General features: G+C 38.0%; 7 protein-coding genes, 3 long non-coding RNA genes and 1 other non-coding gene across 17 annotated transcripts; 7 read left to right on the top strand and 4 right to left on the bottom strand.

The window, feature by feature from the left end:
• The first annotated feature begins 3,775 nt into the window (after positions 1-3,775).
• Positions 3,776-10,393, top strand: LOC141647305 (uncharacterized). The gene is made up of 10 exons (XM_074455438.1): positions 3,776-4,118; positions 4,200-4,269; positions 5,648-5,776; positions 5,880-5,943; positions 6,057-6,117; positions 6,959-7,043; positions 7,375-7,431; positions 8,076-8,183; positions 9,091-9,161; positions 9,905-10,393. Exons 1-10 carry the CDS (start codon positions 4,021-4,023, stop codon positions 10,326-10,328), a joined length of 1,167 nt encoding a protein of 388 aa, XP_074311539.1. The 5' UTR covers positions 3,776-4,020; the 3' UTR covers positions 10,329-10,393.
• A 1,828-nt stretch (positions 10,394-12,221) lies between these two features.
• Positions 12,222-13,091, top strand: LOC141647304 (uncharacterized). The gene is made up of 2 exons (XR_012545713.1): positions 12,222-12,341; positions 12,568-13,091. It is a non-coding gene; the product is annotated as an uncharacterized LOC141647304 (long non-coding RNA).
• Positions 13,092-14,258: 1,167 nt separating this feature from the next.
• LOC141647303 (UPF0603 protein At1g54780, chloroplastic) lies at positions 14,259-16,730 on the bottom strand. The gene is made up of 3 exons (XM_074455437.1): positions 16,125-16,730; positions 14,714-14,906; positions 14,259-14,591 (listed from the first exon to the last, which is right to left on the bottom strand). Exons 1-3 carry the CDS (start codon positions 16,545-16,547, stop codon positions 14,344-14,346), a joined length of 864 nt encoding a protein of 287 aa, XP_074311538.1. The 5' UTR covers positions 16,548-16,730; the 3' UTR covers positions 14,259-14,343.
• Positions 16,731-18,110: 1,380 nt separating this feature from the next.
• On the bottom strand, positions 18,111-24,616 carry LOC141647302 (uncharacterized). Of its 7 annotated transcripts, XR_012545709.1 has the most exons (8): positions 24,297-24,600; positions 23,733-23,876; positions 23,566-23,642; positions 23,341-23,388; positions 23,112-23,188; positions 22,616-22,702; positions 21,113-21,239; positions 18,111-18,452 (listed from the first exon to the last, which is right to left on the bottom strand). It is a non-coding gene; the product is annotated as an uncharacterized LOC141647302 (long non-coding RNA). The 7 variants fall into 7 exon arrangements; XR_012545711.1 differs by having other exon boundaries at positions 22,579-22,702; positions 23,341-23,642; positions 24,297-24,616; XR_012545706.1 differs by having other exon boundaries at positions 23,341-23,642; positions 24,297-24,605.
• A 41,533-nt stretch (positions 24,617-66,149) lies between these two features.
• LOC141650034 (small nucleolar RNA R71) lies at positions 66,150-66,256 on the top strand. The gene has a single exon (XR_012546098.1). It is a non-coding gene; the product is annotated as a small nucleolar RNA R71 (small nucleolar RNA).
• A 3,794-nt stretch (positions 66,257-70,050) lies between these two features.
• LOC141645966 (uncharacterized) lies at positions 70,051-72,496 on the bottom strand. The gene is made up of 3 exons (XR_012545242.1): positions 72,362-72,496; positions 72,177-72,249; positions 70,051-70,333 (listed from the first exon to the last, which is right to left on the bottom strand). It is a non-coding gene; the product is annotated as an uncharacterized LOC141645966 (long non-coding RNA).
• An 18,071-nt stretch (positions 72,497-90,567) lies between these two features.
• Positions 90,568-100,257, top strand: LOC141647301 (sodium/hydrogen exchanger 1-like). The gene is made up of 14 exons (XM_074455436.1): positions 90,568-90,950; positions 92,632-92,750; positions 92,903-93,000; positions 93,545-93,604; positions 93,694-93,740; positions 93,831-94,025; positions 94,490-94,536; positions 94,819-94,885; positions 95,614-95,714; positions 98,369-98,470; positions 99,014-99,152; positions 99,235-99,297; positions 99,387-99,473; positions 99,699-100,257. The coding sequence occupies exons 1-14, from the start codon at positions 90,789-90,791 to the stop codon at positions 100,026-100,028; spliced, it is 1,617 nt and encodes a 538-aa protein (XP_074311537.1). The 5' UTR covers positions 90,568-90,788; the 3' UTR covers positions 100,029-100,257.
• A 1,766-nt stretch (positions 100,258-102,023) lies between these two features.
• On the top strand, positions 102,024-103,130 carry LOC141648749 (uncharacterized). Its single transcript, XM_074457466.1, has one exon. The coding sequence runs from the start codon at positions 102,024-102,026 to the stop codon at positions 103,128-103,130; it is 1,107 nt and encodes a 368-aa protein (XP_074313567.1).
• A 4,573-nt stretch (positions 103,131-107,703) lies between these two features.
• LOC141648748 (uncharacterized) lies at positions 107,704-110,941 on the top strand. The gene is made up of 5 exons (XM_074457465.1): positions 107,704-108,957; positions 109,005-109,181; positions 109,458-109,706; positions 109,903-110,050; positions 110,361-110,941. Exons 1-5 carry the CDS (start codon positions 107,704-107,706, stop codon positions 110,939-110,941), a joined length of 2,409 nt encoding a protein of 802 aa, XP_074313566.1.
• A 3,397-nt stretch (positions 110,942-114,338) lies between these two features.
• LOC141647299 (glutathione synthetase, chloroplastic) lies at positions 114,339-120,044 on the top strand. The gene is made up of 12 exons (XM_074455434.1): positions 114,339-114,809; positions 115,536-115,705; positions 115,848-115,923; positions 116,101-116,231; positions 116,368-116,490; positions 116,565-116,675; positions 116,805-116,873; positions 116,950-117,019; positions 117,537-117,658; positions 118,701-118,840; positions 118,921-119,113; positions 119,675-120,044. The coding sequence occupies exons 1-12, from the start codon at positions 114,471-114,473 to the stop codon at positions 119,796-119,798; spliced, it is 1,668 nt and encodes a 555-aa protein (XP_074311535.1). The 5' UTR covers positions 114,339-114,470; the 3' UTR covers positions 119,799-120,044.
• Positions 120,045-120,415: 371 nt separating this feature from the next.
• LOC141647300 (phosphoglycerate mutase-like protein AT74H) lies at positions 120,416-124,819 on the bottom strand. Its single transcript, XM_074455435.1, has 2 exons — positions 124,142-124,819; positions 120,416-121,221 (listed from the first exon to the last, which is right to left on the bottom strand). The coding sequence occupies exons 1-2, from the start codon at positions 124,626-124,628 to the stop codon at positions 120,722-120,724; spliced, it is 987 nt and encodes a 328-aa protein (XP_074311536.1). The 5' UTR covers positions 124,629-124,819; the 3' UTR covers positions 120,416-120,721.
• Positions 124,820-144,179: the final 19,360 nt, after the last annotated feature.

Here is a 144,179-nt window from a genome sequence, read left to right as displayed (position 1 = left end):
CCTCACTCCAAACACACTCCCAATCAGCTGCTTCCTCGCCAAACTGGTACCACGACTAAAAGAAACCGTGGTCTTCGGCAGACTCACTAATTGCCCCGAGGCCTGCTGATAGCGATCAAGGATAAGCTTAACCTCCCTAGCCTCACTCTCCTTAGCCTTCACAAATATTATATTATCATCAGCAAAGAATAAATGTGAAACACTTGGGGCCTGCGGAGCGATCCTAATACCATGAATCGAACCCATCTCAGCTGCTCTTCTCAACATGCCAGACAACACCTCCGCACATAAGAGAAAAAGATAAGGCGATAACGGGTCCCCTTGACGTAACCCCCTTCCCGGTAGAAAGGACTCAGACCGACGACCATTAACAAGCACAGAATATCGCACCGACCGAACACACCTCATAACCGTACTAATCCATCGCTCATGAAATCCCATCCGACATAAAACAGCCTCTAAAAAGTCCCACTCGACCCGATCATAAGCTTTCGCCATATCAAGTTTCAACGCCAAATGACCCCCACTACTTCTAGTATTCTTCATATGATGAAACAGTTCAAAAGCAACCAGAATATTATCACTAATCAGCCTACCAGGAGTAAAAGCTCCCTGATTCTCTGACACAACATCACTCAAAAACCTCTTCACTCTATTAGCTAGCACCTTCGAAACCAATTTATAAATTACATTGCACAAGCTAATTGGCCTAAAATCAGCCATCTTATCAGGCGCCTTCTTCTTCGGTATTAAAACAATATTAGTATCATTTAGACCCGCTGGAATAGGGGCCCCATTAAGAATGTTCAGCACTAACCTTATCACCGCAGGTCCAACAATATGCCAGTATGTCTGATAGAAAAGGCCGTTCATGCCATCTGGTCCCGGCGCCTTCAACGGATGCATCTGATTCAATGCTATTGCCACCTCGCCACCCGTATAATCTTCTGCCAACCCCGCGTTCATCTCACCCGTGACACGACCCTCCACAACCGCCAAAATATCATCAAAGCCCGCCGGTGACCCCGAACCGAAAAGCTCACCAAAGTAAGCTACAGCACACCGTGATACAGCCTCAGTACCCTCAAAAACATTCCCCAAATCATCACTAACCTTAGAGATAAAATTCTTCTTCCTCCTCTCGCTAGCAGCTCTATGGAAAAATTTGGAATTCCTATCCCCATCACGTAGCCAAATAGCCCGAGAGCGCTGTCGCCAAAACCTCTCCTCCTGACGCAAGAGTGCCGCTATCTCCATCACCACCCGCTTCCTCTCCTGAACACGCCCTAAACTCCTTACACCTTCATTTAGCACCTTCAAACGCGCCCTCTTCTTGACAAGGCTCTTCATGATCTTCCCTATACTAACCCCCTTCCACTCCACCAATTCCCGAGCGCACCAATCAATACATTCCGTAAAATCACCACCCCCTCTGCTCCACCCCCTTTTAATAGCCTCCTCACACCCCTCCTCTCCTACCCATATATGCTCAAACCTAAACGTCCTATCACCCCGGCCCTCTCGCCCCACCCGCCGATCTCCCACAACCTTAATCGGACAGTGATCCGACCATTCCCTGTTTAGATGAACCACTCGAGCATAAGGAAAAAGATCAAACCACTCCTCGTTAGCCATAGCCCTATCAATACGAGACTGTCTGTTATCCTCCCCAACCTGTCCATTATCAAAAGTAAAAGCATAGCCTTCCATAGGAAGATCCCGAATACCCACCTCATCCACCGCATCACGAAAGTTATTCATCTGCCATTGCGCCCTCGAAGCACCTTTCATCTCAGTAGAGTACAAAATCTCGTTGAAATCACCCACACACAGCCAAGGACCATTTCCCTCCCCAGCCAACATTCGCAGCAGCTGCCATGATAGATGCCTATCTTGAACAGTCGGCCACCCATAAAATCCTGTAACCCGCCACTTCAATCCATTCCATTCAACATCGAAGTCCATAAAATGGACCGCAGCCGCCCTCATGACACACGACACCTCCTCTTTCCACAAAAACGCAAGCCCACCTGAGCGACCCACACTATCTACAGCTACACCCGTATATCCATCCACCTTACCAATTAACCTACTCATCTCACGACTACTCAACTTCGTTTCACAGAGAAATATCATAGCCGGGGCCTCCCGTCGGATAAGGTTCTGAAGACCGCCTACTGCATCGGGGTTGCCCAGCCCCCTGCAGTTAAGGCTCAAACAATTCATTGGGCCCGGCGGGGTTGATTACTATCAACCTCCGCCTCAGATATCAACACATCCCTGTGTATCGCAACCCTCTTATTACCCACAGCATCCTCATTTTCCACCTCGCACCTATTTCTTTTATTAAAAACATTAGTCAACTCCTCTTTTCCAACCCCGGCAACACTCCCACCCCCTTCAGCAAAATCACGTTCCAGCCGCACCCACCTCCTAGCTCCACATTTGTTCTTCTCACCACCCCCCACTTCACCCATCCCCACCAACAAATCACTCCCAGCCGCATCACCCCACCCCATAGGCGTCAAACATAATTCCTCAGTCATTATCCCACCCCGTTTCTCTCCTTCTTTCCCCTCAACCGAACCACGGGCACTCCCATCAGGCAACCCCTTATTCGTCATCTCTATCCCCGTACTCACCATCAGCTCACTCTCCCTACCCTCCTCAGACCCCCTTCCTTCTCATTCCACCACCATAATACTCTGAGTATATTGCTGCACCCCCTTCCCCGCCATTAAATGATCCTCCCCAAAACCTTCCTCCACCTCAGGCTCCAACACGCTGCTCAGTCCCACTGAAACCTTCCCCTGTACAGTTTTCGGTTTGGAAGACAATGCAAAGCGACGCAACTTCTCTACAAAAGCAATCTCATCTTTCAAATACTCCTCCTCGAAGTCCGGCCTCAAATCTCTAGCCGTTTTCCGTCCATCAACCATCCCCATTCGACCTCCCTTCCGAGGAGAAGCTCGCAATCCCTCCCCATACTGCAAATCGTCCTCATCATAAGGACCTCTTTCACAATCCTTAACCCCATGACCCAACACCCCACAACCATAACAAAACAATGCAGAACCGTTCATACTTCACGACAAACTTATCAACTCTTCCACTCGGCATTCGACTTTCAACAAATGGGCTTGAGCCTTTCTAATATCGTGCAAAATTCGAATTCGAACCATACGTTCAATTCGGTGCATCAACCTCATCTTTTGCAATAAACCTACCCAATGCGCAAGACTTGCTCGGGTTCGCCAAATTCGTGCGCCCCTTAATAGGAAGATCATAGATGCACGCCCACATAGGTAATTGGAACAATGGAGTATCCGAAATTCTCCCTTCATCACAAGGTTCATTAAAACACCAAACAAACTTGTCAAAGTGCCAAGGTTGTCCCTCCATAACCTTCACCTTATCACGCAAATCCTCGAACTTGAACATAAACAGTTTCTCCCGAGCATCCACCACGCTACCTACAACTTTGCCTCTTGGATTCCACAACCTGAACATCGTATCGATAGCGGCACGCCCATTAACTACCTTCGTTGCCCAAATCTTGCCCACCAAGATAAGTTCAGTCTTCACCGTCTGATCCTCAACACCCCCAACCTCCCATTCGAAAGCCATACTCCCCCTACTACTGCCTTCGTCCACCACTTCTTTCCCCTTCCTACTTCCCATAAATCTAACAAAAGCCACAAACCCTACCAAGAGCCGAACCCTAACAATCAACAACACCAAACTACCAAAACAACCAAACCCTAACTAGAAAAAAGAACAGAAGCAAACAAAGGAAAACCAACCTACGAACCACCGTAGAGGAAAACCTTGAGCGGGAAGGAAGAATCAAAGATAAACTATGACGAAGACTCACACAGGGAAACCCTAAAGAGAAGCCCTAGAGAGACGTTTAATTTATCATTATTAATCCGGATCCAGACATTTTGAGTTAAGACAATTTTACCTAAACCCCACTAAAACCCCAGATTTAATTGACTTGCCAAATCCAAAGTTCAAACCATGGAGCTCGACATGACGACAATGGACCTCCCAAAGCGACACTTACTTGCTGCTTTTCTCTCCATGGAACCTCCTCAACACTTAATTTCCCTTGCAAGGTAACTCCTTAATCTCAATTCAATTCCCAAATTTATATTCTTGAAACTTTGTAAAATGATTAACAGTTCATAATTTTGCAGGAAATGTGGAGGTGGGTCCATCACACAGGATGTCCAACAGTTCATTTGGGCACATTGCATTAACCGAACTGTATGCACCCTTCATTATCATTAATCAGTAATAGTTTGAGTCAACATATACGTCTCGTACGATATTCATCACTCATTTAAGTGACGGTCTGACGGAGCCAGGATTTTTCGTTAGGTAGGACTGAAAAAAAGGACATTTTAGTTAAATGAGCGAGCGTCCCTGCTAGCCCCCCTATTTCCAGCAGTAATCGTACTGAAGATATCTTGACCAATTGGTGGACAATGGAGATAGAGTGGGAGAGTAGGGGCGGTTGCCCACTTGAACAATGAGAAATTTCCAATTAAAATTCCGATTCTTTTGTCTTTCTAATTTGCCTTATTCCATCAGTACTCCCCTTAACGATAAATCCTGACTCCGTCATTTGAGTGGACATTAGTTTGCAAGTTTGAATTGCCCTATTATTGTATTGTACTTCTCTTTGTGCATTCTTGTTTATTGATTGTTTTTCTTTGCTGGAATAAGTCCAGCATTTGTTTTGCCTTTTACGGCCATATGATTAGTGTAGCTTGTAGTCTCTAATTTGCTGTTTGTGGTGGATTTAACAATTGTGTGGAATCTATGTGTGTAGTCATATGAGTGTATAAGGCCGTTTTAAGGTTAGGCCGTAAGATTAGTACATCGGTGAAGTTTAGCATTAATCTTAATTTGCTCAGGCAACATCAACCATGACCTTGTGGGTTGTGGACCTGTGGCTCCCTTCACCAAGAAAAAGGGCCTTTTTTTAGAGCATTTACTGAAAATATGTACTCACTGAATATGCAGAACAATGTAAGTTAATGTCCCATATAATTTTTAACTAAGGAGCTATAATGATTAAAGCAAAATGATGGAATGAAATGGCTCACTAAATTGGTATGGTTGCGTCCATCCGTCCCCCCCTTACCTCGCATTTTGTTAGTGCCCTTGTTTTTGTTGTTGTAATGATTTATCCCTTCTAGTTATCGAGAGACATTGACGAATCATCCTTATTTCTTACAAGAAATGAATTTGAGCTTGCATATAACTGATATAAGCTAGTGAGGTACTCTCACCTAGGTATCCAATACGTTGAGCTGCCAATGGATGGTTCATTGGGTCAAATAGATGGTCATTAGTTTGTATCGTATATCTGTAAGCTAGTCATAATCTGTGTTTAGGATTGAACCACATCGACGCTTATGTAAATGCTTTCTTATACCACCTCTTGTGTTGGCTTTCAAAAGATTGTGATCGGCTTCTCTTGCTTCTTTTATACGGGCATTTGTGGATATTAGGTCGGTCTAGTGGTTAATGTCATGACAGTTTTTTTAATAAAATAACTCTCGGAAATATTTGGGGTAACCGTGCTCCATCTTATGTTTAAAATAGTATAATTTATGATTGTTATTGACTATTGCAGGATGCATATGCTCATGAACCCTACTTGAAAAGTGTTATGAAGAACCTCATTAGAGAAATTGAATCAACTGGTGGCAGTGTAATGGATGAGTTTTATGAACGCTATGCTTGCTACATGGTATCAGTGAAGGTCAGTTATGGTTCAGGAGCTTTGTTTTTGCTCCTGGTTGCTTCTTAGTAGTGGTTACAATCAAATGCTGTTAGAAACTGACTTACTCTCTAAAAATTTGAAGGAAGATGGGGCAGAGAAGGCTGATTCATGGGTTGTCAAATGCATTTCATTTCTTTTTAACGATAGTAAGGACATGGCTATTGATCTAAGAGCCAAATAAGGAATTCGACTTATTATTGCCTGTTGGCGGATTTCACCCAAAGTTTCTCTTACGTCTGTAAATATTTGCTACTTCCAGGCCCAATAAAGGTTCTCATACCATTGAGATGTTCTCTCAACATGCTGCAAGGGGATACTGGGTAAGCCTTCTTCTCATAGTTTTTTTTTTTTTTTTTTTTTTTTTTTTTTTTTTTTTTTTTTTTCTGTTATGTGTATAATATCAGATGGGATATTTTTCTCTTTTCTTATTTATTATATACTGTAATATATTTGATCAATATATGCTATTTATTTGAACTAAAATGTAGAATTTGTCGTTGATCACTCGGAAACTTTTATGAAAGAAACTTTCTTAACTACAATTTACCTGGCATTGATACCCAAAGGATAAAAGCCAAAATAAAGAAGCTGATTTCAATCTCATAATCTGTGTGACCATGTTTTTGTAGTTCTGTTTTGATCTGTGCAGATATGCTAATTTCTTCTTTATATAGGTATTGATTTCTATTTTCCTGTGTCTATATAAATGATAGATAAACAGTTCCGACTTCCGAGCACAGAATGTTTGAGAATGTAATAACTAAATTACTCTTGTTTCTTGTGAGTATATGATATTATGGATATATATTCCTGTTCTATTAGTGTTAAATCCCCTGCAAAATTGTTGCTTTTAAAAGCTGGCTGCATAGAAAGACATTCTAATCTGTGACGATTAAAAAATTTAAAATCCAAAACATAGACAAACAAATGATCCCGTTGAAAATTTACAATGCACCAAAACATAACTAGTTAAAAATTACATATTACACTAATAACTCAGTTTTGCTGCTTCTAGCTATATTTGTTAGGGGAATAGTGGGTTATTCCTTGTCATTAGTTTTACCTGGTTTTGCACTGAACTCTTGGCACCAAAAGTTTGCAGCCTGTTATCCATTTTCACATTCCTAGTAAAGCTTATTATGTTCTCTATTATACCTGCAGGTGTGCTCTTTGGCCGTCTAGTCTTTTTCTTTCGGAGTTCATTCTTTCATTCCCTGAAGTGTTTACAAGAAAAACTTGTTTTGAGGTAATGTATAGCACTGATGCATTTTTAGAAAAAAAAAATAGTTTATCCAGAAGACCACAACTGCATCATTTTTGTGCTTAATTGTGCGAAATAAGCATGTTTTTATTCTGCTTTTGCTTGCCTCCATCTTAGATTCTTAGTCTTGCAAATTTGTGATTAATGTGCTAGAAGCAGCCGTGTAGCAGTCTGTGTGCCATCACTTGGCTGGTTGAGCCATTCTGGTTATGTAAATTGCATTTTATTTTTGATGTGATGCATTTGAAGTTCTTAAGGCTCTAGTATCGAATCAGCTGAAACAATAACTGTGCCTTTTTTGTTGTATGTGAAACAGGTTGGATCGGGAGTAGGTCTGGTTGGCATTTGTCTTCAACATGCTAAAGCGTCACAGGTCTGATATAATGTACCTTTTTTTCATTATTACTTTATACGGAGTATATATTTTGTGCTGTAATCTTGATAAATTGCCAATGTGGCATACCTGGACATTGGTTTTGCCTTTCACATGTTAAATTTTTTTTAATCCTTGTTTTCCTCCCATATTGCTTGACTAGAAGGCATATGTTCTCGATTGTGATAATGCGTTGATAATGTTATTGTACTTTACATGATATAACCGTATGTATGCAATCATGCAGAACTTGTTAACCTCTTGAAACAAATTTCAGAGCATCTAACACCTTATCCGTCATAAAATATTGCAAGTTGCAACCATTTCTTAGAGCTTGTTTCTCTTTTTCGTCATTTCTGTCTTCTATCTCAGAATCATAAAATACATCCCCTAGGCCCCTTTTGCTCCCTGTCATCGTTACAGTTTTTTTGTCTTTTCGCTCATCCTTCTATTCAATGTGGATTGATTTGTTTGAAATTACTTCTCTCATGTTTCTGCCTTTTGATGTGGTGGCCTACGATTTTATGGCTTTGCAACGTCTTCTTCCTTTATCTGCGATGTTCAGAAACCTTTTCACCCCATTATCCTGTGTTGACATATTCTTATTTCATTCTTTCTCCTTCCTATTTTTGCCATAAATCCAGGTGATCCTGACTGACGGTGATGAGTCAACTTTAGCAAACTTGAAGGTTAATTTGGAAATGAATAAGGTTGGCAATATAGATAGCAAATCTGTCTCTGGCTCATCTACTGTAAGTCTTGATCATCTTTCCTCTGTTTGGACACGTGCAAATACATTTTCTTTTGCCTTAATGATCCAGTTGCTGCTTGTGCAAATACATTTTCTTTTGCCTTAATGGTTCATTATAAATGAACAATATTGACCTACCTCCGTGCCTAAAATGGATCCCACCCATCGTGAGGTAGGGGGTGATTTTGTGTTTGTTTCTCTGATATTCATTTCTCCGTGTTAGTGAATGATGCTAATAGAGTGTTGTATACCACCACTCACGGTCTGTGACATACGCAAGCAGCCTTACACTTTGTGTTGAACACAGAGATGCTTCCACATGACCCATAATGAAAATCACGTCACGCTCTGCATCAATCGTTTGCTACGTCACCTGCCACAAGCATGTTAGTTTAGTGAGCCTTTTTTCTTTTTTCCGTTATTCCAATGGCAAAGAATAGCGAGTATTTGGCTGTATTGGAAAGGGAAAATGAGCTCTGACAAGAGGAAAATGCAGTTACATAGCTGGCCAACCTTCATCCGGCTCACTGATTTGTGAATACTGGTCAACGATGTATAGTATCTTGAGCTATGACGAGAGGAACATGCAGTGACATAGTTGTGTCATTCTCTTGTCTCTTATTTTCTACATCCGTATGTGTTTTCTTTTAAAAAAAAACTTAAAAACCTTACAACTTTTTCTGTCTTAAAAAAATTCATTCCTTAGTTTTGTACACACATGATAACCAATAACAATGTCGACTAATCTAGAGAGTAGATTGTACAAGTTAGCTCTGAGAGTATTCTGATGGTAATTGGTATGCATTAGAAGTGCATTCTTTTTAAATATACTTTGGATCTGCTAATATCAAGAAAGAGGTTGTTAGTTTGCAGTAACAAAAAAAGTTTTGTATTATCCTTCGACTCAGGTCCAATGTGTTCATTTCCCTTGGGAATCTGCGAGGGAAAGCGAGCTTCAGCAATTCATGCCAGATATTGTGTAAGAACTAATAGCTCTCTTTATGTCATCTCCAGGTGTTGTTTTCAATTGTTATATGCTGATGTTTAATTTATTTGTCTATAAATTTTATGCCAATCTTGCAACTAACACAACTATGCTAGTAGCAACTAGCAAGTCAGTGTGATGTGTAAGTTTTGGCAAACCATCCTATTCTGGTGTCAGGAAATATGTAGACCATAGACACCGCAAAGATAACAAATTTCCTTCGGAAGAAAACTAGCCGATGACATACTCCGTGTTATTTTGCATGGTCTATAGCGGTCTCATCTCCGTGGGACTACTAGAGATTTGGTCCTAAATTGATAATTGAGGGGAGCTTCTCTCTGATAGTTCCTATTAGGCGTTTTACCTGAATGAAACTTCCTTGACGTAGGAAAAAAGTAACAGTAAAGATTTGAGGTCAAGGTTGCTCTTTAGCTTAGTGTATTTTCCTCTGAGATATGCGACAACAATTTTATAGAAACCCTATAAAGAGGAAAAGGTGTTTGAAAAACTTTATGAGCATCGTTGAAGCTTCTTGAAAATACGGGGTACATATAGGGATGGATCTTTGTGTTTGCAATAAGGTTAAGGTGTCTTCTATATGGCCTAAAACCCACTTGTTTTGGTGCAAAAAAAAAATTAAGGAGCGTGATAAAATGTGGATTAAAATGCGAGTTAGTATAAAATGCGGACTCAAAACCAGAGTGACCATGCTCAAATTTTTGTTCAACTGCTTGCAGTTTGGGCGCTGATGTAATATATGATCCATCATGTATCCCTCATCTTGTTCGAGTACTTACTCTTCTTCTACAACGTGACAAAACCATTGATAGCAAATCGCACCCTACTCCACAAGGTCTAGTTTCCGGTGGAGAAAAGTTTGGATACAAGAATGATGTTTGTGTTGAGTCCGATAAAGCAAAAGTGGAAGCTGCTACTATGGAATTCTTCAGTCAAGAAATGAAGTCTCGTCCTGTGGCTTTAATTGCTTCAGTGATACGGAATATCGATACTTTCAAATGTTTTCTGGATACAACCTCTCAAGCCAATATGGTCGTTAGGGATTTAACTGATTCAATCAAGGTATCGAATTTGATTCCATATATGGAATCATATAAGAGGTCGGATGTACGGTTGTTTATGTTGTCGTGTGTAAACAAGTGAATGTTCTTGTTATATTCTAACGTTTTTTGCCTCCATTGGAAATGAAAGCTGTTGATTGTAAACATTAATACACGAGCAGTTAAGAATCATTCGAAAATAAGAACATGAAAGTGGTTAAAACTTTGGTAAAATTTACGGGATATCCAGGTTCAAGTCTCCCTAAGAGTACTTGTGGAGTATTTTTGGCCTGAGTTCATGCCTTGTCGTCGAGTTTGTCACCAAAAAATAGCGGAATTACTTTTCCACATACGAATTTTACTCTTTTACCTACAACTTTTACAATTTTATCCTTGTCATTTTCTCTCCTCTTTGTTTCAAAATCAAGAAATCTATCGATCAACTACCACTCGCGGATTAGAGCCACTCGCGATTAATTAGAGTGTGCCCAAACTTCGCATGTACAAAAAACTATCGGATTTGTGGCAAAATACATCTGATTTGACTGCATTCGTATTATATACGGAATAACTTTTAATGCACAGCAACAAGGAAGATACACATTGAATTATTGAAGGGTGGTGTGGACGGGTTTTACTTTTCCATGAACGTAAATGACAATTATACCCTTTTATTTATTTTTCATTTTCTCTTCATTCCAATTCAATTGATAATCAAAGACGAGAATTTACCGCGTGGGAATCGAAATCACAGTAACATTCATCATATTTTGCGAGAAAACGTGGCAACAATTCGACAGAATTCTCAAACTTGAAGTATAATTAGGTTGTTTAATTACATTAGAACCCAGAAAAGTGAAAGGGCATTGCTTGAAACCAAAAATTTACTAATTTTGGACGACTAAATTGATTTTCAGCATTGTAAAAACAATTGTTGCTTCATATGCCAGAGGCGTAGCCAGGTCCTCTCTTTGCTTCTAGTAAAAGAAGCACAAAGTGCAAGAGGAACGATGAAGGAAAACATGCGGGTAGTCGAATGGGTAAACTCATTCTCCTGCTGACCAGCCCTACAACCGTAGCACACGCAAGATTCCGACCATAAATTTTCAATTGACAATTATTTTTGCAAACCCTAATTTCATTAGTCTAAATAGTTTAATCTACGCGTAACAACGTTAATAAGGTAAATAAAAAGTAAATACAAATTCTAACTTAATCGACATGATAGTTGATTAATTTGACGGATTTGATTAATCTTGTGAGAAAGAAAATTAGAGAGAGTGTTTTTTTGTAAGGGTAAGATATGGAAAATAAATGACAAAAAGTCCGTGAAAGAGTAAAGTGCGTCCATAAATGAGCAACTACGTTATTGAAAGCTTACAAATATAAATGAGGTAGACGGTCTTTCAATAACGTTAGTGAGAGACCTCTCACATGATGGATGAACGACCTACTGAATTTCTTTTCCCCCTATTAGTGGGAGAGGGTATCTCATGAGACCTACGGTACAAATTATTGTGTATGATTATTAATACTCCGTATTTGTTTGTTTACTAATTTTTCGGAAAGCATATACGTGGAAAATTGCACGAGTTTAAAACTACCTTATGTTATAATTTATAGGGTTTTTCTACGTGATACTCTTATGTATTTTCGAAATTTACGCGGTACCCTCTAGTTTTAAAAATACCACAGATATCCTTAATGTTAGCAAATAGTTCTAAAAATATCCAAACTATTAAAAATTGAGTTTTCAAAAATTTTGTAAAAAAATAATAATAATTTTACAATTAAGTAAACAATTATTTATGCTATTGTGCCACAAATTATTGTCAAAATATCAATTAAAAGTGATAAAATAAATGTTTAAAAGAGGCAAATTAATTCATTTTAAATATTTTGAGATATTTTCATTAAATTTAAAAATACCGATATTTTAGAAAAATACTAGTAAGCACTCGTAAAATTTGAAAAAATACGAGTACCATGTAAAAAAAATCCTAATTTCCAACTCTTACTATAAAATTCAAGAAAATAGATGGCCGGAAGAATACCTCTACCAAATCAAAGAAATAAATAAGCCTCAAAACCCTGGAGTCCGAGTCCTCAACATCTGGTACTCTTTCTCCTTTCTATTTCTTGTTTCAATCTTCGATTTCTGGGATCTCATTTCCTTTTATTCTATTTTAACTTCCTTTCCAATTTAATTTCAGTACCCAAAGTTTAATTACTGTTTCCAAATCTCCAAATTCCCCTCAATAATATCTCTTATACCGAGTGCTGTTTCTTCTATGGTGACCTTTGATTATTGCTTTTAACCGGTTATTCGGTGTCATGGTCAGAGATCTCGAGTAACCCGGTATCCGATCCGATATGCGTTCCATGGCCATCCTCGCTATTTGTTACCGCCTCTTAGGTTGTTACGATTTCGGGTTTTTTGCCGAGATCCTGAAACTTGGGTGTTCGTTTGAGTATGTTTTAGTTTTGTTTATCACCATTTTCAATGGTCTTATTCATAATGATCAAAATGGGTAGGGGTTTTTAATCATGCTCACAAGCCCTACACCTGACTGGCGCATCTTTACTACATTTATTGAGCATCTGATGGAGCAATGAAGATGCGACTTTCCTACATTGAGCATTGTTGGAGCACTGAAGATGCGACTTCGGGATGATTGATTGTAATTAAGGGGAAAGTCTTTTGCATTTGAGTTTTTGATAGCTGTTTGAGTAATTGTAATGATTTGATGTTCTTGATATATTGCAAGAAATGTTAACAATATTTTGAGTACTTGTAGCTACATCTATTGATTCAAATGTTCCATTTAATAGGGGTTTTAATTGAAAAAAGCTCAGTGTTGGAGTATTTGGCAAAGCGTCTTATGAACCGTAGAAAACCGCATTACAAGATCCTGCACAAGTAGGGGCTGATACCAAAATGTGTATAACCATCAGACACTCTATCTTTATTGGCATAATAGTTTGCATTTTATACCAGTATACCACCAAGGTATGGCCTATAAATTGCTTATAGGCTAGGAAGACATGAGCAACATATAGATTTTTTCGAGGGAGATTACCAATAATTATCTTGAGGTAGCGGATGCAACGTGGTGGCAGTGTATTCCCCTAAATGAGGCACCGGTGCTTCATTTCTTATAGCAACCAATTTTGTCTGAACCAGTGTCAAAATATGACCTCCAGCTTATGCCCTTTATTCTCTATGTGAGCTATCAAGCGAGCTCCTAAATAAAATAAAGTGAATCGGATGCTCCCATGACTAGTCACTGGTGGATGAAGATATGCTAAATGTGTCCTATTAACATGATATAAAAACTGGTCTATGAGTATATATTTAAAATATTTTCTTGTTTTTTATTCGCCAGCAAGCTTTCAGCATTCAGAATACATATTACATTGAAATTACAATACTTTGTTGTGACTGATATCTTGGGTATACAGGTATGCTGTTACTACATGTCCAATTTGGTCTTTGATCTATTGGGAGTCAGAACAAGGCTCTGTTTTGTCTGCGTCACACGGGCTGAGTTGATATGTCTCGTTTATGTACTCGGTGAGGGGTTACGAAGATTCAATCCTTTGGGCTTTTCACCGGGGACGGGAGCCAGTTAGGAGTATTGTTTAGTTCAGGAATTTTCTTTGTAATAGTTGGCCGGAGAATGAACTTAACTTCTTATGTCCCGCTATTTTCTTTTAAAACTCAAAAGTTGGTCTTGTCGCAAAGTGGCAAACATTATATTTCTTTGGTCTCGTTCAATTTAGCATCGAAATATTTTGTTGGCATTTTGATTGTTTCAAATGGGTCGTTTTCTGTCAAATAATAAGAGCAAGCAGAAAGAATAGCTTATGCTAGTCACAGGACCTTTTGTATTTAATTGAAAAGCATTTTGTTTTAAGCAATTCTCAATGTTTTCAAACTTGTATTTTGGAGACAGTTTTTGGCTAGTGAGTTATGCAGGTGTGCTTCCAATGCCGCAACGATCCTTATTAGTAAAGAACAGAAGAATAAGAATTTGCAGTACTGAAATTCCTCATCGATCAGTTGTTCTACTTTTCAAATTTTCTTGTTTGTACATGAACTTTACAAAAATTTATGCCTATTTTTTAGATACATAAGCATAATATTGTGCCATAGGGACGACGAAGGCAATGACTAGTAAGCCTCCAACCACAAGACTAAATTGACCTCGCTTCTCATCGGTCTCTTCTTTCGACTTGAAATTTGATTCCCGTTTGTTGTCTTTGAATGATGGACCGCCAGGGTCAGGCAGACCATCAATAGCCGCCACTAGCCGCTTGGCACTCGTGTAAATAGCTTCATTGTATTTTTCATCGGTTGCCAATACTGAAATTTCAGTCACAGAATTTGCTGTTGTTAGAAATGTAACCCTAAACCAGTTCAAGAGAGACTAATGCTATCTACAAATCTACAATGAACACGTCTACGAATGGATTGTGAAGTTATACCAGGAAGATTCTCGGAGACAGTAGCATCAAGAATAGTGTCTCCAACAGCCTTGACGAAAGACGGTCCTCCAGTGACAGCACCTTCCTTTTGGCTGGTCACCAGCACAACAATCCCTTTGTTGTCGCCGTCTTCAACTGTAGGATACCATTTCTCCAAGACTTGATCAGCAAACTCAAAAGCATCAGCTTTGCTCTAAAACCAAACATAATACCAAATGTCAGCTTGTTTTAGCGTTTGCCATTCCACATTATTAGTGAACTACTTCAAACACAGTAACTCACAAAACAAAATGGTTTTATTGTGGATTGGTAAACTGTCGAATATCGATGCAATTCAACTCGATTTTTATTACCGATCATTCTAAAACAGTCTGCTTGCAGTGGTGGAGCGAGGGGGCTAGTAAGCAGGGGAGGCCCAAAGGCTGTGCAATTAGGTTCACAACACAGGGGCCCAAGGGGAAATAGGGCCCCAAAATCTAAGCCCAATTCATAACATTAAATGAAAATGATTTTGACCTTTTTCCTCCTTGTGGACTACTCTAGGAGTCACTACTCTACACTCCACAACATCTTTGTTTACCCAAAACACACGTGCATCCCCATTTCCCATCAATAGGCAATTTTTTTTTAAAATTTATTTATTTAAGCGTGTTACAAAAAAGTATACTTTTTTACCTTTCTGAGTTCTGAGTTCTTTTGTTATATCTCCATCTTTTAATTTCTTTTATTTATATTACTCTTTATATTAAACTATTAATTATTGTGTGAGATATTTTTATTCTATAAAAGACAAGATATTTATTACAAATAAACAAATATGAAGTATTGTATATTTTATAAAAGTGAATCGTCTCATGATATGATTTATAAAACGGTCTTATTTATATAATTTGTGTTTTAAGTATATGCCTAAAATAAAGCATAGCATTTTTTTTCATATATCTTAACCTTTCATTTTTTCTCAAATTTTTATTTTTAATAGTTTTCGTTTAGGATCTCAAGTAAATGACAATTAATTGTTTTGGGGCCTCAACCTAAGAATCGGAACAGGGCCTCCCGAATTCACCGGCCGCCCCTGCTAGTAAGGGCGGTCGTCCGTGCTGACGTTTGAAAATTTGGAAATTTTTAGTTCAAATTTTTAAATTTTTTCGAGATCCCTTATAAATATTACCCTTTCGCCCCTGCTAACTTAAAATTCGGGCTCCGCCACTGTCTGCTTGCACATTAGTATGTAACATTGCGTACACAAAATGATCGAAGTTAAGGATACGGAGTATTATAAGAAATTAGTAAAGTAATATTAGTAGGATTCGGAACATTTTAAAGCAACAAAATGATCGAAGTTAAGGATACATTAATACGTAAACAGCAGTAAAGAAACAAATTGCAACATGATGTGAGGAAAACTTACAGTTAATTTCCGAACAGTAATAAAATTAATGTGGAAATTCTTCCTGGACTCCAAATCAGACAACAAGCGCTTAAGATCAGATTTCGTAACACGGCTAAGAACTCCTGCATCATCAACAACATATGAATCTTTTGGTGGACCATCATTTATAACATCAAATTCAGATGCATTAGCAATCCCAGAAGGCGAAACCGGGGAGAAGCTTAGGGCCATAGAAAGGGCAAGGGCAGCTAACCCATGGTTTAAGTGAGAAAACCAACTTGTTGGAATTGGTAGTGTAATGGATGGTGTTTTTTGGGATAAATTTTGTTGTTTTTTGAGGAAACAAGAAATGGGTTTTGTGTAAAGGGTGGAATTTGAGTGTTGTGGTTTGTGTTTGGTGAGAAGTGGAGAGAATTTGGGTGGAGAAAGAAGGGTTTCCATTGAAGTTAGAGTGTTTGATGGAGAGGTTTCATGTGAAAGAAGATGATCATGTATGTATGTGTTGTTGATAAATTGTTTGTATTTTGTGATGCTTGGATTTGCAAGGAAATTGGTTGGTTTGTGTTTGTTTGGATTTTGGATTGGCTTGTTGTTGGACTCAATGGATAACGTTATAGGTCCACCAATGTAGATTTTCTTTTTTTACAATAATCAACCTTTATAAATAAAACGAGATTACATAAGGTTCGATTGACCAAAGTTAACTCTTATGAGTGATAAGGACTCTCATATTTTAAACAAGTGGTCATGAATTCGATTTTTGACTCTTGCGAATCACAAAGCCAAATTTAGAAGGAATCAACCCATTAAATTGCCTTCAGTATCCCGAAAGAGATTGCCCCAACTGTCGATAGGGGATACTTCAGGTCAACACTAAAACATAAGGTTCGATTACATAATAACCAACTACAATGCAAAGTAGAGTGGGGGCGCTAGAGGCTCCTACACTAGTAGATATCTAACTAATCGAGCTAAAATTACAAATAGACGAAATTAAAACAAAAAGACGACTTTTCTTGAATGGTGGATGATAGAAGTCTTGTCGAATTGGATTAGGTGAACTTCCTCCCTTTTAGTCCTCTTAGCTACGGTAACAGTCTTAATGTACCTCCAAAAAAAAACTAAATGGTCAATAGAAACCGACGATCTTTTCTTCAAATTAGAAGTAGACCGAGCCGTACGATCTAGACCAAGGGAATGATCGACTTTACGGCTACATTTCTTCTCGAATGCTCTCGAACTGCTGCAAATTTAAATCGGAAAATTTACGTGCGGTATCCAACTTTTTATGTTAGTGCACATGCTACATTGAGGGTTGATTTTCAAGCACAATATGTACTTTGTTAGAAACAAAGAAAATAATAATCTGAAATTGATTAACTATTGATTACAAAGTTTGCTTATTTATAGATATACATATGACGGTTACTTTTGAATGGACACAACTATTTAAATAAAAGGACACAACTCTTCATAAGACGGTTAACTTTCAATGGACATTACTTTTCATTCCTTCCCTTAAACTAAACTGTATGTAACAGTTAGTTTACTTCATGTAAAGTGCAGACTCCTAGCTCCTTTCTCAATCTCTGGAATGCTTCCAACTTCAATGGCTTAGTGAACACATCAGCTATTTGATCATTTGTACCACAATACTTCAAGTGTATAATTCCGTCATTCGCAAGATCACGTAGGAAGTGAAAACGCACTTGAATATGCTTACTTCTTCCATGAAAGACGGGATTCTTTGATAACTTAATGGTTGAGCTATTATCACAATAAATGACTGTATTTTCACTTCCTTCATACCCAAGTTTTTTTAGTACTAGTTGTTGTACGACGCGCTTCGCGCGCCGTACCCCAAGATAGTGTGACTCACCTATTAGAATTAGTAATACTTCATGCATTTCGTATTGTTGTTTATCGTACCGTCAAAGTTTGTTATTATCTTCGCTGCTTTAGTGACCTATATCGCCATCACTAATTATAATTGTTCCATAGAAGTTTTTCGTCTCCGGTATTACGGAATTTCACTTGATCATTGTTCTACAAAAATAGTCGCTCACTACATCAATTCACGAAAAATAGAACTAATTATCCGAATATGCTTTAAATCTCTTAGACTCTCACTACATCCATTCACCCAAAATAGTCTCAATTACATCAAATCTACCAACATTTAGCATTGTGCTACAAGCCAACTGAAAAGAAGATACAAATTTGTTAGACAATATTTTCCCCTTTTTTTGCAACCTCATCACTTTAGTTGAAACGCAAACTTATTTCTCGGTTATGGGTGGAGGGAATCCCACTGTCTTCATCCCTTAAATATGCCCCATGTTTAGCCTGTCGCAATAAAATCAGAAAACAGCAAATACAAACTCCTGTTTAGTTTAAAGCATAACTGTACATTGTAACATCTCAACGACAAATCGATAATCTATTAGCTAGTTACTCAAAGCCACATGCCTACAGTGTTAGAAAGTATAAAGCTATCTCATACCCATTGAAAGGCATTTTATAATTGCTAGTCTAGTCTAAAAAGGGGGAAAATCATCTAATATCCTCAACATACAAAGGGCAACACCAATGATTCATATCACAATTCATAGAGTATAACTTACAAGATACAAAACGACACTACTTGGGGAATTTATTCTTTGCCATAAATTCACAATAACTAACCCAAGTCTGAATGAGGTCAGAATTAGGGAACAACATTCTCCACTCTAGAAGAGAAACCAGCGAGTTTGCAGCTTTCAGGTCAGAACCTAAGTTATCATGTCAATTCCATCTTATAATCCTATTAACCCTAATAATAATCAAGGTTATCTACTAACTTTCTTTGATGATTTCTTCTAATTACCATTCAAAACTTCTTTTTAGTCGTTACCTATTTCTTAATTAAACTACTACTATTTCCAGCAAGGTAACCTGTCACACCTTCCTCTATTAAAAACTGTAGTTTGGCCCCAATTAGTAGCTGCTAAACAGAACAATCTCAATACTTAAAAACATCAAATTACTAAAATTACTGAGTAAAATATCGGCGGCAATTCACACACACAATTCGATTATCCGAATCATGACCAATTACCATTCATAAGCACAACCAATAAAACCCAACTTACATCTAGAAACCCAAAAAAAAAAAAAAAAAAAAAAAAAAAAAACATTTTTTCTATGTAACTCTCCCCCTCCACATGTTCCTCCATTCTTCTCTCATCTTCTTCTTTGATCAGTATATCATCCTCTCTTTACTCAGCTCACTTGTCCTCCATTTCATTTGTCATCCATTCAGCTTTCCCTTATCGCTCCCCTCCCTTTATCTCTCTGTCTTTATCTCTCTTTCTTTCCTCTCCCTCTCTCTTCTTGTCAAGTTGTCTTCCATTGAGCTACCCCAATGTGGCTTAACTCCCTTCCGGCCTTCCGCTCTCTCTCTCTCTCCCCCACTCCCTCCTCCTTCAACATGTCACACCCCTTCCCTCTTACCTCAATCTAACTGGTGGTTCTACACTAAGCTCCCCCTCGTGTCTCCCCTCCCCTCTCTCTCTCAATCAAAATGTCATTCCCCTCCCTTTTCCCTTAGCCCACGGGTTATAGACCAGGCAAAACTTCCCCTTCCTCTCATTTTGCTACTCCACTTGTCCCTCCCGTTCCCTATCCACTGCCTCCTCAAGACGTAGAGAAAAATTATCAGCCATAGCTTAAGATAAATGATAGCATATAATCAAAGGCTATACTTATTGAGCCATGAGGTTGCATTACACCCTAAGTTCTCTATGACTCTTAAGCCATTCTGCCTAATCTATGCACAAACGTCACCTTCCATGAATAATTATGGTTTGGAGATAATTTTAGGCCATCAGTAGTAGCAAGTTGCTAGTCTCTCATTAACAGCATATTCCCATCTCTAATTTCAAAATAATATCATAGTATATGATCAATGAACTTAACACAGAAGAAAACAACACAATAAAGCGGCTAGTTATGTTTTATATATACAATTCTCTAATCGGTGTATTAATTACGGGCCAGCCATTCATTTGGAGATAGTCTTTGGGAGGCTGCTCCGTTAATGACATCCTCATCGTGAACCCTAATGTCCTAGCTATTTCTATTATGTAGTACAAATGGTACAATTACTACTATTAGTCAGAGCTTGTAAGCGGACGTAGCAAATTTGATCCGAATTAAAACTTTCCAACTTGAAGATTGCCTAAATAAACATGATGTTCACTGTAAAAAAAAGGTCGATTTGTGTCGATGTAGTCCTTGCACGTTAACCTATAAAAAGCATGACATCTCTCTCCCCTCCCCCCCCTCCCCCCTCTCTAACTATCACTCATAAACATCAAGTAAAAACTTGATTGCACCACCAAAAAGCACACTGAATAACAAATATGAGCAAAAGCGAAAAAGTTGAACTCAGCGTAATCCACATAACTAAAGTTTGTTGGTTGTGTAAGGTTGAAGATGTATTCAGAACGAATAAACAAGCATTGAAAATCAACCCCAGTAATAAAACAACCCGCAGTTTCTACCACTATGTGAGTATAAACAGATGAGGATTAATGTTAACCAATTGCTTACGAGGATTAAACAGAGACAATTCAGATTCAGATAATTGTTATTCTCTGAAATCATTACTTAAGTGTAGACACCATGTTTATGAACAACCCATGCCACAGTATGAATGTTTGTATGATGCTCAGAAAATAGTGATTCACAATGACTCACTCCACACACTACACATCATTAACTTCTATTGTATCGAATATTTACCCAAAAAACCATGGCAGCATAAGAAGTATTATAAGAGTACATTATACCTACCTTGGTTAAGCTTAACCTTGTAATACCATGCAAATATACCTAATTGTTTTTCTACTTGTCATGTTTAAACACCTAAATCTCCATATTTGATTTGAAATATTTAGCTCAAATGACACCAATCCAAGAGCATAAAATGGCAGACTTCTGCATGTTCAGAAACAGAAACACACCTTGCACTAATCAATCAGAACTCAGAAGTTCCTTTGATTGCCAACATCTTACTTTTTTGTATCAACCCATCTACATGTTGTACACAGCCATCTCTACTTCGAATATTTCATATTGTTGCTTAAGTCCCTGAAAGAATAAGAAGCAAAATACAGAGTAAGGCAATTTGAGGGAAAAGTTATGTACCCTAGTAAGTTTGGTCGACAAAAATGTAACTCTCATCCGACACTATTTTACCACCATTATATACACATGTAATTATGTATCCACCTGATCACCATTTGCGACAAGCACTATTTTACCCTGTACCAAAAACTCATTTTCTTAAACATGTAATATTATTCCCAAAATGATTTGAGGTAGACAAAGAGAAGCTTCGACCTGACTATCAACAAGAGGTTTAGCAAAATCATCTTTGAGTTTTCAGTTCGACTCCTCTTCATTAAAATCACATTTTTACATCACCAAAACCGGCGAATAGTTTTTGGTCATGCTTGAGATTTTCTATCAGGTCTGATATTGGGTTTAGCAGTTCAAGCAACAAAACCCGAATACCGTTTTCAAATTAACATACCTAAATACGTTTTTAAAGTAACAACAAAACTTATAGAGTATATAAGGAATTACACCCATTTGAGCATTAAAAATAAACCAAACCATGATACCATTTAAAAAATAACAAACAAGAATCAAAATTGGTTGCAAAACCAGATTAAAAAAAAAAAATAAGAACTACTATTTATTAAGACGTTGCAGTTACAGGTGGCAATCGGGTCAGTCGGGTCGGGTCACGCCGGGTCGGGTCATATCGGGTTCGGGGCACATATCGGGTCAGCATACCCTCTCGAGTCGAGCCGGGTTCGGGTCACTGATAATCGGGTCGTGTCGGGTTACGGGTCGTCATCGGGTCGGGTCGGGTCATTTTCGGGTTCGGGTCGAGTCGGGTTTGCTCGGGTTCGGGTCGGGTCAAACTTGCCAGCTCTAGTTGCAGTTAAGGCGTGCATTCCATAAATGTGAAACCATTTATGACAACTATTTAGATGAACGAAGTGAGCATGTCATTAAGGGGGGTGGGGGCGAGCATAAAAAAGAATAACCACTGTCATCACCTGACTTATTGACATCTTTAATAAAGACTAACCACTGCAAGCATACATCCCAGTGCCTCGAGGCATACCTCTATGTTTACAACAAAATTTATTAGCCTAGCTTCAAATAAGTGAGCCGTTACTTGAAAAGGTATTCAAATCAAAAATTGAGCATTAATAGTTCACAACCCATCGAGTTCAGTTATCAGCAAAACATTGTGAAGTCATGGCAGATTATGTTAAGTATAAGATATCACGTATCAACATTATAATCAAGAGTTTAGGTGCTTAAGCTAACTACACATGTGAAATATCACATGAATAAAATTTATCTTGTGACTAATTTATAAAACAAGATGGTTTTGAGTTTATTAAATAACCTGAGATGAAGACATGGCTTGTGAAATGAAAGCTTACAAAGAAAAGAGGTGATAGGTACGGAAGGCTCCATCTGAGACGGGGACATTGGCTCCGGATACAGGCTCGGGCTCCATCTCCATCACACTGGAGTAGTTCAACCATAAGGCAAATTAGGCCTTCTATTAGCAAGTTCAACCAACTCTCTTGGCGAGTATTTAGAAGTCCATCAAAATTAAGTAGAATATATAAAATCATCAAAGATTATGCCGATTTTTTGAAAAGTGTGCAGACGATATATTTTTTAAAAAAAGTTGAAATCTTGAAGGAAGAGCTAAATCACTATAAGTGAAAGGGCAAAAAACATAATTTTTTTTGTTACATTCAAGCCCTACGCTTTCTGATTGACTAATGACATATTTGGATGGAACCTTCCCTGTCTTATCTCTAATGACGTTTAAGTAATTATGTGTATTCTGGTTTTTATTAAATTAACCGATAGATTTCTCTTATGCTTGTTCGATATTAAGATCAAGAATGAATTAAGCCTCATTACCTTGTGACCTTTCCCTTAAGTATGAAGTGAAACGGTCTAAATTTCAGTTCATACTATGTTGTTCGCCTTTATAATGCCTGAAATTATATTTTTAAATTAGATTGTCAGAAATCTTACTCAAACAACATTGTATGTCAGCTTTTGTATTGTTTATTTAAAATAGAGAGATTAATTATAACCGTATAATATTCAAAAAGACTTAAAGAGCAACAAAGTGAAAGAAAAAAACCTTCTCCTCATAAAAAGTTCTAAAATGACTATTATACGTTATAGACACCTGCAAAGTTGCAATAATGTCAAGAAAGGAACAACGAAATAGAAATGGTTCCCCTTTTGATGCATAAATTGATCGTTGTCACCGCGGCATTATACTCTTGTCGTCCATGACTACGGTGAGTTCACAACACTATAATGTACCAACTGAAATTGAAATCAAATAAAAATAGTCACATACCTTGATCCTGGTATTGGTCTTGAGAGCATAGTATATCCAAGCTTAACTCCATCTCAGCATATTGTCTTTGATCTCTCCTATCGTATTAAATCAAGAACCTTATTATAAAGCTTGCGTTTTTTTTACCCAGATGAGAAAGATTTAAAATAAAATTATCACCCACTTACCATAATCATCTACAAGAGGACTCTAATGTATACACCAACTTGACAGCAAAAACGAAGTGAACTATGGAGAAATTAAATTAACACCTTTAGCTAAGATCCCAACGAAGATAAAAGTGAAAGGCGGTCATACGAGCATAGAGGGAACTGAAACAATAAAAAACATCAATTAGCACACAAAATGTAAACCACCCATAAAACTGCAAAAATCATCAAGCTATAACTCAGGATCCATGAAACATTAATAAATAAAGCTATTAAGTGAACCATCTTCAAAGGAACATGTGAGTATCTTCATGTCTATGCAAATTAGGGTTTCGCAAAGTATGGTTGCTGACTGAATCAAACTAAATGGGAAGAAGCAATTAAGTCGTTGAGGTAATCGTACAGATAAAACCCTTAAAATATAATCAAAATTAAACCTTGCGACAATCCAATACTACAATAAATCAATGGCAAGTATCAATTGTATTCGGAAAAGGATCTAAAGCATTGCATCTGACAACAATGTCGCAAAAACTCGACTCATAGCCCAGAAAATAAGAATAAAAATTATTAACCACTTACCATAATCATCTACTTAGTTATCGTTGAATCTGAGTTGTACCGTCGTCATCCAAATCGTACCTCAAAATCAAGGTAAGGTCGACTTAACTAAACAAATCGTAGTCGTAGCTGAAATAAAAGTAAAAGGTGTGATCAAAATGGCTATCAAAGAAAGAAATTTGATGAAATGGGAGGAGGAGGAGAGAACTTAAGATGATGAGATGATGGTCGTGACTCGTGAGGGCAAAATAATTGAGGTAAGAGAGGAAAGTAAAAATTGAGTGGGTTTTACTGATTGTGTTTTGCAGTAGGGAGCTATTGGGTTGAGAAGAAATATTGGGCCGGGTGTGTAGAAATCAAATGCAGTCCAGACAGTTAGTAGAAGCCCGCTCGCAAAGTCCGGCAAATGGGAGTAAAATGTTACTATTCATTGTGAATAGTAACATGTCTTACCCACATTTTAGTAAGGGGTATAGATTCTTTTCATCCATATTGCTTGAGTTGAAGATGTGGCAGCGGCTACATACTCTGCTTCCGTTGTACTTAAAGTAACAATTGGTTGTTTACGGGATGACCAAGATACAGCAGCGGAACTTAAAATAAATGCATAGCCTGATGTACTTTTTCTATCATCAACATCGCCAGCGTAATCACTATCTGTGAATCCAATCAACTCCTTGTTGCCATCTTTCTTATAAAACAATTCGAAATCTGAAGTTCCCTTCAGATAACGCAAAACTCTTTTGGCAGCCAATAAATGAAGTTGTGTAGGTCTCGACACATATCTACTGATCAAACTCACAACATACATAATATCTGGCCTTGTCGCTGTGATATACATCATGCTTCCTACCAATTGCCTATAAAAAGTTTCATCCACTTTCTCTTCATTATCGTCTCCGGAGATTTTCGTGCCCGGGACAATTGGAGTTTGAACAGGATTACATTCCTCCATCCCAAACTTCTTTAATATATCGAGCACATATTTCTTTTTATTAACAAAAATTTCTTCGCTTAGTTGTGATACTTCAATCCCGAGAAAATATTTCATTTTACCAAGGTCTGACATATCAAATTCATTCATCATTGATTTCTTAAACTCGACAACCATATTTTCATCGTCTCCCGCATAAATCAAATCATCAACATAAAGGCTTACCACCAACAATTTACCTTCTTTGCTGATTTTTGTAAAGAGAGTAGGATTGCTATCACATTTTTCAAATCCTTCTTTTATAAAATACGCTTCAATGCGACTAAACCACGCTCTAGGTGCCTGCTTGAGCCCGTACAAGGCTTTGTTGAGCTTGTAAACTTTGTGCATTTCGTTTTTCACCTCATAACCTCTTGGTTGATCAACATATACATCCTCTATAATTAAGGTTACCATGAAGAAAAGCAGATTTAACATCCAGTTGTTAAACATACCAGCCTCGTTGTGCAGCCGATGCAAGAAACATTCTAACGGTATCCATACGTGATACGGGCGCAAATACTTCTTCGTAGTCAATCCCATATTCTTGCGCATACCCCTTAGCGACCAAGCGAGCTTTGTATTTATCTATCTCGCCATTCTCATTAACCTTTGTCTTGTATACCCATTTAACTCCAATTTTTTTTGCCCCTGCAGGCAGCTCTGTTAAATACCAAGTATTGTTTCTCTCAATTGATGCTATTTCTGAATCCATTGCTTCTACCCATTTTGGGTCAGTCGCCGCTTCTTCATAGCATGTTGGACTTGTTTTAACAGAAAGTGCCCAATTAACAGGAAACTCTTCATCATCCGAAAGCCCTTCTCCGGAAACATAATCGTTCATCCATGTAGGAGTTCTTTTAACTCTTGCACTCGATCTTACACCAGAAGCATTTGGACCATTATCTTGTACAGCAAATTCATCTTCGTTGTTTGCTAAATTATTGCCATTAGAAACTCCTGAATTCCCAATGATTTGTTCATCTTCATTGTTAATTGGACCATTGTCCTTTACTTCACCAGATTCATAGAGCCCCTCATCATCACTCCATTCCAAATCAATGGCAATCTCCTCCTCAAAGCTTTTATCCCAATTCCAACTCTTGTCTTCTTCAAAAACAACATCTCGGCTTATTACTATCCTTTCATTAACAGGATCGTAAAGTCGATAAGCCTTCGACTCTTCACTAACTCCTAAAAGAATGCAACTACAACTTTTGTCTTCTAATTTTCTTCTTTGAGCATCTGGAATATGTGCGTGACCAACGCATCCAAACACTCTAAAGTGGGACACCGAAGGTTTAATTCCGTTCCATGTCTCTTCCGGTGTCTTATTTTTGATAGAATAAGTAGGAGACCTATTCAATACATAAATACTCCAGTTGACCGCCTCAGGCCAAAATGTCTTTGGTACACTTTTTTTTGATAACATACTTCGTACCATATTCATCACTGTCCAATTTTTTCTTTCCGCGACGCCATTTTGCTGTGGCGTGTATGCTGCAGTTAATTGTCTCTGAATTCCATTTTCTTTGCAAAAAAGATTAAACTCATCTGAAGTAAACTCTCCACCACAGTCTGTCCTCAGAGTTCTAATAGGAAGATTTGTTTCTTTTTCTACACGACTCTTAAAGAACTTAAAATAAGCAAAAGCGTCGGATTTGTTATTCATGAAATACACCCATGCTTTTCTGGTGTAATCATCAATAAAACAAATGAGATACCTCTTATGGCTATTTGATATGGGAGTAATCGGTCCACAAATATCAGCATGAATGAGTTCGAGTTTTTGAGATGCTCTCCATGTACTCTGCTTAGGGAAAGAGTCACGATGTTGCTTGCCTTTCAAACAATCAGTGCATACAGTCTTGCTTTCGTTGATTTTGGGCAGCCCCCTTACCATTCCTTTTTGTTGTAATGTTTTGAGGCCTTTATACCCGAGATGACCATACCTCTTATGCCAAAGATCAGCGATGCTTTGCGTTGTCGTTTTTAGACAAATTTCTGACTTCAATTTTTCTGCTTGTTTTTCACACTGCAACACATATACTTTATTTGCCGTCATGTCTGCTTGAATAATCAAACCTCTTGAGGGATGGTAAATTTGGCATTGCTTTGATTTGAATAACACTGTCATTTCTTTTTCTTGTAATTGACCTATGCTAAGCAAATTATTCTTCAATTCCGGCACATAAAAAACATCTGTCACCACATAACTAGTACCTTCCAATAATAACCTTACGTTCCCTTTGCCAACAACATTCATCCTCATATTATTCCTTAATCTTACTGTTTGTTTGAAATTATTATCAAACTCACAAAATAAGGAACAATCGCCACACATATGGTTACTACAACCCGAATCAAGAAACCATAAGTTATTGTGATTGCCTCGATGTAATCCTTCAAATGCCATAAGCAATATTTCTTCCGACTCGTCAAATTTCACATAATTTGCTTTCTTTTCCCATTTGGGACATTCATATTGAAAGTGCCCAAGACCGTGACATTTGTAACATTCAATGGTAGTTTTATCGTAGGATTGTCGACCTCGTCCTCTACCCCGACCTCCTCGAGATGATGTCCTTCCACGCTCTCTTGCACTATATGCTTCCCCATGAGTGACCCTGAGTGCTTGTTCCTCGTCCTCTATGTTCTTGAACTTTTGCTCATGAACAAGTAGTGAACTTTGTAATGCATCCACAGAGAGACTATCAATATCCTTTGACTCTTCTATGGAGCATACAATATAATTCCATTTATCCGTCAAAGTTCTCAAGATCTTCTCCACGATTTTGACATCAGTAATGTCTTCTCCGTAATTTCTCATATCGTTTGCGACAATCATCACTCGACTAAAGTAGTCAGTGATAGACTCATCTCTTTTCATCGCAAGTATTTCAAAGTTTCGACGAAGACGGTTGAGTTGAGCCCTTTGTACACGAGCATTTCCCTGACATTTCATCTTCATAGAGTCCCAAAGTTGTTTGGATGTCTCATTTTGTGTGATTGTTTTTAGAATTGTCTTGTCAAGGGACTGGAACAAATAATTTTTCGCCTTCAAATCTTTCAATTTTGACTCTTCAAATGTTTTCTTTTGTGCATCCGTCATTGCCTCCATATTGCTAGGTTGTACAAAACCCGATTCCACGACTGTCCAATACTCTTTGGACCGAAGGAGATTTTCCATGACCATGCTCCAATGGTCATACTCACCATCAAACTTAGAAATAGCAGGTTGAGCAAAGTTGCTATTTGTCTCTGCCATTTCTCTCTTAATCTCACAATTTTCTATCTTATTATTTTTATGAACACCTGTCTCTGATGCCAGAATGTTAGAAACAAAGAAAATAATAATCTGAAATTGATTAACTATTGATTACAAAGTTTGCTTATTTATAGATATACATATGACGGTTACTTTTGAATGGACACAACTATTCAAATAAAAGGACACAACTCTTCATAAGACGGTTAAGTTTCAATGGACATTACTTTTCATACTTTATATCTGTCTTACAATCTTCAATTGAGCATAAATCGTAGACCAGAAGTCGGAATTGACTAATATTTTTTTTTTCAAATTGATTATCTCTTTGAAATCTATTATTTGATCAAATGCAAATGGTCATTCGAAAATTTAAGATCGAAATTATGCTTGATTTGAGATTTCCGTAAAAAAAAAAAACTAAAAACGTCAGTTGACAATTTTTTTCTCAAATCATAGATTATGACGAGATAATCATTTTAGGAAAAATAATTTACTGATTCTAATTTCCGGTCTAAGAGTTATGCTCAATTGAAACTTTTTGTAGCGCCAAAAAGTGCATGTTGTGAATGAAAATAAAAAAAATGAAGGGTATTATATACACAAACTTAAAATATTGGGTACCTTATACAAAGTGATAAAGATTAGGGGTACTACGTGAATATTTCGAATTTAAATTGAATCATAGACATTTTGCTAACATAAGAAGAGTACGAAGATAGACGTTTCTTCTTACTCATTATAAAAAACAATCTCTTTTTGAACTAACTTAATACTCTCAGTTGGCCCAAAATCAGTGGTCTCTTGGCATTTCTTAAGCAAAGAACTAGAAGTGAGAATTGTTGCTTTCCTTGAAATATCTCTATGGGGAGTTCACGTTGATCATTGTCATTTTTATCACGTCTTAGCCCCTATTTTTCTTGATTTTGTGTGCTTTAGGCATTTAAATAAATCAACTTTACTTACTTTTACTTAATTATTAGATTTGGGTTTATTATTGTGAAAATAAAGTATTGTTAGTCGAAATTTTATTGTTAATTGCTTGTATTCTTTACTTTTGTAGGTACCAAGTCAAGACATAACGAAGGGTTAATAGGAACACAAGACAAGCTAAGAAGAAACAATGCAAGAAGAGCGTCCCAAGACCTACCTTAGCGGGATAGAAGTTGGAGCGAAGCAATTAAGCGAAGAAGAAGAGATTGTGGCCTCCCCTGTCCGAGAGGGGATGGTCCTGTCCAGGAAGAACCAAAACAAGGCCAATCACCTCCTGTCGTGGCTCCCGACCGGGATAGGGTTGGTCCCGACCGGGACAGATCCGCTTCAACTTGGCTTTGGTTTAAAGTTATGTATATAGAAAATTGAATCTGTATTAACGTGAGAAACAGTGTTTGCTGATCGATTTGATTTAACCAACCAACTAGGACCGAAATCGATAATGAGATAGAGAGATACCACGTTCAAATGTTAAATTGAGGCCTTAATCCAAAACTTCATCAATACAATTCTCATCTCCCCCCTTCAATCACCAATTTAGCACAAATAAATAACAATGACAATCTAATATGCTGAGTTATTAGCTCGAAATAAATTTAGATCAAACAATTACGATTCCATGATAAACTACTCAAAGTCGCAACTCCTTATGCGAGGGATCACAGAGAAAACAAGCTGTGATCACATTAACCTTTAAAAAGTGGCTCTCAATTTTCAAATTTACGAGGATATAATTTTCCTAAACTTGGAATTGGAATTTGATGAGTGCCTCAGGTAACGCAAACTTTAGGCAATTGAAAAAGACATTTAAGACAGAAACTACCACGCTCGAGCCATAAGCTAATATAGAATTATGAGATGAATTGTATTGATAATTAGAGAAGGTAATTACATGAGTATTTATATAGCTATACAATGCTAGGTGAGTATGAATAGGATACTACAAAATAGGAGCAATAAAGGTAACAAATAACAAGATGATACAGTTGCTAATATTGTGCATATATTACGCATGATCTTCCACCAATCAAGGGATTGGTTATTTGACATCTTTGACATTCCCGCTCAAGATGGACGGTCTTCGAGGAGTCCAATCTTGTTAAATAATTCAAGGAAGCGCGGCTTATGGAGCGGTTTGTCTGTTCGTCTAAGTATTTTAGGATTAACGCAGCGGAATTTAACTGAAATTGTTGTAATAACGTGAAAAGTAACAAAGTAACCGGGATAGTATTGTGAATCTTGTTCTCCGCCTCGCAAGGTACGAACTCGAAACACTCAAATGATCAACCTCGCAAAGAAGATCTGAAAGCCAAAGCTCGCAAGCTTTAAAACTTGATTGTTCTCACACAGGGAACGGTTTTTTATTAATCTCATAATCCGAAAAATAGGGTTACAAGAGGCCCTATTTATACTCCTACTTAGCTTGACTAATAAGCTATAATTCCTAATCCTACTCGATGTCAGAAATATGACTCGAGATCTAATTCCTTAGCTTGCATATTAAGCGTTCTACTTCTTTCCTAAACTAACTAGAAAAGTTATTAAAATACTAATAATTAAAATACAATCAGATTTAGAGTATTCTAATTAAACTAGGATTAGGATATAAGCTAATCTTTCTTAATCTTATTCGAAATTAAATAAAATAAGCTAAAACTAACTCCACACGGTTTAGGAAACCGTGTCTCCACAGCTCGGACTCAGAATCCGTGTTACTTGCACACCAATTAATCCATCTCCCTTGCTTGATATGAAGCGAATTGCTCTCCCTCCTCGCAAGAAATTCGGGACAACTCACAACTAGCACTCAACCTCGCAAGACTGAATGTGTATTATCTCACCCTCACAAGAACGAAATAATAAATCTAATAACTCGCAAGCCATTAGAACTAACAAGAAACTCTTGTATTAATCTCTCAACTTGAATTTATTAAAACTGAATACAAAGACCCTTATTTATAGTACTCACTGTTACCATAAACTAACAAAACAATAATTTGGAAATAAAACAACAACTACCTTAATTATGATTAGGAAAGTAATTGGCTTTCCTAAACTTATTAGGAAATTAAAACAATTTGACTCGAATTAGGAAACTAATAATTTAGACTTGATATAGGAAAGTAACTTACCAAAGTTGACTGGTGTGAGTGGTAAGGGCTCTCTTAAACAAGTGGTCAGGGTTCGATTCCTGACTCTTGCGAATGAAAAAGCCAAACTTGGAAGGGGTCAACCCATTAAATTGCCTTCAGTATCCCGAAGAAGATTGCCCCAACTGTCGGTAGGGGATACTCCTGGTCAACACCAAAAAAAAAAAAAAAATAGGAAAGTAACTTAAGATCGATTCCAATTGAGCTTGCATCTTGTAGTCACCTGATTTTTGTCACCCGCGTAAGAATTGGACAGCTCAACTTAAAACGACCATATCTCCTTCGTTACTTAACCAAATAAAGCGTGTGACCACTCGTTGGAAAGATAACATCATGTACTTTCATCTCCAACCAAAATCATAAAAAAAATATCCATATTTTCGGATATATTGAACTTTTAATTCAAGTGAACGAATCTGAAGGATTAGAGTGACTTAAACTTGTATTTTGAACTTATACCCATCTCCCTCATGTATCATTCTCCCCTTCTTCAAAAAAGAATCGACCCGATTCTTGGACCAACGACCATCCGGATCAAATATGAACCTCACAAATCTGAATGCAAGACTGGTGATGAACATTGGCAATGAACTTGAATCATCTTTCAGCTCATCATCTTCTATACAAACCACAAGCTCGTTTATCTTGCTCGATTTCAACCTCCTCTCGTGCCTTCCTCTCTTGTGGTTTCCACCCCACCTCCCTCCTTGCACAAGTTTAGCAAAATCAACACAAAACTTGCTTGGTATAGCAACATCATCGTGAGCATCCATAAGAATCGAATCCAAGAAGAAATAATAATTCCTACTATATAACTTCTTATCAATGTAGCTTTCAAGTGGAGACTGATAATACTTTTTTTCTTGAAAGTTAATCATTCATAGGATTTGTAGCTTTGAAACCAGTAGCATCCAGTATATCATCATCATCATAGTCGTCATATATTGGTGGCAAATCGAAATTTAAAGAAGAATCACCTTCCACTTGTATTTCTTCAGAAAATATTGAACTCTTAAAGAGTTTTGTATAACCAGGAACGTGTAGATCAACTTCATCTTGGTAGTGTTCCATCTTTTGCCCATAACTATGATTTTCCCAAGACAAACACACTAAGAAGTGTATTTAAAACTTGTTCTGATACCAACCTGATGTAAAACTATCACAAATTTTAACGTGTTTGAGTAAATTTGCAGCGGAATAAATTTTTATGTGTTTTTATGACTCAACCTCGCAAGACTGAATGTGTATTATCTCACCCTCGCAAGAACGAAATAATAAATCTAATAACTCGCAAGCCATTAGAACTAACAAGAAACTCTTGTATTAATCTCTCAACTTGAATTTATTAAAACTGAATACAAAGACCCTTATTTATAGTACTCACTGTTACCATAAACTAACAAAACAATAATTTGAAAATAAAACAACAACTACCTTAACTAGGATTAGGAAAGTAATTGGCTTTCCTAAACTTATTAGGAAATTAAAAAAATTTGACTCGAATTAGGAAACTAATAATTTAGACTTGATATAGAAAAGTAACTTAAGATCGCCAACAATTGAGCTTTCATCTTGTAGTCACCCGCGTAAGAATTGGACAGCTCAACTTAAAACGACCATATCTCCTTCGTTACTTAATCAAATAAAGCGTGTGACCACTTGTTGGAAAGATAACATCATGTACTTTCATCTCCAACCAAAATCATAACAAAAATATCCATATTTTCGGAGATATTGAACTTTTAATTCAAGTGAACGAATCTGAAGGATTAGAGTGACTTGAACTTGTATATTGAACTTATACCCATCTCCCTCATGTATCATGTTTAATTTTGGAGTGAAAGACGGGATTGGCCGAGTAGTGTGTAGCACTGAGATTATCACAATAGATAGTGGGAGCTTGAGAGTGAAGTAACCTGAGCTCTTGGAGGAGGGAATGTAACCAAAGTAATTCTAAAGTGGTATGAGCTATGGCTTGAAATTCTACTTCTGTCGAGGATAGGGAGAGAGCTTTTTGCTTTTTGGATGACCATGATATGGGATTACTACCGAGATAGATTAAGTAACCAGAGGTGGACACATAGTCATTGGGGTCACCTCCCCAGCAGCGTCGCAGAACGCATGAAGACGGAGGGGGAGATGATTTTGTTAAGTGAATGTCGTGGTGTAAGGTGCCTTGGAGGTACCGTAGGAGTCTTTTGAGAGCTGACCAGTGAAAGGAGGTGGGGTGAGTGAGGAATTGGGCTAGTTTGTTGACCGGAAAAGCAATGCCGGGTCTCGTAAGGGATAGGTATTGGAGGCTACCTACAATTTCTCGATAATCGGTCTCATTTTTTATAGGTTTATAGGATTCTTTAATGAGTGGAGGGTGAGATAGCATAGGTGTTAAGGCAGGCTTGCAGGCTTGCAGTCTTGCATTTGGAATTTATGTAAAAGGTCAGACAAGTACTTTGTTTGGTTGAGATGCATACCGTGTTGTGTGGGTGTTACCTCTATGCCTAGAAAATAAGACAAGGGTCCTAGGTTCTTAAGGGAGAATTTGGCAGAGATTTTGGTAATAAAAGATTGAATATGAGTCGTGCTTGGTCCAGTGACGATAATATCGTCGACGTAGACAGGTACAAAAAGTCTTGTAGAGGAGGTATTGTAGATGAATAAAGACGGGTCAGAGAGAGTTTTTGAAACCTGAGTCAATGAGGTAGGACTTTAGTTCGGTGTACCATGCTCTTGGTGCTTGCTTGAGACCGTAGATGGCCTTGTTGAGCTTGCAGATGTGGTCGGGTTTGTCGGTGTCGACGAATCCTGGTGGTTGAGTCATAATACTGTGTCAGTTAAGTTCTCTTGAAGAAACGCATTGTTGACGTCAATTTGATGTAAATGCCAACTATGAGTGACAACAAGGGTAAGAATGAGTCGAATTGTCGTGGGTTTTATGACCGGGCTAAAAGTCTTAGAGTAGTCGTGTCGGGGCGTTGATGGAACCCTTTGGCAACTAGGCGGGCTTTGTGTTGCTTAAGAATGCCATCGGGATTATATTTGATCCGATAGACCCATTGCATCCAACAACGTTAGGGGCAAGATGGCGGGGTACTAACGTCCAGGTTTGGTTGCGAAGTATGGGATCGTGTTCATTGACCATGGCGGCTCTCCATCGAGGGTCTATGAGAGCTTGTTTGGTCGTGGTAGGGGTAACATGTCGGATGGGAAGGGTTGCTGCTTTGGCGTATTTGGGGATAGGTTTGATTATATTGTTGGACAGGCGAGTTGTGACTCGGTTGGGGAGTGGCGGAGGAGGGGGTGGCGGAGGGATGAGGCTGGTAGCAGGGGAGGTCAGGGAGGTTGGTGAGGGTTGTGAAGGGGTAGGGGAAGGGACAGGGTGATGAGGAGAGGAGGTGGGAGTGGAAGAGAAGGGATGGGAGTTCGTGGCAGTGGAAGGGGAGGTGGAAGAGGTGGGGGTGGGTGGAGAGCGTGGGGAGGCAGGAGGAGTGGAAGAGAGGGGGTTGAGTGATGCAGTGACGGGGGGTTGTGGGACTAGAATAGGGATGGTGAGTTCACACCATTTGTCAGGGGAAAGAGAGGGAGTGGCGGTCTGTTTCGCGAGAGCAAGATATATGGGCCGAATTCGGTCTCGACGAAACGGACATGCCGTGAAGTATATATTTTTTTAGTGGAAGGATCAAAACATAAATATGCACTTTGGGTATTGGAGTGTCCAACAAAGACACACGGAGTGGATTTTGGGTCGAGTTTGTGGTTAGTGTAAGGGCGAAGCCATGGGCAACAAAAGCAACCGAAAGAGTGGAGCTTATTGTAGTTGGATTGTTGATTGAATAAGAGTTTATAGGGTGTATCATTTTTTATGGTGAGGGAAGGTTGTCCATTGATAAGATAGGTGGCCGTGGAGAATGCGTAGGGCCAGAATATAGGGGTAACCGAGCATTGGTTAGAAGAGCGAGCCCGGTTTCAATAATATGTCGGTGACGACATTCAGCGAACCCATTATGTTTGGGTGTTTGTGGAGGGGAGGTAAGATGCGTGACACCATCGTCAAGGAGCGAAGGATTTAATTTTTTGTATTCTCCGCCATTATCCGAATAAAATTGACGGATTGGTTTGTTGAATTTTTTTTCAATTTTTCAATTCTATGATGATCCCTTATATCTTTCATCCTCTGATCAGCCCACTTCACTACTTACCCCTATGTTGTTTGATGGGACTGATTTTCTCAGCTGGAAACGGGGACATCCTCATGGCCTTAGCTGCAAAGAATAAAGATGGATTTATCAATGGTGCACTGGTCAAGCCTCCTACCACAGACAAAAAGTATCATCAATTTATCCGTCGTGATTTGATAGTGCTTAAATGGATTACGAATCCTATGGATAAGTCAATCAGTGAAACATTGAAGTATATCAGGACTGCTAAAGATTTGTAGGACGAAGTCATGGAAAGGTATGGTCATTCCAAGTTCATTGAGATTTATCAGTTAACTCAAGATCTGAATTCTGTTTCACAATCCAATTCTTCCCTTGTTGAGTACTATAGCAAAGTAAAACATATTTGGGAGACTTTGGATAGTTTGGACCCTGTACCCAACTGTACTTGTGGTAAACTGGCTGCTTGTTCTTGCACATTAATAAAACGTATGCATGCTCGTGATCAACAAGCCAAATTGATCGAATTCTTGATGGGACTAAACTCTGGTTATGACACAGTCAGAACCCATATTTTATCTATGGACCCTTTACCCTCCATAAGTAAAGTTCTTGGTCTTCTCCAAAAGGTTGAAAAGCATAAGCAATTAACTGAGATTGTTGACCATGTGACTGATGTTACTGCCTATGCAAGCTACAAACCCTTTGATGTTTTTGCACTACTCAAGAAACCTGGTTCACAAAATGCTTCTTCTTCTTCTTGCAAATATTGCAATTGCTGTGAGATGAGTAATCACAATTTAGATGAGTGTTTTATGGTCAATGCTTGTCCTTCTTGTGGAAAAGTTGGACATTCAGTCAATAAATATTTCCTTATTTTTGGTTATCTTTCCAAGAACAATAAAGGAAAGGGTAAGGTGTCATATAATAAGAATGCCAAGTCAAATTTCAAGAAGAGAGCTAACAATGCAGATGTCATAAGTGAGTTTTCTCCTCTGGACGATGATGGTGGTATAGCAGCTGCTAGTACTTCTCAATATGCGTCATTTAATTCTTCTATGATTGATGGTTTGGTCACCTAAGTGGTTGATCAAGTGTTTAAAAGAATTTCTGACAGCAAACCAGGTCTCTCCTCTTCCAATTTTGCAGGTACATTACATCATGCTCATTCTACACATAATAGTACTTGTTTAAATGATTGGATCATAGATTCATAGATACATGAATTTCAGATCATATGACATATAATGTTAATTTGTTGCATAATATAATTAAATTAGAACCCCCAATCATGATTGGTTTGCCTGATGGAACAAATAAAGTTGTTTCAGTTTCTGGAGATGTTATTTTAACACATGCAATAACTCTAAAACATGTACTTCTTCTGACTGATTTTAAACAAAATCTCTTATCTGTTAGCAAACTAATAGATAACAATAATTCATCTGTTGTTTTCCTGTCTGAACAATGCTTATTTCAGACATTTCCAGTAAAAAGTGTATAGCAATAGGCAAGAGGATAGAAGATCTCTATATTTTTCAGGATGATAAGACACAGCTCCTAATTGAGAATATTGCTGCAGTTGTTTTGAATTTGCTTAATTGTTCTAGTTCTAATTCAACTATAGGAATTTGTAATTCAGTACAATCTGATGTATCTTTGTTTCATTCAAGACTTGGACATATTTCTATAGACAAATTAAAAGTTGTTAATAAGAATACTGTTGTTAAAACATCTCAGTTTCATTGTGAGACTTGTATACTAGCTAAACATCATCAGTTACCCTTTCCTAAAAGCAATTCTAGTGCATTACATAATTTTGAACTATTGCATATGGATGTTTGGGGCCATATAGATCTCCTGCTTTATCTGGTGCTAAGTCCTTTTTAACTATATTAGATGATCATTCTAGAAACACCTGGACTATTCTATTTAGACTAAAGATCAAGTACCTACCTTTGTTAGGGATTTATTTGCTTATATTAAGAATCAGTTTCGGGCTAATGTTAAAATTGTTAGGAGTGATAATAGGTCTTAATTTTTGCATCATGCTTGTGGACAGTTATTTAGAGGCAACGGTATATTGCATCAAACTAGTATAGTTGGAAGACCACAGCAAAATGCTCGAGTAGAAAGGAAACAGAGACACCTACTTGACACAGCTAGGTCCCTTAGATTACATGCCTCTTTGCCTATCAGGTTTTGGGGGGATTGTCTTCTAACTGCTACTCATCTAATTAATCTTATGCCCTCTCCTACAATTAACTGGAAAACACCCTATGAGGTGTTATTTGGTAGGTTGCCTGATTATTCTACATTAAGGGTTTTTGGTTGCTGTTGTTATTCTTCTATGCCTCCAACTTACTCTGATAAGTTTAGGACAAGGGCTAGAAAGTGTTTTTTTGGGGGGATATCCCCATAATAAAAAAAGGATGTAGATTATATGATCATAATACTAGAAAAGTTTTTGTTAGTAGGGATGTGGTGTTTAGAGAAAACATTTTTTTCTTTTCAAACTGCTATTTCAAGTTCCTCACATTTGGTTAATCCAGCTACATCAACTATGCTTGTTTCACACCACAAAAATCCTGATAATAGTCAAGTTAGGGAATTATCCCCCGCGCGCCGGTGTTTCATCTGGTTTACAAAACAATGATACTGATACAGAAATTAGCGTTGCATCTGAAAATAACATTGTACAACCTAATACTCACATTGAACATGAGATACCTGATAATCAAATAAGAAGATCTACTAGATCCAGACAACCATCTGTGGTACTACAAGATTACCATTGTCCTATGAAGCTGTCAGGGCATCAGACTATTGATCATTCAAAATCAACTTCTAGTGCCTTGTATGCTATTGTTTTACAACAAATGCAGGGTTTCAGTCACCAATACATTGCATCAATGGCCACTGCTTTACAAGAGCATGAGCCTTATACTTATTATCAAGCCAATAGAGATCCAAGATGGATAGATGCAATGAATAAAAAGATTAAGGCTCTTGAAGATAATCACATTTGGGAACTGATGCCACTACCTGGTGGAAAGAAGACCATAGAATCAAAATGGGTCCTTAATATTAAATATAAAGTTGATGGTAGTGTAGAAAGATTCAAGGCTAAACTTGTAGCCAAGGGTTACAATCAGGTTACAGATAAAAATTATACCCACACTTTTTCTTCAGTGGCAAAGTTCACAACTGTTAGGGCATTATTAGCTATTGTTGCAGCAAGAACATAGCTACTTTATCAGTTGGATATAAACAATGCATTCCTGTATGGTCATTTGGATGAGGAGATCTATATGAGGCCACCATAAGGCTACAAAATAAAGCATGGGCAAGTTTGCAAATTAACAAAGTCATTGTATGGCCTAAAGCAAGCATTAAGACAATGGAACAAAGAATTTTCAAAATATTTGATCAGTTAAGGTTATGTTCAGTCCAAACATGACTATCCTCATTCACAAAGTTTAATCCAGTCAATAAAGGATTTGCAATAACGTTGGTATATGTAGATGATGTGCTTCTCACTGGGAATGATGAACCAGAAATTCAGAAGCTTAAGAAAGGTCTTGATACAGTTTTCTTCATCAAAGATCTAGGCTCTGCAAGATATTTAGGACCGGAAATTTAAAGGAATGACACTGGTTTATTAATCAATCAAAGGAATTATATCTTGGCTATACTTGCTGACATGAACATGGAGAATTCTACAACCTCCGATTTTCCAATGCAGAGGGGTCTTAAGCTTGGTACAGACTCAGAGGAGATACTAGAGGATCCAGAATAAATACATGAGGTTGATAGGGAGATTGTTATATCTAAACACGATGAGGCCTGACATCTCCTACTCAGTCCAACATTTGAGCCAACTTGTGAGTTAACCAAGACTGCCACACTTCCAAGCTGTCATTCATGTTTTGAAATATTTAAAGAAGACAGTTAACTCTGGTTTGTTTTATTCAGCACATTCTGACTACAGTTAACATCATTTACAGATGTTGATTGGGGTCAATGCTAGTTTTCCTGCAAATCTTTGAGTGGTTATTGTGTCTATCTAGGGCAATCACTCATCTCTTGGAAAACAAAGAAACAAAAGACTGTTTCTAAAAGCAGTGCAGAATCAGAATATCGCAGTATGTCTTATACAAGTTCAGAATTAGTTTGACTTGACAGTTTATTGAAGGATTTCTGGGTTACAAGTCCTAAACCAATATCCATGTTTTGTGACAACAAGGTTGCACAACATATCTCATTAAACACTGTGTTCCACGAGCGAACTAAACACTTAAGTATTGACTGTCATTATATTCGAGATAAACAAGATAAAGGTTTCCTGATTACCAAACATATCAGGATTGGTCTTCAAATAGCAAATTTTATGACCAAACCATTGGGACCAGACCAGCATCAGTTCTTATCAGCCAAGCTTGGAGTAGTTTCAACCCCATCTCACGCTTGAGGGGGGAATATTGAAGTATATCAGAGTTAGTTATAAATTTTTTATAACAACCTTAAGTTAGTTAAAACCAAAACTAGAGTTAGTTGAGTAAGGTTAGTTATGTCGGTGTACATAGCACTATATATATATATCAGAAGATATATAATTGTAAGAACTACTTTCAATATATGAAAACATATAGCATTCAATCAGATATGATTCTATCTAAACTATTGCTTCATACATCAATACAAGATTATTGATATTTTACACCTCCTTTTCAAACTTTTACATATCACGAAAATTTGTACTCCATTACACACAAATTCTATTTCAGGCATTAATAAGTTGCCTAATGATAGACTGTCAAATTTTAAAGGCAATAAAGAGAGTACAACTATGTAAATATGCAAAAAAAGGAAACACAACTAAAAAAAACTCAAAATTAGCTAATATTGCATCTGCCAAAGCATCACATCATAAGATTGTACATGACACTACATCAGAAGTTTGTATTAGAAAATTGTATAAGGTACTACATTAGAAGTTTGTATGAGACTTACTGTAACACCCGTTGTTTTCTAATCTCATTTATTTTATTTTTATTTATGAGATTTAGTTTTAATTCTTAATTTATCGGTTTTTGTTTAAATCGGTGATTAATTTTGTTTTAAGTCATATTTAGTCTTATTTCATCTTGGACCGACTTTATATTTGAATGACATTTTTATAAGGTAAATTGAAATTCAGCGTAAGCTCCAAATATTATTTGGACCGTGTGTTATGGCTTTTGACAAGTTATTTATTAAACTTGTTTTATTTCTTTTATTTTAAGCCTTTAAGATATTATTTTTTATCCTACTTTTAATTATTTTACAACATATTTAAGAAGATATTTTTGGTTGACTAACTCTTTTTAGCTGGTTATTTTGTGAGAATTTTAAGGAGATTTTATGCTCATTTATTCTTATTCTTTTATCTTAAACACTCTCCTTCATGACTACATTCATTAGGTCATTTATTAATTCCAAAATAAGAAAACAAACTCTACCTTTATTCCTTGTGTTGAGCGTGACATTCATCAACCCAAACATCAAATCTATAAAACATTATTAAAAGGCTAGTCTAAAAAAGCCACGTAGACAATGCCACATGGGATGAAAAAAAGCCACGTACGAAATAACAATGTGACTTGGCAAACTAATATGACATGCATTACCAATTTATTATTATTATTACTATATTAAATTAATTTAATTCACTTATCTATAAAACATTATTAAAAGGCTAGTTTAAAAAAGCCACGTAGACAATGCCACATGGGATGAAAAAAAGCCACGTACGCAAATAATGTGACTTGGCAAACTAATATGACATGCATTATCAATTTATTATTATTATTATTATTATTATTATTACTATATTACATTAATTTAATTCACTTATTTACTTTAAAAATCCATCCATAATCCATTAGCTTTAAACTTAATTAACCCAAAAAAATACGCATTAACTATAAGTTAATAATTTCAAGATATTTCATATGGAGTAGTATTATATGTATTCGAAATAAAAAAACCGAATACATGAAATTAAGAACGAAGAATAATAAATGAAATTTAAAACAAAAAAACATTTGTATCTATACAATATAGTTAAAAGCTACTTAAAATATTTAATTTTAATCCACGTGTCGATTTTTTATTGGTAAATACGAATTCATCTATATTGATTACTTGATTGTTTATTTATACAATATTATAAAAGTCTAGATTATATACGTATTACAAAGTTATTTTTAAAACTGTCACATGCTTATAAGTACAAAAAAAATTAAAAAATATTAATTGCAAACACAAAAAATAAATTAATACAAACTCTTTATTTTACTCTCATAAATTTGCTTATTAATCTACTTATTTATTTAACCTTTAATTTCTTTTATTTAATAAGATGGTTTTTTAGTTTTCTCTCACCATCGTTATAATTTATAGTTATCATAATTTTTTTTATCTCCCTTTTAATTCACAAAATCGTTCCTCTTCCCTCGAATAAATTGTTGAAATTAATCAATAATTAATAACAAAAAGTTTCCTATATAACTATTATAACAATCCTAATATTCATTTTTATTCAAAAAGTTGGTAGGTAAAGTATACATACATAGATAGTTAAATGAATTCTTTCGCTTTTTATCCTTATTATGTTTTAAATTTATTAATAGTAAGAATATTATTTATTTATTATTTTTGTGTTTGATTGAAATTGCAGGAAGATGACATACTCAATTATCAATAATATTGCATGAAATCTATATTATTATCTAATTAAAAGGGTAGCTTAGAACATTTAATTTCATTTCACATGACATTTTCACACCCCATTAATTCTTATTCATTTTTATTGATTATTTAATTATATTTACAATATGATATGCATGGAATAATAATTGAATTTATAAAACTATAATCTATAATTAAAAAGTAAGTGAAACTATCTACCATTATCTGAATGTCATATTTTAAATTTTATAAAATAATTTCTAAACCACAAGTGGATTTTGTAAAAAAAAAAAATAAGAATAATAATAATAAAGCTAATCTTTTACATTCCATTTCTCCCCTGCTCCATATTTATGTCTATATTAAATTTTATAATCATGAGAAAAATCTATAACTCAATAATCTAAATATAAAATATATAAATCTAATTAAAAGGCAAGCAAAACTAACTATCATCATTTACATGTCATATTTTAATTACATAATAAGACAACATCTTAAATCAATCTCCTGTAAAGTGGATCTTGTAAAAAATATAATAATAATAATAATAATAATAATAATAATAATAATAATAATAATAATAATAATAATAATAATAATAATAATAATAATAATAATAATAATCAAGCAAAACTTATACATTCCATTTCTCTTTATTCCTTATTAATGTTTATATTAAATTTCATAATAATGAAAAATGATGCTCAAAAGTCGTGAACCTTGATTCATATTTATATCTATATTAATTTTGATAATAATGAAAAAAGGATGCTCAAAAGTCATAAAACACATCCTCAATTCTTTATATATTTTTGATGGAAGACAAAATTTATAAGCCAAAATTTTTCTTATCTCTATCGTCAGTAGAACTCAATGTATCACTAAACTTTCCTATCATTCTATTAACATCAAGCCAAGTGTATTAAGGTTTTAAAATTATTAACTAATTTATTTGCTTTTTATGTAAGTTCCATTGGGTTATGAAATCTTCATCACATTTTCAATTTCATCGTTTGTGTTTGTTTTGTTCTCATTTAGGGGCTATCAAGATTTGTGGTGTTGAACTATTCAAAGGTAATATACTTACATCTCTACGACTTCATTCTCATTCCGTTTTTATTTCACTATTTGATAGGAAACTTATGTTAACAACGATAATATTGCATAAAACAAATTTCACTATTTTGTTGGTTAATTCAGACTCATTACCGAGTTACTTTTTTTTTTTATTATAGGGTCGATTTGTTGGAAAAAGAAGACTATATGGAGAAGTAAAATACTAGGATAGCTTAAATAACTATATATTGGAGACTAACTACAAGATTGACGACATCAACGTGAATGACTAATAGTTTTTTTTTCATTTTTTTCAAATGTATATTTTATTTTGGTATTTGTTTGTTTTTTTTTCATCATTTTACCTTCGAAAAAATAACAATATTCACCCACTTTGGCTTATTTAATTTATCGACTTTGATCATTATGTTAACATGTAAATGCCCGTAATCTTAGTACGCAGTCAATGATACTTATTCATAAGGTGAGCTTACTATATTGTTTGATATTTTATAAAATTTCAATTACTAAAAACACTAAAAACATCACACTCAAAACAAAACATCCCGTGAATTTCACGGGCCACAAACTAGTTTCTTCATCATTTATTGATCTAATTCCTTCTTTAATCATCTTATTTTAAGGGTAAAAAAATTACTCTTATCTTTCCTATTTTAGTTATTGATTTTGATTAATAATTCATATGTTTTACACATATGTATATTGTGTTTTTGTAGGCTATCAATATGGTCCCTACGCCGACGAATATTTTATAGACTCGGAGCTTGATGAATAAGGTAACTTCGACGATAATCGGTATTACACGATATTTATGTTATAGTTGCAATACTAGGATGTTTTTATGAGGATTTACATATTTATATAATTTTCGAAATTATGTGAATCTGGATTTATGGTGTTTTTATGTAATTTTTGGTCATATGTATTTTATTTAGTCAAATAAGAATTCGTTTGGGTGATATAATCATTTTTATGCTTTAATCGTTTTTTTGGGTATTAGAATTTTTAATTCAATTTTTATTTTTATTTTTCTGGAAAAAAATTATTTCTGTAGTTTATATCTGATTTTATGCTACCATGAATTTTTGTGGTATTTGTTTCGGAATTTTAGTATTTATTTTGCATTTTATAATGTTTATACGGTTTATGCGATATTAGTAATGCTGAACTATTTTAATTCGATTTAGAATACCAAATCTTAATGTTAATTCTCGAAAATTTAATATGTAGCCGAGACACTGTAAATTTAGGTGTGAATAAAATTTTAGGTTGTGAAACATTGTTTTCGATTTTATAGGCATTTTACAAGTTTTTGTGACAACCGTTATGAAATCTGTCAATTCTGTCAGGCTGTTTTTAAAATGCATTTCGTCTATTTAAGTTGCTCAAACCAAAAAATTTTAAAAATAGATTCCTGTTTATTTTAAGTATAGATTACCTTTGTAAAATTTCACTGGTTTCTGATGTATAGTTTTCTCAGAATAAGTTGTTTGTGAACAGATCGCCTTTAAACTAAAAATCTGTCACTAGTCAAAAGAATGATTTTTATTATAACTTTAACTTCTTCTACAGTGGCTAATATTTTTCGTACATAAACTTTGATGTGTCTAGTTAGTCTTAAAATTTTACTTTGCCTTAGTATGACTTCTAAAAATTAATTTATGAACTAAAACATTTCCGGTGTCGTTTTCTCACATCTTTTATAAATAAATTTTAGACCCTGATGCTTTCGTTTTCTGAAATTGACAAAAAAATGAAAGTTGTAGCTAAGATCCACTAAAAACCAGGAAAATTAGCCTTGCGACATTTTGATTTTTCTGTATTTAATTATGAATTTTTTAGCACTGCTGTCCAGTTTTAAAAATCTGTTTTTAAGAGTTTGTCTCATTAAGGCCCAATAATATATATCTTACTAAGTACATTAATAGCTTATTCTAAGTTTTAGTACAGTATCTTCAATTACTTTTTAACCTTGAAATAATTTTACACTTTGAAAAGTAAAGTTTAAGCTTTCTATTTTGAAGAAATAAAAGTATAGTTCACTTACGAACTTTTGAAGAAATGTATTTCAAATAAGATACAATCTTTGGGATATTTTGAAGTTTGGAATAATTAAAATAAGGGCAAAGAATAACTAAGGCATACGGGTTCTTATACAGCTATATGATTGGGTATCCTGCAAGCGGTACAGATTGTCGTAGAATCATGTACATGTACTTAGACGAGGACTTCGCACTGCGTGGTAAGACGTGTCCTATTATAGCTTGTTGTCTTGTGAGCGAACCTGGAGTTGGTCACCTTTGCGTGACACTGGGTTCCCGAAACTAGTGTAAGTTGCTGTGGTGTCAAGGAGTATAACTAAAGTGAAAATCTAGCCTGAACTAAATTATTTTCATTCTGTCGTTTGAGCAATTTTGCTTTTAAGCATGCAACACGTTTATTTTAAGCGTGAGTTTGATAATTTATTTTTGTTACATATGTTTTTGATACTTCAATCTATTTTTGATATATTATTTATTCTGTAACATTTATATCATGTGATATGGCTGGGAGAATGTCGAGTTACTCCCCACTGATTGCTGCTGTTATGTTTATAACATGACAGGTATTTGTTTTGCTGGATTTCTGTGTGAGCTAGCGAGTAGTTTGCAGATCCTACTATGTTTTCTTCTTTCTCTTATGGTTTTAGTTTTAACACTTTTGAGAAATTTTATTTTCGCCCTTTTTATAAAAGTGGCAATTGTTTAGACTTGACCATTTGATTTTTTTTTTTATCCTTGAGAATTTTATACATTCTCAATTTATAACAATTAGAATTTTTATCATTGTGTATTTAATCACATTCGACAGTGTTTCCGCCACTGTTTTGCACTAGATTTTATAGGGGATTACACTTACACTCACATTACAGTTCAGACAAATCAAAGTATCAGAAGTTTGTATGAGTGTTATACTCACTATACAACAAATCAAAGTATGAGACTACTCCTATCAATCAAGTTGAGTCCTATCCTCCCGACACCATGGATGATTCAACATTCCCTCAAGACTTGAATGTTCGGTTGTGACAAACGATGATGCAAGTAGCCATTCTAACTCTAACTTCGAAATTAGAAATGTGGCAACCACTTTGATGTCGGTGACATCAACAATTTCATCATGAACTACCCTATCCTCTAGTAAACGCCAACCAAAATCAGCAATTGTCACCATACCGTGGAGGTCAATGAAAAGTTTGTCAATGCTAATACGCCTAAGAGTAATTCCAACTTGACGAGCATCTTGGACAACATAGATCAGGAGTAAAACATGTTCCAGCACCTGAAGCCTTGACACAACTTGAGAAAGTAGTTGCATAGAAGGGAGTTCCATCAGCAAATAGAGCCTATTCTGCAACACGAAAACAGTATATTTTGGCTCCAACATAAGCACTATAATAACAAGAAAACCAAGTTAAAAACTACAACAAACGTCTTACTCCTTCGTAAAAGAAGCTCAAGAATTGAAGGATTGGCTTGTTCATTATCTCGGCAGTTAGATAATCCTCCACATCAGGGGTGTTGTCCAACACTCTAATCGCTATCTCAGAATTTGGAACATCTGGTTGATAACAATGATACGAATTCACAAAACGTCCCTCACCTATCAACCCCCCAACAACAAAATCAGTAATGCTCAGGTTATGATCTTCTTGAGCGAGAAAATGCGGCTGACGAACTTCAATGATACGACGAGCAGACTAGAAGGGAGTTAAAACCCATTAAAACATAAGCACATCATAACAATGATATCAAGAATATAGATGATAATAAACCCACCACCCACAAAAAAGACAAGAAACAAGAAAACCCATTAAAACACAAGCAAATCCCATCACAATGATATTAAGAAGACAAGAAATAAGAAAATCCATTAAAATATGAGATTGGGAATGTATAAAATATTATTAAAAGGCTAGTCTAAAAATGCCACGTAGACAATGCCACATGAGATGAAAAAAAAGCCACGTTTACAATACAATGTGACTTGGCAAACTAATATGACATGAATTATCAACTTATTATTATATTGTATTAATTTAATTCACTTATTTCCTTTAAAAACTCATTCATATTCCATTAACTTTAAACTTAATTAACTCAAAAAAAAAACTACAATAAAAAAAATACGCATTAACTATAAGTTAATAATTTTAAGATATTTCATATGGAGTAGTATTATATGTATTCGAAATAAAAAGGCTAAATACATAAGAAATTAAGAACGAAGAAGAATAAATGAAGTTGAAAACAAAAAAAAATTGTATTGTCACTAATTCACTACTTTTTTTTTTAAAGTCACAAATTCACTATTTTTGTTACTATAACTTTGTTGTATATAAAAGATGTTTTACAGAACTAATTGATCGACAATAAGTATTAAAGATAATATAAAATATTTTCTTAGGAAAATATAAAATATATGGAAAAGAAATTATTTATTTAATTTAAGTAATTTACATACAAACAAATTTTGTAAATACTTAAGTGAAATTAAACACTAATAATAGAATTTTAAAATGGTAGTAATACCGTGCATTTAGTTCATGAAATTATTTCACGTAAAAGATAAGGTTTTGGAAAATATAAAATATATGAAAAATAAAATATTTATTTAATTTAAGTAATTTACAAACAAATTCTGTAAATAATTAGTAAATTAAACACTAGTAATAGAATTTTAAAAGGGTAGTAATATCCTGTATTTAGTTCATGAAATTATTTCACGTAAAGGATAAGGTTTTGTAAAAATAAAATAAAAAAAATTGCATTGTTTAGCAATATATTTAGTAAGTAAAACTAAAATAATTATATTTATAATTTTGTATTCATGGTGAATTTAAAAGAGAGCTTCTCCATTCCACTTTTATTGTTTAATTATCCTTTAAATTATTCCAAATTAATTGTTTTTTCAAAATTTACTATGATAAATGAATTAACTATTAGTATCCATACAATATAATAAAAAGACAAGATGTGTAGTTTATTATTTGACGTGTGTCATGTTAAGCAATTTTAAATGCCACATTTTATGTTATTTTTCTTTGCATTTTATTAAGAATAGTAGGAGACTATGAGTTGGTATGTATAAATTATGACACAATAAATTATCATAATTAAGTTTACTAGTAAAACTATGATACAATAAATTTGCATAATTAAGTGTATTAGTGGTGACTTTTCAGTTGCTCACTAAGTTTATATAAATATCTCCTCATAGAGAAATAAGAGAACTAAACAAATACAAAAATCAATATTGTAACTCTCTAAAGTCAAGCACATTTTATATCACTCATCCTTAATTCCCCATGGGTCATGTGAAATGTACATTGAAGACAAACATTTCATCCACCTCCGTTTTATTGTGCTTTGAAAATCAATTGTTCAATTTCATATAAATTTTGGATCTCAAAGGCGCTACATTGCTACTAAAGTTTAAACTTTTTAGTTTGTTTGCATGTTGATTTTTCCTGATTGTTCATAATTTTCATAGTATAAAGCTACAAATTTAAAAAACTAATATTTAAGTTCTGCGTAAAATAAAAAAGTTCAACTTCATAATTATCAAGTCAAATAACCAACTCTGGTTCTTTCCTTGCTAATCTTTAAATCACGTGATTAGTATTTGTAATCTGCTTATAAGGTGATTAATTTGCTTACATTTATTTTTTTTGTTGACATGCAAGTAGTACGTATAGATTATGTAATTGAACAAGCCAATATGGAAGATGTTGTGCATTCATTAAGTAGCTTGATTTGATTTACATTGCTAAGACAAATTCGTCCTATTTCGAGATTCCGACATATTTGCAGTATGTGATTAGTCACAATAATTGTTTGATTTGAAACGTGATGTAGAATATTCGGTTGTTACCTTACAAAGTAATTAAATACAATGAAAAATGATTATGCATATGACTTGAGGCAACAAGTTACATCATCATGTTTAGAATGTTATGTAGATTATAACTGTAATACAACTCAAATTCACAAGATAGTCAACCAAAATGAATTTAAGTTTGCATACTTTGTCATTAACATAAGAATTTCTACGTAAATAAAACTATGTGTTCCTTCTTTGTTTATAATGTCAGCACATTAAGTACACGTCGACTTACTAACAAAAAAATACATTTCGACTTCGCAACCCACTTTGAACAAACTCATGCATGAATACATTTTAAGAAGGATTATACTCTGTATTAACTACCCACTTCTCAAACTAAATTCTTCCCTATTTTAAATCTTACCATAACATGGATTATTTCACAACATGTGTCAACCATTTTACATTTTATCTGAAAATCTTTTATTTATAGTTGAAAAAAAAGTTGATCTCCATTTTCCTTCCCCTTCATTAAATTTTCGTATCAGAACAAAATTTTGAGGAAACGTCTTAATAAAACCCGTGCATTGCACGGATCACAAAACTAGTTATGCTATTAGATCGTTGTATACTGCGATCGAATAGAAAGTGATACTCGGAATTTTTTTAAATTTTTTAATAATAACAAGAGAAGAACGGTTTCTCTTTATAGATGTGACAAAACTCACCTCTCCCCAAATGGTACGACTTGGCATTCGAATTGAGTATTCGAAATTGATCAGAAATAATATGACTTGACTCGAACTTTTATTGTTGCAAATGACTATCATCCAGAAAGAACTTAAATACTAGACCAGAAAAATGATGAGACCCGGGTTACCAAACCAGGCTAGATTTGACCTAAATTATTGCAAACTCAAAAATGACATAAGCCAAACTAACCCGTTTATCAAGTTGTTTAACTGCGAACCATAAAATAAATACTTTCTGTCAATAATAACACCATATAATGGTCACACGCAATAATTGTTTTTATAAAACTACTTTTATATTGGATGCATTTAGTTCCCTCAAACTTTAATATGCTAACTATTATGGTGAAAGTATTACTATACAGAGTAATTCTTATTTAAATCAAACATATTTGTTTATTTTCTTTGTAAGCGAATACGTATGGAGAATTTTATTAAATGTTCTCCTCCAAACTATTTACGTTGTACAAACCACTATGTATATTGTTACTTTTGCGGAGTAGTATTATAAAACAACAAATTTAAGGAGTATTTTCCCTCAAGAAATAAAGGTTTAAGGAGTATTTTGAAATGATAATAATAAATAAGTTGCATTCACGAAGTACATAACCCTTATTCTTAAATTATGTTAGTTACGGTGCAAAATACTTAAATTATATAGTTACGTTGTACTCGTATTTATCAATGTATGATTGCGTACTCCGTATCAGATAATACCCGTAGGTTAAGGCTATTATAATCATCTAATGTACATAATACATTATCATCTTTCACCACTCAAAAGACGCCTTAAAAAGGTGAAATTTTTTACAAAAATGCTCTCGCCTTTCGTGGGTTATAAATTTTCTAATACCTCTTACGTTTCTTGGAGTACTTCATATTAAAGACTATGATTTTCAAATAACATTTAAGAGTACTTCAAAACAATTTTTTTATAGAAATGATTAATACTCTTATGTTTTTTTTTCTTTTTTTGATAATGTAAGAAAATTAAATCGATCTTCAATTCTCGAAGAGTACTTTAAACTAGATTGATTAATACTCTTATGTTGGTATTACACTACCACATGAAGTATTACACGAAGTATTTTTTTCATGAAAATTAATACGGAGTATTAAAAATTATGTCGGTATCCTATGTTGGTATCGAGTATCGACGGTGGTTATTAACAAATGACATGTCTAAAATTGTTAATGTTCCCTTATTAAAATATAAAAATAAAAGAGATATTCTCTTGTGTACCCCTGAACGTTTTCGTTTTCTAAGGTTTACCCCTCGTTTTTCACCAAAAAAACTTTGACCAATAATAATTATTTGTTACCAGTTCAAAAACGGTATTTTTTTTTCAAACCAATTATCTTGTCAAGACCTTGAATTTGAAAAAAAAAAAATCACCGCTTTTTGAACTCGTAGCCGGTAGTTATGGTTGGTCAAACCTTTTTTAACGAATAAACTTTGACAGACCATAATTTCCGACTACGAATTGAGACGTCGGTGAATTCTTTTTCAAACTGAAGACCTCTTAAAGAGGGTCAATTTGAAAAAAAAAGGTTTACCGTATTTTGAACTTGTAGCTAAGAGTATTGACGGTCAAAGTTTTTTTGCAAGAAAAGAAAGTTACATCTTAGAAAATGAAAAAGTTGAGGGGTAGACGAGATAATATCCCAAAATAGAAAGAAAGAGTCAAAGGAGTATATCTTTCATAATATAGTGGGTTTAATCAAAGATTTAAAAGAAAGCTTGAAAATCTTCCATAATATTTATCGAGAAAACAAAACACTATGAAAGCTGATGGTACATTGTTGAGTGTTGATAGTAGACTAGTAGTCTGCTTGGAGTTGTATTTTGAACTCCGTAACATTGAAGCCTAAATAGTGGAATAGCAGTCGTCGCCTTGTCGTTTCATATTTGACATTTGAGATGATGCGACTGCTTTCGAGTATAAACCTAAACGGCTCTTTCAGCACCAACAACATTATTATCACAAATTATAAAATAAACACAAGTTCTTATTTGAGACCAGACAATCTGTTTGAAACAATAAGACGGGTCAAACCAACCCTTATTACTACAAACAAATCAGCCAGCTTGACAAGTGGGTTAGACAATGCCATTAATGAGCCGTATTTTGCTGATTTGTTGTCTAATATTATAATATGCTTAGTACACTTTCATTAATTGCTTCTTGTACAAACTCTACATCAAACTTCATTTCTTCCTCTATCACATACGCATCAATTCTTATTTTTCTTCATCCACTAACACTCAATTCTTATTTTTCTTCATCCACTAATACATAAATCATTTCTAGCCAATTTTTTTTAGATTAACAACTACATTCATCTTCAACCTTGTCTTAACAATTATTTAAATTATTGGCCTTAATAATCATCTTCTTCGATCATTGTACTAGTTTTCACCTTTCATCCAGTTTGTTGTAATACCCCGTAATTTAATAATGATTTATGAGAATAATTTATGTAATTTAAATAATTAATTAATGTCATTTCTAATAATAGTTACAAATAAAACGTTAATTAAATAATAAAGTAAGTAAGCAAGTCGGGAATTGGGCTTAGCTAGTAATAAGGCCTTGGGCCGTGTGATATAGATAAGTGGGCTGATTATATTAGGCCTAGTATGAGTATGGTCGGGAATTGTTTCGGGAATTAATAATACTATTAATAAGGAGAATAATAATAGGTAAAGGTAATAATAATAATTATAATAGTAATAATCCTAATAATATTAGTGTTATGTAATAATAAAATTCGTAAAGGAAATATGTAGTAATCTTACTTATGGAAAGGCTAATATAATATGTAATAATAATAATTACAATAAACCTAATAGTAATTGTATCTGTATAATAATAATAATAATAATAATAATAATAATAATAATAATAATAATAATAATAATAATAATAATAATAATAATAATAATAATAATAATAATAATAATAATAATAATAATAATAATAATATAATTACATAGTTTCCTAATACCGCTCTTCATGACCTACCTTATCACTATAAATAGATGGTATGACCTAATTAGAGACCTTATTCACTCATAAAACTCTTAATCTCACATAGAGAGAGAGAGAGAGAGAGAGAGAGAGAGAGAGAGAGAGGGGGATATGGACAAGAAAGAAAGGAATTAATTCAGCGTAATTATCGTCTCAAGGTAATATCTTAAGACCGTTTTATGTATACATGTTCACCTTCTTATAACTCGTATTATAGACCATCGTGGGACCTAACCCAACCGTGACCTTGACCATGGACCACCATGGTCTGACCAGACCCACATTTGGCCACCATTGACCGTCAGGAGAGGGCTGTTTGAAGGGGTTTGTTATGGGTGGTTGTCATACATGTTTTGTACGGTTTTAACCCTTGCTTGAACGTGGCTGGCCTAGACCTGGTTTGGGGTTGTACCTGGGGTTTTATCGACCACCGTGGGTGGTCAGGGATGGTTAAAGGCGGTGGCTTTGTGATAGTAAGGATTTGTCGTCGCTTCCCTTTATCAAAACAATTTATAAAAACCCAAGTAAATGTAGTATTTAGTCGGGGTCGAACACGAAGACGGCGGGGGTTTCTACTAAGTCCAACTAAGAGTCAAGTCTCGTCAACAATGAAGGAAAAGGGTTTTGATTTTTAATACTAGAGCAACTAAACAAACGATTGAATGATGATGAATACGATTGGTTAAGAGACTAAGGTCTTCGGGGTCACCTAAACGAATTAAGGGCGACGAGTCGATGAAACAATCTATGGTGAGGGTTCGTCCTAGAGGCGGTTACCAACTTTCGTTGAGCAACAACTAATTCAAAACATGCAACAAGACTACCCACAAATTTTCATTCAAAAGAAGAATTAAGCTATTAAGACAAAAAGACACAAGCTTTCACTCATACAATTCGTCAAACACCTTATATGCATAGTTAAGAAAGACAAATTCCTACACCAAAGATTCAAAACTTATCAACTAATCATGCCCATTAATCCTATTTAGGCTCCCCCTAAACCCTAGAAGGGTAACTACTCACTCATATTGGGGATAATCATGCTAATAAGAGGGGAGGAACAAATAACATAAAGAGAAAACATGATGATTATTACAGCAATTATAAAAGACAAAACAAATGTAAACAAATGATTAACAAGTAAATAAGAGAGGATATTATACCAACAAAAGTAAAGGTGATTGCTTCATTGAATAATATGAAGGAAAACCTTCAAAATCCCCCAATACAATCTTTAAAGACCAAGAGTAAACAATTGATTCTAACTAATAATGACTAGTTTCACTAATTATTAAGGAAAGATTAAGGAAAGATTAGTGCTTGATTAAGAAAGGATTACAATGAATAAGGAAAGTTTTCAGATCTAGGGTTGTGTTTTCAATTGATTAGGAGAGGGGTATATATAGTGTTACATTAGATTAAGGGAGGAAAAGAGAAAAAGCCCATTTGCGTGCTGCGTGTTCCTGTGCCGGCGGGCCGGCTGCCGGCCTCCTGTGCCGGCAGCGAGTTCTCCAAAAACTGAGAAGAAATAAATGTTGCGTATTTCCCTGCCGGTGGGCCGGCTGCCGGCAGGGAATTCTCCTTCTTGAGTTTTTCTTCCATGTCTTCATGGAGAGCTACCCTCTGCCGGTTGCCTATGCCGGCAGCGCGTTCTTCAAATTCTTGCCCAAAAACTTCTTCAAAAAGACCTGAGTGTTGGACTTGTGTTCCCTGCCGGTGGGCCGGCCTGCCGGCAGAGAACACCTCTCAGCTAGTTTTCCTCCTTTTCTCCTCACAACAACATCCCTTGCCGATGGGCCGGCTGCCGGCCTGCCGGCAGAGGATTGTCCTCAGCTCCTCATCTCCCCTTTCTTCATGTAAAGGCATTAAAATTTTCTTGCCCCAATTCCTCTATACTCGACTCGGTTCCTGTAAAAAGGATACACAGAATAACAAGTACGGGGATTGGGCACAAAATGCAAGGAAAGGCACACGAAACCGACTCGATATGAGTCGGAATGCATAAAAGAAAGAGGGAAATAAGGTGTAAATAAATCATATATCAAACCTCCCCACACTTAAACCTTACTCGTCCTCGAGTAAGTCCAAAATCAATGTACAAGTCCCTACTATAATAGATATGGAGAGTGAGTGCACAATATAAGCATCACTCAACTAAGCTACTACCTAAGCCGATCGAGTATTAGCGCACTCAACGCCCCTTCAACTCGCAATTTGACACTTATGAGGGGAAAGTGCCCTATTGCAAGGCAAGTTGGGTCTTGCTACAAATTTTTTGACACATCCAACAATTAAGCATGAATCAACATATAAGATGCATCACAAAAAGTCAAACCGCCTTCCTCATCTAAGCGGCCGTTTTACTTTAACATTTAAAGGTTTTGGTCGGGAGATACCGTCTCAAAGTCGTGGCGGGTGTCGATGCCCTAGTGGTAGCTCAAGCAACCTCGATGTGACAACCAAATGCCCAAGAAACAAATTCAAAGGCGGGAAAGGAGGAAGCAAAGCCTAACCTTCGAGAATCACATGACACACTCAAGATTCGACCAAATTGACCCATGACTAAAGGGACCAAGACTACCGACTTCCTCACGGTTTTCACTAGTCTCTCATTTTCTTTTTTCGAACGGGTGATTTTTGTGCAAAATGTAACCAAAATCACTCAACTACTCGACTCGTGAGACATGCCCGCAATCTAACATGGAATTCTCTCCTACAAGACCATTAGTGAGATGCAAAAAAGGGAAATATGCATAAAAGAAACAAGGGTTGTAACGGGGCTAGGTGATGGGTCGAAACGGGATTGGTGCAAGCACCGTTATGGGTCATTTGGAGTTTAAGATCAAGTAGTTGTCAAAATTCCGCTTAACCCTTCCTTATTACAACAAATGAGTGAACAAAAATTCTTGAAATTAGTTGCCAAAAATCAAACCAACTTTCAAAATCCGACTCACTTTGAAAAACATCATATGCCCTTTATTTTGCAACGCCTTTTTCTACTCCATTGATGAAGGAGTGTTGGTTGGCTTTTTCTCAACAAACAAAGTATATAAGTGCAACATTTTTTCTCTTTTTCATCACATTTTTTTCCTTTTCTATTTTTTTTTTTTTTCAAAACCTCTTTATTCAAAGCAAACCAAACTAAGCCATCATTCCGACTCAAGTGGATTGTGCACATCCACTAAACCAAGATTCAAATCCCCTTGCTTCGTACTACCAAAACTCATAGACAACTTTCTTGATCAGGGTCGGTTGTTTATGGGTTGTAGTTAGTATCGTAGGTATCAAATGAAAGGTCAAGGCTCAAAAGGGGTGAACAAAATCGGTCTTAGTCTAAAGGGTCGAAAAATTAGGCTTATTTGGCAATGTGAGGCTCAAAAAAAATGAAATGCAACTTGTTGTTTCAAAATATGCATATAAATGAATATCTCATGGTCTAAAAGGAAAGGACGCCATGCTTGTGCGTCGTGATGTAACATGCCACGCAAGGAGCCTACTCACACCTAAAGGGGGACCGGGTATGGATGTACCGATCCCAAGGAGGCTCTATCCTCACTTTTGAGTAGCTATGTCGAAATCTAGGCCTAGTCTACGATCTTGGTCTCACATGGTGGTCAAAACTTTCCGGTCTAGCCTCATTTCCCGGGTATTTGCAAGCAAACACCCTAACAAGGAGGTCACAAGGTGCAAGCCACTAAAAGGGGAAGGACACGACGTAGACAATATCATCATAGAAGGTATCATACTCCCTTCCTAGACCAAATTTTGTTCAAAAATTTATATACAAACTCAATGCAACGAGAAGGAAACACAACACATATATAAATGTGAAACAAATGCATGCGAGAAATGGAAATGAACATAAGGTAAACATGCAACGATTTTGACTAATCCTAGCAACACATCAACACCAACAATCCACAAGTTCCCCAAGGGAACATCCAAGGCACAAAATCCCATTCTCCTTCATATACTCAAGAGATAAAAAGAAAGAACGGTAAAGGAGTGAGAGATTAGAACGAGTTTACCAAGTGTCTTCTAGCTCCTTTTCGCCTCGAATGGTCGATGTCTATGCCAAAGGTTAGCCAACAAACAACATATATATACAATGCAATGTTTTTATTATTTTTGAAATTTTTTAATTTTTAGGCATTTTTTGAATTTTTATCAAATTTAGAGGTATATACAAATCTAAACAAATATTCACAAAGTGGATATTTCCCTCCCCACACTTGAACATTACTCGTCCCCGAGTAAGTCTCCAAGGGAACAAGTAAAGGGAGAGAATAGGTAAAAGAAAAGAACATATTTTTGTATTTTTGAAATTTTAGAAAATAAAAATAACATATTTTTGGTATTTTTGTTTTCGGAAATTAAAATGCATGTTTTTGGTTTTTTTTAGGCCCTTCCCACACTTATTCATTTACATGGGAGGGCAAGTTGGAAGATTAAAAGAACTTGTTTTTGGGTTTTTTGAATATTGGAAAAGAAATAACATGTTTTTGTATTTTTAAATTTGTGGAATTTTATTTATTTTCAAATTAAATACATGTTTTTGGTATTTTTGATTTTTCAAATTTTTAGTGGTTTTTTCAAATAAGCATGCAATGCATGGTCTAACCTATATGCAATATTGAAATACAATGCAAACTATACTATATGAATGCAATAACTAAATGTGACAATATATTACAAATTTGAAATCTAATGCAATCCTATATGAATGCAACTATATGCCTACTAACTAAATGCATACAAAATTTAAATATGAATGAGAAGTTTGGATTGTTGGGAAACATACTTGACATTTGGATTGGGAAGGGAGCAAAGATAGGCCAAACGCGAGGCCGTTTAGGATTCATTTTTCCCGTCATCATCATCATCATTATCATCCCGTCCACCGTTCCAAACTCGGACTCCCTAAGGAAGTCGTCGGTGTTCATGGGAACGGTGGAATCGCCGAAACCCACGTCGGACGCGATGAAGCCGCCCGTGACCGTCCCGGAGGCACTCCCAACCTCGGGGTTGGAGAAAATGGAGGGTGTACCTCCGAACCATTGGGCATCATGCCCCTCCTCTTGAGAAGCAGGAGGGGGAAAGATCGGGGCGGCAAAGTAATCCGGCCGAAGATTGATGTCGGCGTAGACAAAACGCCCATCTTTGTGGTATCCACCATCCGGCTCAAGGTTGTAAGAGGGGTGAAGGTGTGAAGGGTGATCGTAGTTCCTTCTCATGTAGTCGTCGTAGATCGGAAACTGACCCACGGAGCTGTCATAGTATATCCGATCCAACCGTTGTTCAATGCCCCGCCTCTCACTAGTGGCGGTTTGCAAACCCAACCGCATATCACTCATGAAAGTGACCAAATCGGCATGAAGAGGAGGCGGGGAAGGAGGAACGTTGCTTGAAGAGCCTTCACCAAAATTACCCCCCCAAGGTTGAGGTTGGAAGGTGGGCGGTCGGAAGGAGGGCATGGAGTAGTGGAGAGTGGAGGGAGTTTCCCTCCGGTTGTCGCGACCATAGGTGATAGGGTGAGTCGGGGGAGGTTGGGTCTCATCGGCCTCCTCCTCAATCTCAAGGAGGTAGGATGCCTCTCCGGGCTTGATTTTGAATTTTGAGGCGTTGGGAATTGGGACGGAATTCTTCTTTTGCACTTGCCAATAATCGACCCCATCAAAAGGATTGGTTTTAATCCACTCTAAATTCTTTGCTAACCAATCTTTGGTGATGTAGGTCTCCCCCCGGATCCACCTCAAGTTGGTCAAGTTCACCGGGCGGTCTAGGCACCTAGCAATTCGGGTAATTATCCCACCCACATGAAGAGGGACTTTTTGCCCCGGTGAATTAGAAAGCTTCGCCAAATGGAGGGCCAAATGGTGACCCACATTGATTTCATAGGAGGCCGGGGTGGTGAGCAAGTAAGACCCCAAAATCTCCAATTCAACAACCCGGAAAACCCACGGTTCATGGGTCGCAAAGATAGAACCCCCCACAAATCGATGCCATATGCGAATGGGGGCATTGTGGCACGCAATTTCCGGTCTTTTTACGCCGTTTTGGTCATCCAATCCCGAAATGGCTTTCCACACCCTAGAAAAGTGAGCGGTCTCGGGTGGCTTAAATTTTGAGGGATTGGTGAGGCCGAAAATTCGGCATAATCTACCAAGGGACAAAGAGTGATCACGGTTCATCAAACGGAAGTGAATTTGCTCGACCATACGGGTTTGTCGGTTCTTGTCTAGACGAAAACTACTAAGAAATTCCCATGTGAGGCGGGGATAAGTTTCCTCGTGCAAATCATACAAGCCTTTCATACCGACACCCTTAAACAATTCAAAAGTTTCTCCGTCTAATCCCATATTTCTCATAGCCGGTCTACAAATGAACTTAGTCGGGGTTAAGGGGCGATTTTTGAACAAGATAAATTTACCTTTTTGCTCTTGTGTGACGAACTCGACATCCGGGAAGTCGGGATCCGGGTTAGTGTCACTCGCCGCCGCCTCGACCAAACGTTGTTGTGCTTGCGCCATTTCTGCCCTTGTCCTCTTGTTTGCCATTTTTGTTGAAGGATTTAAGGATAAAAAGGGAAGGAGGAGGAAAGGAATGAAGGAGGATGAGGTATGGAGGGGGATTGATGGTGATATGGGTGAGTTTGGTGTTAATGGAGGGGAGGAATGAGGGAGATGAGTGAAGAAGGAAAAGAAAATAATAGGGAAAAAGGGGAACACGGGCTGTTTTGTGCGATAAAAAAGTTACCCTGCCGGTTGGCGAACCGGCAGCCGGCCTGCCGGCAGGGAATTTGCCCCAAATTTTCCAAAATTCAAATTTCGTCATTTTGAATTTCAACTCGCTGCCGGTGGAAGGCACCGGCTGCCGGTCCACCGGCAGAGCGAACCCCTATATCCTATTTCAGACCTTCAGCGATTTCCCTACCGGTGGGCCGGCTGCCGGCCTGCCGGCAGGGAATTCTTCTCTTCTTCAATTCTTCACTTATCTTTTGAATACGTGATCCTCTACCGGTGGGCCGGCTGCCGGCCTGCCGGTAGGGATTCCCCTCTCATTGTTTCCTTCCTTTTCTGTAAAGCATGCTCTCCTCTACCGGTAGGCCGCCTGCCGGCATGCCGGTAGAGGATTCTCCTTCTTCATTGTTTCTTTGTTTTTCATAAAGTATGGATCTCCCTGCCGGTGGGCCGGCTGCCGGCAGGGAATTCTCCTCAGCTTAATTCCTTCAAATTTTTATCAAAAAATTTCAACTCGCTATCGGTGGAGGGCACCGGCTGCCGGTCCACCGGCAGGGAGTTACACTACCTCATTTTCAACTTATTTTTACTCTATTACTCAACAATCAATTTCCGACTCCTACACTTGCCCATTTTCTCGAGTGTTCATCTTTCAAACCGACGGCTCATGTCGGGGTATTGGGCAAGGCTAAGGGTTCCACCTTCAAATCCAACTTCGTCAAGAATATTCAACCCAAACTATCTCAAATGCTATCTAAATGCATGCTATTTACAAGTGGTGGTTCTTGTGGAACTCCACCAAACCAAAACACTTCCAAGAGTTTTCAATTTGCCCTCTCCTCGGGGAGGGGTTCCCCGAGATAGAGCACTTCAATTGGACCTTTGTTGTCACCGTCATAGTAGCGCTTGATTCTTTGACCATTTATCCTAAAGGTTCCTCCTTCCTCGCTCCAAAGCTCGAAGGCACCATAGGGGAATATTTTCATCACTTTAAAGGGTCCCGACCACCGCGACTTGAGCTTCCCCGGAAACACTTTAATCTTGGAATTGAAAATGAGAACAAGGTCTCCAACACTTATCTCTTTCTTCATGATCTTGCCATCATGCCATTTTTTCGTTTGATCTTTGTAGATTTTGGAGCTCTCATAAGCCTCCAATCTCAATTCCTCAAGCTCATTCATTTGGAGAAAACGTACCTCTCCGGCGGCATCGAAGTCAAAATTCATCTCTTTAATAAGGGCCCACCAAGCCTTGTGTTCAAGCTTAACCGGCAAATGACACGCTTTCCCGTACACAAGCTTATATGGGGTGGTGCCAAGGGGTGTCTTGAAGGCGGTTCTCAATGCCCATAAGACATCCGGGAGTTTTTGGGACCAATATTTCCGGCTCTTGTTTGTGACTTTCTCCAAGATGGCTTTAATTTGGCGGTTAGAAACCTCCACTTGCCCACTAGTTTGAGGGTGGTAGGCAAGGGCGGTTTTATGCCGCACTCCATGTGACTCAAGTAGAGCTTTGAAAGTACTTTTGCGAAAATGAGATCCGCCATCACTTATGACTACTCTTGGTGTTCCGAATCTTGGGAAAATCGTGCCTTTGAAAAGCTTCATCACTACCTTGCTATCATTGGTGGGGGCGGCTACTGCTTCAATCCATTTGGACACGTAGTCCACCGCGACCAAGATGTATTCGTTTCCACAAGAGTTGGGAAAGGGTCCCATGAATTCTATGCCCCAACAATCAAAAAGCTCAATTTCCAATATATTAGTCAAGGGCATTTCACTCCTCTTTCCAATGTTCCCAACCCTTTGGCAAGCATCACAAGATTTAACAAAGTAGTGGATGTCCTTAAACATGGAGGGCCAATATAATCCACCTTGGAGGATCTTGGCAATTTTTCTAGAGGTGGCCAAGTGTCCCCCATAGGCGGAATTGTGAACCCGATCGACAATCTCGAAGCCCTCCTCTCTTGAAACACATCTCCGGAACATTCCATCCCCACACTTGCGGAACAAATGTGGGTCATTCCAAAAGTATCTCCTAGCATCATTCCTCAACTTCCGCCTTTCTCTTTGTTCCATTTCATCCGGCAAGAAACCACTTACAATGTAGTTTGCAAGATCCGCAAACCAAGAGGTTTTGACGGTAACTTCCATGAGTCCATCATCCCGTAACCACTCATTGATGGGTCCACTCTTGTCTTGTATCCCATAATCTTCAACGGTCAATCTTGATAGGTGGTCGGCTACAACATTTTCCGACCCGGCCTTATCCTTAATCTCTAAATCAAACTCTTGGAGAAGTAGGACCCATCTCAAGAGTCGGGGCTTTGCATCTTTCTTCACCATCAATTGTCTCAAGGCGGTGTGATCGGAGTAAACCACCACCTTAGACCCAACAAGGTATTGTCGGAATTTCTCCACGGCATGAACAATTGCCAACATTTCCTTTTCGGTTGTAGCATATCCACATTATGTTTGGTCAAGAGTCTTGCTTGTGTAATATATCACATGATGCTTCTTATCCACAACTTGCCCAAGTACCGCACCAACCGCAAAGTCCGAAGCATCACACATTATCTCAAAAGGAAGGTTCCAATCCGGAGACCGGATTATCGGTGCCGTGACCAATGCTCTCTTCAACCTATTAAAAGCTTCAAGACAAGAATCATCAAACACAAAGGGGAAATCCTTAAGGAGTAATGAGGTTAAGGGCTTTGCTATTTTTGAAAAATCCTTGATAAAACGCCGATAAAACCCGGCATGGCCTAGAAAACTTCTCACTCCCTTAACATTGGAAGGGGGTGACAAGTTCTCTATGACCGCAACTTTGGCCCCATCGACCTCAATACCCCTACTTGAAACGATGTGACCGAGGACAACCCCTTCCTCCACCATGAAATGGCACTTTTCCCAATTAAGGATGAGGTTATGCTCCTCACACCGTTTCAACACACTAGCCAAGTTCTCAAGACCAAGTTCAAACGAGTCTCCATGGACACTAAAGTCGTCCATGAAGACTTCCATGCTTTTTTCAAGGAAATCAGAAAATATTGCCATCATGCACCTTTGAAAGGTGCCGGGCGCATTACAAAGCCCGAATGGCATCCTACGGTAGGCATAGACCTTTATTGGACAAGTGAAGGTCGTCTTCTCTTGGTCATCCGGGTGGATGGGAATTTGGAAAAACCCGGAATAACCGTCTAAGAAGCAATAGTATGCATGGCCCGCGAGCCTTTCTAGCATTTGGTCAATGAAGGGAATTGGGAAGTGGTCTTTTAGGGTGGCGGCATTGAGCTTACGGTAGTCAATACACATGCGCCACCCGGTCACGGGTCTAGTAGGTAGGGTGGTGCCATCCTCTTGTTCAACCATTTGTATCCCCTCTTTCTTCGGTACCACATGGACCGGACTAACCCATTTGCTATCGGTAATTTGGTATATAATACCGGCCTCTAGAAGTTTCAACACTTCATTTTTCACCACCTCGGCCATCTTTGGGTTAATCCGCCTAAGACCGTTAACCTTGGGTTGACTCCCCTCTTCCAAAACTATTCTATGCATGCACAAACTCGGACTTAAGCCCTTGATGTCGTCAATGCTATACCCAAGTGCCCCTCTATAAGTTTTCAAGATTTCCAAAAGCTTCTTTTCTTGGGACTCACTTAGGTTAGCATTAACGATCACCGGGTAGGCCTCTCCCTCATCAAGGAAAGCATACTTTAGTGAGGGAGGCAAGGGTTTGAGTTGTACCTTTGGAGGGAGAAAGCCCTCCACTTTCTTCAATAGTTCCTCATCAACTTCATGGTCCTCCTTCATTGCCTCATCATGCAAAGAGATTTGAAAAACCTCTTCCATCTCCGCTTCTTCACGGGCTACTTCATGTACCACCTCATCTACCAATTCAATAGTGCTCAACCTTTCCATCTTTGGTCCTTTCATCAAGTTCGGTAGGTTAAATTCGACGTTGTTGCCCTCGATTTTGAAGGTTAGCCGCCCATTATTCACATCAATGAGAACTCCTCCGGTAGCCAAGAATGGCCTACCAAGGATGATGGGAGTGTGGCTATCCTCCGGAATATCGAGGACAACAAAGTCGGCGGGAATTAAAAGCTTTCCAACTTTGACGGGTACGTCCTCAAGCACCCCCATAGGGTGCTTGACGGACCTATCCGCCAATTGGAGAGTCATTGAAGTGGGAGCAAGGTTTTGAATTCCAATTTTCTTGGCAACCTTCAAAGGAATAACACATACACTTGCTCCCAAATCACAAAGAACTCTAGATATGGGCACACCACCTACTACACATGGGATTGAAAAGCTCCCCGGGTCACCAAGCTTAGTGGGCATTTTATTAAGGATATGAGCACTACATGCCTCTTCCATAGCCACTATTTCTTGGCCACCCAAGACTCTTTTCTTTGTCAAAATATCTTTTAAAAATTTTGAGTAGGTTGGCATGTTCATTATCACCTCCATAAAGGGTAGGTTAACCTCAAGTTTCTCAAGCATGTCACAAAACATGGCATACTTAAGGTTTTACCTACTCTTTATGGCTCTTGAAGGGTAAGGAATTTTAGGAACAAGTTGGGAATTTGAAGATACCTTTGGAGGAGTCGAATTCCTTGTTACCTTTTTAGATTGTTGCAAAGGTACTTCTTCAATAGCTTCCTCCTCATAAGGGAGGTCTTCAACATACCCATCAACATCCTTGTCCTCTTGAATTACCTTTCTAGACACATCTTCACAAGCCTTCTTCCCTTTCTTGTCTTCTCTAGCTTTACCCAATTGTTCAACGGGTGAGCTTTCCTCTTCATCATTTACTTCCAACTCATCCCTCTTGGGATCTTCATCCATTTCTACCACAAGGTCCTTGTAGGGGTCCTCAAGCTCTACACCACTCCTTAGCACTACCGCATGAGCATGGTGGCTATTTGAGGCATCCTTGGAGCTTTGTCCTTGAGCCAACAAACCACCGGGTGGCCGTTGAGGGTTAGACATAGCATGAGAAGCCATCCTAGATTCCATTTCCCTCATGTCCTTAAGGAAGGTAGCCCTCAAGTTTGCTTGTTCTTGTTGAGTAGCTTTAGCAAAATTAGCTATCTCTTGGCTATGTTGAAGTTGCATGTTCTTTATCATCTTCAAAAGCTCAACTTGAGAGAGCTCACCTTGGGGTTCTTGATAAGTTTGGTTGGCTATGGGTAAAGGGAACCCATAGTCATACCGAGCATTGGGACCTTGGTTGTTGTTTTGCCACCCTTGGAAGTTAGCTCTAGGACCATTGTTGTTGAAGTTTGATCCTTGACTTTGTTCTTGAAACCCTTGAACATACCCTTGCCCAAATCCTTGGTTTGCTTGATTCACTTGATTCCCTTGGTAAAACCCTTGGTTGCCTTGATTTCCACCAAAATCTTGGTATCCTTGTGCTTGGTTCCCATAATTTTGGTTTTGATTGTTGTTTTGCCATTGGTTTTGATTCCCGGGATTAGGTCTTGGGTTGGGGAATATTCCCCTTTGTTAAGCAAAACCGGGTGGGTTGGTTGGGGCTTGTGGTTGAAGGTGTTGTGGGTTTTGAACATTGGTGCTTTTGTAACTAAAGTTGGGGTGGTTCCTCAAACCGGGGTGGCAGAAATTGGTATTTGGATTGTAGACGTTTGGGTTGTTGTAAGGTGGTCTTGTGGGTCTTGAATTGTTGTTAAAGCCTTGAAAAGCGTTAACCTCTTGAACATTCTCTTCGTAGACCCCATTGTAATTGTTGCCACACAAGTCATAAGTATGACCACTTCCTCCACAAAGTTCACAACTTGCGACTTGAGCCACTTCTTCTATGGGTGCCCCATATGAGGTTGCGGCTTGGTTCACTTGATTTCTTGAAAACTTCTCAAATTGTTTTGTGAGTAAGGCGAGCTTGGCATTTGTCTCGGAGTTGGAGGCGTTTTCCTTAGGAAACTTCCCATTCCTTCTTAGCATGTTTCCTCTAGAACCATAGTTTGCCTCCGAATCTATCATTTTCTTGATCAATGTCGTGCCCTCTTCATCACTCAAGTGATCAAATCCTCCCCCCGCGGAGGCATTTACCATCTCCTTAGTCCTTGGTAGCAAAGTTTGGAAGAATGTTTGAGTGATGTACCATTCCGGTATTCCATGGTGGGGGCAACTTGCTATCAAGTCTTGATAACGGTCCCAAGCTTCACCCAAAGACTCCCCATCCTCTTGTTGAAACGTATGAATCTCATTACGGAGCATCGCGGTCTTTGAGGAAGGGTAATACTTGGCCATGAATGCTTTAGCCAAAGCATCCCAAGTAGTGAAAGTATCCGGTGGGTGAATGTTCAACCATCGGTCCGCTTTGCCCGTCAATGAAAACGGAAACAACATCATTCTCAAGGTGTCTTCGGACACCCCATTCTTCTTCATCATTGAAACTTTCCTCTTAAACTTCCGCAGATGAGCATGGGCATCCTCTTCAATATGCCCCCCGAACAAGTCTTTCTCAATTAACCCGACTTGGGCGGGATGCATTTCAAAGTTGTTTGGGGCCAAGGTGCCAAAATTGATAGGGTTACATGAATCATTATGGTTAGGCCGGTTATGATCTCTAAGAGCCATTTGTGGCGGTGGATTTGGTATTTGATGTGGTGGTGTTTGAGGTGGGCTATTATAATTAGGGAAGTTATGAAAAGGGTTTTCTAGTAGAGTCTCAATTGTGAGGTTTGGTTGAAGTGTGGTTGTGGTATCAATATTTTGTGGGATGTGTGAATTTGGTTGGTCCAAGTTTGCTTGAGGGGAACTATTCCTAACTCTCTCAAGGGTCCTTGTCCTCAAGGTTCTAAAAAGCCTTTCGGGGTCGAAGTTGAAGAGAAGAGCTTGGTGGTTCCTTCTAGGCATGCACTTGACAAATCGTTAGTCTCCTAGTGTTTTTACACACTAGGGGAAGGCAAGAAATCACACACTCTACAAAGAACACACAACTACTAAAACAAACTAACAATTGAGATAAGACTAAAGCAAAGACTCTAAGCAAAAACTAAGCATAACCTAACGCCATCCCCGGCAATGGCGCCATTTGATAGTAAGGATTTGTCGTCGCTTCCCTTTATCAAAACAATTTATAAAAACCCAAGTAAATGTAGTATTTAGTCGGGGTCGAACACGAAGACGGCGGGGGTTTCTACTAAGTCCAACTAAGAGTCAAGTCTAGTCAACAATGAAGGAAAAGGGTTTTGATTTTTACTACTAGAGCAACAAAACAAACGATTGAATGATGATGAATACGATTGGTTAAGAGACTAAGGTCTTCGGGGTCACCTAAACGAATTAAGGGCGACGAGTCGATGAAACAATCTATGGTGAGGGTTCGTCCTAGAGGCGGTTACCAACTTTCGTTGAGCAACAACTAATTCAAAACATGCAACAAGACTACCCACAAATTTTCATTCAAAGGAAGAATTAAGCTATTAAGACAAAAAGACACAAGCTTTCACTCATACAATTCGTCAAACACCTTGTATGCATAGTTAAGAAAGACAAATTCCTACACCAAAGATTCAAAACTTATCAACTAATCATGCCCATTAATTCTATTTAGGCTCCCTCTAAACCCTAGAGGGGTAACTACTCACTCATATTGGGGATAATCATGCTAATAAGAGGGGATGAACAAATAACATAAAGAGAAAACATGATGATTATTACAGCAATTATAAAAGACAAAACATATGTAAACAAATGATTAACAAGTAAATAAGAGAGGAGATTATACCAACAAAAGTAAAGGTGATTGCTTGATTGAATAATATGAAGGAAAACCTTCAAAATCCCCCAATACAATCTTCAAAGACCAAGAGTAAACAATTGATTCTAACTAATAATGACTAGTTTCACTAATTATTAAGGAAAGATTAGTGCTTGATTAAGAAAGGATTACAATGAATAAGGAAAGTTTTCAGATCTAGGGTTGTGTTTTCAATTGATTAGGAGAGGGGTATATATAGTGTTACATTGGAATAAGGGAGGAAAAGAGAAAAAGCCCATTTGCGTGCTGCGTGTTCCTGTGCCGGTGGGCCGGCTGCCGGCCTCCTGTGCCGGCAGCGAGTTCTCCAAAAACTGAGAAGAAATAAATGTTGCGTATTTCCCTGCCGGTGGGCCGGCTGCCGGCCTGCCGGCAGGGAATTCTCCTTCTTGAGTTTTTCTTCCATTTCTTCATGAAGAGCTACCCTCTGTCGGTTGCCTATACCGGCAGCGCGTTCTTCAAATTCTTGCCCAAAAACTTCTTCAAAAAGACCTGAGTGTTGGACTTGTGTTCCCTGCCGGTGGGCCGGCTGCCGGCCTGCCGGCAGAGAACACCTCTCAGCTAGTTTTCCTCCTTTTCTCCTCACAGCAACATCCCCTGCCGGTGGGCCGGCTGCCGGCCTACCGGCAGAGGATTGTCCTCAGCTCCTCATCTCCCCTTTCTTCATGTAAAGGCATTAAAATGTCTTTCTTGCCCCAATTCCTCTATACTCGACTCGGTTCCTGTAAAAGGATACATAGAATAACAAGTACGGGGATTGGCACAAAATGCAAGGAAAGGCACACGAAACCGACTCGATATGAGTCGGAATGCATAAAAGAAAGAGGGAAATAAGGTGTAAATAAATCATATATCACTTTGGCGGTGGTTGGCTGGAATTACGAGGAGAAGGGATGGTTGTTCTTTAGTGCGATGGAACCTGTTTTACACCTTCTTCCGTAGCTTGTTTGACTTGAACCTGGGTTGGTTGGGTTCGTAGATGTGGGTCGACCATATTGGTTGTGCTACGGTGGTTTTTGGTGGCGGGTCGTGCGAGGGTTGTCGGAGTTTCGCGAAAACAGGACTTTTGATAAATTACGGTTTTTATTTTTATTACAAGACTTATTCTATATAAAAAGATTTATTTTGATTGATGGATCACTATTTTTAATATATATATTATGGTTTATTTCGGATTGGATCTTCAAGCTCTTTTTAACAAAATTTTTTTTGCAAGATTTATTTTGGCATTGAATCTTTTGGGGGTTTTCATATAAGAAGATTCATAAACTATTTTTCTTCTGTAGATGGGTTCTGAAACGAAACAAACAAGGATTTTCTGAAAAATTGTTGTAGACTATTTCTCTTTTTTAGATGGGTTCTCACATAAACAAATTTCCATTTTTTCGTTATTTTTGTGCAACATGAATAGTTTGTGTGAAGATGAGCATGGTAATTGTAATGTTACCATGTTTTTGAACAATGTTACCAGTTTTTGGATGATATCTGATGAGATTATTGACATAGCTTGTTGACATTGCTCGTGAAGTTAGGAAAGTGTAATATGTTACCATGCTTTGAGTATGTTGTCAAAATCAGTTAATATGTGACCATGTTTGTTGAGAATTTTGTCATAATCAATAAAAAGAATATAAGTGTAATATGTTACCATCTTGTTGAACAATGTTATCAGTTTTTTGATGATATAGCGGGTTTATATTAATTCTAAAATGCTACCGGGTTTTGAGCTGGACAATGCTACAGTTTTTTTTGTCTTGCATTAATGAACAATAATTGATGATTAAGAAGTAATACTTGGTTGTATATACCTAAAAACATGATACCACTTTGTTAGAACTGTGTAAACAGTGTAGTTAATACTTGGTTGTATATCTTGATAAACATGTTATCTTATATGGTCGTATGTCACCCTCTTTGTCAACGTAATTAGTAATATGTTACCATTTTGTAGAACAATGTAACCAGTTTATAAACCAAACAACTGAATTATGTTATCACTTTTGTTTGTCATGTTACCAGTTTCATTTTTAACTCGAAATGACAACCAATAATCAACATTGACCAATTATTAGAACATGATAAAGATGTTGTCATTTCATTTTTAATATTGACCGATTATTAGAACAATATTATCACTTTTGTTTGTCATGTCATGTTACCAGTTTCACTTAAATAATGGTAACATGCTTACATATAATTGGAGTACAAATGTTATTGATTATACATGCATTATATGTTACGGTGTGACACCCCTCGATGAGGCATCAAAAGAACTATTAAATCTGAGCGGAAAATACGAGATTTTTAAAACCTTTAAAAGTTTAAAGTGCGAAATCCACCATAAGTGATCAAACGAAAATGAAAAGAAAGATAATTATGTTTTACAATTAAAAACAAGTGCGTTGGGGAAAAGATATCCCACGAATAAGCACAAGTCTAAAGATAGGTGAGTCTAAGAAAACGATAACTAAGGTCCAAGGGTCAACGTTCTCGCTAGCCCACACGTCTTCCCCATAATCTGCATCACAAACCTGTCATTCATGTAAACATGAACGACACAGTCAGTGAGGAGTAACCCAGGGTTCTCCCAGCCACAATATATCAAAATACACATAGGCAAGAACGTAATTAAACATATTGATCATACATCATACTTGAATAATAATGAACAAGGGAATATAACGATAATCATAACGAGATAGGCATATTGCATTCTTAGTGAGATAGGCATGGTACATTATATTAAACATGCATTCAAGGGAACAAAACATGGATGTGAGATTAGGCATCAAATCATATGAAGAGGGTAAATATCGGATCAATTAAATAGAAAATACATGGATGGAAACCAATAGCCATTTCTTTGAAAACCTCTTAACAACCATAGCACGGGACGTGGCTACTAATGTCACATTCATACTTATGGCTTGCATCTCACCATAAGAACGGATGGGAACATCGATCCCGACGATCATATCGCAACTAGGGGCTTGCATCTCACCACTAGTATCCGATAGGACCAAGACTCTCACAAACAATCATATAAGACGTGAACTCTCGTATATAAGGACACGCCAATGACCATAATCAAGCAAGACCTTTACGTAGTATGGACTCACAAGTGTAAGACCAACACAAAGTGTAGACGGAGTATCCGACTCAGAGGCTACCTTTAAAGCATGTCTGAGATACCACACACAAGACTACATCCTAGACTCCAACCTCCTGGTAGGACGACGATAATAATACGGTCCTAGTCTAAACTTGGATCCAGACTCTCGGGATGGACGTCACCCGATTCGACATGCGGTGACTTATCCGCATCCAAGACTCGATACATGGCACACAGTCCGCTACCAAAGGTCGAGTAACCCCAAATCGGAAACATGGCACACAGTCCGTAACCAAAGGTCCGAAGAGGCGGTAGGATAACTAAATCCGGAAACATGGCACACAGTCCGTAACCAAAGGTCTAAAAGGGTAAATAAGGAATGTCAAGTCGTCACACATTGTAAATGTCACACATGAGTCACCAATAAGAGTAAGAATGATTGCACAAACATAACGTAAACAGTTCATGTGAAGCATGTATAAGTACGAGAGTATAACAAATATCAGGTGCTTCCATGATAAAAGAGTGTCAACACACCATACACAAGCATTAGTACCAAGGTTAAGATGCATACCCAACAAGAAATTCAAAACCCAATCTATAACAACAAGTTTAGTACTCGACTACAACAAGGGTCAACTTCACACGGTCATAACTTGAGTTCTAAACATGAGAATAAGGTGAAACCAATTGGAGGTGATAGCTTATCCTCTCACGGTTCTAACGATAGGTCATAAGCCTCAAACAAACAAGTAACGAAGAAGTTATGGCCATTTTACCAAAACTGGTCAGGCTTAAACCGCAACCTGCGATAGTGGCCGGAGCCTGCGGTGGGGGCCGGAGCCTGCCGTTTTCCCCTGCCACCGGACTGTTTGCACGACAATTTCCTGCACTTTCCCAAAGTCGATTTCTACCAATTTTTCATCCCAAATTCCTCTTAAATATACATGTTACAACAATAATACCTAATAGAAACCACAAGAATGTAATTATCATACATCTTGATGGATTCAAGCACAAGATTTTGACCCAAAATCAAACAATTAATTCATCCAAACATCACAACTTTACCCAATTGAAAATCAATGTAACAACATGCTTAAAGCTCTTCATACAAGTTTAAGACAACCTCTCACAACAACTTTCCAAGTAAGAAACATGTATAAACATGTCAAGTTCCAATTTCAACAATAAAAAGGACTAAACTTTAACAATTAAAGTGCACAAATTCGATATAATGTCGAGTAACTCATCACCGTTACCTTTTTGCACTTAAATCCACAATATACTCATCTACCTTTCAAGAATCCACTTCCGGGTTAACTAATCTTTCTCCTAAACATAAGAAAACACAAATTAACACTAAGAATCGAAATTAGAAAAAGGGTACCGTGTGTAATATGGGTCGACAGCCCTAAATAAGGAGGAAAGTCGGTTCTTTTCTTACCTAGAAAGATGGAGGGCGATGAGAGGAAGAGATAGACGCGAAAATCACTTGATTCGGATAAGAATTGAGCAAGTTATGGTGTTTTGAAGATTTGTAAGAGAAAAGTGTAAAAATGGTGTTTGTTGTTGAGGATGAATGCTGAAAAATTGAGGAGGGAGGTGTAGTTAGGGTTTCCCTCATTATTTGTATGAGGAGGAAGGAGTAGTAGGTGAGTCCATTGGTCATATTAGGCCCAACAAGCAAAATTGAGTCGATATACACTAGAATTTACGTCTCGAGCCCACTACAACTCCAGACGGAAAATATTATTATTATTATCATTATTATCCGACCAAAATATTTATTTTGTATAACTTAAGCTTTAAAAATATAATATTTATAAAAATCATGTTTAGTAATGAAATTAATTAAATTAAATAATTTAAAATATAAATGAGACAATAGAACGGTTAATTAAATTATAATTGCCAAAATGGAAAATTCGCGGGTGTTACATACGACATTGTTAAACAAAATGGTAACATGTTTGCCTTTCATGATATTTTAAAAAACATGATTTTCTAAAGAACCCGATTATCTTACAGTTTAATAGAATATGATGACATAAATAGGTGAATATAGTGACATACTCCAAACAACGTTGTCACAAATTCTGTTTAACATAAACATCAACAGAACACAAACTTTTGTCACCAATTTTTTTTAACATATACAAATCTGTTTAAGATTCACAACATTAATCCAAAATACCAAATTTAAACATGAACAACAAAAACAATGTTTTAACATAAACAACCACCACATTGCCTTGCCCATATTTCATCTTTTTTCCCGCACCAGGAACCTTCGCCCGCCACCCCTTTTAAGACTGCTGCCCGAGTGTACTATAAGGCTTAGTGAACATTGCGCATAGCCACAGTTCATCTTCGATAACGTCCTTTGACGCCCCTAGTCCCTTGTTAACAACGATGTCCTCCATATCGACGCCTAGGTTAATAGAGGGAGGTTCAATCATCCGCCCAAAACCAACGCAAATGTTGTGGTTACATATCAATTTTTACCGAAAACCAATACATTTGGCAACAACTTTCTCGAAAATAGTGACAAGTAGTTCTGTTCAACATGTTACCATTGGAGCTTAACATGTCACCAATGTTAGATCAATAATTCAATATGCTACCAATTGAGGACAACATTTTATTTAATATGTATCCAATCCAGGTCAATATATTACTAATTGAGGACATCATGTTAGCACATGAATACACGAATGCATATTATGTTAGCATTTTAGCAATAACATATCACCATTCCATTTCAATATGTCACCATGTCAACTCAATATTATGTCACATGATACCATTTGAGTAGAACATATTACCATATCAATATACCCCCAACCAAAATGTTCATATACAAATATACAATATAACTGGTTACAAAATTCCCCAAAAGTCATAACACAGATCTAAGAACAATCAAATAGAACATGGTACCATTTAAGTAGAACATGTTACCGTATCAATATACCCAACCAAAATCACCATATCAAATATAACCTCGTACGTCAATTCAATATTATAGTTTAACGAGTAAATTAAAAATAACTCCCTTTTAAAATCCAGTTTTTTAAAATTACTACCTTAAGAAGCACTTTTATCAAAAATTGCTTCAAAACTCAAATTTACATGACTGATTTCGTATGTTTTTGAACTTATTTTCCATTGTTATACCTTTCAAAGTATAAATTGACTAAGCTACAAACTAAATAAGTTCATAAACATATAAAATAAGTCACCTAAATTGGAGTTTTGAAGCAATTTTTGATAAAAGTGCATTTTAAGGAAATAATTTTAGGAAAAAATTATATAAGGGAGTAATTTTTAAAAACTGAATTTTAAAAGGGAGTTATTTTTATTTTACTCTAGTTTAACATATCACCAGCTCAGTTCAACTTGATACCATTTGAGTAGAACATGTTACCATATCAATACACCCAACCAAAATTGTTCATATACAACATAACTGGTTACATATTCCCCAAAATTCATCACAGATCTAACTATCAAATACATACTATTCCTAATTTAAAATCAAAAATAACTGCTAGCACTGTTAACATAACAAACAAAAATGGTCACATATTATACTCATAATTCAATTGTTAATGTTAGGTTTTGTATATAACCTAATGTAACGCCCGGAAAAACAAGCGGACAGCTCAAAATAGCTCTTTTTATTAATAATAGACAACAGCGGAATCATACGACGTCACTGCCGTATTTTCCCTCCGGAAAATATAGACTTATACAATAAAACAAATAAATAAGCTATTAAAGTTAAAAACTAATAACATTATTTACTAATTATATATCTTACAGGTCTTATCTTTTATATGAAATTCCTCACACTTGACCTTATTGCCCGATACTTGTACCTGAAAAAGAGTGAAAGTAACGGAATCAGCCAAACACAGGCTGAGTATGACTCTAGTTCCTCCACCGGCCTTATGTCATATCCTTTATTCATAGGATAATATTTTGGTCCCTCGTACCACACGGTATCTTACTTACTAACTTAATATATAGTGTATATAACAACTTACCAGAGGCATGATATTCAATCGTCTTTTCGTCTTATCATACTAATACATATGCACCTTATACTAAAGACGGTATACCATTACTAAAGAGATATAGACATTACGTATTTCGCATGGACCAACGCTCTTAAGCCAACGCTCATTTTTAACATGTAGCCAACGCCCTCTTACAGTTTATATGGAGCCAACGTCCCGGTTGCCAACGTTGCCCTTTTAGTACATATGGAGCCAACGCCCATACTGTATACACAGTTTCGATTTCCTTATTAATGTCATCTCAAAGCAATAATCGTATTCTGAATGCTACAATCGGCCAATTATACAATATGACAACAACCTTAATACCTTATCACACTCATATATTCATAAGGCGACAACTAATATAACATGTGAGCAGTATAACAATCATAAGATAAAATTAACAATAAAACTAATATAAACCGGTTATTTCTAATCACTTACTTCAAATGTGAACAATTAATTATATCGACGAAGGGTCCCGAAATCATACCTTAATTATGGTATAAAAGGCCTTATTGCCTCTCTTAGTATTACTCCATAATTGTTTTCCCCTCCCATATGATAATCCCACTCATGATTTATTCACGTTTCTCTATTTTGTTTTTTCCCACTCAACCATGTTGATTGTTCCACTGATGTGTTTTGTAATTCATTCATACACATATAGTATAATTTGGATAACTTGATGAGTCATTGGTAAACCACGTGGAGTTTAGCAAAAATTTGTGGTTTTTTTATATATATAATTATCTATAAAAGTAAAATTTACGTAATAAAAAGATAATTTTACGGGTTATTACACTTAATTTGTAACATAATATTCAAAATTGACAACACATACCTAACAATAATAAAATATTACTAATTTATTAACAAAAATCCATTTTTTTGAGGTTTATTAAAAAGTAAAAAACAAGACCCATAAAAGAATCAGGTTTTTTGAGTTTCAATCAAATTTAAGAAACAAAACCCTATAATAATTAAAATTAATACATTTTAAAAATTTATACAAACAATGACCATTAAAACATGATTTTAGAGCCTTCTTTCTCTTCATTAGTGATTTACTTACAACTAATTCTTGCAGATGAAGATTGCGATGGAGGAATAACTTGAAAATGAAGATGGAGTTTTTGGGTCTAGATTATTGGGCAAAAAAATTATCTCGTTTTCTGGATTTGGTTTGAAAAATGACTTTTGGAATGAGAAACAGCTAATTGTTTGTAATAGAAAAGGAGTAAAGATCTGAATTTATTTATCAAGCTTTTTAATTTTTTTTTTCAAGTTGATTTTTTTAGGAATTGAACAGGGAGAATGAGTATACGGAGATAGGGGAAAAGATCTGAAAATGTGAGAGGTAAAATGTGAGGTGGTTGGAGTAGTAGAGTGTGAGAGGTAGTGTGTGTGGTACGAATGATTTAAAAAAAGTCATTGTATGGTCATCTCAAACTGCATGCCTACCCCTATCTACTAGTACTAGGGTTACTTTTTTTATTAATTGCACTTCACAACCTAAAAACATAATAACATTATATAGATGTGTGATGTGTCGTGAGATTAAGATGGCATGAAACATAAAAAGTGCGACAGAAATCTCAACTCATATTAAACTACCTATTTTAATTCTATTTAAGATCAACGTAGTTTACTTATGGAAATTCTACTCAATTCGAATTTTTTTATTGGCTAACAAAGCGCGTACTTTATCGCATTACAACTAAGAACCCCGACATCATCAACACAAATAATCAACGCCAAACTCGGATCACCCTTAGGCCCTAGCTATGTCGGCTAAAACTAATCTATGATCTATATAAAAAGAGAAATGCGTGGGTGATGAAAGCTGAAAAGGTTATTAGAGAATATATTATCATATAGGAAAGATATTATTATGAGTATCATAATAATATCCTATAGAATATTAGAAATATTCTTGGAGTACCCTCCAAGAGAGTCTAATATATAATGTAATCGATTTTATCATTAATGATCACCTCATTCAGTTATACTCTCCCCTATATTATTAACATGGTATTAGCCTAATAATTAATCCCTACAAAACACTTCCGCTTGCTTCCGATCTCGCTTTATACTCGCCGGTCGGAGATGGCTGACTAATAGCATCTCTGGCAGGTATCCCTTTAATAATACGTCATGTTTACCTTTCCTTCGTAATATCATTAATTATTATTATTATTATTATTATTATATTCAATAAAGTGCAACTAGGCTTTTACCCACTTTTCCAAACCCGTGAAACCCTTGCCCTCTTCATAAACCTAGCACACAACCAACCTAGCACACATCTCACTGCCATGCCATCGTCCCCGACCAACCTTATACCAGAACCCTCCTCAACAACCGAACTCCGACCAACCAACCGCCGCATTCACTACGACCATCCATCCACCATCTTCCCTCCAATCAAACAGCCAGTTAGGGTCGTTTTTGGGCCTGTGCGGCCCGTGCGTCGGCACAGGGCCCCCAAATTTTTGGCCCAGAATGTTGTTGTAGTCGCAGTCTCGCAGATGTAAGGCTGGATATAATCTTTTTGTCTATTAAATTAGGTAGTTTGCAAACTAATTATGCACTAAACGAGGATATTTTTCTTTCCTAATTCCTAGATTCTCTAATTTTTTAAACTTCCCAATAATATAATCAATACTCTCCAGTTTCCAATCCTCTCATTACCTAAAAATAATTGTTTAAATCTCTCATACCTCTGTAGAAGTTTATATCACGTATAAAAAAATTCGTTTTTACTTCTTCTCTCCCAATATAGTTTAAAAATCTTTTAGTTTAATTTTTCTATCAAAAAGTTACACTATCCTGCTAGAAAATTTTTAAAAGCTTTTGCTAACATTTTTCATAACACATACCCCATTTATCTTGTAAACTGTAATCAACAGTGAATTTGTGTTCTTTGTTCAATTGATTGACGATTAAAATTTAACGTTATTAGAGATATTATACTATCTAATATCTCTAATCAATACTATATATTAAATCCAGAAACCAATGGACTTTAATATAATTAAAGCAAGTTATACAAATTAATTATACTATATAGTTTTAAATCACTAGCACCGTGTGATGGACCCGATTAAGGGATCTCAATGCAAATATTATATAGTTTGGGTTAAAATTAAATTAGATAGAAGCTTGGTAATTTTCCTAAACATTTGTAAGATACTAAAACATGGTCAATTTCCTTAAAATAAAATAATTAATTAAGATGGTCAATTTTCTTAAAATAAAATAATTAATTAAGATGGTCAATTTCAAGGAGACTAAAAGAAAGAAGATGCTTGGTAATTTTCCTAAATATTTATAGAAGACTAGAAGATGGTCAATTTTCTTAAAATAAAATAATTAATTAGTATAAACATGCACACTTATGGTATTAATTATTATCATCATAAAATTATATATTAAATTTAAAATCTATGCAATTTTATTAAACTTTATATTTTATTAGATGTATAGAGATGTTAATTATTTAACATACAAAAATATAATATAAGTAGGTTATAAATAATTCAAGTTAGATTCCATAATATATAATATTGCATAATTCTTTCGATTTGATTTAACACATATATGAAATATATTTATATAAATATATAATCCTCTTAAAATTGCATGCCTAAGTAGTAAAAGTAATTTCACCAGAAAAGAATTGTAGTAACATTGGATATAGTTATATGATAGTAATCACTCATTTAAATAGTAAAAGTAACAATATTATCAGCGAGATTAGTGAAAGTGGTAGAAACAACAACGACAGTAGTGAAATCATCAATATTAATACGACAATAGTGAAAGTAACAATAATTACGGCGGGAGTAGTGAAATTATCAATATTAATGCGGCAGTAGTGACAGTAATAATCATTACGGCGGGAGTAGTGAAAGTAACAATGATTACGGGAAAGTAGTGAAATGTTATTACTATTGTTTCATTAATAAGAGTAAAATATTAATAGCGGGAGTAGTGAATTTGTCTCAAAATGTATTTCATCATAATTTTAGAATATGTCATAGAAAAATATATTATTGATAAATTTATGGGTTATGCAACTTTAAGTAATTTTATTTAATGAAAAAAAAATGGTAAGTAGAGGTAGCCCTGCCGAAGCCGGGCACCAATACTAAAATTAAATTATATAGATGCTTGGTAATTTTTCTTAACATTTGTAAGAGACTAAAACATGATCAATTTCCTTAAAATAAAATAATTAATTAAGATGATCAATTTTAAGGAGACTAAAAGAAAGAAGATAGTTGGTAATTTTCCTAAATATTTATAAAAGACTAGAAGATGGTCAATTTTCTTAAAATAAAAAAATTAATTAGTATAAACATGCACACTTATGGTATTAATTATTATTGTAACACCCCCATACTCCAAGTGCCTTACCAGGACCACTCAGATATAAGGATACTACCATCTCGGTTACCCGAGACAATGATAATCATAAGACAATAAAGAAACATATTTAAATAGTAAATATAATTTAAGTGATTACATATCTCAAACCAAAACTGTCAAAGGAATTACAAAGTACTCAATCCGTCTACTAATAAAACTATCAAGCTACTAGACATCGTCGACACACGAAGACTTCTAACGCAACGTGATGACTCATCCCGCTATCCCATACGCATCATATCATACCCGCTCAATAACGCTCACCACCCCGAATGGATCACCACATTTTTAAAACATTTAAACGGGGTCGACTATTTACACAAGTTATATACCAACAAAGACAAAGAACCAACACAGCTCAAGCAATCATACACAATCGGGCACTCCACTCCATCTCCGTCACCGATCGTCCACTGGACCCGACCTTGCCGTGGGGGACCGCAGCTTCCCCCACCTAAGCCCCGCTCATCATACCGAGCGATAACCCCGTCCCATTAATGTGCACATCCCCTCCCGTGGCGGGTTCCACGGAGGGCGAAACTAGGGCGTGAAGCCACTCCCGCAAGTGACTCCACTCAGCCGAGAACGCATCTCGAGAACCACAGACAAACAATCACAATCACAATATCAACAACCGTTTGAATCAATCAACAATGTATAAGCACAACCGTCTGAATCAATCAATCACACTAATTACAGCACAATCACCACACATTATGTAAGTAATACTGAGTAGGGAAACCCTACCTGGAACAGCAACACAATCAGACGGTCTCAACAGTTGTATCAAAATTCCTCTCCTACGAATCCTCCTCCTAACATATAATCATGCAATTGCTACCAATCAAGAAACATAACAAAAACCCCCAATCCCAAAATTAGGGTTTAACGAAACTTAACGAAATACTATAAAATTGGTATGTAGATCTTACCCTCCACACAAGGATTACAAAGGTATAAAGAACGATGGAATCCGACCTCTCGAGCTCCGGGATTTGTCAGTAACACGGATGAATGCGAAGAACGTAACTTGAATCTCTTTTCAATGTGATTAGGTTTGTAAAAGTGTGTTGTAAAGATGACGGAAAGATTTATATATATTAATCCGTGTTATTAACAAAACCCGACAAAACATCACCCGTAAACCGGCTACTCGATCGAGTAACTGACATACTCGATCGAGTGTCGGCTACTCTATCGAGTACCTAAGGCTACTCGATAGAGTACCCGGCTACTCTATCGAGTACCTAAGGCTACTTGATAGAGTACCCTACAGGTCAGAAACTATTTTAAAAAATGCAAAACACCCTTACTCGACAGAGTAAGGCCTACTCGATAGAGTACCCAGAGACTCATAAAACCGTAGTATTACAGTCTTCCCTCCTTAAAAAGAACTTCGTCCCCGAAGTTCAACCCATACATAAAAACAAACATACTAACTCGGTCAAGACGCAACAAAGCTACTAAGAACTTAAAACAAAACCCCAACTTACAAAATATGAAACCATGAACTCTTAACACCAACTCTACCAACTATTCCTACCTCCACACCTCGCTCACGATGTCGTATCAACTACATCATAAACTCTCCCGACACTAACTCCATACATAACCAACTACATAAACATCAAACGGAATGTTACAATTATCATCATAAAATTATATATTAAATTTAAAATATATGCAATTTTATTAAACTTTATAGTTTATTAGATGTATAGAGATGTTAATTATTTAACATACAAAAATATAATAAGTAGTTATAAATAATTAAAGTTAGATTCCATAATATATAATATTGCATAATTCTTTCGATTTGATTTAATGCATATATGTAATATATTTATATAAATATATAATCCTCTTAAAATTGCATGCTTAAGTAGTAAAAGTAATTTCGTCAGTAAAGAAAAGAATTATAGTAACATTGGATATATTTATGTGATAGTAATCACTCATTTGAATAGTAAAAGTAATAATATTATCAGCGAGATTACTGAAAGTGATAGAAACAACAACGGGAGTAGTGAAATAATCAATATTAATGTGTCAATAGTGAAAGTAACAATAATTACGGCGGGAGTAGTGAAATTATCAATATTAATACGGCGGTAGTAACAGTAACCATAATTACGGCAGGAGTAGTGAAAGTAACAATGATTAGAGGCAAGTAGTGAAATGTTATTACTATTGTTTCATTAATAAGAGTAAAATATTAATAGCGGGAGTAGTGAATTTGTCTCAAAATTTATTTCATCGTAATTTTAGGATATGTCATAGAAAAATATATTAATGATAAATTTATGAGTTATGCAACTTAAAATAATTTTATTTAATGAAAAAAAAATTAATGATAAGTAGAGGTAGCCCGGGCGAAGCCGGGCACTAATACTAGTACACGTTATAAATACATATACAAAGTATTATCGAGGTCCCCATTTTCAGTATTTGCACGGGGCCACCTAAATCTCTGGGACGACCCTGAGCAAGTACCACTTCACCTCTCACCCAACAAACCCCTCCCCCATCTTCGACAACCACCACTCACACCCGAACCCACAACCACATCCCCATCGACAATCACCCACAGCCAGCCTCAACACCACCACCGTCCCTAAGCCTAACATATTCTATTAGGAATAAATAATTTATCTGCCTCCTCCGTTCTTCACGTTGTATGTTGTCCCTCCGCAGATACCGCCGCCGCTGATTCCGTCCACGCTGGGCCGCCATATGTCATACTTGTCGTTGTCTCTGGTTGCTCTAACAACCTTATTATCTGCCTTGTTGCTTCGGCAACCGCCACCATGCTAAACCTCCGCCATGTCCCATCATCGCCTTTTCCTTGTCCGCCTCGGGTTCGCCCAACAACCACCCCTGCCAAAAAGCCGGGTGGTATGACATTCGACTGTAATGCCGCCACATCGAGGAGCATGGACGTGTGTTGTGTTCTTGGTTTACTGTTATTGTTTTTCTTTTAATTTAATTATACCATTGAGCTTGCTTCGGCCCTCACATTTTCGGTGTTTCACGAGTTCGCTTCGGCCCTCGTGCACCATTTTGTTTTTTTATTTAGTCGGTATTTCATGAGCTGCCACGGCCCTCGTGCACCTTGACGTTAGTTTGTGTCTCACGAGTAGTTTCGACTCTCGTGCACAATTAGTATGATTATATGTGGCTTCAATGTAACACCCCCTCATACCAAGGTACCTTACCAGGACTACCCCAGCATGAAAGGTTGTTACCATCTCGGTTGCCCGAGGTTAGTATATATCAAAAGCAACAGTCCAAACACATTTACTAATGTACGGTAATTATAAAAGTTACATAGTCTCCAAAATCTAATAAACGAATTATCCAAATGGCAACAACTACCAAAACAATAACTAAGGCTCGTGATGGTGTCATCTAATCCAGCGTGGTGACTCTCCCATGACTGCCCCAAGCTCAATAAATGTATCACCTGTCACAATCTGCTCACCATCCCCGAATGGATCACCACAGGTTTTACAAAACAACAACACGGGGTCAGTACTACTCAATCAATATAGGACAACAAACATTACCATCAGCTGATCATCGATCTCACACAGTAACCGACTACACATCGAAGTGTGTAGCCCCGCCAGTTACTCATCGCAACAGTAATCCTCGCCGCCGATGGGTGACCGCACCCATCCCCACCTAGTCCAGCTCATCAACGAGCGACTAACAATCCCTGTCCCTTAATGTGCACATCCCCTCCCGTGACGGGTTCCACGGAGGGCGAACTAGGGTGTGAAGCCACTCCCGCAAGTGACTCCACCACAATCACACAACACCACAGCATCACAGCTGTCACAACACCACTACCGTCACAACACAACCACATCACCACCGTCATCACATAACCCATACTCCGATGATCAGCAGATAACAACAATTACAACTCAAGCACAGCCTTAAATCAATTAACGATGAATCGAGTAGGAAACCCTACCTTTTCGCAATCCGCTACGCTGCAATCAATCATACAAATGCACAACTAGTAACACATCATCACCTACAACAACGATAATCAACAATCAACGACATATGATGACCAAAACCCTAAACCCCCAAATTAACCAAATTAGGGTTTGATAACTTATAAGAATGACAATAGATGAACAAGTATAAGACACTTACTACGGCGATTGACACGGGATGAGATGCTAGAACCCACAATCGACAACCTTTGACTTGGAATTGATGAAGATGATTAAAGGGTAATGAACGCAGTTTATGTTTTTGGGGAGAAAATGATTTTAGAAACTGACGAACGATGATATATATCCTCTAATCATTTTAACCAAAATCGCGGAAATAATACCCGTCAGGCCGAATACTCGGTCGAGTAAAATGTATACTCGGCCGAGTATCCTCTACTCGGTCGAGTATTCACCATACTCGGCCGAGTATTCCTCGGCAGAACCCAAACAAACTACCCTCTTGACACTACTCGGCCGAGTAGGCTCTACTCGGTCGAGTACTTAGCTTATAAAAATCCGTAGTGTTACAGTCTTCCCCCCTTAAAAAGAACTTCGTCCCCGAAGTTCCAACCCAACCTATAAAACATGGACACCTAACACTAACTCCACAAACCACTCTTCATTCCACAACATGGCTCACGATATCGTCTCAACTATAGCATAGGCTCCCAATACTGACTCCATAACATTACCGAATTAATAACCATAATATAAGTGTTGCCAACTCTGTCTCACTACTATAAAGCTTACTAGCACTTCAATTACCGAGACAATCCACCGGACAAGATCAACCATCAAAACGGAATGTTACATTCTACCACCCTTAAAACGAACTTCGTCCTCAAAGTTTACTCAAACACATAAACATCATCTTCCAACTGTCAAAACTATCGGACTCATAAACATTATCATTCAACTGTGAACACTGTTGAAGTATTCTCTCATTGCTAAACATCGAACTACTACAAGCACGGTCATGACCTTTAATCAAAACAAATATCCGACCTTTATGCTACACTAACACTCTACTTCCAATTTCAACTCTTCCACGTTACCGCAACATGACCCACCTCTTTATATAAACTATATAAAACTCATATCACCGAAAGCATAACTCACACTCCACACTTGTTACGTACACTCACACTAGATCCTCAAGTTCTTTTCTTTCATTACCCCAAAACTCATACATAACTTAACATGACACCAATTCACAATATCCTGCACTCACTATTTCAACAAAAGATTATGAACCACCTGCCGCTTTCAGATCATTACAACACATATTCCACTAATCGCTTGCCATGACTATGACTACCGATGCCTCATCTTAAAACAAGATCAAAATTATCAGAACAACTTCTCACAATCGTGTCCCATCAACAGAATATCACTATACCATGACAACAACGAAAACATATACAACTCTCTTTTATATCATACTATACCCTCATTCCCAAACTGAAACTGGTAAGAAACATCAACAAACAAAACAACAGTCTACATGTTCAACCAAAACTCACAAGGAACAGCAGCAAACAAAACAACAATCTATGTTTAACTTGTATGCACTCTCGAAAACTCGTATCATAATCATCTCACCTACTCCACCACAACCGGTGACGGCATCGCAACACCGCCACCAACAAACACACATGCACAGCGCGAAAATGCCCGCATCACAACACGAAGTACCGTGTCTTGGATCACCACCCGAGGCACAACAACCACATCGATAAACATCACGCCCACATATAATTCCCACAAACACTGACTCAGTATAACTCTTCGGACAAGAAAACTTACTCAAACTGCTTTACTCGACCATAACACAACATTTTATACAGAATAAACATACAAGAATCTCATGTCTATCATCCATACCTTTTCACGGAATAAACATATATCATCAATACACATACGATTTTAACTATCCATGCCAGATCAATCAAATTATTACCTTTTGAACCTTATTCCATTATATTGTCGTACCCAACATATATCACAAACACTCATATAACAACTTTATGACTATCACACCATACCACTTCTCGTGAGGTCAGAACCTCACACAAACATTTATACACATCATAGACCCATAATCACATCCAACTAGTCAATCCTGATCACGTAAGTTACCACTTGACACTGAATATCTCTTATCCGGACTTAACTCAGGTGCCCTTCCTAACATATCTTCTCTTACACACAATTATCACCCCTCCCAAAAATGTAGCCATAACATCGCACCAACTTCCAAATAACACCTCGTATATCCACATCTTATACTTCCTCACAACCAAACATACTAACCACCTCCACAAAATCAACCTCATTAGAACAACTAACTTCCCCAAAGTAACATCATCCTCAGCCACTAGTGACACTACTATGACACCAACATCCTTCATGTGACTACTCTCTTACTATCACTTCTTAATTTAACAATCCGTTTTCTCTCTTTGGTTATCATCCCAAATAACAAACATCCAATCCATCAACAAAATTTACCTCAACATTATTCCCAATTCTATCCTTTATCATATCGTTACCTAACTCTCCACCAAAATCTCAGATCGTGCAAACACTCTACAAGCTTCTTATTCCCTTAATACCTCGAAACTCACGGCTATCATGTCGTCCTGCTCTCCTATATAACCGTTAACTCACACCCTCTAGTGAGGCTATCATACATTTCCATAATTTCCTACCTTCCTGCTCCCTAACTCCGTTCAACATTCTCTCAACTTACTTCCATCCTTATTTCCCCCTTTTTACTCAATAATACCAATTAATAATTCATCTCCTTTCTCTTTCTACCTAACTCTTTAGTAATTTGTTTGTTTTTCCATAGCTCCACAACTCTAATTCCCTTAATTCATATCAATATCTTATCATTCTTTTTATCATTTATCCTCTCTCATCTTGTTTCTCACTCACCCTTGTCACCATCAACTCCACACACTAACAGTTACTCTTCAATTAGTCGTATCTCCCTTTCGTATCTCTAGAAAACCAAAAATTCATCTCATACCGTTAAATCGCCCGAAGAATTACACACTAGGCTCACCTCTTGATATTCCAAATTCTCAAACTTGGTCACTATCTACAAATCCACGTCGCGACATAACTCTATCTAAGTTCACTATATACCCCTCTTCTCCATCCCTCTAAAGCAACCTTTCATTACATATATCCTTAAGCAACACAATGCTAACCGTCTCCCTCTATAAGTCCTTACACATCCTGAAATGTCACTATTCGTATCCCTCATCTCAATCTTTCATTCTCACGTTTCTTTAAACTTACATTACTTTTGCCCATATATACTTACTTTTATATTACTCAACACACGACTATATCACTCACCATATCTCACAAAACATGCTATTTACCTCGACTAGCTCATCATTCTTCCCTTTCCCTTTTTCCACTATTTCTCACAACCACATCAACATATGTCTTCCTTATCCAACACTTATCTCTCATAACCCGGCATTCTCCCTATCATAACATTTGGTAACTTACGTATCATGACCGTCGCATATAAAAGAATACTTTAAGACCCAAAACATACATGTATACATATCTTACGACTCAAAACAACCGTAAGAACATAACTACCGACTCAAAATGACCGCCCATTGAAGTACTCGATCGAGTACATGGCATACTAGGTCGAGTATAGGGTACTCGGTCGAGTAACTATATTACTCGGTCGAGTTTGCGACTCCGAAGCAAACTCAATCACACGAGAGGATTACTCGGTCGAGTATTAGGAATACTCGGCCGAGTAGACCTTACTCGGTCGAGTATGAGACTACTCGGCCGAGTTCACGACTCCGGGCGCTAAACAAGATTATCACGGAGAGATTACTCGGCCGAATATGGAATACTCGGTCGAGTATAAAAGATACTCGGCCGAGTAGGGACTACTCGGTCGAGTATCGGCGCAGTTCTCAGCACCGTCCAGTTTTCGTAAAACAGTCATATCTCACTCGTTACTTGGTCATTTTGGGCGTGTGACCTATCGTTAGAATCGTAAGAGGACAAGCTATCACCTCAACCTGGAATCACAGCAATATCATTTCCAGAACTCAACTTATGACAGTTTTAAGACAACCCTTCCAAAATCGGTTTGTATACAAATCAAAATTTCCTATCAAAACAACTTAAACATGCATAAAACAAACAATAACGACCCAATACTTCTAAAAACCAGTACATAGTTGAACATTTATCATATTCACATTAAAATTAAACACGACATTTACATATACAGACGCATGACCTTAATCACATGCTTCTACCAACAATCAAGCATTAAAATCATCATGTTCATGTGCACATGTACCACTACCATACTCCATGCTCAACATTGTATTAAACAGATAATATGATCACATTATTCATACTCAATATCAATCAGATACAGATTCATAATTCACCTTTCCTATTTTACCATGTTCCAACACTTAACATGCCAACATATTTCTTTCCCAAAGTTTAACATGAACAATCCTCGATGCATCTTTCAACAACTATCACATTCCACTTCTTTCATCATTTCATCCAACCATGCACAAGATTCAAACTATAGATATCAAACTCACATGACTCAAACATACAACAGTTTCCCCCCATGTGACCGGCTTGAGATTGTAAGGGCCTTAATGCGACTTCGGGACGTCTCCCAAGTCTTTGCGGTAGCTCCAAACAACTCTCCCCGGGTTCATTTTATTTAGACTCCCTAAGTTCATTGGGTTCATTTGTTTTAGGTGCCGGAATCGTCGGCTCTGATACCACTTTGTAACACCCCCTCATACCAAGGTACCTTACCAGGACTACCCCAGCATGAAAGGTTGTTACCATCTCGGTTGCCCGAGGTTAGTATATATCAAAAGCAACAGTCCAAACACATTTACTAATGTACGGTAATTATAAAAGTTACATAGTCTCCAAAATCTAATAAACGAATTATCCAAATGGCAACAACTACCAAAACAATAACTAAGGCTCGTGATGGTGTCATCTAATCCAGCGTGGTGACTCTCCCATGATCGCCCCAAAGCTCAATAAATGTATCCATCAACTGTCACAATCTGCTCACCATCCCCGAATGGATCACCACGGGTTTTACAAAACAACAACACGGGGTCGGACTACTCAATCAATATAGGACAACAAACATTACCATCACCGATCATCGATCTCACACGATGAATCGACTACACATCGAAGTGTGTAGCCCTCGCTGATTACCCATCGCAACAGGTAATCCTCGCCGCCAATGGGTGACCGCAGCCCATCCCCACCTAGTCCAACTCATCAACGAGCGACTAACAATCCCTGTCCCTTAATGTGCACATCCCCTCCCGTGGCGGGTTCCACGGAGGGCGAACTAGGTGTGAAGCCACTCCCGCAAGTGACTCCACCACAATCACACAACACCACAAAGATCACAATTCCACAACACCACTACCGTCACAACACAACCACATCACCACCGTCATCACATAACCCATACTCCGATGATCGCAGATAACAACAATTACAACTCAAGCACGCCTTAAATCAATTAACAAGAATCGAGTAGGAAACCCTACCTTTTCGCAATCCGCTACGCTGCAATCAATCATACAAATGCACAACTAGTAACACATCATCACCTACAACAACGATAATCAACAATCAACGACATATGATGACCAAAACCCTAAACCCCCAAATTAACCAAATTAGGGTTTGATAACTTATAAGAATGACAATAGATGAACAAGTATAAGACACTTACTACGGCGATTGACACGGGATGAGATGCTAGAACCCACAATCGACAACCTTTGACTTGGAATTGATGAAGATGATTAAAGGGTAATGAACGCAGTTTATGTTTTTGGGGAGAAAATGATTTTAGAAACTGACGAACGATGATATATATCCTCTAATCATTTTAACCAAAATCGCGGAAATAATACCCGTCAGGCCGAATACTCGGTCGAGTAAAATGTATACTCGGCCGAGTATCCTCTACTCGGTCGAGTATTCATCATACTCGGCCGAGTATTCCTCGGCAGAACCCAAACAAACTACCCTCTTGACACTACTCGGCCGAGTAGGCTCTACTCGGTCGAGTACTTAGCTTATAAAAATCCGTAGTGTTACATTCAAATGGCATGATCCTGACACTAGCAAGACAATCAAAATCCGGTACCGCGTCAACAACGATCAACATGACTCATCTACAACGGCATCATCAACTATTTGTGTCCAGTCAAAGCGTCCGTAACCTACCGTTTTGACTGAGGGGGTGTATTAGAGAATATATTATCATATAGGAAATATATTATTATGAGTATCATAATAATATCCTATAAAATATTAGGAATATTCTTGGAGTACCCTCCAAGAGAGTCTAATATATAATGTAACCGATTTTATCATTAATGATCACCTCATTCAGGTATACTCTCCCTTATATTATTAACAAAGGTATTGATTTTTTTGTTAAATCAGGTAGTGTTTTTAGGAAACAACAGACAAATTTGTATAAACAATGTTTTTTTATTGGAAGAAAAGAATTTTTACGTGGTCATTCGGCCTTTTTATTAGACCTGAGGTAAATTTGGGAGGCCTTGATTCAGAATCGATTGCACTTGACCAACTAGAACGTTCATGCGCCATACGGTGCATACCTAGCAACTTGACTAGACTTTTGAGCCACATGACTTATAGGACAAATTGTTTTGTTATTGCTTAAAAGCTCTTCTTTTCTTCCATCCTTTTGTTCAATCCTTTTAAATTTAAGGAAATATACCATCGAATTTGCGAAGAAAGAAAGTGTGGATCACGACCCACGATTAAATCCTACCAAAAACATTCATTCGAGACCCCTTTTTTCTTGCCGCCGACATTACAGTTTATTTATGTTATCTTTGTCTGCAACTGCCAACTCTACTTACTATTTCTACTTCCACGACCAATCATCTCTCTCCTAAAAATCAACCGTCCATGTCAGCAGATCAGATGGTCAACTCTCACCACAACACGCCACGTGTAGATTCCTACACTCCATACCATAGTCGCGTAGCACATGATTAAACTCTTGACCATTCTTACGTCCAAAATTGAATTATTAAATCATTAATTGAGTTAGAATCAAATCTGAACTGAATCATTACATTCACAGTTTAATTCAATTCCTCGTTTTCAATACTGTTTTCTATCTTTGTCTTAGTTTGGATATATTCATTTAATTTTGTTTATATAGACCGTTTCTAACTTAGTGATAGACCGTCTCTTTATAAAACGGTGTGACAAAGTTCATTCGTGTACAATTGTTGAATGCTAAGAAGAAGTGAAGATGTTTGAAATACCATTTTCACTGCATGAAAAATCCCCTTTTGATACAGAGACTGTAATATCTATAACTGTGTTCTTCAGTTTAATATGTTTGTGCATTATTATTGGTCATTTGTTGGAGGAAAATCGTTGGGCTAATGAATCCATCACATCCCTTCTTCTGGTTAGTTTTTTGCTTTTCTGTTTAATTTTTTGAATTTAAATAATACCCATCTTGGATTGATTGTGTTTTGTTGATGTTTTGAGTTGTGAAGCTATAAGTCATGCTCTTTCCGTCTCAGTCATTTGTTCATCTTTTGTATTCATTGTGAGGTTATATCGAAGGTAAGCAAATGATTGAGACGAAATAGCATGTGTTAGAGACATGGTGTAAAGATTTTGGTTAATTGTGTATATCCTCTAATGTTTTACACAAATTTTGAGTCATTTGAATATTGGATTAGTTGAGATACAGAAGTGAATTACTGATGAGTTGCTAAGTTATACTCCCTCCGTCACAATCATTTGTTTACCTTTTATATTCTTTGTGAGTGTATTTTAATTAAAGTAAACAGATGATTGAGACGGAGGGAGTATGGAGTTCATGTTAATCTTGTAGGTGGTGGTTCTAGTGGATATAGAATTGTAGCTTAGTGAATTGTATTGTAAACTGTAAAGGGAATGTTTGGATTGGGGAAGAAAGCTATAAACCGCGTAAGTGTCATTGACTGTCCCGCCTAAGGAAAAGAGGATGAAATCCTTGGACTTGTGAAGTGGACTTTCTCGTATTGTAGCTTTGTGGGTGTGTCCATGGCCTCCATGCCCAATTGCTCATGTAGTCATGTGTGGAATTTAACATGGTACGAGAGTCATGGCTACGACCATGATTTCGTCTGCTCAAAAAAGGGACCTCACATATGAGGGAGAGTGGGAAGAAAGCTAGAAGGGTACTTAAGAGAAAAATAAAGGAGAGTAAGAGGTGGTGATGGAGAAAGAATATTATGATTACCCCCTAAAATGGCCTTTCTTGTATTGAAGGTAATTATTACAGTCATTGTGGTAAATGAAAAAGGAAACTAGGAGATAGTAACAACCGCGAATAGGGGAAGATGATGAAGTATGGCTATTGAAGAATTGGGATGATGGCCGGATCTCAACCCATTAACTATGTAATATTTGAACTTTGTGATGATATAGATTCCATTCGATGATTTCTTAATTATGTGAAATACTCCGTAGTAATTAGAGGTGGTCAGTTGGTAAATACACAATAGTTTTTTTTCTTTGTAATCAAGGGCAAACAGAAGGAGCTTCTCGAAACCTAGGTGGTGTGGAATCGGGGGAATGGTGTTATGATCTGGCATTAATTATGAACACGATGCTGGTCTGTGTTTGATTCTTTGATAGCAAAAGTTGGATTATTTTGGACTAATTTACTGGTAGAGCCTGATATGGTAGCCAATGAGCTTAGTCGGATTGATTGTATACGTGTAGAAGATGGTTCATTGATTCATTTGATTTATTCATTACTATTCCAATAATGCTAAACAGATTCTTTATTCCAAATCTACTATCTATGGCTATAATCGGGTTGGTTGATCTTTGATGTATCATAGTTACATTATTGATAAAGCCACCGTATTCTGAACACATACGCCTATTTCCAAAACCATTCTCTTGGATTTCATTTGTTGTGTGATGTATTCTCGACAGGACTGACCAATAGTTTTTTGGTGAGTAAATGTTTCATTATAGCAACTAATGGAAAGTTAGCGTGTTTGCAACTTTGCATAATGCTTATCTATGACAGGCGTTCAACTCTATTTCTATTATGGTACATGACCAACTGTAATGCTATTATGTAGGGTTTGGTGGCTGGAGGAGTTGTATTATGGATAAAGAAAGGCGAGGGCTCACGCATACTTGTGTTTAACGAAGAGCTCTTCTTTATTTACCTGCTGCCACCAATCATTTTCAATGCAGGGTAAGCCTGCTATATCAGATTTGCATACAAGGTGGCATGAAAGTGGCTGTTTTTCCTACAGAGGATATGCCTAGATCAGTAGATTGTCAAATATTTCAGGTGATGCGTAATATTTATGATAGTGATTAATTGAGAGCTTTGGACATTGGTAGGTTCCAGGTCAAGAAAAAACAGTTTTTCAAGAACTTTTCGATCATTTTGATGTTTGGAGTGCTGGGCACAATAATATCATTTTGCCTTGTATCATCAGGTAAGACCATTGTTTTTTTTGTCATCGTGTCAGCATTTAAACTTTCAAGTAAAATAGTGGTACCTAAACTAAAAGCGTGAAACTTCTTCTCCGTAACATTTAACTCAGCAATCTTAGAATGTAAAATTCTGTAACAAGGTGAAAAGCATGTTTACTTGATAAGAATGTTTTCAGCTATGATCTTTGACCTGTCCTTCGTAAAGATCCTGCTTATTAAAATAACATTCTGAATGATATTCGATATGTACTTCTATTTCATTCCCAGTCATCCGGACATAACATTATATATTGTATGAAGCAAGGGTAAAATTGTGTACATCTGACTCATTTGCCCTTTTAGTTGCCCTAGGTAGGAGCGTCTAAGTTACAGGGGTAGTGCTGTCAATGTGACGGTAATTGTGTATTAAAATCTCTCTGTACCACTTAGGCTGGACCTCCAATGTTTGCTTCATATATAATTCATAAAGGATGCTTTATTAATTCTTTCAAGCCCTGGATTATGAAATTTTGGCATTGCAGTGACGATTTTGCTTGGAATTTTCAGGTGTATTATTTCTGTTCAAGAAGATTGGTCTGACTCAGCTTAATATTAACGACTTTCTGGGTAATTTATCATAATAAGTTTTTCAAAGGGTATTTTTATTTTCTGCATTTGCCCATGTGTAGTCTTACATCGATTGTTTTATTCTGCAGCCATGGGTGCTATATTGTCGGCCACAGATTCTGTCTGTACCTTGCAGGTATACTTATTAACAAAATAAAAAACTTACAGCTATTGGTAGTTCGACTTTGCCCCACTAATTTAATATGATTTCTCTTGTTATCGGTAGGTCCTAAATCAGGATGAAACACCATTTCTGTACAGTGTAGTTTTTGGAGAGGGAGTAGTAAATGATGCAACCTCCATCGTGCTTTTCAATGCAGTTCAAGCACTTGATTTGAGCAGTCTAGGTACCATGACTGCCTTAGCATTGTTGGGGACCTTTCTTTACCTGTTCATTACCAGCACAGTTCTTGGAGTATTGGTAAACTTTCGTGGACTTTCTTTTACTTCAAACTAGAGTCGAATGCTACATGGCCCTTTCAAAAGGAATTTGTTTTTTTTTTGGGTAAAGGGGGACGCAGAGGCAATTTGGTGCTACTGATGTGTGGAACCAGGTTATGAGTAACCACGCTCAGTGACTTTACTACAACGCTAAGTGACATTTGCGATGATGAATTGTGTTTGGCAGTCTGCTAAGTATTAGGGATAATGGGTGTTCCTTGTATTTTGTATGGTTGTCTTAATTACACCGTGAAACTTTACTTATCAATGCTTTGGAAATGTTTGACACCCCTTTTGTTTCCTATATCGAAGATTCGAAGGTCTTCTTTCACTATGATAAATGTGCTGTTGTTGCATTATTTGCTGCTGAATTTTTCTGAGTTTCCTTATAAATCTGAAGTCTTCTAATGTAATCATGGTCTAATCTGCAATCGAACATTACAGGTTGGTCTGTTGAGCGCATATCTCATAAAGAAGTTGTATATTGGAAGGTGAACAAATTTCCATAAATTTATCTCCCATCTGATTCTCTGCTTCTTGTTTCATTAACAGCTTTAAATTAACCGTATCTACACGTACTCTACTTTTTCAAAATTAACTCTAATGCGCAAAATTTTCCTTGACCAAGCCCATCTTTTTGCTTTTGGATGTAAAAGTTTTGAATAACATTTGTCTCTGTAGAGTCTTATCAAACAGATAATCACACACATACACATTAAAATACAGGTGAGCCATTTATATTTATTGACGTCTTTCTTTATTTTGTTCGCCAGACATTCCACGGATCGTGAAATTGCACTTATGATGCTCATGGCTTATTTGTCGTACATGATAGCTGAGGTATGAACTTCAACGGTTAACAAATCAACAGCTTGATTACATATCATCAACCTGATAGTAGAAAAAACGCAGTCTGTCAATTTTTTTTTTCTGTACTTGGGAATGAGATTTGTTATTCGTAGATACCAATTATTTGCCGTTTAGGACGGAAGAATTATTCACTTGCTTTCGCTGACTATACATTTGGCCACAAATTAGAGACTGATTGAAGCTGTTCAATGTTTCAGCTTCACTGTGTTCGTCCAAGAACTATATTTCAGGAAAATTAGAGAATGTTAGTAAAGGACCATTACCATTGACCTGTAAATTGGCTTTATGTATCTGACTTAGGCTTGCACCACATGAACTGTAAAGTGTATACTGGTTAGATGCTCTTAATTAGAAGACGCGTCAGAAAATTTACTGCCTGAATATATGTTTGCTGTATGACTTGTATCGATAGTGCATTAGCAGGCATGAAACACGAACAGTGGGATATTTGTATAGCTGCTTCATTAATGTTAGGATCTTGACATATTATGAGATGGATCATGGATATAGCCTGAAAAGGAAGTACTACTGATGATATTAGTCCATCTTAATACTCCTAATTCCCGGTCATATGTTAAAACATTTTTACTTCATTTTCTGATCATCTGCATTAATCATGATAAACTGCTGTTGAATTTGTATCTGCAAAATTTATTTACTCAAAAACTTAAGCTGGATTGGTTGCTTTCTCCTCGCAGCTTATGAGTCTTAGTGGCATTTTGACCGTATTCTTCTGTGGGGTTGTCATGTCACATTACACATGGCACAATGTATCTGAGAGCTCAAGGATAACTGCCAAGTAAGAACTTTGTCCTTTTCGTATCAATCTTCGTTGTACTTAAGTTTCAAGCTGTAATTCCATCTCCATAATGTTTGGTGAATTTGTGATTGCTTTGGCGTCTCCCTGGACGGAATTTGGTGGTAGTATTTACTAAACTTCCATTTGTATGCACTCCCCAATCCGCATTTCTGGACACTGTGATTTGACATATTAGATACGCGTATATCCTAAAGAAGAGACATTTATATAATCTATTACGAGTAATTTTTTTTTTGGGTTTTTCTACATAGTACCCCCATGTTTTTGGGTTTTCTACTTAGTACCCCTTCACTTTTAGAAAACTATATGGTACCCTAACCTTTCTCATTAACAACTAACCGTGCCCCTTACTCTTTATTCCGTTAATTTGCTCTCTTATATGTTGACATGGCTGCTCATTTGGCTTATTTTAATAGCTTACATGGCTTGACATGGATCCTCATTACACCCTTTTTAACTTAACCACATAACACACCTCCTCATTTACTTAACATAAATTAACATACATACACATATCCACAACCCACCAACAACCACTGTAACCTCGACCATCCCTTCTACTGCACCGGCTTCCCAAATCATACCCCACTTCTGCGAGATTTGGAATAAATAAAGGCGATTGTAGCTTCCTGATCTGAGAGAAGGATTATTGCAAGATTTAATTGCAATAAAATTTATGAAAATTGTACCATAGTTGAGCACTTAAGCAACATCAATGGAGAATCATGAGCTTGTTGCTCAGATCTCTTGCATTTCACCCCTATCCCCAACCTCTGACGGCCATCACTGACCTTCCCCCATTCACATATATTCTTGATTTGGCCTCTTACTTCGCCTCTGCCTCCTCTTCATTATGATGTACGTCGATTAGTGAGTGGATTAGAGGGATGATAGATGGTTGGATATGGGGTTGGCTTATGTTGTTATTGGTAAGTGTGGTGGTTGTGTTGTTAATGGTGGAAAAGAATGATTTGGTTAATAAGGTAAATAGAAGTTTATCCTTTTTGGATGTGGTGGCTAATGGTGGAACATGGGTGTAGATATAGTTAAGGTGGGAGAGGAGACGTGGGCTAGGTTAGGGTGGATGTGAGGATGAGAGGTGAGTGAAATTAGAATAGGTGTAAGTTAATGCAATTAGTAGATAATTACAAGTTTAAGTTTAATGGAAAGCCGTAGCCGGGGAAAGTAGCAAATAACCCCTAAACGTTTGGTTGTATGTGTAAATTAGCCTCATAGGTTTTAATGAGAGCAAATTAGCCCCATAACATTTTATTTAGGTGCATTTCGCCTCTTTATTCAATTTTTATGATATTTCAATATAAAAATTCTGTAAAAATTAAGTTAATATGTTTTAATCAACATAATACTACTGTACATACTGAAGAAGTTTTTAAATGCCCAATTTACCCTCTTCCATGTCCCTCACCAATTGCACCAACCTTACTTCCACTTCATCCTACCAGTCACTTGCTTATTTTATCTCCACCTCACCTCATTATTTAACCCACCCCTTAATAGTGCATCGCCGTCACTGTCAAACAAGGAATCATAGTGAAAATTTATCCCTTCAACAAACACCGACAATATGATGTGCACCACCATAATCAAACTTTGTCTATCTTGATTGATAGTTTCTGTGCTATCGGTGATTTGAGAGAGACGAGTTTGTTAATGTTTGAGGCGTAGTTGGGCTCTTGAATGTTAGTAATGTAGTCATGATATGGTGGATTTGTTGGAAGAGGCAAAGATTGATGTTGGCAGGGGATTGAAAGGTGAAAAATGACGCTCAAATGCCATATTTAAGGGCACTTTTGGTGTTTCAATAGTTAATTCATAAAATAATTACATTAATAAGAGTTTTGTGCAGTTAAATATTAACTTTTATTATTTTATAGCATTTCTAAGATGAAATATATAAAAAAAATTACAACTAAAAGTGAATTGCATCTAATTTGTAACTAATGGGGCTAATTTGCTCCTACTAAAACTCATGGGGCTAAAATGCACATACAAGCAAACGTTTGGGGGCTATTTGCTACTTCCCCGTAGCCGGATATGCAGCCATGTCGTTAACTAACGGACTTATTTGACGGAAAAAAGTATGAGGGTCACGGTTACTAGTTAATAAGAAAAGTTAGGGGTTGTTTGGTTACCCACTAAACAATGCAGGAACTTAAATTCATGTGAATTGCAAAATGGATATATTGTTTGGTTACCCCAATTCACATGAATTTGAAGTTCCCATGAATTCCAATTCCTCCACATTGGAGGAAGTTGCTTACCTAGACCCCCTAGGTAAGTTAGAATGCCTACATGAATTGCACTTCCTTTATGGCAACCAAACAATTTTTTGCAATTCACATGAATTCCAAATTCACGTGTTTTATGACTTCCTAGGCAATACAAATTCCTATATGCAACCAAACGACCCCTTAGGGGTACCATAGAGGTTTTTAAAAGTAAAGGGGCACTACGTAGAAAACCTAAAAACACAGGGGTACTATATAGAAAAACCCTTTTTTTTTTTTTTATTATAAGAAATCAATGCAAGGAGGCTCATCTAAAAGCCTGTTGTTTCTGAAGCAATTTAGATGATGGTACTTGGATGGCTGTTTTAATTCGTGTACTTGCAGGCATGCTTTTGCTACAATGTCATTTATTGCAGAAACTTTCATATTTTTGTACGTGGGTATGGATACACTCGACATTGACAAATGGAAGGAGAGCAATGCAAGGTTTGTTTACCCTTATTCATGTTCATCTGATTTTCTTGCGGTATAAAAATTTTTAGTCGACATTATTTAGACAGACGAACCTACAGGCTGCAGATTAAGAAGGAAAGATCCTAAAGATTAAAGTAGCGGGATGTTGTCTGATACCCCCTCTCATTCAACAGATTCTTTATGTTTCATTAAAATATCCCTCACAAAAAAATAAAAACGTAAAGAACCTGCTGAAAGGGAGGGAGTATCTACTTTAATTCTCTTCGACATACGGTGGCAACTTGAATAAAAACTACTAAAGTTTGGAAAACTCTGCCCTGTTCTTTCTGGAATTTGAAAATTGCCTTGAGAATTTCATAGAATGCCGATTGCTTCACAGTAAAAGAAGCGCATTCACTTTACGGGGTCATTTTGTTTTGCTCCGTTATAATACCGAGCCCTGGACTAGTGGAACTGATCCAACCAGCTTGTGTTACAGAATACTAATACCCTAGATGAAAAACAATGCTTCTGTTCAAAGCCAATGGACTAATATAGTGAAACTCTTAAATCCAGTGCTGGAACTTTCCTAGCTGTCAGCTCCTCAATGCTTGCTTTGGTTTTGGTTGGGCGAGCGGCATTTGTATTCCCACTTGCGACTGTATATAGCTGGATTAAGAAAAGGGAAGAACATAAAATTGAATTCCGACAACAGGTACTCTTGAACTTTTCAGTCCAAATTACAACCTTTGATTATAAAAACTGCCCTGCTTGTTTTTAACTGTTAAATACTTCAGGGTATAATATGGTGGGCAGGGCTAATGAGAGGCGCAGTTACTGTGGCTTTGTCCTATAACGCGGTAAATACTTAATTCATATCCTCTCACTTTTGATGAAAAAGTCAATTGTTGTCTCTCGCTCTCCTTCACTGAAATTTCGCCTATTGCAGTTTTCATCAGGTGCTGGAGAGACTGTATCGAGTGAAAGATCACTAATGATCACCTGTACAATCATTGTTGTTTTGTTCAGCACTCTGGTTAGTATTCCATATAGTTTCTCTAATTAAAAAAAAATGTGATAAATGCACCATTGCTCGTGCCACCGTGTCATAAACTGTGTTAAGTCAACTAATTCTACTGTGAGACTGCCTCAAAGTATGAGACCTCATACATGACTAGAAAATTTATTACTGTACTTACAGACTTGCTCTCCGCCTCTAGTTGGTGTATTTACGTAAGTCATTTGTTTGTTCCATGAACAGGTGTTCGGTACAGCCACAAAGCCTTTAATAAAGGCGATAATGGGAGGTCCAGTACGGGCACTTTCAGATGCAACCGATATTCCGAGCCTTGAATACTTGAACATCCCTTTCCTTGAAAATGGGGGACCCAACGAGAACGACAATGATGACGACCCTGAGCATCAACGAAGGGCCATTAGTTTGATCGTGAAATATCCTACATCAGCTGCACATCATATTTGGAGGAAGTTTGATGACAAGTTTATGAGACCTGTTTTTGGTGGCCGAGGGTTTGTGCCCTACGAACCGGCCTCACCAACAGGTGCTGCTGATCCAATTCATGAGCTTTAGATATCTCATTCTGTTTCATTCTTTCATATATTTATGCACAGCTTATATTTTCATTTTAAAAGTTTTTGTAAATAAATTTTATGCAAAGAAATTTGTGGGTTTTGTTTGTACATCATTAAAGTTGAGATAGAACTCTACTAGACGGCTTGATACATTGATCAAGAATCCGGAAAGAGAGCAATTGGTTGAAATAAGAAAGAAAATCACAGGTTTTGTGGAGCTTAATTCATCTCAAGTCTCAATATCATATTATCCATGACTGTATCATCTGTATCACACAAATTGCTTGCATACTGTCCTTACATTTATCAGTCGAAAGACAAGGCCTTGAAAATCAGGAGTTATCACACAAACCAGAATGAGTTTGGGTTAATTATCTACTAGTGTAGCTCCCGTGCTATAGCACGGTTTTTCTAGATGGAAATGTAAGAAAAATTAACAATTAAACTATTGGTATTTTTCTATTTTCAATTATACATCATATATTTAGTTGTAATGTTTTCATGAGGATTATTACGAAATGCATTACAAACCGCATGCAGAAAGTCATGGGTTATTTAGTTGGGGACCATCAAAATGCTTTTCTGGCTGGGAGAAGTATAAGTGACAATATTTTGCTGGCTCATGAAGCGATTCATAAGATTAACACTCATAAACATGGAAAATTTGGTACAGTCGCTTTCAAGGCTGATATGAGCAAAGCTTTTGATCGGGTTAGATGGGATTTCCTTCAGGCTGTTTTGCTTACTTTTGGTTTTCCTCCAAGTTTGGTTAACCTGATCATGAATTGTGTCTCGACGGTGAGCTATGAAATTTTAATGAATGGGGCTCCCCTTCATCCTTTCAGACCGAATTGTGGCCTCCGACAAGGAGATCCTTTATCGCCATATCTTTTCATCCTTTGTATGGAAGTTCTTTCCTGCAACGTCGAGAGTGCCCAAAGGGAGGGCAAACTCCAGGGTATTCGCCTGTGCCGTGGAGTAGCCCCTTTAACGCATCTTTTCTTTGCAGATGATTCGGTTTTCTTCTTCCAGAACAAAGGAATTGCGGTACGACATCTCAAACGCCTCCTTGTTAATTACTGTGAGGCTTCAGGCCAGGTCATTAATGACGACAAGTCGGGAATCATCTTCAGCCCAAATAACACCCTTCGGAAGGTGAGTTTTTGTTTAAAAACACTCAATATAAAGCACAACAAAGGCTTTGGAAAGTACCTTGGTCTACCAACCGAATTTCAAAAATCAAAAAAGGAGATCTTCATGGGCCTTGTGGAATCTGTTATGAAACGCATATCTTCGTGGAATGGGATCTTTCTTTCTCCAATTGGGCGACTTACCTTAATCTCCTCCGTCCTATCCAATCTCTCCATTTTCTTTCTATCGGCATTTAAAATTCCGGTAAGTGTGACCAAGAAGATTAACGCTCTCTTGTCACATTTTTGGTGGGGGATGTAAAACAGGGTAAGTGCCTCCACTGGTGTAGTAGAAACTTCACTAGTCTCCCGAAGAGTGAAGGGGGCCTCGGTATTAGGAATGTGGGTTGTCTCAATCAAGCATTATTGGCAAAACACGCGTGGAGACTCGTGTCAAATGAGACATCGCTCTTTTGTTCGGTTTTTCCGAGAGAAGATTATGGATCCCTTAGGATTTGAAAATCACTCATGGATCTCGGGAGGAAGAAATCCTTCTCTTGGGGTGCTCGGAGCATCACTCATGGCTTAAAATTTATTAAGGAACACATTGGTGAAACCTGGTATTGACTCTAATCTAAATGTGTGGGATAAGAGGTGGGTTAATGGGCAAACTCCGGAGCCTAAGGATAGCCTTCTTGAGGAAGGCTTTATTTTCTTAAAGGATCTTCGCGTAAAGGATATCTGCATCAATAATGGAGGGTGGAATGAAGGCTTAATCAACTTACTCTTTTCGGACGAAAGCGTAAACCAAATTTTGGCTACCCCCTTCATTCTTCACGATCACGGATGAGATTTTTGGCCCTATGCAAACAAAGGGCATTTACACTGTCAAGAGCGGCTATGGTATTCTCTTCCGCGACTTTTTCTATGCGCATGGATCTAGAAAGGACAAAGCTCGGATCCATGCTAACTGGAAACTCTTCTGCAAGAAGCATTTATGGAACCTGCCGGGACCCCAGTCATGGAAAATTCTTCTCTGGAAAATTATTGCTAGTTCCCTACCGATTGGTAGTGAGTTTGCTAAAAGAGACATGACTTGGGCTTCCTCTTGTGTCCTGTGTAATGATACAAGCGGCTGCGTGGAAACCCTTGATCATCTTTTTCGCGACTGCCCTCTTAGCTCACGAATCTGGGCCGGATCGGGGCTGGGTATTACTGTCGGTCATTTCCCTAATATTGATGTCCGCGACTGGATCGTTAATTGGATTCTCTACCTCTTCAAGCTTGAGGATGGGCTTAATCTTGTTATTCACTTTCTTGTGATCTTGGTTAGTCTCTGGACTTTACGAAATGATATCCGGTTTAGGGGCAACACCTTTAACACGAGTGTCTTTTACGCCAAGACTCGTCACCTTTTAAATGAAGTTCTTCAAGCCAACGATAAAGCTAATTCTGAGCCACTGTATCCACCTGGTTTCGAGACCGGCGACCCGGTTCTTTCCCCGGATGATGACTTTGACTATCAGCTGCTCCGAGCGGGGCGACCTTTCTATTGTATTGGAGGTCCTTCGTCTTGCGATATGGTACGTATCTACGTTGACGCAAGTTGGAAGACCTCGTGTCTTGCGGGTTTTGGATGGATTGCCCTTGGGACAGATGGTGACATTTGTTATGAAGGATTTCTTCGAGGCAGGGCTGAATCTCCTCTTCAAGCCGAAGCGCTAGGGTTAAAGGAGGCCATTTCCTGGGCACGCCAGGCAGGAAATCTGCACATTGAAATTTCCTCGGATTGCCTTTCGCTTTTGACGCAATGGATGGGGAAGCAGACCAAACATCACCATATCAGGAACATTTTGCAGGAGATTACTCTTCTTTCATCTGATTTTCATTGTTTCTGTTTTAGTTATGTTCGCAGGGATTGTAACTTAAGAGCTCATGCCTTGGCTAAACGGGCTATGGGCTTGCACTAGGAACCTTTCTTTACAGCTGCCAAAAAAAAAAAAAAAAAAAAAAATTATACATCATATATTTATGGCTACTTTTATCGTGTACAAAATCCGAATATCATTAAAATGAATTAGAGGAGTAGTTAATTAGAGAAATATACTAAGTACGGTAAGTAGTAGTTAGCGACGTAGGCGGAAACTTAGGCGGAAAAAGTTTGAGATTTGTTATTTTTTTTAGTAAAAAGGGGATGTCAAGTGATTCTCTAAAATAATAATTATTGCATTATTGAAAAATTTAATAACTTTTAATTTATAATTACTAATTTTATTTAATTTTAATGAGAAAATAATAATTATGAATTTAATAAAAAGATTAGAGTTATAATTATTAAAGCATATTTATTAAAAAGATAATTTTATGATACTTATTTCCTAATTTAGGTAGATGCTTTTTGGAGGGAAAACTAAGAGAATTTTTATTCTCTTAGTAGTAGGGGGATTGAGCTCATGAGAATCTTATCTTCGACATTTTTTGTTGAAGAGGAAATGAAGAGTAATTGAGAGGTGGAAAGCGGAAAGGGTACGGTCCTCAATCTTATCAGAGGTATCTATCGGTAAATTATCTATTTATTTATTCATTCATTCATTAATGTGGTAGGATTCTTATTTTAGGGAGAAGATGAAGATGGAAGATGAAGACGAAAAATGAAATGAACTAAGATAAGGCCGAACATTCTCTTCTTCCTGCTGACGTGACCCTGGCTAAGGTAATATGGAATTCCTCAATACCTACTGTATTGACATCTCTCTACTTTCTAGAGAGAGTTTATCTCTCCCAGCGAGAGTCCACTGCTTTCTTCTTTTTCAAATAATTAAAACTGCCTTCCCTTTTCATCTTCTTTAAAATAATATTTTTCCTTCACTTGGATTGGGTCTTTTCATCTTTCCAGAAACGCCAACTGTTTTCTGGGTTCTTTGCGTGTGTCAGCAACTTTAATCATTGGGAGTTCATTAGTTTTAATGGCCGTTCTTGCTTTTTCTAGGGTTTCTAAGTGTTCTTCCAATCGTTGAATTGGGTGTTCCTGACAAGCTTGCTTTTTCACTCTAGGATTTTGCTTCGTTTTCCACTATTTAAGAGAGGGTTTTTTGTGTTTCTTGCATCATTCAACTTTTTCCGTCTTCTCTGTTTGATCTTATGTCTTCTTTTAATCAGTTTGGTAATGGTGCTCCCTTTGGGGAGCCTGAGTTTGGGAATCAAGGTTTTTCTCAAGCTATGTCGGATGCACAACATCCTCTGCCTAATCAACAGCCTTTCCATCAACCTTTTCCAAACGCTGCTTTTCAACCTAATGATCCTTTGCATGCAAGAGCTTGGCGGTTTCCAAGGTCTGGTCCTGTGTTTAATCTTGATCCTGCTACTCTTGGTAAGTCCAGGGAGTTTTGGAATCAATGTGTTCTTGGGTTTCTTGTTGATTATCGTATTTTTAAGGCACCGAAATTGAATGATTTGATTCAACGTAAGTGGAAGACTAGGGGAACGATCAAGGTTCTGAAACTTGGTGATCTTTATGCTTTACACTGTGAGGAAGATGAAGATAAGGAGGATCTGCTTCGACGTACTTATGCCACTTTCTTTGGGGCTTTCATGGTGTTTACTAGGTGGTTCCCGGATAGTATTCCTAGGACCATTCGGTTCCCTTATGCTGATGTTTGGGTGAGAGTTTGTGGTTTGCCGTTCGAGTATCTGACTGATGAGGTAGCAAATGTGGCAGGCCACCTTTTAAGCCATCATTATGAGGTGGATTCCTTTGATCCGGTTCCTGATAAGGATTACTTAAGGGTGAAGGCTCGTCTTCAGATGAATCAACCTCTTTCGCCTGGTTTTTTTCTCTCTATGGACGGTGGATACCTCCTATGGGTCCAGTTCCGTTATGAAGATGTGTTTAAATACTGTGTTTGTTGTGGAAAGGTTGGCCATATTGCTGCATGTTGTCGGGAGAGTATTATTTCGATTGTTTCAAATGTGAATGGCCTTCTTGATCGTGCTCAGGAGCGGGGTTTCGCTGTGTTTCAGACGCAAAGCAATCATATAATGTTTAATCTTGATCTCAGGGCTACACCATCTACTACTAGGTATGTCTCTTCTAATATCCGTCTTGGTGGGCATGGGGGCTTTGTGTCTTCTAATGAAGCTAATTTTGAAGATGAGCAAGTTATTGATTTTGAGCTTGGAACTACTCCGGGGGGAGGGTTCACCCAGGGATGAGGTTTAGTGTGACTGCGCAACCCTTTGCAGGGCTTATCCTGTTTAATATGGGTGGTGGTGGTTTTGAGTATGCTGACCCACCTGTTGATCCTATGCATGTCACTCCTGCTCCTGGGGTTCCTGTTTCTGTTGGTTTGCATGAGCCTGTATTTGACATGGGTTTAGCGGGTAGTGTGGGTCTGAATGTTGCTGGGGTGTTAAATAATAATGGGCTGGGTAATTTGGATGGTATGCCGGCTTCCATTCCTGTGCCTATGCAGGTGGAGGCTAATGGGGGGGGGGGGGCCTGTTACTGGGGTGGGAACTAATGAGCATGGTTTTATGAATGGTTTTGCTGTTGGGAATTCTGATGAGATAGAAGCTGCTGGTGTCACTGGAGTCGCCACTGGTGGGTGGGTTGTGGAGCCTGATCCAGTGCCTAATCTGGGTCAAGGGTTCACTGATAATGACCCTTATGTTGTCTATAGTAATTTCCATACTGTTGGAAGTCATTTTGATCGTGATTTACATATTCAGGAGGCTATTCTTAGTCGTGTGGAGAGTGATTTTAACTGGGCACGTATTGAAGATGATGATAGGGGCTATGGGCAGACCTTTGACCCTCCTCCTCAGGGGGTGCCTATTGTATACCCTTATAACTTTTATCAGTTCTCTCCTGGGGATGAAAGACCCTCTGATGAGGTGGGGGATCATTTTGGTAATAATGTTACAATAAATATTGATGATTCTTCGAGCTCTCATTACTCTACTCCTGAATGGCCTCTCCATAGTTCAGATTCTGAGGGAGAAGATGCTTTAGTAGAGGCTGATGTGAGGGCAAGAACATCTGATGTGGATACTATGTTGTCTTTAAACCTGGGATTGTCTTCAGAAGCTGCTGTGAAGGATAATACTCAGACTGTATCATGTTCGGTTCCAGTTAGTAATGTTCATGTTCAGGAGGTTGGGGTGGTGTTAAAAGAACCAACGGGCTGTGTTTCTATTGCTGTGGATGAGTGTGCCTTGACTGGTGTTGATGTTGTTCCTGTTATTGTTGGTAAGACCCAAAGAGCTCAGTCTGCGGGTGCGTGCTTGGATAGGTCAGGTGGGGGTATTCCTGTTTCAGGGGGTGTGGCAGAGTGTAGGTTACCTATCAAGAAAAGGAAATGCAGGTCTGATGCTGACAAAGATGAATTTAAGGGTGCTCTTCTTTCTTCTATTGGTTATGCAAAGACTTATCTCTCTCAACTGGATAAAAAAACTTGTTTGGTGGATGTGCGTAAAATGGATCTGGGCAAAGCTTCTTCTGGGTCTGGTTTTCATATCAGAATTGCTGAGGATGATGGTATGAGCTCGTGTGACGGTTCTTCTGTTCGTGAGGATGGAGTTGCGGAGGTTGGCCTATATCAACCTCCTTGTTCACCATGAATGGGCTCCTTTGGAATTGTAGGGGCTTAAACAATGCACTCTCCCCTATAATTCTGAAATTAAGAGTGCTTACTAGTAATAATAATTATGACTTTATTTTCCTTAGTGAGACAAAATGTAATGCAAGCCTTGTTAGTCCTATGTTTCGTAGTATGGGTTTTATTGAGTCCGTTGGTGTTAATGCAACGGGTAGTGCTGGTGGCCTTTGGTGTGGCTGGAAGAAGGGTGTGATGATGAGCTGTGTAACTACATGTAATAACTTCATCATACTTTTGAATGAAATGAATCCTTCTTTGCCTTGGTATCTCGTGTTGTTCTATGGTGAACCTGAGCAATCTCTCCGTATGCAAGTGTTTGAGCTTTTGGGTTCATGGTTAGTTTCTTTAGAGTATCCGTTTGTTATTGTAGGAGACTTTAATCAAGTCGAATTTAGTTGTGATAAGCTTAGTTCAAAGACGGGTAGTATCGCGGGAGCAATGAGTTTCCATAATTGGCGTGTTGAACATGAACTTGTTGATATTCCGTTCAAAGGGCCGCGTTTCACGTGGTGCAATAATAGAAAAGGTTTTAAGCGAGTGTATGAAAGAATTGATAAGGCCTACGGTTCAATCCCATCTTTTTCCTAATACTGGTGTTAAACATATGCCCATTCAGATTTCGGATCACGCTCCCATTGAATTATGCTTTAACCTTGTTAAGAACGCATGTAAGAAGCCGTATAAAATTGAATCTTGGAATTTGGATAATAAAGAGTGTTTGTCGTTAATCCAGAAAAATTGGAAGACCGTTTTTATAGGCACTTCTCCGTTTAAATTGGTAAGGAAACTTGCTTTTATTCGAAATATGCTTCGGAAATGGTCCATTGAGAAACGTAAGGCTTGGAGTAAGGAGTGAGATTGTTTTGATGAACGTATTGTGGAAGCTATGAATTACGCCATTAATACGGGAAATTCAGATTTAGCTGTTCAGGTTAATAATGAGGTGACAGAATTTGCTAGAGCGTCGGCTTTGTATTGGAAGCAACGAGCGAAGATGAATTGGGCGGTTGAGGGGGATACTTGTACTAAGTTCTTTTTTAATTGGGTAAAGGGCTGTGCGGGACGAAATTTTATTCTTGGGATCAAAGACACGCTGGGGATTTGGAGTTATGATCCAGTTTGTATTGGGAATCTCTTTTACAACCACTTTTATGCTATTTATAATCCGGTTAGTGATGATACTGCTACAACCTCTTCGGATACTCATATTGCTTCGTCGTCCTCATTTGATTTTCCAAGGTTGGTGGAGCATGATGTGCTCTTTCACCAGGTAAGGTCTATTGTTAAGGAGGATGATTTAGATTTCCTGACCAAAACTTTTACTGCTAAAGATGTGAGACGGGCGGTCTTTCAACTCGGAGCCTTAAAATCCCCGGGACCCGATGGTTTTCCGGCCTTGTTTTTCCAGAAATGCTGGCATTTTGTAAAACATGATGTTATTGCGGCGGTTTTAAATATTCTAAATGGTGGTGTGGTTCTTAAAGAACTTAACAGGACTTTTATTACACTTGTTCCGAAATGTGAGAGTCCTGAAAGGGTGGAGGATTTCAGACCTATTAGTCTTTGCAACGTTATTATGAAGGTGGTCACGCGCTGCATTACTAATAGGATGTCTAGGGTTATGAGTTATCTGGTTGGTGATTACCAAAATGTTTTTGTTGCTGGTCGGCATATTGGGGATAATGTTCTTCTTGCCCATGAAGCGATTCAGAATATTAATAAGCACTCATCTGGGGCTTGCGGGAGATTTGCTTTTAAAGCAGATATGAGTAAGGCTTATGATCGTATTCGATGGGATTTTTTACACCGTACTCTTATTTGTTTCGGGTTTCCTAATAGTTTGATTAATCTTATTATGAGTGTTGTCACAACGGTTTCGTATGAGGTTTTGGTTAATGGAGCCCCTTTGAAGCAATTTCAGCCTAGTTGCGGTTTACGTCAGGGAGATCCGCTATCGCCGTATCTTTTTATCTTATGTATGGAAATCCTGTCTCAAAATGTTCTAGCTGTTGAAGTCAATAAGTCTATTTATGGTATTAAGTTATCAAGAACTACGCCCCCTCTTACACATTTATTATTCGCGGATGATTCTATTTTCTTTCTTCAAGATAAAGAGGAGGCTTACAGTAAGCTTTATCTCGTAAGCTTTATCTGATCTTGGCTAACTTCTGTTCGGCTTCGGGTCAGATTATGAATGAGTCTAAATCTGGTATTCTGTTCAGTCCAAGCACCACGATGCGCTCTGTGAGGGAAGGATTGAGGGTCTTACATATCTCAGAGAATAAGGGTATTGGTCGATACTTGGGTATTGATACTGATTTTGGTTCGTCTAAAAAGGAGATTTTCAATGCGCTCATTGAAAAGGTACGACGCCATATTTCGTCTTGGAATGCTATATTTCTCTCACCTGCGGGTAGATTGACTTTGATCTCTTCTGTTTTGTCCGCTTTATCGAATTATGTCCTATCGGTATTTTAAATACCGGTAAGTGTGGCAAATAAGATTAACTCCTTATTGTCACATTTTTTGTGGGCTGGAACGAGATTAAGGTCCACGATCCATTGGTGTAGTAAGAATTTTATTAGCCTTCCAAAATCGGAAGGTGGTCTTGGAATTCGAAATATTCAGTGTATGAATCAGGCTCTACTAGGTAAGTTAGCTTGGAAAGTCTTGTCTATGAAAGACTCTTTGGTAAGCCGTGTTTTTTATGATAAGCTTATTGGCAATAACAATCTTGTGATGCTTGGGTCTTTAAAGTCTTGCTCGTATCAAACTTGGGGTTGTAAAAGTTTATCTTTTGGAATGGAGTTGCTTTTGGCTCACTTGGGCTGGAAACCTGGTGTCAATTCAACGCTGGGTATATGGAATTGTGGATGGGTTGGTGGTGAGGTACCGCCTCAAAAGACGAGATTGGGATTTCCGCCGCCAGGCTCGATGTCGAAATTATACGGTTAAGGATCTTCTTACTCCTTCGTTGTGTTGGAATTATGAGCTTATCTTTGATTTGTTTGAACCCGAGTGGGCTTGTCGGATCTGTGCCATGCCTATTTGTACAACTGCTATTGATGATTGTTTTTTCTGGAAGCTTACTTCTTCGGGGATCTACTCGGTCAAAAGCGGTTACGCGGCCTGTCTTGCTTCTTTTCTACGTGTTCATAGATCGTCTAAGGATGGGAGTAGAATTGATGCCTCTACTAAGGCTTTTTGTAAAAAACGGTTATGGCGCTTACCAGGTCCGCATGTTTGGAAGATTCTTGTTTGGCGAATTTTGACGGATTCACTTTCGGTGGGAGCTGAATTTGTTAAACGGAATCTCATCATTGGGTCGGTGTGTCCTTGGTGTGGGGAGGATGGTTTGGTGGAGACTTTAGAGCACCTTTTTAGGGATTGTTTTTGGGTTAAGCGTCTTTGGGCGTGTTACGTGATTGGATTAAAAATTGGATAAATTTTTTCTACACAAAGGAGGATGCATCTAATACTGTCATTCGGTTCCTTTCTGATCTGTGGAGTCTATGGCGTATCAGGAATGATTTGTGTTCTCAGGAAAGTCCTTCTTGCCTGAGTACTTCTTTGCATTTCTTTCAAACTCTACTAATGTGGCTTTGGAAGCGGAGTCACGGCTTGTTTCAGCAGTCTCGACTTTGGGGGTTGCCTGCTACGATCCGTTGGGCACTTTGAGGAATGAGATTAGTAATCATTTCCCGTTCTTTTTGGTAGGAGAAAAAGGAACTTGTGCTCCTTTCCGAGTTAAAGTTGATGCGAGTTGGGTAAGTTCTTTGCATGCCTCTGCAGGTTGGATTGTCTATGCACCTAATGGGGAATGTTATGGGACTCTTGCCATAAGTTTTGATGCTGAATCTGCATTACAAGCTGAAGCGATTGGTATTAGGGAAGCGTTGAGATGGGCTGCTAGAAGTCATATACTTCACTTGGACTTATCCTCTGATTGTCTTCAACTACTTCTTCAACTTGCTAGAGTGGAGTCTCTGCACCACTTGGTCAAGGGGATTCTGCATGATATTGAGTCGGACCTCTTGTTGTTTCATTGTATTTGCTTTAGTTTCATACCGCGTCGTCTTAATAAGGTTGCCCATAACCTAGCTCGGGCTAAATTGGGATTGTAGTGTGCTTTCTTTTTACAGCTGCCAAAAAAAAAAAAAAAAAAAAAAAAGGTAGGTAATCTTTGCCCTCTATTACGACATTGTCTAGCAGACCCGAACATCTTTGACCTTCATTGTTCATGTCGATCGTGAGACGGTTTCATGGACTACGGGAATAGGCATAAGTTCACTCTTCGTTTTTCTGTCCAAACTATATAACTTGACAGTCACATTCTTCCCAATTTCTGCATACACTCAAGTTGGAAATTTTACCATTAATCATGGAGTCCAATACTTGCAATTTATGGTTATGTAATACTCCGTATTAGAAATGAAATACCGTTGATGTTTTCGTTGTTACTGTGAATTGTCATTCGGTCAATGGAATTCTCGACGGTCTCTATCATGGGTCATTCTAATACAATCATTTTATGTTCACAATACAAGTGTAACTCTGCGTGCATCAAATCCCCTTAATGTGATCCGTCATAGGCGAGACCATTTATCGAGTCTTAAAATAAAGTTTGTTTCAATGTTCCAAGTTTAGTAACATAAGGGAATATAGGTAGGAAAAAGACCTACAAAATGTCCCTTTTGAGTTAGGACACTTGCGTCTTGCTTTTGATTAGGCACTATTTCTCTCACACAAGACAAGAATATATGTATACCTTCACTTGCACTCCACTCCTTGTAAGTTTTAGTAACTTGTTATGAATGCCTTTGTTCCCACATAAACTCATTTTTCCTCTTTGTAATCATTCATACATTTCATTCAACGCGCACCTAAATGGATCAACAACGAAAGCATAATCTTCAACCCGCGGGCATTTGCCACAGGTTGTTCTGTTTCTTCATGAAGTCCTTGGCAGCACAAGCTACCAAGCCAGTCACCTTAGGCTCTCCGATCATTAACCAACAAACCCGCTCCCCATTTAAGGGACGCGTAGATGCTGAGAGCTTGGTGACAGTAGAAATTGAAGACGAAACACGTGCATTGCTCGATAACAAGGCCGGTGAAGGGTTTACAGGCGAAAATGAGATGACTAGGACTAAAATGCCGAGGAAAATGGTTAGCATTAAAGACGAACCCGAGATTATAAATCATCCAAACAAGAAAAGGAGGAAGAATGAGAGGCAAATGTTGAGTTTGGAAAGAGGTAATGAGGAAGTGAGACCATTGAGATCAATTCTGAAGGTGGGTTCAAAGTTAAGTGAAACATCAGTTCAAATGATCAGTCCTAAGCATACAAGGAATAGCACCTTGTACTAATTGGAGTTATGTATTTGCTAATTAGGCTATTAGCATATGTTAACTTGTTAATTATTATTTATTTCATGCTAAATTTTTATCTAACTTATGGTAAATGGTAATGGATTATGTTTGGCGGATTGCTTTGTAATATTGGTAACTTAATTGGATAAATTTGATGTCAAAGTTTTATACCCCTAATAAATGGATTTTTAACTTTGTGCGGAGTATGTTAATTAGACACTTTATGGAGTATATTAATCAGACTTGTTTAGAATGATCAAATACAGATGTGTGTTTAACTATCAGATCTAATTATTTATGAAATATTTGCCTATTTTGGCTTAAAATGAGGTGTCCAAGTATCATATCCATAGCCGAATGTTTAGTGTCAAACACAGGCATGCGAGGAAGTAAGAAGAGTTAGAGTAGCATAGATTAGAATTCAGTCCATTTGCTTAGAAAATGGAGAGGTCCGCCTATATCCTTTCTAAGCATTATCTAATAAAAAACAATTCCTCAACACCCCTTTATTTATGTGCATAAATTCCCGTTGAATGGAAATGGAGACGATCTTGGTTCTTCCTAGTTAAAAACCACCCAATGTGTTGCAATTAACTAAGATTCCAAAAAACGATGCGTGACTTGACGAGTATATTTTTCAATGTCTTAACATACAAGTCCCTATTTATTGTCATGTTAAATAAGAGACTACTTAAAATAAGGGAGTGAAATCAGGGATTCGATTAGCATTGAGTTAATATAATCCTGTCGGTAGGCGATCTGTAAATATCACTATAAGTCCTTAAAGCGACCGATGGTCAGCCTTGGCCTTGAACTGAGTAAGACATACCCTTAAACCTAAACTTTTTCCAAACCGTAAAATAAGGGAGTATCTATTTATATATTTCAAACAATTAAATTTTTCGACTCTTAAGTGATTGTCGGGAAAAAACAATAATTAATCAACAATTGATCCTTTATTAGAGTTGGACAATAGTGCAAGCTAGCCTAACCCGGCCCAGCTATCGCCCAACATGTCAATCCACCACTACCTCAACTCACTCCCATATATGGGATGGTCCAGGGACAAGGGTGACCACGCCCGCCCCGACTTAACCCGATTTCCACCTCTACCCTCGATTATGCATACAAAATAAAAACGTAATTTATTTTCGCAGTACAATTTTTACTCATTACAGTACTTTTTACACTAACCTTTCCATTTCTTTACCCTTCACTAAAAAACATCAAATCTAATTCTCTCTGCCTTCTCTCCACCTTCCCTCCATTATCGAGACTTTAAACTTCGTCAACCTCCTTAAAATTCTTCAATTATGAACATAATTCAAATGAATAGCATGTATTTAATTCGTTAATCTCATATTAATAATTTAATTGACTCTTTCTTACAATTTTATTCCTTTTTAATTAAAAATCCCTTTTTAATTAGGGTTTATATCTATATTAATCAAGGGCTAATTAGTGCGGTATGGCCGTATGATGGGCTTATTTGTGGTTCTTTATGAACAGGCGTGGCTGGTGTGCATCGACATCAGTCTGCCGGTGACGTAAGAGTCGTCATTGGAGCATGGTATGATGGTAATGGTGTTTGGCGTGGATTTGCTTTTGTTCAACGTATTGTGCAGTAATGCACTAATGCCTTGAAAACACGTACATACGATGGTAATGGTGTTTGGGGTGGGGTACTAGGGTGTCTATTTTTTTTTTTCAATGTTTTTTCAATGTAATACGTATAAGTTTACGAATATAGTACGTGTTTGTAGAATGTTTATGTATGTAGTACATGTGTTTGTAAAGATAATTCATGAATGAAGTACATAATTTATCAATGTAGTACATGATTAATTAGGGTGGGTGATATTAGAGGATTATGGGTAAGTGAAATTAGAGAGAATAGTTTAGAGAGAAGTTAGAGAGGGAAAATGGGAGGGGAAATGAGAGGGGTATAATTGTCAATATTGTACTGCGATGAGTAAAATGCGTACTACGAAAATCAACACCCAATAAAAATTTTCATTCTTTCTTTCAAGTAAACAAAATCAAATTCTCTAATTGAACCTCCTAAGTCCTAACAACTTCGCCACTAAAATCCATGCATTTCATGAGATTTTAAGATTACTTTGCACTTTCGTCATCACTCATTAGGCATCTAGGCACATTACTATTGCCTTTATGTCTACATACAAAGAACATTAAACTCTTTTTGTGCCATATGCAATTTGACCAAATGTCCACTCAAATGTAAGCAGTGATGCTTCCTTTTGTACTAAAACAAAGAATATGGGAATTGAAGCTTTAAATTTCTCTTCCACTCCTTTAACTTCAAATCAAAATCAAATATTCTCTCTATCTATTAAACACAGATCATACTCCTTAAATCCCAATTCTTTTTCATTTCATCCCAATCTCCCACAATTTAGCATCAGAATCATGTCTCAATCTTCAGTTTTCCCTGTGAATGGCAGCAAATTAGATTCAATTGACATTAAAAATGAGATTTTGGAGGAACCCAGTTTGAATTCTCATGAGATTGATCCAAATTTGGTTCATAAAATGGTGTATGATGCTTTGGTTTGGTCTTCTTTACATGGGCTTGTTGTTGGTGATAGAAATGTGCAGGTTTGCTTCATGAATTGACTGTTACAGTGTTATTAACATGTTTAGGATTTTGGTTGAATTTGATGTTTTGTGATGTTATAGTGTTTCCTTATGGTTGTTTGATATGAAAGCTTGGAACTTTTGATTGTTTTCTAATGATTCTGTTATCAATATATATGATGACTACTTGTTATTCAGACTCATTTAGGTGTATCCAATACGGGTGCGTGTCCAAGTGTCAGACTCGGCTATTTTCGTGAAAAGTATGCATATTTGGCTTAAAAATGAGGTGTCCAATGTCATATCCATGTCTGAGTGTTGAGTGTCTGACACGGGTACGCCAGGAAATAAGAAGAGTCGGAATAGCATAGGTTGAATACAACATTTTTATGTTCATGGGTTGTGTGATATGAAATTTTGAAATTACTGTTAGTTTCATGTTATTAGGTTATGAAAATATATGATGAATTTAGCTAGTTATAAGAGTTTTGGTTAGGAAGTTGCAGTTTTTAGTGCCCATTTGAAGTTTAAAGGTGAAATACTTCCGGAGTATTTTCTGATTTTTGTAGGGAGGAAACATAGTTGATAGTTGTAGATGAATTTCTCAGTAAGGTGGTGGTTGCAGGAATGATGCTTCAATATGCTAATGTCTTAGCTTCTTAGGGGGATTAGGCTAATGACTTATTGCAAATAGTTAATTTAGGATCGGATTACGGGAATTGATTCTATGTGGTGGTTAAACTGCAGAGATCAGGGATAGTCCCGGGTGTTGGGATGGTTCATGCCCCAATCTCACTGTTGCCCATGTCATTCCCGGAGAGTCATTGGAGGCAGGCATGCGAATTAGCTCCGATTTTCAATGAGCTGTTTGATCGTGTGAGCCTTGATGCAAAATTTCTGCAGGAGTCGTTAGAAAGGTTGGTTTTCTCCCTATTTGAAGCGTGTTTTAGCTGGTTCGATCGTGCTTTTTGTCCAGACTAGCTCTTTAGTATGTTTGATTGGCGGATTGGAATTGTGAATGTTTAATGGTACTTCGCCTGATTATAATAATTACTGCAGAACAAGAAAAGCTGATAATTTTACCTCGAGACTGTTAGATATTCATTCCAAGATGATAAATATGAACAAGAAAGAGGTCGGTGTGTTTCCTCTTTACACTTGTAGTTGCAATGACAAGTCTAGTACTAACAGAACTATAAGCTTAAAGTGCCAAATTAGTTCGAATTTCAGACCCTTGATTACTGGTGAAAACTTGACTTGTTTACTTGTCTAGTGAAATCTGATTTTTTTTTTTTATTTGAAAATATCATAGGAGATACGCTTAGGTCTACATCGTTCGGACTACATGCTTGATGCACAGACCAAGTCACTTCTCCAAATTGAGTTCAACACGATCTCGTCTTCATTTTGCGGGCTCAGTTGTCGTGTCAGTGAACTCCATAGGTAAAGATAGATCGTTTTCTCTTCTCCCTCTTAAAAGTGCAGAATATCCAAAGCTCACGTTACACGTTTTGTAATGATTTATATACGGCAATTAGGAAAGGCAGCCCTCTGACAGATTGGTTGTTTATTCATGCAGAAACTTGCTCACATGCTACGGGAACCAGCTTGATTTAGATTTCAAAAAGGTCCCTGAAAACACGGCAGTTGTTCAGTTTGCAAAGGCGCTTGCTGAAGCTTGGAAGGCATACAATAATCCAAGGTTTGGTTTGTTGTAGTATCTTTATTCTATTCCTGATGCCTGAGATTGTTGCTTAATTTAATATGAATTCGCAGGGCTGCTGTTCTTACTGTGGTTCAACCCGAGGAACGCAACATGTACGACCAGCACTGGCTCTCTTCTGTGTTGAGGGAGAAATATCCTTTGTTGTTTTTAATACAGAGTGTGTATAAAGTATAAACCTTTAAGGCTAAAAATACTGAACTGGTCCACATCAGACTTCCCTTGTGGCTCCGTTCACACCCAAAAAAAAAAAACTCAGGTTTTACTTAACTGAATAGTACACATGGCATTAGATCTGTCAGGAAAACATTAGCGGAAATTAAAGCTGAGGGAAAGCTACAGCCTGATGGAACACTTGTTGTGTAAGTATTCCCATGTTTTCTATGTGATTTTATTTTATGCCAGTCTCTTTTTTAATTTTTTCCTTTGCACTTGCAGAGGTGGGGAGCCAATTGCAGTAGTATATTTTAGAGCTGGGTATGCACCAACTGATTACCCTTCCGAAGAGGTCAGTACTTCCGCAGCAGTTTAATATCTTTGCTTTCACTAGAAAGAAAATCAATAGAAATTTGTACTTCTGTCTTAGAGTACTTTTCCAATTTACTCAGCTGCCCTAAAGGAAGTAATTAATGGATCACAGTCGATAGAGGGCATTTTGTCTGAGCATCACATTGGGGACCGAAACTTATATGAGATCGTCTATGTGTGACTGACGTATTAACCCTATAATTAAATGAGGAATACGTAATAATATGGGTTCGTCTCCTATGTTGGACCGTCTCATACAAGACTCATTGCACATGGGAGAAGGCCTTTTGTTTCCCGGCTCAAGTCATCATATGAGTTATAGTCAGATCAAATGCGATGGCTCACATGGTTGATGTTCTTTCTCTGGCCACCCTGGTTGACTGATGGGCGGATTTTTTTAGGGCGGTTCAGTCTAAGTTCTCACCTGACAATTGTATCCATACATATGGTTATTTCAGTGCTAAACTGCTAGCAATGTTTAAATTAATGCTCCACAGGAATGGGATGCTAGGCTTTTGATTGAGCAGTCATCAGTTGTGAAATGTCCTTCAATTTCATACCATTTGGCCGGCTCCAAAAAGATTCAGCAAGAGCTTGCAAAACCCAATATACTCGAAAGGTAATGTTCAAGTGAGTTGTGCTTTTATAAAACATTATGAAGTTTTCGTGCAAAATGTTTGATTTTGAATAATGATGGAATAAAGCAAAATGGTTCACCAAGCTGTTTGCGGTTCTTTTTATTGTGAAGTAAGAGTCAATTCATCGTCATTCTTGACGCATTTGTAAGGTTGTATTCCTTGGACTCCCCGTCGCCCCCCTCCATTTATTGGAACCTTTCAGGCTATGAGACGTTAATATTGTTGTATGAAGTCTCATGCAACTTCCTACGAGTAAGGATTTTTGGGATGCTTGTACACCTAAAGTCAGATTTCTGATCTATGCCCACTAGCTGAACCTCATACTGCTTACTTTATTGCAACCGTTATGATTAGTTAATAATCCCCTATTTACTAAATGAATAGGCGAAACTCCAACGTTTCCCGCCTAAAATATATTTCCTAGAATAGTGCTTGATATTTTTAGTATATACTATATGTGTGGACATGATAAGTTATAAATGGATATAATCTTTTGTATTTAATTCTGCACAAATTTATCTCCCATCTTTTTAGGATAATGAAATTCTTCTTTTAAATAACTTATTGATAAAAATTTACAGCTAAAATTAGTAAAGATTTGTAAATTAACATCATTAATTTCTTGGTACAAAAATTCAAAAAAAAAATATTCATTTTATTACTTCTTACGATTTAAATTTTTATTTATTTCTCTAATCAAAATACATTAAGGAGAAATATGAAAAATAAGTGAATTGTCAATTTAAATTTTATAAATAATACACTAAAAAGTAAACTCTATAAATACCGTGAATATATTGGACGGGGTCTATATTAGTAACTCTATATAAACACCGCGCATTCATTGCGCGGGATCTAAACTAGTTACTAATAATTGTTTGTGTAAAATTTTTGATTTACTGGAGTTTGAGTATTGCTCTAATACTCAAATCGTTTGATAGTAGTTACGGCTTCTATTTTTTGACTTGCTTCTTATATCTGATATCTGAACTCTGAGTTTGTGTTTGTCTTGTTCTAGAGCAGGTTTCTTGACAACAAAGAAGACGTTGCTAAACTCAGGAAATGTTTTGCGGGGCTTTGGAGTTTAGATGATTCCAAAGTTATTTCAGATGCAATTGAAAAACCCGAGTTATATGTGATGAAACCACAAAGAGAAGGCGGAGGTACCAATTACTTGCAAATGATCTATTACTGTTTTATACATATGTGACTGAAGGCAATACTGAATTATCTCTCGATATAGGAAACAACATCTATGGTGATGATGTAAGGGAAGCCCTGCTAAAAATTCAGAAGGGAGGAACAGAAGAAGACGCAGCATACATTCTTATGCAAAGAATTTTTCCGACCGCTTTTCCTGCACTTCTGGTACGAGATGGAATTTGTCACAAAGATCATGCTATATCGGAGCTGGGAGTATATGGTGCTTATTTGAGGTGACTTCATGCACATTGCAAGCTAGCTTACTTTGTTTAGCATGGAAATTTTGTTGTCGTTTTCTTGTTTCTTGTGATAAGTGATTGATAACAATTAATACTGCTCCGCGACTATAGTAGTGACCTACCTTTCCATTTCCATTGAAGCCGCAAGCCCATTATCTATTCATTGTCCTAATATTATGAAATAGCAACGGTTGACCCTGGTACTCCGACTCAGTTGCAAGTGTCGGATACAACTCATATGAGAACACATCTATTTTGTGTAAAAGTTTCTTGTTTTGCCTAACATGACATGTTGAAATGCTTCGATGTGGCTGTCGAAGCAGAGCCAAATCGAATTGCGGAAATAACTTGATGAATTGATACAATGCTTGATGCTTTTTTCATTATGATTTATCCGGACATCTTTGCATTTTCCACCCAAGAGAAAGCTTCCAAACATCTAACCTTTAAGGCACTCAGATAATGTTGTCGATGTGTGGAAGTGTTAACACCGGACTTGTGATTGATTCTTAGTTTGGTTTCTTCTGATGTTTTCTATATATTTGGAATATGCAGGAACAAAGAGAAGATTGTGATAAATGAGCAATGTGGGTACTTGATGCGGACGAAGGTATCCTCATCAAATGAGGGAGGGGTTGCAGCTGGCTTTGCGGTCTTAGACAGTTTGTATTTGAATTGATAGCTTTAAGAGAACATAATCACCATCACTCAAGTCGGACATGCACAATTGCAGGAAGGTGTTTTTAACACTGAATAAACACTAGCCCAATTTTTGGAGGAATGGTCTGACCGAACCGATTGTAATTTTTTTTACAGATGAATAGATGATCATACATAGCTTTAGCATTCATATAATCCCATTCATTATTGGATTATTGAATGCAAATATTTCCGATAAATGAGATGCAAAAGCTATTATGAGATACTTGTACACAGTACTACACGGCCTCAGGGTTTATTTGAGAAATTGTGAAATAGGTTATGCACCTCATTTAAGGATAGCCACAATTCCTCAAATGAGGTGTATAAGCTATTAAGGACGATATACGTTGTAGAACTCTCTTATTTGAAAATTTGTGTTACATCACCTATTACTTCCTGTGTTCGATTTGATTGTATACGTTTTTTAAAATATGTGGGCATTTTGATAAATGCATACAAATATACAATCAAATGGAACCGAGGAAGGATACACAAGAGTCTGAAGAAAGTGAATTTCACATTATGGCTTGCCTTGCTGGAAATTATGGCTTGCCATTGATCATGAACATAGCAGTAGTCAGTAGACCAACAGTCTTCAAACCAAATGCGAATTCATAAAACGCTTTGAGCAGTACAGATGATTAGCAAAAACTGCATGAACATTCACCTCACCGGTTTCATCAAAAGTAACCATGTACATCATAAAGAAGTTGGTGTTTCGAAATAACGGTGTATATCTATTTATATCAAAAATTCGTTGTTGCGACTTGCGGCCTAATCCACCTCCAACTGTGGTCATGGCTACCTTTAAAACCTTTACAAATTGGCAGCAATGTATGTTGCGACTTGCGACCAAGATATAATTCCATGAAACTCCATGTCATTACCAGGTATACTGAATTAATCATCACTGTCATCATCTTCAACACCATTACTGCGACTCCTTTCCACATTGTTGCGGTGAGCTTGATCGGCAGAAAGAGGAGAGCCATCTTCAGAATGGTCGGATCCCCCTTCTACACTACCATCTTCGGATTGTAGGTGATCAAAGAAGGCATCAAGATACCAAGGACACTTCTCATTCCATCCACCCCTCCGTGCATAAACCCTAGACTTTTGGTCGGCTATCATCTCCGGAGAGAGACCCCAATCGAGGAGTTCTTGCTCCGTGTGGTTAATAGCCAGGCTGTAGTCTCCTCCCTCCCCCAATTCCATCACTCGATACTCACAGTTCTTCGGGTTCTTGAGACGCTCAAACTGTTCAACTGTCCACTTAAACCACTTCATCAAAAATACACGCGAGCTAAGCCCGTGAGTTACTATTATTAGGTTTAGATCGTGGCCTGGTTCCGGATGAAGTCTATTCAGGTCTATGTCCCTCCACAGAGATTCCATAAAACCTGCAGTAACACAATTTGGTTATTTCATGAATCATGATCACTTGACAGTTGTACTTCAGCAAATGAAATGCATGATAATTCATATAACAGGAAAAACTGGGCATTCTGCCATAAGGAACAGTACTCATAACCTAAGTTCAGATTTGGTCTGCAGCAAAACTGCCTTATGACTACATTTACACCCCAACTGACAGGCACTGTAACTTTGTCATTACATTTGCAGAATCGATTTCTCTGACATTCAAAATTATCCCTTCAGTCAATTAACTCGATTCTCATAAACTATAATCAAATGAAGTTGACATGAAACACTTGAGATATTTAATCACCCATAACGTCACTTCACAAACATGGTCATCACTAAATCATCTACAGTCTGACTACAGAACCTGATAAAATCAAATTCATTTATATAATTTAATCCAACTATACAAATTGAAGTCACTCCACAACTTTGCATGAACATGTTATAGTTGCCACTTGGCCCTAATAGATTCCGACAGGCCGACACATTATTGTCGAACCTCAGTTGACTTTATTGTTATTATTATACAAAAATATATGATTGCACTTTCTACATCCCTGATTATATATCCACGTACTGATCATTTCCGGAGATTATCACAAGTGTACCAAATAATGAGTCAATGATGGAGAGATGGAAAGACATGGCATGTTAGCTAAATGATCAAAACTCTTTAAGTTCAAAGTATCCAGCTCATTGTCTGAAATGATGGATTCCCTACAACTACCTTCCTGTTTCCTATCACCGTTGTCTACTTTTTCTTGGAGGGACACCGCAAACCCCAAACAAATCCTTCTACAGGCAACATTCGCAACAAGCAACTCGTATCAAATGCGAATTAACAGCTGAAAAACAACAAAGTACATAACATGCTACTCAGAGGCTCCTACTTCCCTAATCAGGCTACCATTATTATCAAACTCGAAACTTTGTACCTCTAAGGCTCGAGCTAAAACAGTAACAAGAAGTTGGGAAACAATCTCTTAGCTTAGTGGCTTAGCATGAGATGGACCAAAAGGAAGTACTGAAAACTCCTAAAGTATACCTTCCACTCAAAATCTTGCAACACTAGAAAATGAAAAGAAACTCCTAAATCTTGCATAGGTGGCTTTTGAGGATTAAAATAAAAAGGGTTTGTAGCCATTCATAGACTAATAAAAGCAAAGCCAAAATTATCTCACCTAAACCAATTGCAAAGAATGAAAATAATATTTATGTAACCCCTACACCCTCAAAAGAGACAATTAAACTTTAACCAACTGCACCAATCAAACATTAAACAGGAAAAATTCCTCAAAAGGCAACCCAAGATAGTAAGACAAAAAGAAGTTGAACTTCAACAACAACAATTACCACAGACCCCAGTGCCTCAATGGCTCCTGCAAATTGCGGGGTAGAGAGGGGTCGGGGCAGATTTACTCTTGTGTAAGCAACATAAAGAGACTGTTTCTGAATGATCCGAGATGAAAATTGCGTTGAAAACTACATTGACTGACTGGTACGTCACAATAGAAAGACGCGGGGTCACTTTAGTGAGCCATTTTGCTTTATTTCATGGTAATCCGGGATAATTCAACAAAAAAGCAGTCACAAAATCAATCAAAACAGAGAATAAAGATCAAAATCATAAAGAAAGAACCTTTTAATAGCGACCGGAAAGAATATAAATAGATTTATGGGCTAGTGGTTCAGGAGATCCCAATCATGTGTGCCCTGATGATTGAATATCAGCTTTTGCTATTTATAAACTACTCAAACTGTCTCAAAGCAATCATAGCCAAGAATAGCAATACTACTAAGCTACCCTACTGCCTTTAATCTCCGAATCAAATGTACACAGTCTCACCTCCTCAATAAAAACACAGCACTTTTACGTCTTTATACACCTCTAAGACAGTCTCATGTTAATATAATGAGAGTCGGAAACACCAGCCTTTTCACTATAAACCAGACTCACATTCTTCAAAGAATAACTACATACCACATTAGTATATGGGTTTTTCTAACGTGTGCCCTAAGGGCGCACACAATAAACCAAATATGGAAAGATTCATAGGATATTCTCACTAATTATGGTAAACTAAGTTCATATTTGCATTTATGATGAGAATATCTATTGAATCTTTCCATATTTGGTTTATTAATGTGTGCCCTTAGGGCACACGTTAGAAAAACTCGTAGTATATTTCTCATATGAGTGGGTTTTACGAGCACAACAACTCAAATAAGATTGCACCTCACTTAATAATACTCGTACTAACTACTCCCTCCATTCCAACGAATTCCGATATAAATTTAGGAAAAATGTATGGAAATCATTAGAACGGAGGAATTACCTTATACAAATACTCCTATAACGGCCTCACAAAACCGTACTAATGAAACCGTCTTACATGAGAATTCTAAGATGGATTGATGGGTTTAAATGACCATAAACCCATAATCAAATAAAAAAATCAACCACTATTTAACGTATACGTCAAATAACACGCTTTGTGTACCCAATAATTTTTTTTCAGTAGTATGTCTCACGAGAGACCGTCTCTCACTAATATAGTGAGAACGTAATAGAAAAAAAAGAAATTTAGTGGACCCTCAACCCATCATGTGAGAGAAGTGTCTCTCAATAACGCTATTGAGAGACCGTCTCTCTGAAGTTTTGTGTCCCATCATGTGAAAGATTTCCCAATAACGCTATTGAGAGACCATTTCTCTGAAATTTTTGTGTTTTTTCAGTTGGTCTCTCTTGGGACGGAGGAAATGTGACCAGCAGTTGTGATAAAAAGTAATCATCCACGAATTCTTATCATAAAACTGTCACATTTCCTCGGTCAGAAACGAGAATTTGCGTAATTAAATCAAAATAAGTTAAAAAGAAAGAAGATGAGACATAACTGGAAACACGATCATAAACATCAGCAGCAGATTCACCCTCAGGAAACCGATAAAAAAACCTCCCAAACTTCTGCCTTGTCTCCTTAATAATCTTCATACTCCCAGCAACCTGAAAATTCCCAAAATCCTGTTCTCTAATCCGACACTCTTCCCTAACACCAATAATCCTATCTTTGGAGAACGACCGTCCGATCTCCCTAAGAGTGGATCTAGCCCGTTCATAAGGAGAAACATAAAAGTAAACCCGCCAAGAGGCAGAATTAGGATCGGAATCGAGAAGACGTCGAATGGCGGACCCAGCGTGTCGGGATTGGGTTGCGCCGAATTGGGTTAAAGGGATCTTGTGATCAGGGGTAGTGGAGTAGGCATGTTGGTCTGTGTTACCTTGGCTTTCGCCGTGGCGGACTAGGATTATTCGTTTTGGGAGTTTGTGTTGGGTGTTATGGCCGTTTTGGTATTGGTAGCGTGGTGATGGGGAGTCCGCCATTGATGGTGGTAGTGACAGTTTTGTTTGTTAAGACTTGTGTTGTTATATTTGATGTGTTGTGTAGTGTCAAATGTGTGTGGAATAGGTGAGTTTGTTGTGGATTAGTTATATGGGGTTGCAAAATTGCGGTGGAGGTCGAGTTGTAGGCTTGTAGGAAACGAGAGAGAGTGGGTATTTTGCGTTTGGATCTCAAATAATAAAACGCGATTCTAAGACTATTTTATAGTACAAATTCTCATTATAGACGAATACCATTTCTCCTCACAAAATACTCATTTGCCATAAAGTGGGAAGCACATGAGGGTGCCCTACCTTGTCCCCCTACCCATTTTATTAGAGGTCTTTACCCGTCTATTCGCCCCACCCGTCTATACCAAGACCTATTGATTTTATAGTTAAATGCAATTACTTTTCCTTAAAAATAAGTCATGATAAGTTGTAATACTAATTGGACCATTGTAATTATATTTGACCATAAATAATTACAAAATTCCGTCGTTTTTGTAAGACGAAAATAGTCTATCTGAAATAAGAATTTGTAAATGAGAAGGGTTGACTTTGATCGGTCACTTAAACGAGTATATCAGTTTTAAAAAAAAAAGTTAAATAAAGATCACTTTTATGGAGTTATGGAGTAATTGTCTAAGACCATGCACAAGGAAGGTCAATTGCTACCTTACTTGGTCACACTAATCACCATTCATAATGAAAATTATTGTGATCTTTGGGGAGAAGAGGTCAATTTGTGACCTTTGGTGGAGCAAATTGACCTACCTTTTGACCTTATATGTGGAGTCGTGGAGATATGAGATTGGTCGACAATATTAATAATTAATAAAAAAAAATATATGAAAATGTGATATAATGTGGAGAAATGTAATTGGTTGGAAAGTGAAAAATGATTGGGTTGATGACCTATGTCGTGACCTTCTGCTTGGGAGGGTGAAAGTGGGTTAAGATAAATAAAGTGGGATTAAGAATAAAACCGGGTCGCGACCTAATTAGCGCGACCTCTGCTTGGGGACGGTCTAAGGAATAGTGAAAGTTTGTCTCTACTATTATCAAGTGATATGGAGTACTTCCTTCGTTCCATAAAATTGTTTACGTTTGCGGTTTTGTACATTATTCATAAGTGAGGAGAATATTCAATACAACTTTATATAAAATAAAAGATAGTTATGTGAGTCTTTTAAATTGTCTTACCGAGTGCATTATAGATATCAAACTTTTATATTTTTTAGCAATATGTAACTAAGGATATGCATAAAAGAAAACGAGCATTGATATATGTATATAAAACAAACGTAAATTGGGGTGGAAAGGAAAGGCAAGTACCACCTTCAAAATTTCAGAAATAATTTGTTATTGATACTTATTAGTAGCATTAATCTTCAATTGGATGAATGGTTGGAATTTCACTTCCTAAATATTTAGATTCGTTTTAATAGTTAAAACGGATATATCCGGTATAAGAAAGACTAGTTAGATCAATCACAGATAGTTGTCAATCGATTGTTACTTCATCCGTTTTAATTATTTATTTACTTTTTATATATATATTATTTGTAAGGAGTATTTTAATAAAGTTAAATAAATTATTGGAACACATAAAGTATATAAAATTTTCAGAAAAAATGATGGAAAACAGATAACCGGACTAGTTAGAATTTTTTTATCATGGACTTTGTAGGTTAAGCAAATTCGTGATAGGACCTCAGTGAGTGTTTGATAAGATAAGTTGTCACAACATCTTATTGAAGACGGCGATATCCGTCATAAGCTTGTGACGGATACCATTTCCTCTCACAAAATACCTATGAGAGGTGAGTGGAGGAGCACATGGGGGTGCCCCACCTTGTCCCCTCTCCCCTTTTTGTGAGAGGTCTTCAGCTTGTGACGCGATTAGCCCGTCATAAGCAAGACGCTTTGAAGTTAGATAACCATGCTCTAAAAGCTACACGGCTAATACTCACTCTTATTCTAAATCAGTTAGTCTTGTTGAAGACAAGTCGGAGCAAGTGAAGGGTAATGCCACTCGCAAAACGGATATGGGGGACAAGGTGGGGGCACCCCCATATGCTTCCCTCTCTCCTCTATTTGGATCATTTGTGAGAGGAAATGGTATCCGTCACTCCAAAGTGACGGATACGTGCCGTCTTCAATGAGATTTTGTGATTCTAAATAACCTTCCTTATTTTCTTTTTCGTCTATTTACAATACCTTCTCTATTTCCTTTTTAGGTAAGGTTTTATGCTTATTTTAAGTTTTAACCACCTCACCCCACAATACCCATATCAATACTATATATTAAATCCAGAAACCAAGGGACTTCAATGTAATTAAAGAAAGTTATACAAAGTAATTATACTATATAATTTTAATTCAATAGCACCGTGTGATGGACCCGATTAAGGGATCTCAATGCAAATATTATATAGTTTGGGTTAAAATTAAATTATATAGAAGTTTGGTAATTTTCCTAAACATTTGTAAGAGACTAAAACATGGTCAATTTCCTTAAAATAAAATAATTAATTAAGATGGTCAATTTCCTTAAAATAAAATAATTAATTAAGATGCTTGGTAATTTTCCTAAATATTTATAGAAAACTAGAAGATGGTCAATTTACTTAAAATAAAATAATTAATTAGTATAAACATACACACTTATGATATTAATTATTATCATCATAAAATTATATATTAAATTTAAAATCTATGCAATTTTATTAAACTTTTTAGTTCATTAGATGTATAGAGATGTTAATTATTTAACATACAAAAATATAATAAGTAGGTTATAAATAATTCAAGTTAGATTCCATAATATATAATATTGCATAATTCTTTCGATTTGATTTAATGCATATATGTAATATATTTATATAAATATATAATCCTCTTAAAATTGCATGCCTAAGTAGTAAAAATAATTTCGTCAGTAAAGAAAATAATTGTAGTAACATTGGATATAGTTATATGATTTTTTTTTTGGTGAAAAGATATAGCTATATAATAGTAATCACTCATTTGAATAGTAAAAGTAACAATTTTATCAGCGAGATTAGTGAAAGTGGTAGAAATAACAACGGGAGTAGTGAAATAATCAATATTAATGCGGCAATAGTGAAAGTAACAATAATTAGGTGGGAGTAGTGAAATTATCAATATTAATGCGGCAGTAGTGACAGTAACAATAATTAAGGCGGGAGTAGTGAAAGTAACAGTGATTACGGGCAAGTAGTGAAATGTTATTACTATTGTTTCATTAATAAGAGTAAAATATTAATAGCGGGAGTAGTGAATTTGTTTCAAAAAAAATTTCATCGTAATTTTAGGATATGTCATAGAAAATATATTAATGATAAATTTATAGGTTATGCAACTTTAAGTAATTTTATTTAATGAAAAAAAAAATTAATGGTAAGTAGAGGTAGCTCGGGCGAAACCGGGCACCAATACTAATTTTATGCTTATTTTAATAACCTCACCCCACAATACCTTCCCTCTCTCTCCAATCACTTCACCCAAAAATAATTCTTTATACTTATTTTAATCAAACCTTTAAATTTTGTACCAATGACGAATAGGGAAGATTATCCGGAGAAGGACGGAGTATCTTGTAGTGGTTCGTAATGTTCTATTTTGTAGACGTCTTTGTCGCTTTTTTAACGCTAAAGCTTTACTCCATTAGGGCTTTGTTTGGTAAACAACGGATAAATTTTAGCATAAGCAGATTGTAAAAGCAGATTATAAATGACAGATTTTATCAGAAGGTTTGACTAACATATTATAATTAGCAGAATTAATTTGAGTGTTTGGTAATTGACAGATTATGATTAGTAGATTGCTAGTTTTTTTTGTAAAATGGAGAAAAATTTCCTATTTTACAATATGCTGGGGTAAGCAGCATATTGTAAAACAGCATATTGACCCCAAATATGCTGTTTACCAAACACTAAAATTAGTATATTGATTGGTCAAACATGCTAAAACCCTTAAATATGCTAAAAATTGGTCAATATACTGTTTATCAAACAACCCTAATATAGTACTCAGTAGTAATAATAAGTAAAGGTAAAAGAGCAAGTTTTCGTTTGGTCCTAGTGTGAATATTATAAAGTCGCGTAGGTTGTCAAAAATCAAAATCATGGAGCTTTGCGCATTACTTCTCTAGTGTCGAGTTCAAATACTCCTTTTATTACGGTCATTTGTTGTCCTATTTTATTTTGAGTGTCTTAGTTAATTGTTATCTTTTACATTTAAGAATGAACTTGTTGAACAACTTGATCATTCACACTCAATTTGATCCACTTGTCATTTAGTAATTGACCTCCTTCTCTTCCTTTGGTCTTTATGTCAAAACCAAAGAATAATAATTGACCGGAACTAAGGGAGTAATTATAGTCGGCGGCGAAGGCATGGTTATAAATTAGAGGTGGTGAAATTTTCAACCGGCGAGTAATGCCAAAATAAGTCGAAGTTAGAAATTAAAGTTCAAATATTTAAATGAATATTTTGGAGTTTTCTTTTTACAACGAAAACAAAGTCAAATTTTAATTTACAGTTTGGGTTCGACAAATGAAGTCAAATTTTGCGTATTTAACTTGTGGTGGTTACGTTATAAGAACACTGTTCTTAAGCCACTATGATATAATGACTTATTTATTTATCTTTGGATTTCGAAAAATTGTGTGACAAGGAAGGTAAAAAATGTTATAATTGCCGACTTACGAAATATAAAATAAAAATAGAGTATGATGGAAGAAAAGACAAAATTCCACCAACAAGTATCTAAGATGTAGAGGATGCCCATAATTTGTGAGTTAAATTTTCAACTTTCGTAATGATTTAAGCATGTCGGTAGATGACGCGGGCAGCTGGTGCATGATTAGCAGCATGTGAGTAGGGTTTCGGTGTTCCGTTAACATTAATTTTTGTTAGTTTGTGTTATGCAGTATGGCGTCGAAGTGTCGAACCTTCGTAATGTACTAGCGCACGTAATGACCATATTTGGTAGTACTTTTTAACTTCTAAAATAAAGAGTCTTGAATTGATCAGTACGATATTGATCATTGATGTTAGATTTAATCCGATTACTTGAATTGATCAGTACGATATTGATCATTGGACATTGATGTTAGATTTAATCCAATTAAAGAACCCAACCGATTGAATGACCAATCTTTAAAATTAGATCTTTTAATAAATATGTAATTATTTTGGATCTCCTAACTAGTGGTGTAGAGATACTAGCTAGGTTATTGGGTGTTACCATAAACCATAATGAGGTGGTTATATATAGTCTCCTAACTCTAATACAATCATTATGCATTAAAAAATCTAATGGATATATTTAGATTACTAAATAGTACGGCTCACACTTTTTGTTGAGAAATATGGTATATTATACAATTCCCAATAAACTAAAAGATTAAGAATTACTCAAATTTTTCCCGCTTAGTTGATTGACAAAAAAGTGGGCCTCTATTGAAAATAATTTTTTAATTGATTCACACAATTCCGTCAAATGTTGAATAAAATCATTCATACACAATTAATTTACACAAGGTGGACCCATACTAAATAAAATCTTCAATCAAATACCTATTTTAAAAAAGCATTCGCACTGCCTATCTTTAAAAAAAAAACTGAAAAAAAATGTAAAATACGAAAAGAGTATACAAGATAAAATCAAAAAGATAACATATTGATATGTTAAAAAGAAACAAAAGCAAAAAAACAAGGATTATATACTACAAAATGTCAAAATTATATACTGATATAACTTTATTGCGGTATATCCTATAAGAAACAAGTATATCCTATAATCCTCTATTTACTAAAAGAATAGGTGAAACTAGGAATTTTTCCGCTCAAATCACCCTCAACTACAAATTGGGCCTCAATAGCAAATAGGTTTGGTTATTCTCAAATATTGGGCTTAAATTTTTGTTTATTCTATACAAATGTTGCCCTACTTTATAATTCTTATTTCTCAATATTTGTAGAGAAATATATTACACTTAAAATACTTCAGACTACCATGTATTTTACGCATGCTATATTTCATAATATATGTCAGTTTGTAAGATTATTATATATTTTACTCATATTATTATTATTATTATCACATTTTAACCATAAATATATTTTAATTATTATATTAAAGAATTTTCTCCATCACAATTATCATCGAATTCTTTGAAACATACATCGCCGAAGTGACGAAATACTATTTAGTGTAATTTTATAAAATACAAAAATCTCCCTAAAATACAGCACCAAATACACAATATTTATTAAAATTAGTAAATGTAATGATATTTTGATTTTTCGTATGTAAAATTGTCCTTAAGTTTTCCCTTTTCTATCTTAATAATTAATAGAACACATCAATATTGTAGACTTTAACAGTAAGTTTAAAGTGTAATTATTAATAATGCTAGTTTCTCTATATATATATTAAAATCTAAAATACCGTGCATTTGCACGGGATCTAAACTAGTTTTATACTATAAATTATATACTACGAAATTAACTCTCTAAATATTGATTGATGAAGATTTTTGCAGTATATTATACGGAATTACTTTTTTACATACGAATTTTACTCTTTCACACACATTTTTTCATTAACTTTCCATACCATACCCTTTTTTCTAACCTAAACAAATTAAGTGTTTTATATGTACATTTTCCCCTAGAATCGAATTTAATTGCTCTAAAAACTTAAAAGTGGATTATACTTTTCCAATGAGTGAAATAATTTAGTTATTTAGCAATTATTAATTTGTTTTGTTGAAACTATTAGGGTTATCAATTCGTAAAATTAATGGATAGTTTATCAATTAGGGTTTATGTATAGTTGGAAAAAACCAAGAAGTAAAGGTTATAGAGTTTCAATTAGTGCGAACCCTGACGATTGCCGATTTATTTGACAAAATATGAGTGGCCAAATGATCCAGTGAGGATTGATTAGTAGTGAAGATTGATTAGTGGGGCAATAATGCAAGAACTAATATCAGTCGCATATCATAAGTGGGCCAGTAAATGGGTTGTCAAATCTTGCACTCTTACACTTACGTCGGATCATGGTCGGGTGGAGCACCGCGTCGACCGGAGTATGGTTGGACGGATTGGGTTGTTGGAGGGAGGTGTAAGGAAAGGAGATGAAAAAACATCAATTGGGCGAGGGAGGAAAAAATGGTAAGGGTATAATTGTAAAATGCGTATGTGAAAGAGTAAAATCCGTATGTGAAAAAACACGACCCATCCCAAAAATACTAATTCCTGGCGCCAGGATAAGATTAGGATATTCACTATATTGGTATTGGTATTTATTTGTTATTAGTAAAAATAGTATTTTTAAAGGCTGTAAATGTATTTTTTTATTATAAACAAAAAAGTAGTAATTATTTTAAAAATTTGTATATCATCTTTTTTTATGTGTGTTATATTTTGTTTTGCCTGTTTTTGTTAGAAAGTAAATACGTTTTCATTATATTTTACACTTAACTTAATTGTACTATTAATATCATAATAGTACTCCATCTGTTTACACTTACTTTATTTTGTGAAAGGAAAATAAAATAAGTGTAAACTATTCACTAGGACGGAGAAGTAGCATTTAATGAGATAGCATAATTACCAATCGTTGGTTGGCGCAGTGGTAGCATGGGGCTGCGCTTGGTAGGGAGGTCTGCGGATCGATCCCCCACAATTGTGATTGGGAGGGGTTTAAATACCGTAATCCTTGGACACGCCCCGAAATCCGGATTAGTCGGCCCAATGTGGTTCGGATTACCGGATGGTTTAGACCAAAAAAAATGAGATAGCATAATTTAATGTCGGGCATTAGCAATAGACAAACCCCAAATGAGGTTTGCCTAATGCCACATCACTCAACACAGAAACCTCTCTAACAACAAACCTCAATACGACAATAGACAAACCTCTTAGGGGGTGTTTGGTTGGGGGTGTTGGAATGGAATGGAATGGATTTGAGTGATTCTAGTGTTTGGTTGGGGTATTTTGGAATGGAGTTAGAATCCTGATGGATTCTAATTCCACCCCAACCCCTTGGAATCCCATACTCACCTTCCCACTCCGGTTTCTAACTCCATTCCCCCTCCATATAATTTTAGATTGAATTAAACAATAAATAAATAGGTATGAAGTTCTAAATCCATCCCCCCATGTTATCTCATTCCATTCCAATCCATTCCGACCTTTTAAACCAAACGACCCCTTAAATACAGACAAACCTCATAAAAGTATACTACATAGGGTCCACTATCACTCACAATCAAAAACACAAACCTGTATACAAAATTGTAATCATTCTCATGATCTCATCTATGAACCTCAACCCTCATTCCCAACAATAGAGAGGTTTGTCAACAAACCTCTAAAAAGTACACAAACCTTTGTTGACAAACCTCTATTGTTGATGCCCTTATAATTATAGTCATCTTTCGTTGTCTACCTCTTATAACATCAAACTAAAAGTACAATTAGTTTATAAAAATGTCTTCAATTGGAGACGTATTTATATAAATAGATAACCTAAAAACTACTCACTAGCACGGGATCTTCACTAGTATAAGAATAATATATTAGTATTATATAGCTACTATAATTAAGAGATTATATGCAATAATAATATTGATGGGGCATATTCTGCACCCGCTGACCGAGTCAACATATTGAGCAAGGTCAAAGATATCCACAGCAAGTCAACACCTTGGACAGCCTAACCGACGCAGCCTGTCGGCCTGTCACTTGGATCTCGGCTAGGCAACTAGCCAGCCGGGATACACATCCGCGTACTCACATCTAAGAACCCTCGGCATGGAGTCAACAGGGCCCGTCGGCCTGCCATGGGTCCCTCGGCCGAGGGTAGAACGGTCTTTCCACCTGCTCTGCCACTTGGCCACTTGGCCACTACGTGACAAAAGGTGAAAGTCTATAAATACTCCTCAACCCTCATTGAGGAAAGGATCCGCAAATAATTAATTAAACATACTAATCTGGTATAAACTCCCTTATCTCTCTACAATATACTTTGTGCCAAGTAACACACAACTTAATCCCTTTTAAGTTTACTGACTTGAGCGTCGGAGTGAGTTCGCTCGGTACCAAGCCGAGCCCTCAGTTTGTTCATTGTTTCAGGAGAGGCCGAAAGGAAGAGTCAAGCAAAGTCATCATTCTACAAGCTTACGTGGTAACAAATCTGCTCTGGAACTACACCCGGAACAATTGGCGCCGTCTGTGGGGAACACCATACTAAAAGCTAGTTAAATCCCTTACAAAAAAAAAAAAAAAAAAACAAAACCCACCTATCAAGCTAAGAAGATGTCAAAACAACAAGAAGTAATTGTGAGCGACGAAACTGCATTCTACCAGGATGACACGTTCCCAAATTCTGAGATCGGACGCTCCCCCACCGGCCGAGTGATTGAGCCGGTGAAGTACGGGATGCCCTCTGAGCCAGAAACACCGCTGCCCGCCGACCAAATCACTGTCATGGGACATGTGGTCGATGCAGCCAAATTGAAGCTACTCCTGGACCTGATGGGTAGTACGCCGCTAACCCCCGTCGCAATGACGGTTACAGCAGCGCACCCATTGGTGCCCCGAGCCCATAAAGTGACTCCGAACGACTTGACCGGAGCAATGCAAGAGGTTGGGCGTACCAAAACGCCAGCGGTGCCCGTGTTGCCAGTGGCAGACCAAAGTCCTTCCCCCCCTCGCGGGAGGACAGCGTCGCCGCGACACCAACGAGGCCACCCCCGAAGAAACGAAGAAAGGAGCCCGACTCACCAGAGTCGGATAACAAGAAGCCCTTCCCGCCACGGGGAGAGAAGCCGGACTAGGAATGCGAGGAGCCGATCGCCGCGTGTCATTCGCCACGTGGTCAGACAGCCCCTCCATGACTACGTTCTCGAAGTCCCGGTGCCGACCAAGCTGAAGCTGCCGTCCCTATCATACAAAGGGGACAGTGACCCAACCGACCACGCCGAGGCTTTCGAGTCTTACATGTCGGTATGGGAGCAGCCTGATGAGATATGGTGCCGAGTCTTCCCAACAACCCTGCACGGGATGGCCCAGAGTTGGTACAAAGATCTACCTAATGGCTCGGTGTACTGTTATGCCGACCTCAGGGATAATTTCATAGCCCAGTACGCTTGAAACAAGCGAAGGGCCATGGAGACATCGGATCTTCCTGACTATCCGACAGGGGGATGACGAGTCCCTCCGGAGCTACGTCAAGAGGTTCGACGCTAAGGTTCAGCAGATTTGTGAGCTGAACACCGAACTGGCGGCCTTCGCACTGATGAAAGGCCTGCCGAAAGGCGAGTTCAAAAATGAGCTCATCAAGTGCGAGGACCTCAATCTAGACTCCGCCAGAAAGATGGCCGACCGAGCCATAAAGGTGGAGGACTACCACAAGACTGGGTAGGCCACAGCCGGGCAAACCAGAGAGGAGGAGCCGCCGGGACAACGCAGAGGAAGGACGCCGTGACGAAAATAGGTCACGGCCGACAGATCTAATAGGAAATGCGAACTCGGCGGGCGCCGGGGAGTTCGGGACCATACACCCCGGCGGTGCATGCAGCTCACCCCCCGGTCAAATCACCGGCCGAGGTCTTCGCCCGAGCAAGAATGAAGGGCGAGAAGTGGGCAAGACCCCCAAGACAAGGGTCAAGGCGACGCAAACCAATTTTGCGATTACCACGGCCACCCGACCATAAGACCGACAAATCGCTGTCGGATCAAGAACGCCATCGAGGAGTCGATCCGAAAGGGGGCCATCGCAAGTATGTGGGCCCCCGAATCAAGCTCCGACGGGGCGAATAGGAAATCGGTGTTCCGGAGGATAGGTGTGATCCGGTGGTTATCGGAGGTAACGAGAACGGAGGGTCGGCTAATGGGCACAAACGGACCTTTGAATGAGCTTTACCAAGCCATCAACTTTGTGCCCACCACAACGATCCCCGCTTCCACCGTCCCCGATATAATCATCGAAAGAAAGACTACGAAGGAGTCGTAGCCCCACACAAATGACCCGCGGTGGTCCACCCGGACATAGCCAACCACTTGGTTAAGAGGTGCCTAATTGATACATGCGCCTACACAAACATCATGTTCAGGGAATGCTTCCTCAATCTCGGTCAAGATTGAGGACCCGAGCCCCCGTACCAACCCACTATACAGCTTCTCGGGGCCGGCCTGGTACCCCAGGATCAATCAAGTTGCCGGTGATGTTTGGCCGGGAGGATACGGCCAAAAATGTTTGGTCTGAGTTCGTGGTCATTGATGGTTCGTCCGCCTACAATGTTCTTATAGGCCGAGTCACTTTGAGCGAGGCCGATCTTTGTAATGTCCATCCGGGCCCGACATTGATGTATGTCTCGGACCGGGGAGGCCTGGCTCGTCTCAAAGGACGAGAAAGACGAAATTGTCAATGTCCAAGTATCCGCGGAGGGTGTAACATGCAGTCCCTCAAAGTGGCGAAGAAATCAGAGAAGGGGAAGAGCCCATCCTTACGACAGGAGGGTGATCCGATGAGCACCAACAACGTCAGCATGGTCGAGGGGGCCGAGACCGAGCAAGTGGAAATTGACCCGGGACGCACCGTAATCGGTGTCGGCCCGGAGCCAAAGTTCGAGCCGATCTCCCGGACTGAGGAAGAACAAAGACGTCTTCGCGTACTCAGCCGCCGAGATGCCAGGAGTGAGCCGAGAGGTGATCGTTCACAAGCTGAACGTGCTCTCCAACGCTCGCCCTGTCAAGCAGAAGATGAGGAACTCCTCGGCCGAGAAAGATGAGGCCATCAAGGCCGAGGTGGATAAGCTATTAGAGGCGGGCTTTATCATGCCTTGTACTTACCCTGAATGGCTAGCCAATGTTGTAATGGTGAAAAAGTCATCAGGAGGGTGGAGGATGTGTGTTGATTTTACAAATCTTAATAAAGCATGCCCTAAAGATTGCTATCCCTTGCCTCGAATAGATAGTTTAATAGACGCAACGGCATGCTACACTATGCTGAGCCTGCTCGACGCCTTCTCAGGGTACCATCAGGTATTCATGGCCGAAGAAGACATGCCTAAGTGCGCATTCATCACCATACACGGCACATACATGTATAAAATGATGCCGTTCGGTTTGAAAAACGCTGGCGCAACTTACACTAGGCTGGTGGACAAAGTGTTTCAAGATAAAAAAGGGCGAAACATCGAGGCTTACGTCGACGATGCTATTGTAAAAAGAAAGTCTGACAGCGAGCACTTGGCCGACTTGAGCGAAACATTTTGTTCACTTAGAAAATACAAGATGAAACTTAACCCAATGAAATGCAACTTCGGTGTCCGGGCAGGTAAGTTCCTCGGCGTGCTTGTCAGTGCCAGGGGAATTGATGCCAATCCAGAGAAAATCCAAGCAATACTGGACCTACCGGAGCCGAGGAATCGAAAAGAGGTTATGATGTTGACTGGGAGGATGGCGGCTCTTGCCCGTTTCATCTCTCGGTCAGCCGACAAGAGCACCCCATTCTTCAAAGTGTTGAAGGGGAATAAAGACTTCAGCTGGGGGGAGGAACAGAGCGCAGCTTTCAGGCAACTGAAAGCTCATCTTCAAACTCTCCCAACCCTGTCTAGGCCGATGCTGGGGGAGACGCTATATCTATACATAGCGATTACCTCGGCCACGGTCGATCTGCCGTTATCATCGAAAAAAGACAAACAAAGAACACCCAATCTACTTTGTCACCATACACTGCTGTTGCCCGCCGAAAGAAATTACCCACTGATTGAAAAAGCGCCTTTCTTTGCCGTCGTTGTTGCCGCAAGGAAATCCGAAACCTTACTTCGACGCACATCCCGTGACGGTCTTAACCGACCAACCATTGGAGAAAGCATTGGAAAAATTTGAACAATCCGGCAGGCTCATCAAATGGGCAGTAGAGCTATCCGGCTTCGGCATTCAATACAAGCCGAGGCCCTCGATAAAGGGGCAGGCACTTGCAGACTTCCTGGCCGAGTGCACATATCAAGAAGAACCAAACCCCGGAGTTTGGGAAGTATACACCGACGGGTCCTCCACGGCGAACAGCTCAGGAGCCGGCATCCTTATCATCAGCCCAAACGGGGACGAGTTTGAGTACGCCTTGAAATTTACCTTCTCGGCCTCAAACAACGAATCCGAATACGAGGCGGTGATAACTGGAGTCGAGCTAGCTAGAGCTGTCGGAGCAGAACACATTGTGTTGAAGACAGACTCACTATTGGTTACTAACCAAATCAGAGGAGAGTATGAGGCTCGGGACAACGGGATGGTAAGATACCTGGAAAGGGTAAAAGCTGACACAACAAAATTGAAATCTTTCCAAATCCAATGCATTCCCAGGTCTGAGAACAACCGAGCCGACGCTCTCTCAAAACTTGCCAGTTCAAGCATCAAGAATGTCAGTCGAACCGTGCTGGTAGATATCAGGAATGCTAAAAGCATCACTGAGACCGTCGGCATGGTGGGCGACATAGGAGCCGAGACGACGTGGATGACTCCGATAATGAAATTCAAACTTACAAATGAGTTACCGGAGGACCGCAGTCGCTCCCAGAAGATAAGAAGGATCGCCGCAAGGTACTTGGTGTTCGAAGGAGAACTATACAGAAGGTCCGTGATAAGACCACTTTTGAAATGTGTCGGCCCAGCCGACGCAGAGCTCATACTGACAGAGATTCACGAAGGCATCTGTGGACATCACATGGGGGCAAGAACACTAGCCCACAAAGCTCTCCGAGCCGGCTACTTCTGGCCTACCATGCTTGAGAATTCCAGAGCTAAGACCAAGAAGTGTAAAAATTGTCAGATGCATGCTCCGGTGATACATGCACCTTCCCGAGACCTGCAACCGGTGCTTAGTCCCCTTCCTTTTGCACAGTGGGGGATGGATTTATTGGGGCCATTTCCAACGGCCTCCAGAGGAAGAAAGTACCTAATTGTCGCCGTTGACTACTTCACCAAATGGGTCGAGGCAGTCGCGGTACCTGCCAAAACCACGGCGGCCGTAAGAAAGGTAATCTGGGAGAACGTCATAACTCGATTTGGGTTACCCCAAGTCATGGTGTTTGACCACGGCCGAGAGTTTTGGAGTGACATGGTGATGAACTGGCTAGAAGAGCTCGGTATCAAGTTTGCATACTCCTCCGTCTGCCACCCTCAGAGAAACGGGCAGGCGGAAGCAGCTAATAAAACAATCCTAAACGGGCTGAAAAAGAAGGTTGAAGATCTAAAGGGAAGGTGGGCCGATGAACTACCCGGCGTCCTGTGGTCCCTTAGAACCACGGAGAAAGAGGCAACTGGGTACAGTCCATTCCACCTAGTCTATGGGTCTGAAGCCGTCCTGCCAATTGAAGCATCGGTGCCGACATTCAGAAGGCAAACCTTTGACCCAGTCGAGAATGAGGAAGGCCTGAGAGTCTCCCTAGACCTGGTCGAAGAAAGCCGAGACACGGCACGGCTTAACTTGGCAGTATATCAAAATCGAATGAGAAGAGCATACAACCGTAGGGTCCACAAAAGAGACTTAAGAGTAGGAGATCTAGTCCTAAGAAAGTCAGCCGCCACCAACAAAGGAAACATCCATGGCAAAATGACGACCAACTGGGAAGGACCCTACAAAGTGGTTGAAGAAATGAGGCCGGGTACATACCGGCTGACAGACATGGAGGGAGTGCCTCTAATGAGCCACTGGAACACCGACAATCTTAGAAAATACTTCGTATAGCGGCGGAGGTGTCCGAGACCGTTGTGGGCACCCCAACGCTTGATTATATCTAATGAAGAATGTTACAAGTTTTCTATCAAAGTGAAGTGTCCCTCCCATAGTCATACCAAGATATTTACAACAGCAGTCAAAACGTAAACTCGATCACCTCGGCCAAAGCCGGGGGTGACGAGGGAAACGCGACTTGCCCCACAGCAGTTGATCCAACATGCTTAGGAACGTATAAGTACGGTTGAGAAGCGCAAATCGGACGCCTCGGCATGGCCGAGAGTGAAAGAGGAAGCGATCAACACGTCTACAGATACGAACGCTGTCGCGCCGTAACTCCGATTGCCTCGGCCAGACCGAGAGTGACGGGGACACAACGACCGATACGCTAACATGTTCACAACGGCGGTTGGGAAACGCAAATCTGACCGCCTCGGGCGGTGGAGGAAGCGACCGACACGCCAACATGTTTAAAAACGTTAAGTACGATTGAGATACGCATTCTAACCGCCTCGGCCAAGCCGAAGCGCAAAACGGGAAAAAGCGCTCAATTAATAACGAAAGAAGACAAAATCGGACAAAAATGAGAAAAAGACCTCGGCCAAGCCGGAGGCAAAATAAACAAACTCTTATTAAAAATGTTTACAGTGTAATACAAGAAAGAAGTCGACAGTAGTCCCCATAGGGATAGCCTAAACACTACCTACCAAAGTTTACAAAAAGAAGGAACAGCAAAAGGGTACAGACATAAAGACATGAAGTGCCAAAAGATGGCAGGGAGGAAAGGCTCAATAGTTGGCCCCCGAACAGCTAAAGCTATCCGAGATGCCGGGTGAATCTGGTGACGACCGCCCGTCTCCCTATGCCTGTTGCTGCTCGCCACCGGCGACATCGCAAGAAGATCGTCTTGATGTGGGCGACCCGAATCCGACTTGGCGGCTTGACTTCAGTGCCTTTGCCCTCTCTCGGCCTCCTCCTCGGCCGCCTTCACCTTTTCAAAGATGGGCCGCCTTCTCCGCAGCCTCCTCAGTGGCCCTCTTCGCCTCTATCTCCTCCGCCAGCTTAGCCTCCGCAGCAGCCACCTTATCATCAAACAGCTGATCAAATTTTTGCCACGGGAAAGAGCCGTCAGGAAAGAGCTCTCTGATTACATCCCTGGCAGCTTCTTCGGCCTGGTCCCGGTATTGGGCGCACATGTTAGGGATGACATCAGTTTGGAGCGTCTCAATGTCCTCCTCCCACTGGGTGAGGATAGCCTTTGTATTCCTGTGTGACTTCGATTGAGCCAAATACAGAGACTTCCATTCTTCCCTCTTCTTAACGGCAAAATCAAAAGCAGGCTGAAGCTTGTCCACTCCTCCCGCCCGCCTTAGCGACGTCGGCCTCCCGCACCTCAACCTTGGCCCTCTCGGCTAGGACCGCCTTTTTCAAAGATCCTCCCGAGCTTTCGCTCATCGAGGAAATCCTTTTCGGCGGCCTGGAAGTTCTTCTTCGCCTTCTCGGCCTCTTGCCTAAGCCGTTCAAGCGCAGGAGCCGCCTCAGCCATGACCTTCTCTTGCTCCATAATGTGAGCACCGGCCACGTCAGCCCACTTCGCCAGCATCTTCCTAATATGGGCGGGGGAAGGCTTCGGGGAGGAGGAGACGACGGCGGCATTCTTATCACCCGTCTGCACATGCCGCTTCTCTAATAGCCATTCAGAGGGACCGGTAGACGGCGGTGGTTGATCTACAAAAAATTCGGACAAAACATCCATGTCAACATTTACTGACATACCAGAGAGCCTGTCATCAGGAACGCCTAATGAACCGGCTAAATCTGAGCCACAGGTTAGATCTGTACCAGGCTTGGCCTTCTTGGCCGGAGGACCCATTTCTTTGCCGACCTCGGTAGCAGTAGCAGCGGCAGCAGCAGTATCTTTTCTCTTACGTAAGAGAGGAGATTCCTCTGCCACAGTGACCTCCTCATCGGTAATATCGACGACCACCACCGTCTCCTTTTGGACTGCAGGGATTGAAGGTTGAACTTGAAGTTGACGTCGTCGCCGCCGAAGACGTTGCTTTTCGCTTTCGGCGCGGCACGTTACCGGCGATCTTCCTCTGAGCCGCCCCCGCATCCAAAACCTTCAACTGCTGATCCATAAGGTCGTTTGGGGCCGGTCTGCGATCACGTGTCTCGGCCTTAGGATGCAACTCGACAACTTTCCCGTCCTTGTCAAGTCCTAACCTCTTGAGGGTCTCGGCAGACAGTTCCGGGCCAAAGCGGTCTGCAAAGGAAACGAAGTAAGAGTTAAGTAAAAGAAATAAATCAAAGTTCAAAAACAGAAACATTAAAAGCAGCGATGGGCCTCACACCGACCCCACTCACCCTGTTCGAGGGCCGGTATGAGGCCGACATGGCAGAGCAGCTCATCCTGAAGAATGATCTGCGTCGGGGGCATCCATCCCTTCGGCGTCCCATCCTTCTCAGCCTCAAACAACTTCATTGCCCGCCTTTCGTCCTCATTGAGATGGACCCTAAAGGCGTCCATCTTAAGCTTACTCCGGGAGACATATTTCTCACGCTCCCCCCGACTCTCACACCGCAGATTGACGCGGCTTTGGAAGGACCGGGGCAGTGGATAATCCCCTGGAACCTCAACGTATACCCACCGCGCCTTCCAGTCCTTGCAGGAAGTAAGCTTAGAAACGGTGATATAGCCCGGCTCGGTCTGTATGCTATACCACTCCTTGCCACCTTGGACATTCAGTCGAAGGTGATGAAGCCGGCGGAAGAGGTTCACCGTTGGGGCCTCCTTCTTAAAGAGACAGAGCCACACGAAGCCAACTATAGTCCTAATGGCCAACGGATGCAGTTGAGCCACGGCGACATTCATTGCTTTAATGATGGCCATAACGTATGCATTCGTGAGGAAACCGAGCCCATACTCCAGGTGTCGATGTATACGCCGATACAACCCGGGGAGGGCAACAGACGACCCGACCCTCTTTAGGAATAACAATCCTATACTCCCCGCCGAAGGAGAAATGATGTTCGAAAAATTCGAACTGAATAATCGGCGAACTTGTTGGTCCAAGCACGATCAGGGCCGATCTTACAGGCGTCGCCGTGATCCAAGAGATGCGGCCTCTCCTCATCGGAATGAGTCATTTCCTCATCATCACCATCATCATCAACATCATCACCGTCATCATCACCATCATCATCATCCTCGAAACTCTCCAGAAATTTGGGATCAACCTCAGGAGAAGGAGACCTAGGGCCCCCGGACCTTATCGGGATGGCGGCCAGTACCTCCTCTTCATCAGGGCGCGACGGGGAACCCCCCGGCGCAGGATTACTAGGCCCGGCATCAGCAGAAGACATGACAACGAATATTTAACAATAAAAAAGATTGAAGAATTTGTTTGATTACCTTGGAAGGAAATGTTACACCGAGTAACGCTTCGAGAAATTAGAAAGTGAAAGGAACTCTGCGAAAGAAAAACGAAACGAGAGGAAATTTTTGAGAAAATGAAATTTGGAAGGCCAAAATGAGGGGGTAACTGCCCTATTTATAGAGCAAAGCCCACTCAATCCGACCAATCAGAGCAAAGCCCATGAAGCGTCAACCAATCAACGCCGAGCCACGTGTCAAGCATGCAGCCATGGAATGTCAATCGACAAACATTTACCAAACTTCTTCAACACGCTCCTTGACAGAATGCCAATCGACGTATCTTCTTCAACACGATCCTTGGTATCTACTTGCCAAACGGCCCGCTGTTCAACCAAGCTTAAAAGACCTACCGGGGCAATCAAAAGCACACGACACTCACAACCTCGGTCTCGGCCAGCGCCACTTTCTTTTCCACATTTGATGCCCTTTACACATCCATGTGGAGGGGGATACTGATGCGGCCTAAGCGAACCAAGCCGAGGAAGAAGAAGCCGGGGCCGAAATTTTTACTTGCGCAGAATACGCTCAACACTCATCGAAGGTCCATACCACGGCATAGACTACGCTGGGGCAAATTGATGGGGCATATTCTCGCACCACGACCGACCGAGTCAATATATTGAGCAAGGTCAAAGATATCCACACAAAAGTCAACACCTTGGACAAACCTAACCGATGCGACTGTCGGCTGTCACTTCACTGTCTCGGCTAGGCAACTAGCCAGCCGGGATACACATCCGCGTACTCACATCCAAGACCCCTCGGCATGGAGTCAACAGGGCCCGCCGGCCTGCCATGGGTCCCTCGGCTGAGGGTAGAACGGTCTTTCCACCTGCTCTGCCACTTGGCCACTTGGCCACTACGTGAGAAAAGGTGAAAGTCTATAAATACTCCTCAACCCTCATTGAGGAAAGGATCCGCAAATAATTAATTAAACATACTAATCTGGTATAAACTCCCTTATCTCTCTACAATATACTTTGTGCCAAGTAACACACAACTTAATCTCTTTTAAGTTTACTGAGTTGAGCGTCGGAGTGAGTTCGCTCGGTACCAAGCCGAGCCCTCAGTTTGTTCATTGTTTCAGGAGAGGCCGAAAGGAAGAGTCAAGCAAAGTCATCATTCTACAAGCTTACGTGGTAACAAATCTGCTCTGGAACTACACCCGGAACAAATATTAGTATAAGAAATATATAAAATATTAAGGTGATTTAGTAAATTACCTAGCTATACTATATATACGGTTGTATTATTATCATTGGATATCAGAAATCAATATTAATGCAATACAACTTATGAATTACCTTTGCCTTCTATTTCTTATCACTTT

This window comes from Silene latifolia, chromosome 3 (assembly GCF_048544455.1).
Source record: "Silene latifolia isolate original U9 population chromosome 3, ASM4854445v1, whole genome shotgun sequence".
NCBI lineage: Eukaryota > Viridiplantae > Streptophyta > Magnoliopsida > Caryophyllales > Caryophyllaceae > Silene > Silene latifolia.
This window is presented reverse-complemented; position numbering and strand designations above follow the sequence as displayed.

Coding starts and splice junctions, on each gene's coding strand:
- LOC141648749 (XM_074457466.1), top strand. CDS start 102,024: ATGCAAACAAAGGGCATTTACACTGTCAAGAGCGGCTATGGTATTCTC.
- LOC141647303 (XM_074455437.1), bottom strand. CDS start 16,547: ATGGAAACCCTTCTTTCTCCACCCAAATTCTCTCCACTTCTCACCAAA. Junction 14,907..16,124: donor TTACTGTTCGGAAATTAACT/GTAAGTTTTCCT, acceptor GTTTGGTTTTAG/AGCAAAGCTGATGCTTTTGA. Junction 14,592..14,713: donor TGTCTCCGAGAATCTTCCTG/GTATAACTTCAC, acceptor CTGAAATTTCAG/TATTGGCAACCGATGAAAAA.
- LOC141647299 (XM_074455434.1), top strand. CDS start 114,471: ATGGGAATTGAAGCTTTAAATTTCTCTTCCACTCCTTTAACTTCAAAT. Junction 116,491..116,564: donor AAGGCATACAATAATCCAAG/GTTTGGTTTGTT, acceptor ATGAATTCGCAG/GGCTGCTGTTCTTACTGTGG. Junction 116,676..116,804: donor TTGTTTTTAATACAGAGTGT/GTATAAAGTATA, acceptor ACATGGCATTAG/ATCTGTCAGGAAAACATTAG.
- LOC141648748 (XM_074457465.1), top strand. CDS start 107,704: ATGAATTACGCCATTAATACGGGAAATTCAGATTTAGCTGTTCAGGTT. Junction 109,707..109,902: donor GTGGATGGGTTGGTGGTGAG/GTACCGCCTCAA, acceptor TTTTTCTGGAAG/CTTACTTCTTCGGGGATCTA. Junction 110,051..110,360: donor ACGGTTATGGCGCTTACCAG/GTCCGCATGTTT, acceptor TTGTGTTCTCAG/GAAAGTCCTTCTTGCCTGAG.
- LOC141647300 (XM_074455435.1), bottom strand. CDS start 124,628: ATGGCGGACTCCCCATCACCACGCTACCAATACCAAAACGGCCATAAC. Junction 121,222..124,141: donor TGTTTATGATCGTGTTTCCA/GTTATGTCTCAT, acceptor GTGTTACTGCAG/GTTTTATGGAATCTCTGTGG.
- LOC141647305 (XM_074455438.1), top strand. CDS start 4,021: ATGGAGCTCGACATGACGACAATGGACCTCCCAAAGCGACACTTACTT. Junction 4,119..4,199: donor CACTTAATTTCCCTTGCAAG/GTAACTCCTTAA, acceptor ATAATTTTGCAG/GAAATGTGGAGGTGGGTCCA. Junction 5,777..5,879: donor GCTACATGGTATCAGTGAAG/GTCAGTTATGGT, acceptor AAAAATTTGAAG/GAAGATGGGGCAGAGAAGGC.
- LOC141647301 (XM_074455436.1), top strand. CDS start 90,789: ATGTTTGAAATACCATTTTCACTGCATGAAAAATCCCCTTTTGATACA. Junction 93,605..93,693: donor TAATATTAACGACTTTCTGG/GTAATTTATCAT, acceptor TTTATTCTGCAG/CCATGGGTGCTATATTGTCG. Junction 93,741..93,830: donor ATTCTGTCTGTACCTTGCAG/GTATACTTATTA, acceptor TGTTATCGGTAG/GTCCTAAATCAGGATGAAAC.